This window comes from Aegilops tauschii, chromosome 6, assembly GCF_002575655.3.
Source record: "Aegilops tauschii subsp. strangulata cultivar AL8/78 chromosome 6, Aet v6.0, whole genome shotgun sequence".
In the NCBI taxonomy this organism is placed as follows: domain Eukaryota; kingdom Viridiplantae; phylum Streptophyta; class Magnoliopsida; order Poales; family Poaceae; genus Aegilops; species Aegilops tauschii.
The window spans coordinates 487,712,080-487,856,258 of record NC_053040.3 but is presented as its reverse complement, the minus strand read 5'-3'; the positions used below and the strand labels follow the sequence as shown (position 1 = coordinate 487,856,258).

Here is a 144,179-nt window from a genome sequence, read left to right as displayed (position 1 = left end):
TCCGGCAGGGCTTCGCCAAGCTTCTGCGGGAGAGAGAGAGGTGTTGCAGGGGAGGAGGGAGGTGCCCAAGGCTATAGTTTGCTGCCCTCCCTCCCCCACACTATTTATAGGACCCCTGGGGGGGGCGCCAGCCCTTGGGAGATCAGATCTCCAAGGGGGGCGGCGGCCAAGTGGGGGGAAGGGGGTGCCTTGCCCCCCAAGGCAAGGGGGAAGTCCCCCCACCCTAGGGTTCCCAACCCTAGGTGCATGGGGGGAGGCCCAAGGGGGGCGCCCCAGCCCACTAAGGGCTGGTTCCCGTCCAGTTTCAGCCCACGGGGCCCTCCGGGATAGGTGGCCCCACCCGGTGGACCCCCGGGACCCTTCCGGTGGTCCCGGTACAATACCGGTAACCCCCGAAACTTTCGCGGTGGCCGAAACTGGACTTCCTATATATAATTCTTCACCTCTGGACCATTCCGGAACCTCTCGTGACGTCCGGGATCTCATCCGGAACTCCGAACAACTTTCGGGTTTCCGCATACATATATCTCTACAACCCTAGCGTCACCGGACCTTAAGTGTGTAGACCCTACGGGTTCGGGAGACATGCAGACATGACCGAGACGCCTCTCCGGTCAATAACCAACAGCGGGATCTGGATACCCATGTTGGCTCCCACATGTTCCACGATGATCTCATCGGATGAACCACGGTGTCGAGGATTCAATCAATCCGTATGCAATTCCCTTTGTCAAACGGTATGTTACTTGCGCGAGATTCGATCGTCGGTATCCCAATACCTTGTTCAATCTCATTACCGGCAAGTCTCTTTACTCGTACCGCAATGCATGATCCCGTGACTAACGCCTTAGTCACATTGAGCTCATTATGATGATGCATTACCGAGTGGGCCCAGAGATACCTCTCCGTCACACGGAGTGACAAATCCCAGTCTCGATCTGTGCCAACCCAACAGACACTTTCGGAGATACCCGTAGTGCACCTTTATAGTCACCCAGTTACGTTGTGACGTTTGGCACACCCAAAGCACTCCTACGGTATCCGGGAGTTGCACGATCTCATGGTCTAAGGAAAAGATACTTGACATTGGAAAAGCTCTAGCAAACGAAACTACACGATCTTTTATGCTATGCTTAGGATTGGGTCTTGTCCATCACATCATTCTCCTAATGATGTGATCCCGTTATCAATGACATCCAATGTCCATAGTCAGGAAACCATGACTATCAGTTGATCAACGAGCTAGTCAATTAGAGGCTTACTAGGGACAGGTTGTGGTCTATGTATTCACACATGTATTACGATTTCCGGACAATACAATTATAGCATGAATAATAGACAATTACCATGAACAAAGAAATATAATAATAACCATTTATTATTGCCTCTAGGGCATGTTTCCAACACTGGCTATGCTCCATCTTCATCACACAAAATACTCAAATCATGCACAACCCCGATGACAAGCCAAACAATTGTTTCATACTTTTGACATTCTCAAACCTTTTCAACTTTCACGCAATACATGACCGTGAGCCATGGACATAGCACTATAGGTGGAATAGAAGGTGGTTGTGGAGAAGACAAAAGGAGGGAGATAGTCTCACATCAACTAGGCATATCAATGGGCTATGAAGATGCCCATCAATAGATATCAATGTGAGTGAGTAGGGATTGCCATGCAACGGATGCACTAGAGCTATAAGTGTATGAAAGCTCAAAAAGAAACTAAGTGGGTGTGCATCCAACTTGCTTGCTCACGAAGACCTAGGGCATTTTGAGGAAGCCCATTATTGGAATATACAAGCCAAGTTCTATAACAAAAATTCCCACTAGTATAAGAAAGTGACAACATAGGAGACTCTCTATCATGAAGATCATGGTGCTACTATGAAGCACAAGTGTGGAAAAATGATAGTAGCATTGTCCCTTCTCTCTTTTACTCTCATTTTTTTCTTTTGTTTTTTTCTTTTTCTTTTTTTGGGCCTTCTCTCTTTTTTTGGCCTTTCTTCCCCTTTTTTATTTCCTCACATGGGACAATGCTCTAATAATGAAGATCATCACACTTCTATTTACTTACAACTCAAAAAATTACAAGTCGATACTAGAACAAAAATATGACTCTATATGAGTGCTTCCGGCGGTGTACGGGGATGTGCAATGAATCAAGAGTGACATGTATGAAAGAATTATGAAGGTGGCTTTGCCACAAATACGATGTCAACTACATGATCATGCAAAGCGATATACAATGATGAAGCGTGTCATAATAAACGGAATGGTGGAAAGTTGCATGGAAATATATCTCGGAATGGCTATGGAAATGCCATAATAGGTTGGTATGGTGGCTGTTTTGAGGAAGGTAAATGATGGGTTTATGGTACCCGCGAAAGTTCCGCGGCACAAGAGAGGCTAGCAATGGTGGAAAGGTGAGAGAGAGTATAATCCATGGACTCAACATTAGTCATAAAGAACTCACATACTTATTGCAAAAATCTATTAGTCATCGAAACAAAGTACTACGCACATGGTCCTAGGGGGATAGATTGGTAGGAAAAGACCATCGCTCGTCCCCGACCGCCACTCAGAAGGAAGACAATCAAAAAATATCTCATGCTCCAACTTCGTTGCATAACGGTTCACCATACGTGCATGCTACGAGACTCACAAACCTTAACACAAGTATTTTTTCTCAAATTCACAACTACTCACTAGCATGACTCTAATATCACCATATTCATATCTCAAAACAATCATAAAGAATCAAACTTCTCATAGTATTCAATGCACTTTATATGAAAGTTTTTATTATATCCCTCTTGGATGCCTATCATATTATGACTAAATTCATAACCTAAGCAAATTACCATGCTGTTTAAGACTCTCAAAATAATATAAGGGAAGCATGATAGTTCATCTATTTCTTCAAAATAAAACCACCGCCGTGCTCTAAAAAGATATGAGTGAAGCACTAGAACAAATGACAAACTACTCCGAAAGATATAAGTGAAGATCAATGAGTAGTCGAATAATTATGTAACTATGTGAAGACTCTCTAACATTTAAGAATTTCAGATCTTGGGATTTTATTCAAACAGAAAGCAAAACAAAATAAAATAAAATGACGCTCCAAGCAAAACACATATCATGTGGTGAAGAAAAATATAGCTCCAAGTAAAGTTCCCGATGAACGAAGACGAAAGAGGGGATGCCTTCCGGGGCATCCCCAAGCTTAGGCTCTTGGTTGTCCTTGAATATTATCTTGGGACCCTTGGGAATCCCCAAGCTTAGGCTCTTGCCACTCCTTATTCCATAGTCCATCGAATCTTTACCCAAAACTTGAAAATTTCACAACACAAAACTCAACAGAAAACTCGTAAGCTCCGTTAGTATAAGAAAATAAAACCACCACTTAGGTACTGTTGTTAACTCATTCTAAATTCATATTGGTGTAATATCTACTGTATTCCAACTTCACTATGGTTCATACCCTCCGATACTACTCACAGATTCATCAAAATAAGCAAACAACACATAGAAAACAGAATCTGTCAAAAACAGAACAGTCTGTAGCAATCTGATTTGTTCGAATACTTATGGAACTCCCAAAATTCTGAAATAAATTGGTGGACGTGAGGAATTTGTCTATTAATCTTCCGCAAAAAGAATCAACTTAAAATCACTCTTCTGTAAAAAATGACAGCTAATCTCGTGAGCGCAAAGTTTCTGTTTTTTATAGCAAGATCACATTAACCTTCACCCAAGTCTTCCCAAAGGTTCTACTTGGCATTTTATTGAAACAAAATCTATAAAACATGATTACTAAAGTAGCTTAATCATGTGGACACACAAAAACAGTAGGGGTAAATATTGGGTTGTCTCCCAACAAGCGCTTTTCTTTAATGCCTTTCTAGCTAGGCATGATGATTTCAATGATGCTCACATAAAAGGTGATTCGAAATATAAAGAGAGCATCATGAAGAATATAACTAGCACATTTAACCCACTTCCTATGCATATGGATTTTGTGAGCAAACAACTTATGGGAACAAGAATCAACTAGCATAGGAAGGCAAAACAAGCATAACTTCAAAACTTTTAACACATAGAGATGAAACTTGATATTATTGCAATTCCTACAAGCATATATTCCGCCCTCATAATAATTTTCAGTAGCATCATGAATGAATTCAACAATATAACCATCAGATAAAGCATTATTCTCATGATGCACAAGCATATAAATTTAATTTTATTACTCTCCACATAAGCAAATTTATTCTCATGAATAGTGGTGGGAGCAAACTCAACAAAATAACTATCATGTGATTGAAAATTAAAATCAAGATGACAAGTTTCATGGTTATCATTATTCTTTATAGCATACATGCATGTCCTCACAATAATCATCATAGATAGGAGGCATTCTTTCATCATAGTAAATTTGCTCATCAAAACTTGGGGGAAAAAAATATCATCTTCATCAAACATAGCATCCCCAAGCTTGTGGCTTTGCATATTATTAGCATCATGGATATTCATAGAATTCATACTAACAACATTGCAATCATGCTCATCATTCAAATATTTAGTGCCAAACATTTTAATGCATTCTTCTTCTAACACCCGAGCACAGTTTTCCTTTCCATCATTTTCACGAAAGATATTAAAAAGATGAAGCATATGAGGCACCCTCAATTCCATATTTTGTAGTTGTCTTTTATAAACTAAACTAGTGATAAAAGAAGAAACTAAAAGATTCTATTGCAAGATCTAAAGATATACCTTCAAGCACTCACCTCCCCGGCAACGGCGCCAGAAAAGAGCTTAGTCGACGGGGTGTGAGTGCCGCTTACCTAGCCTCCCCGGGAACGGCGCCAGAAAAGAGCTTGATGTCTACTACACAACCTTCTTCTTGTAGACGTTGTTGGGCCTCCAAGTGCAGAGGTTTGTAGGACAATAGCAAATTTCCCTCAAGTGGATGACCTAAGGTTCATCAATCCGTGGGAGGCGTACAATGAAGATGGTCTCTCTCAAACAACCCTGCAACCAAATAACAAAGAGTCTCTTATGTGCCCAACACACCCAATACAATGGTAAATTGTATAGGTGCACTAGTTCGGTGAAGAGATAGTGATACAAGTGCAATATGGATGGTAGATATAGGTTTTTGTAATCTGAAAATATAAAAACAGCAAGGTAACTAATGATAAAAGTGAGCACAAACTGTATTGCAATGCTTCGAAACAAGGCCTAGGGTTCATACTTTCACTAGTGCAAGTTCTCTCGACGAGGATAACATAATTGGATCATATAACTATCCCTCAACATGTAACAAAGAGTCACTCCAAAGACACTAATAGCGGAGAGCAAACAAAGAGATTATTGTACGGTACGAAACCACCTCAAAGTTATTCTTTCCGATCAATCCGTTGGGCTATTCCTATAAGTGTCACAAACATCCCTACAGTTCATAGTAAATTAACACCTTAAGACACAAATCAACCAAAACCCTAATGTCACCTAGATACTCCAATATCACCTCAAGTATCCGTGGGTATGATTATATGATATGCATCACACAATCTCAGATTCGTCTATTCAACCAACACAAAGAACTTCAAAGAGTGCCCCAAAGTTTCTACCGGAGAGTCAAGACAAAAACGTGTGCCAACCCCTATGCATAAATTCACAAGGTCACAGAACTCGCAAGTTGATCACCAAAACATACATCAAGTGGATCACGTGAATATCCCATTGTCACCATAGATAGGCACATGCAAGACATACATCAAGTGTTCTCAAATCCTTAAAGACTCAATCCGATAAGATAAGTTGAAAGGGAAAACTCAGTCAATTACAAGAGAGTGGAGGGGGAGAAACATCATAAGATCCAACTATAATAGCAAAGCTCGCGATACATCAAGATCGTGCCACATCGAGAATGAGAGAGAGAGAGAGAGAGAGAGAGAGAGATCAAACACATAGCTACTGGTACATACCCTCAGCCCCGAGGGAGAACTACTCCCTCCTCGTCATGGAGAGCGCCGAGATGATGAAGATGGCCACCGGTAATGGATCGCCCCTCCAGCAGGGTGCCGGAATAGGGTCCCGATTGGTTTTTGGTGGCTACAAAGGCTTGCGGCGGCGGAACTCCTGATCTAGGTTTCTTTCCGGGGGTTTCTGTATTTATAGGAATTTTTGGCGTCGGTCGCACGTCAGGGGGGTCTCCGAGTCATCCACGAGGCAGGGGGCACGCCCAGGGGGTAGGGCTCGCCCTCCACCCTCGTGGATGGCTCGGGACTCTTCTGGCCCAACTATTTTACTCCGGAGGCTTCTTTTGGTCCATAAAAAATCATCAAAAATTGGCATGTCAATTGGACTCCATTTGGTATTCCTTTTCTGTAAAACTCAAAAACAAGGAAAAACAGAAATTGGCACTGGGCTCTAGGTTAATAGGTTAGTCCCAGAAATCATATAAAATAGCATATAAAACATCCTAGATGGATAATATAATAGCATGGAACAATCAAAAATTATAGATACGTTGGAGACGTATCAATTCACAACTGCCTCACCATCAATCAGTGCGTCGTCGTCGTTTGGGTCCAGGTCAACATAACCCAAGTCATCATCCTCCTTGTTTCGGACCACGTCATCATGTTCCTCTTGAAAGAACACTCCCTCGTATGTCATGGGGTTTATGTTGTAGGAATCATCATCGTTCGGGTCCGGTAGCTTACCATGTGGCGACACCTTGAACACAACTTCCCAACCCTTTAGGTTCTCTTTCTGGCATGGGTAAGGCAGATAATATACTTGTGTGGCCTGGGTAGCGGCGATAAAGAGATCAGCTCCGGCATAGACGGTTGATGGTTTAACTTCAACTAAACCAACAGAAGGCGTATGTCTCAGACCCTTTTTGGGGTCGAACCATCGGCATTTGAACACAGTGAGACTTAGGTGTTCGCGGCCACGTTTGAATGTAAGCTCGTATATTTTTCCTACCCTTCCGTAGTAATCTACTTTATTATCTCCTTCGGTGAAGACTCCGGTATTTATAGTTTTGGGATCAGGCTGACTGTTCTGGTGCTCCTCTGTATGGAAGCGATACCCATTCACATCATACTTTTCGCATGTCATGACGGTAGGGTCAAAACCCATGGAAACCCATCTAAATTCTTCATCCATTGATTCGTTCGGATCGTTTCCGTACAAGTTTAATTGAAGTTATAGGGTGCATGAGTTTAATTGGAATTGTAGGGTGAAATAGGTAATAGGGAAGTGTGAAATCCTACTTTCTCCATGAACCACGCAACGAAATTTTTCCTTCCATCAGCACCCTTTCGGAGAAGAGCAAGTGCCTCCGCTTCAGTAGGAGGCAGCATTCCCGTACCCTCTTCATCAACAAGTCGACTACAATAAGAAAAGCGGTATAAGAACTAGGCAAAGTGAACATAACGAATTGACTAAAAGAATGGTGCAAAGGTATTACCTCATCCACTCATCCTCAACTTCCTTGATGTTGTGCAAGATATAGAACATGACATCCTCCCACTCATCTCGTGGCATGATATAAGGTGTCAAGCATCCAACCCTGCCACCTTGCCCGATGAATAGGGGCAGCTTGGGTTTATACTTGGGTTCTTCTGTATTGTATCGAGACACCTTATCGTGCAGCGTGGGAACATGGTCCGGATAGTACGTTGTCCTAGGGTCTGCCACCTCCTCTAGGATAACTGCCTCAGCTATGGAAGCTCCAATCTTAGCTTTGTTTCCACATTTCTGTCTCACATGCTTGTTCTGTCTCTCAGGACCGTACTGCCAACGATTCTGCACAGGGCCCCCCAACAATACCTCATTCGCGAGGTGCAAAATGAGATGTGTCATCAGAGTAAAGAAGCCTGGCGGGAACATCTTCTCTAGCTTGCATATCAACTTCGGCGCCTTGCTACCTCTTGAGAACTGCGTTGGTTTTCCCTTGAAGAGGAAAGGGTGATGCAGTAAAGTAGCGTAAGTATTTCCCTCAGTTTTTGAGAACCAAGGTATCAATCCAATAGGAGATCACGCACGAGTCCCACGCACCTACACAAACAAATAAGAACCTCACAACCAACGCGATAAAGGGCTTGTCAATCCCTCAACGGTCACTTACGAGAGTGAGATCTGATAGATATGATAAGATAATATTTTTGGTATTTTTATGATAAAGATGCAAAGTAAAATAAAAGGCAATGGAAATAGCGAAGTGTTGGAAGATTAATATGATGGAAAATAGAGCCGGGGGCCATAGGTTTCACTAGTGGCTTCTCTCAAGAGCATAAGTATTACGGTGGGTGAACAAATTACTGTTGAGCAATTGATAGAATTGAGCATAGTTATGAGAATATCTAGGTATGATCATGTATATAGGCATCACGTCCGAGACAAGTAGACCGACTCCTGCCTGCATCTACTACTATTACTCCACACATCGACCGCTATCTAGCATGCATCTAGAGTATTAAGTTCATAAGAATGGAGTAACGCTTTAAGCAAGATGACATGATGTAGAGGGATAAACTCATGCAATATGATATAAACCCCATCTTGTTATCCTCGATGGCAACAATACAATACGTGCCTTGCTGCCCCTACTGTCACTGGGAAAGGACACCGCAAGATTGAACCCAAAGCTAAGCACTTCTCCCATTGCAAGAAAGATCAATCTAGTAGGCCAAACCAAACTGATAATTCGAAGAAACTTGCAAAGATAACCAATCATACATAAAAGAATTCAGAGGAGATTCAAATATTGTTCATAGATAAACTTGATCATAAACCCACAATTCATCGGTCTCAACAAACACACCGCAAAAGAAAATTACATCGAATAGATCTCCACGAGAATCGTGGAGAACTTGGTATTGAGATCCAAAGAGAGAGAAGAAGCCATCTAGCTAATAACTATGGACCCGAAGGTCTGAGGTAAACTACTCACACATCATCGGAGAGGCTATGGTCTTGATGTAGAAGCCCTCCGTGATCAATGCCCCCTCCGGCAGGACGCCGGAAAAGGCCCCAAGATGGGATCTCACGGGTACAGAAGGTTGTGGCGGTGGAATTAGGTTTTCGTGGATGCTTCTGTTGGTTTGGGGGTACGTAGGTATATATAAGAGGAAGAAGTACGTCGGTGGAGCAACGTGGGCCCCACGAGGGTGGAGGGCGCGCCCAGGGGGGTAGGCGCGGCCCCCTGCCTCGTGCTCTCCTGGCTGCTTTCTTGACGTAGGGTCCAAGTCCTCTGGATCACGTTCGTTCCGAAAATCACGTTCCCGAAGGTTTCATTCCGTTTGGACTCCGTTTGATATTCTTTTTCTACGAATAACTGAAATAGGCAAAAAACAGCAATTTGGGCTGGGCCTCCGGTTAATAGGTTAGTCCCAAAAATGATATAAAAGTTTATAATAAAGCCTGTTAAACATCCAAAACAGAATATAATATAGCATGGAACAATCAAAAATTATAGATACATTGGAGACGTATCACGCCTTCTTATGCATTTCTTTTATCATCTCAGGAGATACTTCTTTAGCACAAAGCGTGCGGAAGAAATGGCTTAACTCCGCAAGCACACGCCAGACACGCTCAGGAACATAGCCCCGAACCATCACCGGCATAATCCGCTCAATCCATACGTGATATTCATGACTCTTGAGCCCGGCCACTTTGCCTGTTGAAAGATTGACCCCCTTACTTATATTGGACGCATAACCATTAGTGAACTTCACGACGTGTTTCAGCCACTTGAATGCCTCCATCTTATGATCCTTTTTAAGTACGAAGTCAGCATCTGGCTTGAACCAAGATTTTCGACTGCCTGTGGGAGGCTGCATGTGTAGACATGGTCTATCACAAATTCTGTTGACCGACTCTAGCATTAACATTATCCTTTGTCTTATCAGGAATGTTGAGGATCGTGCAAAAAATGGGACTCCGCACATTCTTTTCGGTGTGTATCACGTTGATGTTGTATGGAAGTTTGAGGTCCTTAAAATAAGGAAGCTGTGTGAAGGGGGTAATGTGAGTCCAGTTGTGCGTCTCACCATATCCTTCGAAACATTTTTTCCCTTTGCCCTCGCCCTCTTCTTCGCCTGTGGCTTTGCCTTTGCCTTTGCCTTTCCCTTTCCCTTCGCCGGCAGGCTTAAGAGCTTTCAGCTGAGCAAGCACATCCGCACCAGAAAATGTTGGAATCTCGTTTACTTCATGGACAACTAGGCCTTTTGTGAAGTTCTTCTTGTCTTCCCTATCAGGATGGTCTGGAGGGAGGAACTGTCGATGCAGGTCAAAGGCAACATACTTGCCACCCTTCTTCAGCCAAATGAAAATCAAGGCCTGCATGCACACTGGGCAAGGCATCTTCCCACTTGTACACCATCCGCAGAATAGGGCATAGCCGGGAAAGTCATGCATGCAATACTGTAGCCAAACTTTCATCAAGAAATTTTTCTGCAGATGCCGGTCGTATGTCAACCTCGGGAAGTACCAAGGATGGTGCAAATCATCCACCAACGGCTGCATAAACACACTCAAATTCTTCCCCGGATATTCAGGCCCCGGAATTATAAGCGACACGAACATGGTCTTGTGTTGCATTATGGCGCCGGGAGGGAGATTGAGCGGAATAACAAGTACGGGCCAGAAGCTGTATGGATTAGACGACATACCATATGGATTGAACCCATCACCTGATATAGCAATTCTGACATTCCCAGCCTCGGCTGCTTCCTCCGGGTATTCTATATCAAATGACTTCCATGCTTCACCTTCTGATGGATGTACAATTTTATTTGGATTGTACCTTTTCCCTTCCTTGTGCCACTTCATCATTTTGGCAGACTCCTCGGTGATGAAAAGGCGATGCAGTCTTTTTATAAAATCAAGATACCGAAGAACCTTCACAGGATTTTTAGCTGCTGCTTCTGACCCTGCTCATCGACCACCTCAATATACCGAGAGGAACCGCACTTCCTACCATAGTTGTCCTTCGCATACTCATGCCTAAACAAAAGGCAATTCTTTGGACAAACATGTATTTTCTCATAATCCATGGAGAGCGCCTTCATGATTTTATTCGTAGCGTACATGGTTTTCGGCAGTTCATGGCCCTCAGGCAGGCTGTTAGCCGATTCTCCCAGAAATGCTTCGAAGCAACCTCGGCTATAGCCGTACTCAGCCTTGACTGCCATCAGTTGCGAGATGGCATCCAGCACAGAGAGCTTGGCACCCTCATAAAGAGGTTTCTTTGACGAGGCCAAGATATCCAGGAAGGCCTTTGCGGTTTCCTCCGGTTCATTCGCTGAATGTGACGGAGGTGTCGGCTGTGCAGCAAAGACATCATCTAGCATGTCTCTAACCCCATCGTCCTCATAACCAGCGACGCGTTGTCGTATCACCTCCTCTCTACCACGGTCCCGCTGGGCAAACTTTATAGGCATATTAAAGTTGGGCATAAATCCATGCGTGCGAAGGTGCTTAGTCATCTCACTCTTATCTCTGCGGCATACGTCTCTTACATTTGGCACACGGGCATTCTGGTACAATCCTCATTGGACTACGGAATATCTATTTCAAAAACACATCAGTTTTCTCTACCCACTCTGTTGTTACTTGATTCCGATGGAAAAACCCACTATACATCCATTGATTATCTGCCATCTCTGCTTTGGAAGCCACACAACAAAATTAAGGATTCATTTAAATTACTCACATCAATATTTTATTTTTACAGGGTTGACGAGAAACGACATTTAATCCACCTACATCTCTAATAGGTAAAGATGGGTCCTAATCCCACCCGAGAATGTGTAGATTGAGTACGTTGTCCATGCTCTACCCCATTCCGAGACAAAATTTCGGCAACACCTCCCCGTTGTTCTCCAAACACACGTCTCGGCAAAATGCCGAGAGAATGTGCATCCGAAGAACAACGGGGAGGCGCCGCCGAAATCCTGTCTCGGAAAGGGGTAGAGCATGAACACCATACCCAATCTACACATCCTCGGGCTGTCCGTGGAAAGCGCTGGACAATCTGAAAGAGCTGCGGTGATAAATATGCAATTGAATGCATATTTATCGATGCAAGCCTTTCGGACGGGAGATGCCTAGGTTACGCAACTTGATGTGAAAATTTAATCTAATGACATGGAAAAAAAGCTGACGAGGTCATGGAATTGTTGCTCACCCTCCGATGTAGATGATGTAGTCGATCAAAGGAGAGACAATCGTGGACCAACACCTCCAACGTCGACGACCACTCCACGAAGATGAAACACCACAAATCCTATTAATTCCACCGAGTGAAAAAAATTAGGTCATCACCTAACATTAACCATTTGGCACAACATTATGAATAGACATGAAGCAACATGTCAAATTGCAAAAAAAAGCTTTATTAAGTATTTTAGAAACCAAGTGCTTTGATTTGCTTCTTATATATGAATCAACATGACCAAAACACTAACTTGACCAAACATTAACTTGACCAATATCCATCCATCTATCACAAACTTGCCCAACATCTATTCATCTATATTCACAAACTCAGTAAAAACTATCTAGTATGTATCTAAATACATAATAAAACTACACAAAATAAACAATAAATACATTTTATCCATCTATCTATTCATCTAGCATCCATCCATCTATCTATTCATCTAGCATCCATCCATCTATCTAGCATCTATCTATTCATCCGGCCACCATGAACGCGAGCAGCGGCAACAAGGGTTTGTGGGAGGGGGTGCTCACTTGGGCTGGGGCGGGGGGAGGGGGTACGGCGGCGTCCGGCGGTGGAGGGGGTGCTCACTGGGGCGGGGGCGGCGATGGATGAGCAGGGCCGGCCGAAGCCGCGGCCACGCGTGCTCGTCGCGGCGCCCAGCGCGCGCGGTCCGGGAGGCCGAGCCCGGGTCGGCGAGCCCTGCGGCCGGCCCGGGTGGCGATGGTGTGGGGTCGGGGTGGGGTTGAGAGACCGGGGAAGGGTCGGCGTGGGGCGGGTGGACGGCGGCGGCGCGAGGAGGGGGCGGAGAGGGTCGGGGTGGAGGCGGGGAGGGGCAAGGGAAGGGGAGGATCGCGGACGGCGGCGGGCGGCGGGGAGCGGCGCGGGTGAAGCGGCGGCGGGCGGCGGACGGCGCGGGTCGAGGCGGGGTGGGGATGAGGATGCGGGTGTGTGGGAGAGAATGAGTGGAGGATGGGGTGCCCGCGAGTGGATAAGGCACACTATGCCGACGGCTTAGCCGTCGGCATATATGAAAACATGCCACGTGTCATATATGCCGACGGCTAAGCCCTAGGCATAGATATATTTCTTTTTTTTCCTTTTTTTATGCATCAACTTTGTTCTTTTTCTAAAAAAAAGTTATGTTTCCACTATGTTAATTACAGACTAGCCTTCCTATACCCTCCAGGGGGGTGCCGGCGATGGCGCCGTCCGTGAGGGGGGTGCCGGCGATGGCATCGTCCGTGAGGGGGGTGCCGGAGGGCACGGGGTCGGGGCGGCGCTGAGGCCGAGCAGGAGAGGCTGGAGGGCGCGGGGTCGGGGCGGCGTGGACTGGCCTGGAGAGGTGGCAGTGCGGACGGGGGGGTGGTGGTGGGGTGAGGGGACGAATAGGGTGGTGGCGGCGGCGGGGCGCGGGTGGGGGGAGGATGGGCGAGATGGGGAATGAGTGGAGGGGGCCGGCGGCGGCGCCGTCCGTGAGGGAGGGTACACCCCGGAGGCGCGTGCCGCCTCTTGAGACGTCCCACCACACCATCCGGCATGTATGAGGGCCCGGTACGACGCTCCGTTGGCATTGCTACCCCCAGGGCCCCCGTCCCGCCTAACCCTGGAGCGGTTGACCACGAGATCTAGCCCTTTGACTTCCCACGGACGGGCTTTGACTAGTGGACCTCTCCACCCGGTTGAGTTAGGTTAGCCCAGAGGTACACCTGGGAGCAATATCCGGGTGAAACCCACAGCTACATCCCCTCCGTGTAGACCCGACGCGTCCGTTTCCCCCCTCCAGGTGTCGGCGGCGGCGCCGTCCGTGACGGGGGCCACACCCCGGAGACGCGTGCCGCCTCTTCAGACATGCCACAACACCACCCCGCATGTATGAGGGGCCGGTGTCACGCTTCGGTGGCATAGCTACCCCCCCAGGGCCCCCGTCCCGCCTAACCCTGGAGCGGTTGACCACAAGATCTAGCCCTTTGACTTCCCACGGACGGGCTTTGACCAGTCGACCTCTCCACCTGGTTGTCTTAGGTCAGCCCAGAGGGACACCTGGGAGCAACATCAGGGCCAAACCCACAGCTACATCCCCTCCGTGTAGACAGGACGCGCCCGTTTACCCCCTCCAAGTGCCGGCGGCGGCGCCGTCCTTGAGTTGGGCCACACCCCAGAGACGCGTGCCGCCTCTTCAGACATGCCACAATACCACCCCGCTTGTATGAGGGGCCGGTGCGACGCTCCGGTGGCATTGCTACCCCCCCCCCCAGGGCCCCCATACCGCCTAACCCTGGAGCGGTTGACCACGAGATCTAGCCCTTTGACTTCGCGCGGACGGGCTTTGACCAGTGGACCTCTCCACCCGGTTGTGTTAGGTCAGCTCAGAGGGACACCTGGGAGCAACATCCGGGCCAAACCCATAGCTACATCCCCTCCATGTAGAACCGACGCGTCCGTTTCCCCCCTCCAGGTGTCGGCGGCAGCGCCGTCCGTGAGGGGGGCCACACTCCGGAGACGCGTGCCAGGCGTTTGCAACCGCCACACACTTTCAGACTTGTGAGAGGCCGCGTACGCAAGATTGGAGGCATGCTAGCCCCGGGAGGCCACCGGCCACAGTCGTAGACATGCGAAGGGCAATCCGCGTAGAGGGAAGTGTTCGGATACTTCTCCATCACCCAAAATTATGAAAAATTATCATCATTCCTATAGAACATGTGCCCACGTAGTGTAAAAACTCATGATTTTATCGCGCTCTGAGTATTTAATAATATGCACGCAGCACCGTTACCGCAGAACGTCTACTACTGTGTCATCGCCGTCCGTGAGGGGGGCCACACCCCGGAGACGTGTGCCGCCTCTTCAGACATGCCACCACACCACCCGGCATGTATGAGGGCCTGGTACGATGCTCCGGTGGTATTGCTACCCCAGGGGCCCCGTCCCGCCTAACCCTAGAGCGGTTGACCACAAGATCTAGCCCTTTGATTTCCCATGGACGGGCTTTGACCAATGGACCTCTCCACCCGGTTGTGTTAGGTCAGCCCAGAGGGACACCTGGGAGCAACATCCGGGCCAAACCCACAGCTACATCCCCTCCGTTTAGACCTGACGCGCCTATCCCCCCCCCCCCAGGTGCCGGCGGCGGCGCCGTCCGTGAGGGGGGGCACACCTCGGAGACGCGTGTCGCCTCTTCAGACATGCCACCACACCACCCGGCATGTATGAGGGGCCGGTGCGATGCTCCAGTGGCATTGCTACCCCCCCCTAGGGCCCCCGTCCCGCCTAACCCTGGAGCGGTTGACCACGAGATCTAGCCCTTTGACTTCCCATGGACAGGCTTTGACCAGTGGACCTCTCCACCCGGTTGTGTTAGGTCAGCCCAGAGGGACACCTGGGAGCAACATCCGAGCCAAACCCACACCTACATCCCCTCTGTGTAGACCCGACGCATCCGTTTCCCCCCTCCAGGTGCCGGCAGCGGCGACGTTCGTGAGGGGGCCCACACCCCGGAGATGCGTGTTGCCTCTTCAAACATGCCAGAACACCACCCCGCATGTATATGGGGCCGGTGTGACGCTTCGGTGGCATTGCTACCCCCCCCGGCCCCCGGCCCGCCTAACCCTGGTGTGGTTGACCACGAGATCTAGCCCTTTGACTTCCCACAGGCGGGCTTTGACCAGTGGACCTCTCCACCCGGTTGTGTTAGGTCAGCCCAGAGGGACACCTCGGAGCAACATCTGGGCCAAACCCACAGCTACATCCCCTCCGTGTAGACCCGACGCATCCGTTTTCCCCCTCCAGGTACCGGCGGCGGCGCCGTCCATGAGGGGGGCCACACCCCGGAGACGTGTGCCGGGCGTTTGCAACCGCCACAACACTTTCAGACTTGTGAGAGGCCGCCTACGCAAGATTGGCGGCATGTTAGCCCCCGGAGGCCGCCGGCCACAGTCGTAGACATGCGAAGGGCAATCCGCGTAGAGGGAAGTGTTCGGATACTTCTCCATCACCAAAATTTATGAAAAATTACTATCATTCCTATAGAACATGTGCCCACGTCGTGTAAAAAACTCATGATTTTATTACGCTCTGAGTAGTTAATAATATTCACGCATCGGTACCGCAGAACGTCTACTACTGTGTCATCGCCGTCCGTGAGGGGGGCCACACCCCAGAGATGCGTTCCGCCTCTTCACACATGCCACCACACCACCCGGAATGTATGAGGGCCCGGTACGTCGCTCCGGTGGCATTGCTACCCCAGGGCCCCCGTCCCGCCTAATCCTAGAGCGGTTGACCACGAGATCTAGCCCTCTGATTTCCCACGGACGGGCTTTGAACAGTGGACCTCTCCACCCGGTTGTGTTAGGTCAGCCCAGAGGGACACCTGGGAGCAACATCCGGGCCAAACCTACAGCTACATCCCCTCCGTGTAGACCCAACGCGTCCGTTTGCCCCTCCAAGTGCCGGCGGCGGCGCCGTCCGTGAGGGGGCCACACCCCGGAGATGCGTGCCACCTCTTCAGACATGCCACAACATCACCCCGCATGTATGAGGGGCCGGTGCGACGCACCGGTGGCATTGCTACCCACCCCCCTGCTCCCCCCCCGGGGCCCGTCCCGCTTAACCCTGAAGCGGTTGACCACGAGATCTAGCCCTTTGACTTCCCACGGACGGGCTTTGACCTGTGGACCTCTCCACCAGGTTGTGTTAGGTCAGCCCAGAGGGACACCTGGGAGCAACATCGGGGCCAAACCCACAGCTACATCCCCTCCGTTTAGACCTGACGCGTCCATTCCCCCCCCTCCAGGTGCCGGCGGCGGCGCCGTCCGTGAGGGGGGCCACACCCCGGAGACGCGTGCCGCCTCTTAAGACATGCCACCACACCACCCGGCATGTATGAGGGGCCGGTGCGACGCTCCAGTGGCATTGCTACCCCCCCCCCCCTAGGTCCCCCGTCCTGCCTAACCCTGGAGCGGTTGACCACGAGATCTAGCCCTTTGACTTCCCACGGACGGGCTTTGACCAGTGGACCTCTCCACCCGGTTGTGTTAGGTCAGCCCAGAGGGACACTTGGGACCAACATCCGGGCCAAACCCATAGCTACATCCCCTCTGTGTAGACCCAACACGTCCGTTTCCCCCCTCCATGTGCCAGCGGCGGCGACGTTCGTGAGGGGGGCCACACCCCGGAGATGCGTTCCGCCTCTTCAAACATGCCACAACACCACCCCGCATGTATGAGGGGCCGGTGTGACGCTTCGGTGGCATTGCCACCCCCCCGGCCCGCCTAACCTGGAGTAGTTGACCACGAGATCTAGCCCTTTGACTTCCCACGGACGGGCTTTGACTAGTGGACCTCTCCACCCAGTTGTGTTAGGTCAGCCCAGAGGGACACCTGGGAGCAACATCCGGGCCAAACCCACAGCTACATCCCCTCCGTGTAGACCCGACGCGTCCGTTTCCCCCATCCAGGTGCCGGCGGCGGCGCCGTCCATGAGGGGGGCCACACCCCGGAGACGCGTGCCGGGCGTTTGCAACCGCCACAACACTTTCAGACTTGTGAGAGGCCGCGTACGCAAGATTTGCGGCATGCTAGCCCCCGGAGGCCGCCGGCCACAGTCGTAGACATGTTAAGGGCAATCCGCGTAGAGGGAAGTGTTCGGATACTTCTCCATCACCAAAAATTATGAAAAATTACTATCATTCCTATAGAACATGTGCGCACGTCGTGTAAAAAACTCATGATTTTATGACGCTCTGAGTATTTAATAATATTCACGCCGCACCGTTACCGCAGAACGTCTACTACTGTGTCATCGCCGTCCGTGAGGGGGGCCACACCCCGGAGACGCGTTCCGCCTCTTCACACATGCAACCACACCACCCGGAATGTATGAGGGGCCGGTACGACGCTCCGGTGGCATTGCTACCCCCAGGGCCCCCGTCCCGCCTAATCCTAGAGCGATTGACCACGAGATCTAGCCCTTTGATTTCCCACGGACGGGCTTTGAACAGTGGACCTCTCCACCCGGTTGTGTTAGGTCAGCCCAGAGGGACACCTGGGAGCAACATCCGGGCCAAACCCACAGCTACATCCCCTCCGTGTAGACCCGACGCGTCCGTTTCCCCATCCAAGTGCCGGCGGCGGCGCCGTCCGTGAGGGGGCCACACCCCGGAGATGCGTGCCACCTCTTCAGACATGCCACAACATCACCCCGCATGTATGAGGGGCCGGTGCGACGCACCGGTGGCATTGCTACCCACCCCCCTGCCCCCCCGGGGGCCCGTCCCGCTTAACCCTGGAGCGGTTGACCACGAGATCTAGCCCTTTGACTTCCCACGGACGGGCTTTGACCTGTGGACCTCTCCACCAGGTTGTGTTAGGTCAGCCCAGAGGGACACCTGGGAGCAACATCGGGGCCAAACCCACAGCTACATCCCCTCCGTTTAGACCCGACGCGTCCATTCCCCCCCCCCCTCCAGGTGCCGGCGGCGGCGCCGTCCGTGAGGGGGGCCACACCCCGGAGACACGTGCCGCCTCTTAAGACATGCCACCACACCACCCGGCATGTATGAGGGGCCGGTGCGACGCTCCAGTGGCATTGCTACCCCCCGCCCCCTAGGTCCCCCGTCCTGCCTAACCCTGGAGCGGTTGACCAGGAGATCTAGCCCTTTGACTTCCCACGGACGGGCTTTGACCAGTGGACCTCTCCACCCGGTTGTGTTAGGTCAGCCCAGAGGGACACTTGGGAGCAACATCCGGGCCAAACCCACGGCTACATCCCCTCCGTGTAGACCCGACACGTCCGTTTCCCCCCTCTAGGTGCCGGCGGCGGCGACGTCCGTGAGGGGGGCCACACCCCGAAGATGTGTTCCGCCTCTTCAAACATGCCATAACACCACCCCGCATGTTTGAGGGGCCGGTGTGACGCTTCGGTGGCATTGCTACCCCCCCCCCCCCGGGCCACCGGCCCGCCTAACCCTGGAGTGGTTGACCACGAGATCTAGCCCTTTGACTTCCCACGGACGGGCTTTGACCCGTGGACCTCTCCACCCGGTTGTGTTTGTTGGGGAACGTGGTAATTTCAAAAAAATTCCTACGCACACGCAAGATCATGGTGATGCATAGCAACGAGAGGGGAGAGTGTTGTCCACGTACCCTCGTAGACCGACAGCGGAAGCGTTATCACAACGCGGTTGATGTAGTCGTACGTCTTCACGATCCGACCGATCAAGTACCGAACGCACGGTACCTCCGAGTTCTGCACACGTTCAGCTCGATGACGTCCCTCGAACGCCGATCCAGCCGAGTGTTGAGGGAGAGTTTTGTCAGCACGATGGCGTGGTGACGATGATGATGTTCCACCGACGCAGGGCTTCGCCTAAGCTCCGCAACGGTATTATCGAGGTGTAATATGGTGGAGAGGGGCATCGCACACGGCTAAAATATCGTATATCAAGTGTGTCTAGAGGTGCCCCCCTGCCCCCGTATATAAAGGAGCAAGGAGGAGAGGGCCGGCCAAGGGGAGGTGGCGCGCCCAAGGGGGGAGTCCTACTCCCACCGGGAGTAGGACTCCTCCTTTCCTTGTGGGAGTAGGAGAAGGGAAGGGGGAAGGAGAAAGAAGGAAGGGGGCGCCCCCCCCCCTCCCTAGTCCAATTCAGACTAGCCCATGGGGAGGGGTGCGGCCACCCTTTGGGGTCTTTCTCTCCTTTCCCGTATGGCCCATTAAGGCCCAATACGAATTCTTGTAACTCTCCGGTACTCCGAAAAATACCCGAATCACTCGGAACCTTTCCGAAGTCCGAATATAGTCGTCCAATATATCGATCTTTATGTCTCGACCATTTCGAGACTCCTCGTCATGTCCCTGATCTCATCCGGGACTCCGAACTCCTTCGGTACATCAACATACATAAACTCATAATAAAACTGTCATCGTAACGTTAAGCGTGCGGACCCTACGGGTTCGAGAACTATGTAGACATGACCGAGACGCCTCTCCGGTCAATAACCAATAGCGGGACCTGGATGCCCATATTGGCTCCCACATATTCTACGAAGATCTTTATCGGTCAGACCGCATAACAACATACGTTGTTCCCTTTGTCATCGGTATGTTACTTGCCCGAGATTCGATCATCGGTATCTCGATACCTAGTTCAATCTCGTTACCGGCAAGTCTCTTTACTCGTTCCGTAATACATCATCCCGCAACTAACTCATTAGTCACAATGCTTGCAAGGCTTATAGTGATGTGCATTACCGAGTGGGCCCAGAGATACCTCTCCGACAATCGGAGTGACAGATCCTAATCTCGAAATACGCCAACCCAACAAGTACCTTTGGAGACACCTGTAGAGCACCTTTATAATCACCCATTTACGTTGTGACGTTTGGTAGCACACAAAGTGTTCCTCCGGTAAACGGGAGTTGCATAATCTCATAGTCATAGGAACATGTATAAGTCATGAAGAAAGCAATAGCAACATACTAAACGATCGGGTGCTAAGCTAACGGAATGGGTCAAGTCAATCACGTCATTCTCCTAGTGAGGTGATCCCGTTAATCAAATGACAACTCATGTCTATGGCTAGGAAACATAACCATCTTTGATTAACGAGCTAGTCAAGTAGAGGCATACTAGTGACACTCTGTTTGTCTATGTATTGACACATGTATTATGTTTCCGGTTAATACAATTCTAGCATGAATAATAAACATTTATCATGATATAAGGAAATATATAATACTTTATTATTGCCTCTAGGGCATATTTCCTTCAGTCTCCCACTTGCACTAGAGTCAATAATCTAGTTCACATCGCCATGTGATTTAACATTAATAATTCACATCACCATGTGATTAACACCCACAGTTCACATCTCTATGTGACCAACACTCAAAGGGTTTACTAGAGTCAATAATCTAGTTCACATCATTATGTGATTAACACCCAAAGAGTACTAAGGTGTGATCATGTTTTGATTGTGAGATAATTTTAGTCAACGGGCCTGTCACATTCAGATCCGTAAGTATTTTGCAAATTTCTATGTCTACAATGCTCTGCACGGAGCTACTCTAGCTAATTGCTCCCACTTTCAATATGTATCTAGACCGAGACTTTAGAGTCATCTAGATTAGTGTCAAAACTTGCATCGACGTAACCCTTTACGACGAACCTTTTGTCACTTCCATAATCGAGAAACATGTCCTTATTCCACTAAGGATAATTTTGACCGCTGTCAAGTGATCTACTCCTAGATCACTATTGTACTCCCTTGCCAAAATCAGTGTAGGGTATACAATAGATCTAGTACACAGCATGGCATACTTTATAGAACCTATGGCCAAGGCATAGGGAATGACTTTCATTCTCTTTCTATCTTCTGCCGTGGTCGGGTTTTGAGTCTTTACTCAATTTCACACCTTGTAACACAGGCAAGAACTCTTTCTTTGACTGTTCCATTTTGAACCATTTCAAAATCTTGTTAAGGTATGTACTCATTGAAAAAACTTATCAAGCGCCTTGATCTATCTCTATAGATCTTGATGATAAATATGTAAGCAGCTTCACCGAGGTCTTTCTTTGAAAAAACTCCTTTCAAATACTCCTTTATGCTTTGCATAATAATTCTACATTATTTCCTGATCAACAATATGTCATTCACATATACTTATCAGAAATGTTGTAGTGCTCCCACTCACTTTCTTGTAAATACAGGCTTCACCGCAAGTCTGTATACAACTATATGCTTTGATCAACTTATCAAAGCGTATATTCCAACTCCGAGATGCTTGCACCAGTCCATAGATGGATCGCTGGAGCTTGTATATTTTGTTAGCACCTTTAGGATTGACAAAACCTTCTGGTTGCATCATATACAACTCTTCTTTAATAAATCCATTAAGGAATGCAGTTTTGTTTATCCATTTGCCAGATTTCATAAAATGCGGCAATTGCTAACATGATTCAGACAGACTTAAGCATAGATACGAGTGAGAAACTCTCATCGTAGTCAACATCTTGAACTTGTCGAAAACCTTTTTGCGACAATTCTAGCTTTGTAGATAGTGACACTACTATCAGCGTCCATCTTCCTCTTGAAGATCCATTTAATCTCAATGGCTCGCCGATCATTGGGCAAGTCAATCAAAGTCCATACTTTGTTCTCATATATGGATCTTATCTCAGATTTCATGGCCTCAAGCCATTTCGCGGAATCTGGGCTCACCATCGCTTCTTCATAGTTCGTAGGTTCGTCATGGTCTAGTAACATAACCTCCAGAACAGGATTACCGTACCACTCTGGTGTGGATCTTACTCTAGTTGACCTACGAGGTTCAGTAATAACTTGATATAAAGTTCCATGATCATCATCATTAACTTCCTCACTAATTGGTGTAGGAGTCACAGGAACAGATTTCTGTGATGAACTACTTTCCAATAAGGGAGCAGGTACAGTTACCTCATCAAGTTCTACTTTCCTCCCACTCACTTCTTTCGAGAGAAACTCCTTCTCTAGAAAGGATCCATACTAAGCAACGAATGTCTTGCCTTCGGATCTGTGATAGAAGGTGTACCCAACTGTCTCCTTTGGGTATCCTATGAAGACACATTTCTCCGATTTAGGTTTGAGCTTATCAGGATGAAACTTTTTCACATAAGCATCGCAACCCCAAACTTTAAGAAACGACAACTTTGGTTTCTTGCCAAACCACAGTTCATAAGGCGTCGTCTCAACGGATTTTGATGGTGCCCTATTTAACATGAATGTAGCTGTCTCTAATGCATAACCCTAAAACGATAGTGGTATATTGGTAAGAGACATCATAGATTGCACTATATCCAATAAAGTATGGTTATGACGTTCGGACACACCATTATGCTGTGGTGTTCCAAGTGGCACGAATTTGTGAAACTATTCCACATTGTTTTAATTGAAGACCAAACTCGTAACTCAAATATTTGTCTCCGCGATCAGATCGTAGAAACTTTATTTTCTTGTTACGATGATTTTCCACTTCACTCTGAAATTATATGAACTTTTCAAATGTTTCAGACTTTTGTTTTATTAAGTAGATATACCCATATCTGCTCAAATCATCTGTGAAGGTCAGAAAATAATGATACCTGCTATGAGCCTCAATATTCATCGGGCCACATACATCTGTATGTATGATTTCCAACAAATCTGTTGCACTCTCCATAGTTCCGGAGAACGGCGTTTTAGTCATCTTGCCCATGAGGCACGGATCGCAAGCATCAAGTGATTCATAATCAAGTGATTCCAAAATCCCATCATCATGGACTTTCTTCATGCGCTTTACACCAATATGACCTAAACGGCAGTGCCACAAATAAGTTGCACTATCATTATTAACTTTGCATCTTTTGGCTTCAATATTATGATTATGTGTATCACTACGATCGAGATCCAACAAACCATTTTCGTTGGTGTGTATGACCATAGAAGGTTTTTATTCATGTAAACAGAACAACAATTGTTCTCTAACTTAAATGAATAACCGTATTGCAAAAAACATGATCAAATCATATTCATGCTCAACGCAAACACCAAATAAAACTTATTTAGTTTCAACACTAATCCCGAAAGTACAGGGAGTGTGCGATGATGATCATATCAATCTTGGAACTATTTCCAACACACATCGTCACCTCGCCTTTTACTAGTCTCTGTTTATTCTGCAACTCCCGTTTCGAGTTACTACTCTTAGCAACTGAACCAGTATCAAATACCGAGGGGTTGCTATAAACACTAGTAAAGTACACATCAATAACATGTATATCCAATATACCTTTGTTCACTTTGCCATCCTTCTTATCCACCAAATAGTTGGGGTAGTTCCGCTTCCAGTGACCGGTCCCTTTGCAGTAGAAGCACTTAGTCTCAGGCTTAGGACCAGACTTATGCTTCTTCACTTGAGCAGCAACTTGCTTGCCGTTCTTCTTGAAGTTCCCCTTCTTCCCTTTCCCCTTTTCTTGAAACTAGTGGTCTCATCAACCATCAACACTTGATGTTTTTCTTGATTTCTACCTTCGTCGATTTCAGCATCACGAAGAGCTCGGGAATTACTTTCGTCATCCCTTGCATACTATAGTTCATCAAGAAGTTCTACTAACTTGGTGATGGTGACTAGAGAATTCTGTCAATCACTATTTTATCTGGAAGATTAACTCCCACTTGATTCAAGCGATTGTAGTACCCAGACAATCTGAGCACATGCTCACTAGTTGAGCGATTCTCCTCCATCTTTTAGCTATAGAACTTGTTGGAGACTTCATATCTCTCAACTCGGGTATTTGCTTGAAATATTAACTTCAACTCCTGGAACATCTTATATGGTCCATGACGTTCAAAACGTCTTTGAAGTCCCGATTCTAAGCCGTTAAGCATGGTGCACTAAACTATCAAGTAGTCATCATATTGAGCTAGCCAAACGTTCATAACGTCTGCATCTGCTCCTGCAATAGGTCTGTCACCTAGCGGTGCATCAAGGACATAATTTTCTGTGCAGCAATGAGGATAATCCTCAGATCACGGATCCAATCCGCATCTTTGCTACTAACATCTTTCAACATAATTTTTCTCTAGGAACATATCAAAAATAAACACAGGGAAGCAACAACGCGAGCTATTGATCTACAACATAATTTGCAAAATACTATCAGGACTAAGTTCATGATAAATTTAAGTTCAATTAATCATATTACTTAAGAACTCCCACTTAGATAGACATCCCTCTAATCATCTAAGTGATTACGTGATCCAAATCAACTAAACCATGTCCGATCATCACGTGAGATGGAGTAGTTTCAATGGTGAACATCACTATGTTGATCATATTTACTATATGATTCACGCTCGACCTTTCGGTCTCTGTGTTCCGAGGCCATATCTGCATATGCTAGGCTCGTCAAGTTTAACCTGAGTATTCCACGTGTGCAACTGTTTTGCACCCGTTGTATTTGAACGTAGAGCCTATCACACCCGATCATCACGTGGTGTCTCAGCACGAAGAACTTTCGCAACGGTGCATACTCAGGGAGAACACTTTTATCTTGAAATTTTAGTGAGAGATCATCTTATAATGCTACCGTCAATCAAAGCAAGATAAGATGCATAAAGGATTAACATCACATGCAATCAATATAAGTGATATGATATGGCCATCATCATCTTGTGCTTGTGATCTCCATCTCCGAAGCACCGTGCTCGTGATCTCCATCTCCGAAGCACCGTCATGATCACCATCGTCACCGGCGCGACACCTTGATCTCCATCGTAGTATCGTTGTCGTCTTGCCAACTAATTGCTTTTACGACTATCGCTATGCTTAGTGATAAAGTAAAACTATTACATGGCGATTGCATCTCATACAATAAAGCGACAACCATATGGCTCCTGTAAGTTGCCGATAACCCGGTTACAAAACATGATCATCTCATACAATAAAATATAGCATCATGTCTTGAACATATCACATCACAACATGCCCTGCAAAAACAAGTTAGACGTCCTCTACTTTGTTGTTGCATGTTTTACGTGGCTGCTACGGGCTTAGCAAGAACCGTTCTTACCTACGCATCAAAACCACAACGATAGTTTGTCAAGTTGGTGTTGTTTTAACCTTCGCAAGGACCGGGCGTAGCCACACTCGGTTCAACTAAAGTGAGAGAGACAGACACCCGCCAGTCACCTTTAAGCAACGAGTGCTCCGAACGGTGAAACCAGTCTCGCGTAAGCGTACGCGTAATGTCGGTCCGGGCCGCTTCATCTCACAATACCGCTGAACCAAAGTATGACATGCTGTTAAGCAGTATGACTTATATCGCCCACAACTCACTTGTGTTCTACTCGTGCATAGCATCAACGCATAAAACCAGGCTTTGATACCACTGTTGGGGAACGTAGTAATTTCAAAAAAATCCCTACGCACACGCAAGATCATGGTGATGCATAGAAACGAGAGGGGAGACTGTTGTCCACGTACCCTCGTAGACCGACAGCGGAAGCGTTATCACAACGCGGTTGATGTAGTCGTACGTCTTCACGATCCGACCGATCAAGTACCAAACGCACGGCACCTCCGAGTTCTGCACACGTTCAACTCGATGACGTCCCTCGAACTCCGATCCAGCCGAGTGTTGAGGGAGAGTTTTGTCAACACAACGGCATGGTGACGATGATGATGTTCCACCGACGCAGGGCTTCGCCTAAGCTCCGCAACGGTATTATCGAGGTGTAATATGGTGGAGAGGGGCACCGCACACGGCTAAAATATCGTATATCAAGTGTGTCTAGAGGTGGCCCCCTGCCCCCGTATATAAAGGAGCAAGGAGGAGAGGGCCGACCAAGGGGAGGTGGCGCGCCCAAGGGGGGAGTCCTACTCCCACCGGGAGTAGGACTCCTCCTTTCCTTGTGGGAGTAGGAGAAGGGAAGGGGGAAGGAGAAAGAAGGAAGGGGGCGCCCCCCTCCCTAGTCCAATTCGGACTAGCCCATGGGGAGGGGTGCGGCCACCCTTTGGGGTCTTTCTCTCCTTTCCCATATGGCCCATTAAGGCCCAATACGAATTCTCGTAACTCTCCGGTACTCTGAAAAATACCCGAATCACACGGAACCTTTCCGAAGTCCGAATATAGTCGTCCAATATATCGATCTTTACGTCTCGACCATTTCGAGACTCCTCGTCATGTCCCTCATCTCATCCGGGACTCCGAACTCCTTCGGTACATCAACATACATAAACTCATAATAAAACTGTCATCGTAACGTTAAGCGTGCGGACCCTACGGGTTCGAGAACTATGTAGACATGACCGAGACACCTCTCCGGTCAATAACCAATAGCGGGACCTGGATGCCCATATTGGCTCCCACATATTCTACGAAGATCTTTATCGGTCAGACCGCATAACAACATACGTTGTTCCCTTTGTCATCGGTATGTTACTTGCCCGAGATTCGATCGTCGGTATCTCGATACCTAGTTCAATCTCGTTACCGGCAAGTCTCTTTACTCGTTCCGTAATACATCATCCCGCAACTAACTTATTAGTCACAATGCTTGCAAGGCTTATAGTGATGTACATTACCGAGTGGGCCCAGAGATACCTCTCCGACAATCAGAGTGACAAATCCTAATCTCGAAATACGCCAACCCAACAAGTACCTTTGGAGACACCTGTAGAGCACCTTTATAATCACCCATTTACGTTGTGACGTTTGGTAGCACACGAAGTGTTCCTCCGGTAAACGGGAGTTGCATAATCTCATAGTCATAGGAACATGTATAAGTCATGAAGAAAGCAATAGCAACATACTAAACGATCGGGTGCTAAGCTAATGGAATGGGTCAAGTCAATCACGTCATTCTCCTAATGAGGTGATCCCGTTAATCAAATGACAACTCATGTCTATGGCTAGGAAACATAACCATCTTTGATTAACGAGCTAGTCAAGTAGAGGCATACTAGTGACACTCTGTTTGTCTATGTATTCACACATGTATTATGTTTCCGGTTAATACAATTCTAGCATGAATAATAAACATTTATCATGATATAAGGAAATATATAATACTTTATTATTGCCTCTACGGCATATTTCCTTGAGTGTTAGGTCAGCCCAGAGGGACACCTGGGAGCAACAACCGGGCCAAACCCACAGCTACATCCCCTCCGTGTAGAGCCGACACGTCCGTTTCCCCCCTCTAGGTGCCGGCGGCGGCGACGTCCGTGAGGGGGGCCACACCGCGGAGATGCGTTCCGCCTCTTCAAACATGCCACAACACCACCCCGCATGTTTGAGGGGCCGGTGTGACGCTTCGGTGGCATTGCTACCCCCCCCCCCCCCCGGCCACCGGCCCGCCTAACCCTGGAGTGGTTGACCACGAGATCTAGCCCTTTGACTTCCCACAGACAGGCTTTCACCCGTGGACCTCTCCACCCGGTTGTGTTAGGTCAGCCCAGAGGGACACCTGGGAGCAACATCCGGGCCAAACCCACAGCTACATCCCCTCCGTGTAGACCCGACGCGTCCGTTTCCCCCCTCCAGGTGCCAGCGGTGACGCCGTCCTGAGGGGGGCCACACCCCGGAGACGCGTGTCGGGCGTTTGCAACCGCCACAAGAATTTCAGACTTGTGAGAGGCCGCGTACGCAAGATTGGCGGCATGCTAGCCCTCGGAGGCCGCCGGCCACAGTCGTAGACATGCGAAGGGAAATCCGCGTAGAGGGAAGTTTTCGGATACTTCTCCATCAAAAAAATTATGAAAAATTACCATCATTCCTATAGAACATGTGCCCACGCCGTGTAAAAAACTCATGATTGTATCACGCTGAGTATTTAATAATATTCACGCCGCACCGTTACCGCTGAACGTCTACTACTTTGTCATCGCTGTCCGTGAGGGGGGGCACACCCCGGAGACGCGTTCCGCCTCTTCACACATGCCACCACACCACCCGGAATGTATGAGGGCCCGGTACGACGCTCCGGTGGCATTGCTACCCTTAGAGCCCCCGTCCCGCCTAACCCTGGAACGGTTGACCACGAGATCTAGCCCTTTGATTTCCCACGGACGGGCTTTGAACAGTGGACCTCTCCACCCGGTTGTGTTAGGTCAGCCCAAAGGGACACCTGGGAGCAACATCCGGGCCAAACCCACAGATACATCCCCTCGGTGTAGACCCGACGCGTCTGTTTCCCACTCCAGGTGCCGGCGGCCGTGAGGGGGGCCACACCCCGGAGCCGCGTGCCGCCTCTTCAGACAGGCCACAACACCACCCGGCATGTATGAGGGGCCGGTGCAACGCTCTGGTGGCATTGCTACCCCCCCCCCCCCCCCCCGCCCCGCCCCCGTCCCGCCTAACCCTGGAGCGGTTGACCACGAGATCTAGCCCTTTGACTTCCCACGGACGGGCTTTGACCAGTGGACCTCTCCACCAGGTTGTGTTAGGTCAGCCCAGAGGGACACCTGGGACCAACATCCGGGCCAAACCCACAGCTACATCCCCTCCGTGTAGACCCGACTCGTCCGTTTCCCCCCTCCAGGTGCCGGCGGCGGAGCCGTCCGTGAGGGGGGCCACACCCCGTAGACGCGTGCCGCCTCTTCAGACATGCCACAACACCACCCCGCATTTATGAGGGGCCGGTGCGACGCTCCGGTGGCATTGCTACCCCCCCCCCCCAGGCCCCCGTCCCGCCTAACCCTGAAGCGGTTGACCATGAGATCTAGCCCTTTGACTTCCCACGGGCAGGCTTTGACCAGTGGACCTCTCCACCCGGTTTGTGTTAGGTCAGCCCAAAGGGACACCTAGGAGCAACATCCGGGCCAAACCCACAGCTACATCCCCTCCGTGTAGACCCGACGCGTCCGTTTCCCCCCTCCAGGTGTTTGCGACGGCGCCGTCCGTGAGGGGAGCCACACCCCGGAAACGCGTGTCGCCTCTTCAAACATGCCACAAAACCACCCCGCATGTATGAGGGGTCGGTGCGACGTTCCGTTGCTACCCCCCCAGGGCCCCTGTCCTGACTTACCCTGGAGCGGTTGACCACGAGATCTAGCACTTTGACTTCCCACGGACGGGTTTTGACCAGTGGACCTCTCCACCCGGTTGTGTTAGGTCAGCCCACAAGGACACCTGGGAGCAATATCTGGGCCAGACCCACAGCAACATCCCCTCCGTATAGACCCGACGCGTCTATTTCCCCCCTCCAGGTGCCGGCGGCGGTGCCGCCCGTGAGGGGGGCCACACCCCAAAAACGTGTGCCGCCTCTTCAGACATGCCACCACACCACACGGTTGTGGTAGGTCATCTCATATAAACACTTGGGAGCAACGTCCCCTCCGTATAGACCCAATGCGGCTGTTTCCCCCCTCCAGGTGTCGGCCGCCGCCGCCGTCCATGGGGGGGTCACACCCCTCCGTATAGATTCAAAAAGTTATGTATTTTTGCTTATATGAACACATGCTACGGCAAAGCCGACGGCAAAGCCGTCGGCATAGCCAAGGCCAGGGGTAGATGGACGGCGCGTCCCGGATCGATGACATGGCGTCTATGCCGACAGCAGCCGTCGGCATAGGTGGTGGTCGGTGCGCCTCGGATTGATGACGTGGCACGCGCATCTGTGCCGACGGCAGCCCGTCTAGGCCGTCGGCATAGATCGCACGCCGTTAGCCGCACGTCACGAGCTGGGCCGCCGGGCCCACATCTATGCCGACGGCGGCAGTAGGCATAGGCTGGGGCTAAGCCGGCGGCTGACATGTGCCGACGGTGGCCGTCGGCATAGCTCGGGATAGCCCGACGGTCACTCTACGCCGACGGCCTGGTTTCGGCCGTCGGCATATCCAGGAATAGGCCGACGGTGGCCGTCGGCACCGGCCCCTGTTCCGGTAGTGTTTCCTCTTAGAAGGAGGAATACCTCGTGGTGCGGAGACACAGCCGGATTGAAGGCGAGGAACATGCCCGACATGGCTCCTGCGCGGCTGCGCGAGTAGTGGCAGTTGAGCGCATCGTGTGATCGCCGGGTTCCAGACGTAACAACCATGTGGATCTTTCTCGAGGAGAAGGAGGCCGTTGCAGTGGTGGAGCACTGAGGCCCAGTGATGCCGGAAGGGAGGACGCCAGAAGACGGGTCCGCTCCCAGCGCAGTGGTGGTGCGGCGAAGAAGGAGGACTTGACGCGGCAACCCAAGTTGTTGGTGAAGATACCAAGGAAAGGGCCGCGGGGGAAGTAGTAGGGGAGGAGGAGCTTGTGGGCGTTGACGATCCCACGGCACGCCCGGCAGATGCCATACGTGAAGCATATGCCGTTGCCGTCAATGCTGCCGTGGGTCCCGTCCATCTGGCCGGCCGGCGAGGGTGCACCTAGCAGATCGATCAAGTCGATCGGATCGAGAAGGCGCCGATGGAGAGCAACAAAGAGGATAGGTGGCGATCGATCGAGGCGAGTTGTATAATAAATAAATAGTTTTGCCAGATCGTGTCCGTTGGTAGTTGAGTCTAGGTCGAATTGTGTAGTGCGTGGATCCAATCTCTGCACGTACGTACGTCTCTTGAAAGATATTCACGCGGACTTTTTCACTGTTTTGACCTTCTCAGAAAACCTTAATACAAAATGAACTTCTTCGGAAACTATTTCACGATCGAACCCTTTTCAGAAACGCCATAAGCCGTGGCGTTTCTGCTGTATTTAGAAACACCACGGCTTGTGGCATTATTAAATGGGTCAGATCGTGAAATAGTTTTTGAAGGAATTCATTTTGTGTTAAGGTTTGCTTAGAAGGTCAAAACGGTGAAAAAGTCCGAAGATATTGAAGTTGAAGCGATCCCGACTCATATACGGTGGTGGGAAGGCGTAAAAGAAGAGGAGAGCAGCGCCCCCGCAAAGCCTTCATCGCGAGAGAGAAGACAAGTCACGCCTAACTCGACAAACCCTAGCAAAACCTCGTCCGGCCGGCAATCCATGGCGCTGCGCAAGCTGCCCGGCTCCCGTTGGCCCCGACCCAGCTACTTTCCGGCTCCCACCGGACCCTAGCGTTTCGCAGGCGTCCATTAACCGGACCCAGGTATGTCGGCCCCTTCTCCTTCCTGCACACCTCTCTCTCTCTCTCTCTCTCTCTCTCTCTCTCTCTCTCTCTCTCTCTCTCTCTCTCTCTCTCTCTCGTAAATCGCTAGTTGGAGTGGGCAGTGCAAATCGACCAATAGATCGGTGATCTCTTGGATTTCCCCAACTAGAGATTGACAACTTGGTTTTGGGAGGATAGCAAATCGTATGTCTTGTCTATATGGGGTATGTTTTGTAAGATCTGAAATTAGAGCACCAACAGTCAAAGGTCTGATATCGAAGTTAATTACCAACAGTCCCGAACGCACGCTCCTATGATGAATTTCTTTTTGCAACCGTTAGTTGAAAGTTTCGAACTTAATGTAATATCTGAACTTATCAGGTGTATGATTCAATAGCTTTTAGCGCTGCATGATATTTTCGTTCCCTACATGACATGTGTAAGCATAACAAGGCTAAATCTTGCACTGGTTACTACCTTCTCAACTTCTTTTACCTTGTTGAATTGTAGGCCGCTAGAGACTGGTATGAGTTTCAGCGAACACATTATGACGATGTGACAAGAGAGTTCAAAAACTTCAGGTAAAAGCTACAACAACTAACATTTTAGTACCGTTCATTCCTACTACTCAAATGATTGATTATTTTATGACGTAATAATGCCTCGTCTTTTTTGATAGGCGTGAGGTTGTGTGGTCTGAGAGGGTGGCTATCCTTTTTGATTTGGCTTATAAGCTGGGTTGTCCTTTGGTCGTTGGTACTGTGGTCCTAAAAGGGATTGCTTATCAGACCATGGCGATCGTGTAATGTCCATCCGCCGCCATAGACATGAAGGTTCATTTGCACAGATGCATGTGCGCTCGCTGTAAGCACTCTCGTTGTGGCAAAGTGGCAAGAGCAGATAACCATGCATGTACAGATAATGGATTGTTGCATATATATGTGTGTCTTGATCCGTTGTGTGTCATGGACCAGTGGTTATGACTTATATGTAATTGTGTCTAAGCAGACTTGTTCCTCATAATGTTTCTTGCGCTTGATGGTTTGGTGAAAATGTTGTTTGCCTTCAACTTTTGTTTGTGCTTGTAAAAGTACCGAGTGGTGTGAGGTTTCTCTTGTTGCACTTTGTTCATGGGCCTGGTTTATGTACACAGGACTTGTCCAGTTTGCCCTGTTTAGCAAAATTATACGGTTTAGTTTGTAAGCTTTTGATAGTGAAGCGAAAAGCTTGAACTGCTGTGCCACTAGGCTGATAGTTCACGCGGTCTTTTCTTTGAGGCGGAGTCGCAGCCTTGCAAGGGTTCTCAGTCCTTTCGCAAAAAGGGGGGTTATCAGTCGATGAAACTGCGATCCCAGCGACGTCGTAGTGGTCTGGACCTCCTCACCGCCCTCCCCAACGACCTGCTTCTCGTGGTCGTCGTGCGTTGCATCCGCACCACCATCAGGACTGGCCTGCTCTCGTGTAGGTGGTGTGACCTCTGGAGCAGCCTCCTCCATCATGTTGACCGCGATGTCCCGCCCGCCATTATCAGAGCGGCACAGCCTCCTCCATCGTCGTTTCAGAACCACCGTCGGTGTCCACGTTCCACGCCTGCTTTCTGATGAGAAAATATACGGCTTGAATTCGAGCCGAGCCAACTCGACTAGCTAGAGCTAGATAACAAGATTTGATCAAAGCTTGGCTCGGCTCGACTAGTTAATATAATGAGTTTAGAACTTTAGGTTGAAGCTTGCCTCTACTCGTGAAATCGTGACGTTAATTTTGGTTTGGCTTCAACGCAGTCAAGAAGTTAAGAGTTGGTTACCCATTTTTGCCGAAAGAAGTTCAGAGATACCCATGCCGGGCACAGTCTGAAGATCTGAACAAGCTGCATCTAGTAGAAAGAAGTACGGATATACCCACAGCACGGTCACAGTCTGAAGTTTTCAACCTAGCAGACTAATCTGAAGTTCAGAGTTAGCTACCCAATTTAACTAAAAAACCGATTTTTGTAGTGCTAATAAGACCACAGATCAAACTGTTCTTTTTAGTGTCTTTTGCCTGATCCGTTTGGCTCACTCAGTGTGCTTCTCGTTTTCGGACGCTGTGGATGTGCAGCATCCGCTGGGCCTAAAACGATCCGCTTCCTAGGATACTTATTTAGTTGCTTTGTTTTGCTTTGACCTTGTAGCCGATACTTTGGTTTTACAATTATGAAAGCCGGAGGGTGTGCTCTCTCTTTCTCTAAGACAAAATTATATTGTCCAGTGTTATATGAACTTAGGAGCGAAAGGAATTGACAGTGAAACATACATGACAGAGGAAGTTCCTGTTAGAGCCCGCAGAGCTCGTTCCATCCATCCAGGTCCTGAAGGCGGGTACATGCAAAATTTTGATTTGTTTTGTATTCTACACAGTCAAGTTCAGAGTTACCCACTGCCGAAGAAGAAGTTCAGAGATATATACCTACAAAAACAGAGAGATGCATGGCATTGTCAACTAATAAGTAGATGCAGTGCACAGCGCAACCAATTTTTTTTTAAGTGGTAATGAATATAGGACACCATTGTCCATGTGACATGTTGATCCTGGTCCCACATCCCATCCCCACATGACACAGTCCATACATATGAAAGCCCCTTCAAACGTATTTTTTCAAAACAAAAGATTAAATTATCGATTCCAAAACCAAATCACAAAACCAGGTGCACGCAAAATTTTGGGTTGGGTTCAACGCAGTCAAGAAGTTCAGAGTTAATTACCCTTTTTCGAAGAAAAAGTTCAGAGATACCAACGGCACATCACACACAATCTGAAGTTCTGAAGAAGGTGCATCTAACAGACTATTTCCTCCATCTAGGTAGCCAATGCCAGCAAGGCCATCTTTTTTCCGGCGATCACATCCTCCGTTGGTGGATTAGTATCATCAGGTGCGACCTTGTGATTTTGTTTGTACTATCCTACCTTAGCTCATCCCCAGTTTCTTGGTGGCTTCGCATAAGCCAAGAATCAACTGATTATTCTTGATTCTAGACTCTAGTTCCATCCGACCAGAGCATGAGTCCTGCCAAACTCCTCTCCTTCCTGTTCCTGGTAATTACAACTGCGGCGCTATTTCCATCCATGGCGCAGCGGCCCTTGAAGTTGAACTATCCCACCGTCCAACATGGTCAACGATGCTAAAGTGTACTTCGGTGATACTTCAACCCTGTACCCCATTCTCCTTGGTTTGAGGTGGGTAGCGAATCATATTTGAGGGATTTTAAACTTTTTAATAGATCTGCTAGCTGGTGGTTATTTCCACAAAACAAAGACTTTGCCCAGGCTACAGAAGCACTTTTTTGTTGCTGCATTAACAGCTAGCGACTTCTCGGAGGAAAAATTAAGAGCTATGATGCGTTTCAAATTAACCAACATATATTTGCCTTCAAACTTTACTCTGATCGAGACTGATGTGGTGATGCCATATAACAGACATGCTCCTCTCAACCCCTCTGAATAATTTTGCTAGTGGGCACCCATCATGCGTCCAAACCTACCAAGAATGAGTGGTAGACCAAATGACTAACCCACTGAGTTTCAAAAATAAGAATGATGACCAACCCACTGAGACTTGTTGACGACGTACACTCCACGCTCCAGAGCAAATACGTTGACGCTTTGGGACTAGTCACCCAGACCATCCTATCTTCTGAAAATCTAATCCCAAGTCCCTCGGTGAGGCCGGCCACCGCTCTGGCGAGAGCACATCTTCTTTGTTGATGGGTGGCTCGATATCATCAGGTATGGCAACGGTGTAATCTTTGTTATTACTTGCTGGGTTCTTCCTTGTGCTAAGTGAATTTTCTTAATTAATTACAGTTTCCACCATGGGTCCTGCAATTCTCTTCTTCCTCGGGCTTGCAGCTATAGCACCATCGTTACTCTTGGCGGCACAAACCTTGGGGGGCTATTCCATGGCCAAACCCTCAACAATTTGGATCAACAACGATGTTTTCTTTGAAAGTCGCAACCGCTACAGCCGTGACATCGTCGCCATAGCACAATCACAAGCTCACTCTGGCATTGCATCTTATATTGCCGCAGGGTTCTTTTGTGTCTCCTCTTCCATGTTCCCATGCAAGGAGTTCCTCTTTGCGGTATCCATTGCAGCACCCATTGACACCATCAGCAGCATTCATAATTCCCAAATAGTTTGGTCAGCGAATCAGGCTTGCCCTGTCGGAGAGAATGCCACCCTTGAGTTTACCTCGGATGGAAATTTGGTCCTCTGTGATGCTGACGGTGGCTACGTCTGGTCAAGCAATAGCTCCGACCGATCTGTTACTCGCATGGTGTTAACCAAGTTTGGCAATCTGGTGCTGCTTAATCACATGAATGCAATTGTGTGGCAATCATTTGATCATCCTACAGATACATTGGTCCTCGGACAGTCGCTTGCCAAAGGTATGAGGCTCACAGCAAACACTTCTGCAACAAATACTATCGAGAGAGAGAATCAGTTATATATCACTGTACTCCCAGATGGATTATATGCTTATGTTGGATCCACGCCACCACAACTCTACTTTTCATATATTTATTCGTCTCTGGTTGACCACATGGAAGAAAATGATCTACAGAAGGTTACGTTCATGAATGGAAACCTCAGCATGTCAAATATGAATGATAGCATCTCATTGCCAGCAGCAAAATCCACCCAGTATTTGAGATTAGATTCAGATGGACACATGAGGTTGTATGAGTATGAATTGTATGATGAAAAATGGACTGTCGTGCATGATGTAATGCGAATCAATGATTGTGCTTACCCAACAGTTTGCGGGGAATATGGTATATGTACTAGGGGGCAATGTGGTTGTCCCGTTGATAATAATTCAAGTTCAAGGTACTTTAAGCTGCTGGATGAATGGAAGCCAAACCTTGGTTGTGCACCGATAACTCCAATATCTTGTCAAGAAATAGAACACCATCAATTATTGACCATTCCGAACATTTCTTACTTCGATCAAAACCCCACAGTTGTGAATGCAACAAGCGTCGATGACTGTAAGCAAGCCTGCTTGAAGAACTGCTCATGCATGGCCGTTCTGTTCAGAGAAGGAGAATGCGTGTGGGTAACGAAGGTCTTCTCCTTGCAATCAATACAACCTACAAATGTTCTTTACAACTCCTCAGCTTACCTCAAGGTGCAGCTTAGCCCCTCCAGGGAAAACAAAATGAAGGCGCTGTTAAGTGCTACACTTGGTGCTATTACTGCTCTAATATTAATTTTCATTATTTTCACTCTTTACCTACAAAGGAGGAAGCATGAAGACAAAGACGAAGAATTTGATTTCAGTCAATTGCCTGGAATGCCAACGAGGTTTTCTCTTGAGACACTGAGTGAATGCACAGAAGGATTCAATAAGAAACTTGGAGAAGGTGGGTTTGGGTCGGTTTTTGAAGGGAAATTAGGTGAAATAAGAGTTGCAGTGAAACGTTTGGAAGGTGCTAGACAAGGAAAGAAAGAATTCTTGGCAGAGGTCGAGACTATTGGCAACATCGAACACATTAATCTTGTCAACCTGATTGGGTTTTGTGTTGAGAAGTCTGAGAGGCTTCTGGTTTATGAATATATGTCAAGAGGCTCGCTTGATAGGTGGATTTTTTATTCCCATAACAATGCCCCTCTTGATTGGTCGACTCGGTGTAGGATAATTATGGATATTGCCAAAGGCCTATGCTATCTTCATGAGCAGTGCAGGCGAAAAATTGCTCATTTGGATATCAAGCCACAAAATATTCTCTTGGATGAAAACTTCAATGCCAAAGTCGCTGATTTTGGACTGTGTAAGTTAATAAATAGGGACCAAAGCAAGGTAGTGACTGTGATGAGAGGAACACCTGGATATCTGGCACCCGAATGGTTGACGTCGCGGATCACTGAAAAAGTTGATGTCTACAGCTTTGGAGTTGTCATCATGGAAATAGTAAGTGGAAGAAAAAATATTGACAACTCTCAACCCGAGGAGGACGTTCAGCTTATAAATCTATTGCGAGAAAAGGCTCAAAATGAGCAATTGATTGATTTGATTGATAAGCATAGTGGTGATATGGTTTCATACCAGGAGGAAGTGGTTCAAATGATGAAGCTCGCAATATGGTGCCTGCAACATGATAGCATTCAAAGGCCATCAATGTCACTCGTAATTAAGGTATTGGAAGGTACTATTAGCATTGAAACTTTCGATGCAGATTCACTCTTGTTTGTTCAAGATAATCCATCAACATACTCAATTCCATCTCAAGCATCGATATTATCTGGCCCAAGGTGAAATAAGTGGATAACGAGGAGAAGAAATTCAAAGTATATATATGCAGTTTTGCTTTTGTATCCAAAAGGACTTCTGAGGCAATATATATCATTGATTTTTTGGTGAGCTTGTACCTCATGGTCTTGTAACTTCAAAAATGAAAAATTGGCTATCCTTCATGAACAATTATATGGCGGTTCATTCTTGACCAGGCTTGTTCGATGTACGAGAACATCGAGCCTTACTCAGGCAACCCCTCCTACAGCTACCATATGATATTGTGGGGGTGGTATAACATCTAGTAGACTAGTACATGAACGAAGCGGTACAACAACTAATTATAATGGAATAATAAATGAACAGTAATGAAGTAAATGGTTGGTTTCGTTTACTGAAAGTCGCGTCAATGTTCATCACAATTACAAATAGCAAAGAGATAGTTTTAATTCATCAACCACTAACTTGCATTTGACAAGGCCAAGGGAAGAACCTCATTACTCATCAGTTTTATTTATAGGAAATATGAAGCCTTTATTGATTCTTTGCAAAAGTATCAAGTTGATATTCCACAAAAGAGTTCATTACTTATAAGATGGCTTTAGGCATTCCTAGTGGCTTGTATCTGTAGTTGTATCTAGGTGTGTGTATACGGCTCTTTCGACGGCTTTTATTGTTGATCACGTGTCCTACTTATGGCAATGTAAACTAGAATAACTCGCGAACTGCTGACCAGTTTGTATCATACACAAGCACAATGCAGAACGAATTCCTAGATGGTTGGATTGTAATTGCATATGAGATTTCAGTAAACGATGTGTATAAACTGTGGAGGAGAAGAAACTAGACACTTCACTTAGTTCACTGGACATGTACCTGACCGAACTGGAAAAAAAACTGAGATTATGACCCCTTCACGATGTAAATCAATGATTTGAAGCTCGCTATGGTAAGATACTTCTTAACTGAACAGACATGAGGATAAACAAACACTGCATGTACACTCAAATATGCATGTAAAACAACAGAACAGGGTTGTCATTTCTCTTACCTGAACCATGTATCTTATTAGATGTAACCAAGCATTTCATTTCCCCTGTGTTATTGGCAGCTCTCTACTAATCCATCCATGAACCGAAGTAAGAAAAATCCATTATACCCTTCATATTGCAGTATTTAATCTATCCACCTGCATATACATGCAGGTTTACAAACATCAGGAGATGACATCAATCAATTGATGCAAAAGCGAGTTGCAGAAATCACCAAACACCAGACTGAACTCAGTGGCACCATTTATGGTGGAGTCGGATTAGCGTGGCAGGGTCGGCAGCCTAGCAAGCAGAGCACCCGGGGCACCCGCAGTCTCGGTGACAGCTTGGATTTAGGCACGGGCAATCGAGCAGTTCCTCCCTTTTTCCCATGCTCTTGCCCGGCCCCTTTCTGCCGATGAGGGATCGTCAGAGCATTCCATTAATGTGACGACAGCCGCTATCGCTGGATTTGTAACGAACAATAACACATGGGGTCTTAGATTTGTGTTTGGGTCAATGCTACCGAACAAATCTAAGGGCTCAAAGTACTTCACAGAAATTTTATAGAATTTCGGACAGACTTCAGAATTCAGTTATCCGTGAAGCAAATTATCATGTGTGAACTATAGATACTGTGTTTTGAAGTGTACCATGTGTGGGCTATATATGTGTGATGTAAATGTTTGAACAAAGAATGTTCAGTTTTTATAATTTCAGAATCTATTCTTCGGACACGGTCCAGAGAGCCAACAATTCCGCTAATTAAATTGAACATTTTAGGATCTACATTGATTCGGTCAATCCTGTAAGTGGGCCATGTTTCATAATGCATGACAATGCACTCCACCTTCTGAGTGGCAACAAGCAAAGGTCGATGCACTCAACATGTGGGAGATATTTAATCATGAAAATACCCATAACTAATTTGGCCAATTGGCCAACAAAAAAAAAGCAATCCTAAAGTGAATTCTCTCATGTGTCAGTCAAACTATCATCGCACACGAATTCCCTAGCCATCCTGTACCCATGTGGTTGCCAACGTCAGGTCCAAAATTGCTAAATAAAAAGTAATCACAAGCACTTTCCCAATTAAACACATCTGACAATTTTTTTCACTGCTAAAAAAACCTCACAGATTCCTAGGTGGCTTTATCAAACCCGTCTTTGACGAAAATATCTAGTAGATACCATATTATGGTGACAAGTTCACGGTAACCGTCAGGATAAGTAAGGACAACTTGCTACTACAAGCATATACACTTTGTTGTTTTGCTGCATTGAGAGCTGCGTTGCCTCTCTAATTAACCCAAAAAAAATATGTCTTTAAACTTTACGCATTTGTGACTGATGCCCATATAACAGGCATGTTCCACTCAACCCCTATGAATACTTTTGGGAAATGCAGCACCCATCATGCTTCCAAGCCTAACAACAATGAACATAAACCAAATGACCAACCCACTGAGCTTAAAAAACAAAAATAAGAATGGCCAACCCACTGAGACTTGCTGACGACGTACACTCCATGGTCCTAGAATGTAGATTGGACGGGCACAAGCACACATCCACTCCCACCCTACCACTGAAAATCACATCCCAAAACAACTCCAAGTCCCTCGGTGAGGCCGGCTGGTCATCTCGTTGGTGATCACATCTTCTCCATCGACTGCGGCTCAATATCATCAGGTGTGACGAACGTGCCATCTTGCTTCTACTCTACAAGCTCATCTCAAGATTATTGCAACCTTTCCCCTTGTGCTAACTAATTCTTCTTCTTTTTTGCGGGGAAGCTAACTAATTCTTCTTAATTGAGCTTATTGTTGCCTTGCTCCTCATTCTAACTGATTCTTCTTAATTAATTACAGTTTACGTGAAACAGCATGGTTCCTGTCATTCTCTTCTTACTGTTGGCGGCAGCTGCAACACCTTTGCTCTTGGTAGCTCCGACCTTTAGTGATGATTTCCCAGCCAAACCGTCAACAGTTTTTATCAACAACAATGTTTACTTTCAAAACGTCGACCCCCGTATCGTCACTGGTTTAATACCTGTCCCAGGCCACAACCCCGAAGCTTACATTGGTGCAGGGTTTTATGTGTCTCCTCAAGATCCATGTGCGATGAGTTTCTCTTTGCGGTATTCATTTACCCATTCCGCGTTGACAATCCGCAGGTAGTCTGGTCTGCCAACCGGGCTCGCCCTGTCAGGGAGAACGCCACCCTTACGTTTACAAGAGATGGAAACTTGGTCCTTCATGATGCTGATGGTAGCCATGTTTGGTCCAGCAACAGCTCGGGCCGATCAGTAGTTGGCATAATGCTCACTGAGATCGGCAATCTGGTGTTGTTTGATCATAGGAATGCAACCGTGTGGCAGTCATTTGATCATCCTACAGACACATTGATCGTTGGGCAATCACTCGAGGAAGGTATGAGGCTCACAGCAAATACCTCTCCAACAAATTGGACTGAAAATCAGTTCTATATCACTGTATGTGCGGATGGATTATATGCTTTTGTTGAATCCACACCACCACAGTGCTACTTTTCAGATCTCATGGGGCAAAACAAGACAGGAAATGATCCAACAAGGGTTACATTCATGACTGGAAGTCTTACCATCTTTGGGAAGCCAGGCATGCCAGGTACTGAGAGTTATATGCCATTATTGCCAGCAACTGACTCCATCAAGTACATGAGATTAGAGTCCAATGGACACTTGAGGCTGTATACTTGGTCTGGTACAGAATGGAATGTGTTTGATGTACTAGGGTCCCTTTGGATGGACGACTGTGATTACCCAACAGTCTGTGGAGAGTACGGCATATGCACAGAGGGGCAATGCGTTTGTCCACTTGAGAATATTCTAGTACAAGCTACTTCAAGCTGGTGGATGAACGTAAGCCAAACCTTGGCTGCAGACCAATAACTCCAATATCTTGTCAACAAAGACAACAACATCAGCTATTGACCCTCCCTAATGTTTCTTACTTTGATAAGAACTACATGGTTGTGAATGCGACAAGCATCGAGGACTGTAAGCAAGCATGCTTGGAGAACTGCTCCTGCATGGCCGTTTTGTTCACAGCTAGAGAATGTGTGTGGGTGACGAAGGTCTTCTCCTTGCGATCAATACAGTCTGAAGTTGTTGGTTACAACTCTCCTGCTTACCTCAAGGTGCAGCTTAGCCCCTCTAACGAAAACAAAAAGAAGGTGCATCTTAACCCCTCTAGTGAAAACAAAAAGGTGATATTAGGTGCTACAGTTGGAGCCGTTACTACATTCGTGTTGCTTGTCATTATTGTTACTCTTTTCCTACGAAGGAGGAAGTATGAAGAGAAAGATGAATTTGATTTTGATCAATTGCCTGGAATGTTGACGAGGTTTTCTTTTGAAAAGTTGAGCGAATGCACTGAAGGATTCAGTAAGAAGCTCGGAGACGGTGGGTTTGGGTCAGTTTTTCAAGGGGAATTAGGTGAAGAGAAAGTTGCAGTGAAACGTTTGGAAGGTGCTAGACAAGGGAAGAAAGAATTCTTGGCAGAAGTTGAGACTATTGGCAGCATAGAACACATCAATCTTGTCAGGTTGATTGGGTTTTGTGCTGAGAAGTCTGAGAGGCTTCTAGTGTATGAATATATGTCAAGAGGCTCACTTGATAGGTGGATCTATTACCGCCATAACAATGCCCCTCTTGATTGGTGCACCCGGTCGAGGATCATTCTGGATATTGCCAAAGGTCTATGCTATCTTCATGAGGAGTGCAGGCATATAATTGCTCATTTGGACATCAAACCACAAAATATTCTCTTGGATGACAACTTCAATGCTAAAGTGGCTGATTTTGGGCTTTGTAAGTTAATAAATAGGGACCAAAGCAAGGTAGTGACTATGATGAGAGGAACACCAGGATATCTCGCACCTGAATGGTTAACTTCACGAATCACTGAAAAAGTTGATGTCTACAGCTTTGGAGTTGTTCTCATGGAAATAGTAAGTGGAAGAAAAAATATTGACAACTCTCAACCCGAGGAGGATGTTCAGCTTATAAATCTATTACGAGAAAAAGCTCAAAACAATCATTTGATTGATCTGATTGACAGGCATGTTGAGGATATGGTCTCACACCAAGAGGAAGTGATTCAAATGATGAAGCTCGCAATATGGTGTCTGCAACATGACAGCATTCTAAGGCCTTCAATGTCAACCGTGATCAAAGCACTGGAAGGTGCAATTAGCATAGAAACTTTGGATACAAATTCAGTCATGCCTGTTCAAGATAATCCATCCACATATTCAGTTACATCCCAGGCATCGATGCTATCTGGCCCAAGGTGAAACAGGTGGCTAATGAGCAGAAGAAATAACTCGTGCAGTTTGTCTTTCGTAGTTTATCATATTTGTACTTTGGAAGTATGTTTCTGATGATTGTTCATTGAAGTTGTACCTGATGGTTGTGTACCTTTAAAGCACAAAATCTAGTTCTCCTCCATGAAGAGCGCAATGCCAGTTCGTTCTTGACTGGGCCTCCCTGGGAGGCGGAGACGCCACGAGAAAGAACCTTTTGGCCTGGGGTTGTAAGGCTCTACTGATTCAAATCAAACAGAAAAAAATAATACAATAGTTTAGGACTCAGGACTAGGCAAAAGCAAGAAAAACTGCTTAGGTATTCATGAGGGCACATTAAACCTTACTCATGCAACCCTCCTCTACTGTGTTAGACTGTATATACGTAGCCTCTGTACACATATACTGTAACGTTGTATTGTATCCCTTGGGTACCTCTATATAATGAGATAGCCACACCCCGGTTTAGGGGTGTCGTGCAGTTTCCAAATTATATGTCTTACATGGTATCAGTTTAGGTTACGATGTCTTCTGCTGCCGCCGCCACCGCCGCCGTCGCGCCGACCTCTGTCGCTCCCACCGCCGCGGTGCCGGCCCTTGCTCCTGCGTCACCGTTCCTCGCCTCGCGGCCTCTCGCGATGGCCTACGGTGCCTCTTCGTCGCCCCACTCCCCGATCGGATCGGGAGATCGCGCTGCCTCCCCGATGGGTGCGGTGCCCCTTGGCGCTGCCCCTCCTGCGGGCGGTGTTCCTGCGCCGATCCATGGTGGGCCGCCGCCATCTTCGTCCTGGCTGGTGCCGCCCCAACACTATGGTGCGCCGCCCCCACAGCAGCCCTACGCCGCCCCGCCACCTCATCACTACTACGGTGTGCCGCCGCCGCCCTACTCGGCGTCCTCGACGAACTCCTACCCAGTGCCGCTCCAACACTACCCGGCGCCACCCCAACCCTACTCGGCGCCCCCGCCGAACCCCTACTCGGCACAGCCTCAACCCTACCAGGCGCCATCTCCGCAGCCGCAAGGGGCTGCGGCTGCCTCGCCGCATGTGGCTCCGGTCGCGGCACACTACGGCGCCCCCGCGGCTGGTACCCCTGGATCCTATCCGCCCTACTCGGTGCCTGCTGCGCATCCCGGGGCGGCCCCGTCGATGGGCCTTTATGCATCGCCGCACGCTCACGCTGATCCGGCCACGGTGCCGTCGCCGTTCTACTTCTCGCATCTGCTGCCGGTGAAGCTCGCGCCGGACAACTACCTGTCCTGGCGTGCCCAGGTGCTGCCTCTTCGCGGAGCCGCTATCTGGAGGGCTACGTTGATGGATCCATCCCGTGTCCGCCCCCTCATCACCCGGCGTACCACACCTGGGTGGCCCAGGATCAGGCCATCCTCTCCGCCATCCAGTCCTCGCTCACCCCGAGCGTCTCGTCGCTGGTCATCTTCGCCGCTACGTCCCGGGAGGCGTGGGCGGCGCTTCACACCAGTTTCGCCTCTCAGTCTCAGGCGCGTGCTCACTCTATACGCACCGAGTTGGGTGAGACGAAGCTTGGTGACCTCAGCATCACGGACTACTTCAATAAGATGCGGGGTCTCGCCGACACGTTGGCCTCAGTTGGTCAGTCGCTGCAGGATGAGGAGTTCACCACGTTCGTGCTTAACGGGCTTGATGATGATTATGACAATCTCATTGAGAATGTCCATGGCCGCGATGATCCGCTCCCACCTCGTGAGCTCTATGCACGACTCCTTGGCCGTGAGCAGTGCATTAAGGCGCGCCGCGTCTCCCCCAGTTTCGCCTCCGCCAATGTCGTGACTCGTGGGAAGCCCCCGCGGTCATCATCTTCAGGTGGCAGACCGGCGCCGCCTTCACAACAGGCCTCGAGGGGCAATGCTCCGACCATCACGGGCGGTAACCGGCCAGTGGCGTGTTGTTCTACTTGTGGTGCTCCGCAGGCCTGCCAGTTGTGTGGCCTTGAGCGCCACATTGCCTCTCGCTGTCATCGTCGCTACAAGCAATACTTTCTGGGCCTCGGCAACAATGGCAAAGGGAACGACAAGCAGGTCGCCGCCGCGGTGACGAGTCATGATCATGGTCGCACTCCGTCTTACTCCGTTGATCTTGCATGGTACATGGACACTGGAGCTACCAACCACCTCACCGGTGAGATGGGCAAGCTCTCTACTCATGTGCCATATCGTGGTCATGATCAGGTGCACACCGCCAGCGGAGCAGGTATGCGCATCTCCCATGTTGGTCAGGCCTCTCTCCTTGCACACAGTTTTCGCACATTGCATCTTTCCAGTGTCCTTCGTGTTCCCTCTGCTACGCGTAGTTTGTTGTCCATTCCTCAACTTACTCGTGATAATAATGTCCTTGCTGAGTTTCACCCTTTTCGTTTCTTTATCAAGGATCGGGACACCAGGGCCGTTCTGCTTAGCGGTCGTCTTCGCCATGGCCTGTATGCACTTGATGCGCCGCGCCCACCTTCCATGCCGTCTTCTCCTCAGGCGTTCAGTGGTATTCGTGTGTCACCTACACACTGGCATGCGCTCCTTGGTCACCCAGCGGCTCCCATAGTTTGACATGTTTTGCATCGTCATGATCTACCCGTTGTGTCCAATAAAACTGCTGAAACTATTTGTGATGCCTGTCAGCAGGGCAAGAGTCATCAACTTCCTTTTTCAGAGTCTATTCGTGTTGTGAAACATCCTCTTGAGCTTGTGTTTTCTGATGTATGGGGTCATGCCCAGACATCCGTTAGTGGTCACAATTATTATGTCAGTTTTATTGATGCTTATAGTTGGTTTACTTGGTTATATCTTATTAAGCGCAAGTCTGATGTGTTCGATGTCTTCATTCAGTTTCAAGCACACGTTGAGCGTCTTCTTAAGCAGAAAATCATCCATGTTCAATCCGACTGGGGGGGTGAATACCACAACCTCAAATCGTCTTTTAACAAACTTGGGATTTCACATCGCGTGTCATGTCCTCATACACATCAGCAGAATGGAACTGCCGAGCGTAAGCATCATCATCTTGTTGAAACTGGGCTAACCTTGCTAGCTCATGCATGTTGGGAATCGTAGCATAATTTAAAATTTTCCTACGCTCACCAAGATGCATCTATGGAGTCTACTAGCAACGAGGGGAAAGGAGTGCATCTACATACCCTTGTAGATCGCGAGCGGAAGCGTTCCAATGAACGTGGATGACGGAGTCGTACTCGCCGTGATCCAAATCACCGATGACCAAGTGCCGAACGGACGGCACCTCCGCGTTCAACACACGTACGGTGCAGCGACGTCTCCTCCTTCTTGATCCAGCAAGGGGGAAGGAGAGGTTGATGGAGATCCAACAGCACGACGGCGTGGTGGTGGATGTAGCGGTTCTCCGGCAGGGCTTCGCCGAGCTTCTGCGAGAGAGAGAGAGAGGTGTTGCAGGGGAGGAGGGAGGCGCCCAAGGCTGTAGGTTGCTGCCCTCCCTCCCCCCCCCCATTTATATAGGCCCCCTAGGGGGCGCCGGCCCAGGGAGATGGGATCTCCAAGGGGGGGCGGCGGCCAAAGGGGGGAAAGGGGTGCCTTGTGTTGGAGAACGTAGCAGAAATTCAAAATTTTCTACGCATCACCAAGATCAATCTATGGAGTAATCTAGCAACGAGGGGAAGGGGAGTGAATCTACATACCCTTGTAGATCGCGATGCGGAAGCGTTGCAAGAACGCGGATGAGGGAGTCGTACTCGTAGCGATTCAGATCGCGGTTGATTCCGATCTAAGCACCAAAAGAACGGTGCCTCCGCGTTCAACACACGTGCAGCCCGGTGACGTCTCCCACGCCTTGATCCAGCAAGGAGAGAGGGAGAGGTTGGGGAAGACTCCATCCAGCAGCAACACGACGGCATGGTGGTGGTGGAGGAGCGTGGCAATCCCGCAGGGCTTCGCCAAGCACCGCGGGAGAGGAGGAGGAGGGAGAGGGGTAGGGCATCACCAAAAGGAGACTTTCTCGTGTCTGTATGGCAGCCCAAACCTCAAGTATATATAGGGGGGAAGAGGGCTGCGCCCCCCTTAGGGTTTCCACCCCCAAGAGGAGGCGGCCAGCCCTAGATCCCATCAAGGGGGGCGGCCAAGGGGAGGAGAGGGGGAGGCGCCCCACTAGATGGGCCCTAAGGCCCATCTGGACCTAGGGTTTGCCCCCTCCCACTCTCCCATGCGCCTTGGGCCTTGGTGGGGGGGCGCACCAGCCCACCTGGGGCTGGTCCCCTCCCACACTTGGCCCACGCAGCCTTCTGGGGCTGGTGGCCCCACTTGGTGGACCCCCGGGACCCTCCCGGTGGTCCCGGTACATTACCGATTTCACCCGAAACTTTTCCGGTGACCAAAACAGGACTTCCCATATATAAATCTTTACCTCCGGACCATTCCGGAACTCCTCGTGACGTCCGGGATCTCATCCGGGACTCCGAACAACATTCGGTAACCACGTACATGCTTTCCCTATAACCCTAGCGTCATCGAACCTTAAGCGTGTAGACCCTACGGGTTCGGGAACCATGCAGACATGACCGAGACGTTCTCCGGTCAATAACCAACAGCGGGATCTGGATACCCATGTTGGCTCCCACATGTTCCACGATGATCTCATCGGATGAACCACGATGTCGGGGATTCAATCAATCCCGTATTCAATTCCCTTTGTCTAACGGTATGTTACTTGCCCGAGATTCGATCGTCGGTATCCCTATACCTTGTTCAATCTCGTTACCGGCAAGTCTCTTTACTCGTTCCGTAACTCACATCATCCCGTGATCAACTCCTTGGTCACACTGTGCACATTATGATGATGTCCTACCGAGTGGGCCCAGAGATACCTCTCCGTTTACACGGAGTGACAAATCCCAGTCTCGATTCGTGCCAACCCAACAGACACTTTCGGAGATACCCGTAGTGCACCTTTATAGCCACCCAGTTACGTTGTGACGTTTGGTACACCCAAAGCATTCCTACGGTATCCGGGAGTTGCACAATCTCATGGTCTAAGGAAGTGATACTTGACATTAGAAAAGCTCTGAGCAAACGAACTACACGATCTTGTGCTAGGCTTAGGATTGGGTCTTGTCCATCAAATCATTCTCCTAATGATGTGATCCCGTTATCAACGACATCCAATGTCCATGGTCAGGAAACCGTAACCATCTTTTGATCAACGAGCTAGTCTCCTAGAGGCTTACTAGGGACATGGTGTTGTCTATGTATCCACACATGTATCTGAGTTTCCTATCAATACAATTCTAGCATGGATAATAAACGATTATCATGAACAAGGAAATATAATAATAACCTATTTATTATTGCCTCTAGGGCATATTTCCAACACCTTGCCCCCCAAGGCAAGGGGGAAGTTCCCCCCCCCCCTAGGGTTCCCAACCCTAGGCGCATGGGGGGAGGCCCAAGGGGGGCGCCCCAGCCCACTAAGGGCTGGTTCCCTTCCACTTTCAGCCCACGGGGCCCTCCGGGATAGGTGGCCCCACCCGGTGGACCTCCGGGACCCTTCCGGTGGTCCCGGTACAATATCGGTAACCCCCGAAACTTTCCCGGTGGCCGAAACTGGACTTCCTATATATAATTCTTCACCTCCGGACCATTCCGGAACCTCTCGTGACGTCCGGGATCTCATCCGGGACTCCGAACAACTTTCGGGTTTCCGCATACATATATCTCTACAACCCTAGCGTCACCGGACCTTAAGTGTGTAGACCCTACGGGTTCGGGAGACATGCAGACATGACCGAGACGCCTCTCCGGTCAATAACCAACAGCAGGATCTGGATACCCATGTTGGCTCCCACATGTTCCACGATGATCTCATCGGATGAACCACGGTGTCGAGGATTCAATCAATCCGTATGCAATTCCCTTTGTCAATCGGTATGTTACTTGCCCGAGATTCGATCGTTGGTATCCCAATACCTTGTTCAATCTCGTTACCGGAAAGTCTCTTTACTCGTACCGCAATGCATGATCCCGTGACTAACGCCTTAGTCACATTGAGCTCATTATGATGATGCATTACCGAGTGGGCCCAGAGATACCTCTCCGTCACACGGAGTGACAAATCCCAGTCTCGATCCGTGCCAACCCAACAGACACTTTCGGAGATACCCGTAGTGCACCTTTATAGTCACCCAGTTACGTTGTGACGTTTGGCACACCCAAAGCACTCCTACGGTATCCGGAAGTTGCACGATCTCATGGTCTAAGGAAAAGATACTTGACATTGGAAAAGCTCTAGCAAACGAAACTACACGATCTTTTATGCTATGCTTAGGATTGGGTCTTGTCCATCACATCATTCTCCTAATGATGTGATCCCGTTATCAATGACATCCAATGTCCATAGTCAGGAAACCATGACTATCTGTTGATCAACGAGCTAGTCAACTAGAGGCTTACTAGGGACACGTTGTGGTCTATGTATTCACACATGTATTACGATTTCCGGACAATACAATTATAGCATGAACAATAGACAATTACCATGAACAAAGAAATATAATAATAACCATTTATTATTGCCTCTAGGGCATATTTCCAACAGTCTCCCACTTGCACTAGAGTCAATAATCTAGTTACATTGTGATGAATCGAACACCCATTGCGTCCTGGTGTTGATCATGTTTTGCTCTAGGGAGAGGTTTAGTCAACGGATCTGCTACATTTAGGTCCGTATGTACTTTACAAATATCTATGTCTCCATTTTGAACACTTTCACGAATGGAGTTGAAGCGACGCTTGATATGCCTGGTCTTCCTGTGAAACCTGGGCTCCTTCGTAAGGGCAATAGCTCCAGTGTTGTCACAGAAGAGAGTCATTGGGCCCGACGCATTGGGAATCACCCCTAGGTCGGTAATGAACTCCTTCATCCAGACCGCTTCCTGTGCTGCCTCCGAGGCTGCCATGTACTCCGCTTCACATGTAGATCCCGCCACGACGCTTTGCTTGCAACTGCACCAGCTTACTGCTCCTCCATTCAAAATATACACGTATCCGGTCTGTGACTTCGAGTCATCCAGATCTGTGTCGAAGCTAGCGTCGACGTAACCCTTTACGACGAGCTCTTCGTCACCTCCATAAACGAGAAACATATCCTTAGTCCTCTTCAGGTACTTTAGGATATTCTTGACCGCTGTCCAGTGTTCCATGCCGGGATTACTTTGGTACCTTCCTACCAAACTTACGGCAAGGTTTACATCAGGTCTGGTACACAGCATGGCATACATAATAGACCCTATGGCCGAGGCATAGGGGATGACACTCATCTTTTCTCTATCTTCTGCCGTGGTCGGGCATTGAGCCGTGCTCAATTGCACACCTTGCAATACAGGCAAGAACCCCTTCTTGGACTGATCCATACTGAACTTCTTCAATATCTTGTCAAGGTATGTACTCTGTGAAAGACCAATGAGGCGTCTTGATCTATCTCTATAGATTTTGATGCCTAATATATAAGCAGCTTCTCCAAGGTCCTTCATTGAAAAACACTTATTCAAATAGGCCTTTATACTTTCCAAGAATTCTATATCATTTCCCATCAATAGTATGTCATCCACATATAATATGAGAAATGCTACAGAGCTCCCACTCACTTTCTTGTAAACACAGGCTTCTCCATAAGTCTGTGTAAACCCAAACGCTTTGATCATCTCATCAAAGCGAATGTTCCAACTCCGAGATGCTTGCACCAGCCCATAGATTGAGCGCTGGAGCTTGCACACTTTGTTAGCATTCTTAGGATCGACAAAACCTTCCGGCTGCATCATATACAACTCTTCCTTAAGGAATGCCGTTTTGACGTCCATCTGCCATATCTCATAATCATAGTATGCGGCAATTGCTAACATGATTCGGACGGACTTCAGCTTCGCTACGGGTGAGAAAGTCTCATCGTAGTCAACCCCTTGAACTTGTCGATAACCCTTAGCGACAAGTCGAGCTTTGTAGATGGTCACATTACCATCCGCGTCCGTCTTCTTCTTAAAGATCCATTTGTTTTCTATGGCTCGCCGATCATCGGGCAAGTCAGTCAAAGTCCATACTTCGTTTTCATACATGGATCCTATCTCGGATTTCATGGCTTCTAGCCATTTGTCGGAATCCGGGCCCGCCATCGCTTCTTCATAGTTCGAAGGTTCACCGTTGTCTAACAACATGATTTCCAGGACAGGGTTGCCGTACCACTCTGGTGCGGAACGTGTCCTTGTGGACCTACGAAGTTCAGTGACTTGATCTGTAGCTTCATGATCATCATCATTAACTTCTTCCCCAGTCGGTGTAGGCACCACGGGAACATTTTCCCGCGCTGCGCTACTTTCCGGTTCGGAAGGGGTGACTATCACCACATCAAGTTCCACTTTCCTCCCACTCAATTCTTTCGAGAGAAACTCCTTCTCCAGAAAGGACCCGTTCTTGGCAACGAAGATCTTGCCTTCGGATCTGAGGTAGAAGGTATACCCAATAGTTTCCTTAGGGTATCCTATGAAGACGCATTTTTCCGACTTGGGTTCGAGCTTTTCAGGTTGAAGTTTCTTGACATAAGCATCGCATCCCCAAACTTTTAGAAACGACAGCTTAGGTTTCTTCCCAAACCATAATTCATACGGTGTCGTCTCAACGGATTTCGACGGAGCCCTATTTAAAGTGAATGCGGCAGTCTCTAAAGCATAACCCCAAAATGAGAGCGGTAAATCGGTAAGAGACATCATAGATCGCACCATATCCAATAGAGTGCGATTACGACGTTCGGACACACCATTTCTCTGAGGTGTTCCAGGCGGCGTGAGTTGTGAAACTATTCCACATTTCCTTAAGTGTGCACCAAACTCGTGACTTAAATATTCTCCACCACGATCTGATCGTAGGAATTTTATTCTCCTGTCACGTTGATTCTCAACCTCACTCTGAAATTCTTTGAACTTTTCAAAGGTTTCAGACTTGTGTTTCATCAGGTAGACATACCCATATCTACTTAAATCATCAGTGAGAGTGAGAACATAACGATATCCTCCGCGAGCCTCAACACTCATTGGACCACACACATCGGTATGTATGATTTCCAATAAGTTGGTTGCTCGCTCCATTGTTCCGGAGAACGGAGTCTTGGTCATCTTACCCATGAGGCATGGTTCGCACGTGTCAAATGATTCGTAATCAAGAGACTCCAAAAGTCCATCTGCATGGAGCTTCTTCATGCGCTTGACACCAATGTGACCAAGGCGGCAGTGCCACAAGTATGTGGGACTATCGTTATCAACTTTACATCTTTTGGTATTCACACTATGAACATGTGTAACATCACGTTCGAGATTCATCAAAAATAAACCATTGACCAGCGGGGCATGACCATAAAACATATCTCTCAAATAAATAGAACAACCATTATTCTCGGATTTAAATGAGTAGCCATCTCGAATTAAACGAGATCCTGACACAATGTTCATGCTCAAAGCTGGCACTAAATAACAATTATTGAGGTTTAAAACTAATCCCGTGGGTAGATGCAGAGGTAGCGTGCCGACGGCGATCACATCGACCTTGGAACCATTCCCGACGCGTATCGTCACCTCGTCCTTTGCCAGTCTCCGTTTATTCCGTAGTTCCTGTTTTGAGTTACAAATATGAGCAACCGCACTGGTATCAAATACCCAGGAGCTACTACGAGTACTGGTAAGGTACACATCAATTACTTGTAAATCACATATACCTTGGGTGTTGCCGGCCTTCTTCTTGTCCGCTAAATATTTGGGGCAGATCCGCTTCCAGTAACCACTTCCCTTGCAATAAAAGCACTCAGTCCCGGGCTTGGGTCCATTCTTTGACTTCTTCCCAGTAACTGGTTTACCGGGCGCGGCATCTCCCTTGCCGTCCTTCTTGAAGTTCTTCTTACCCTTGCCCTTCTTGAACTTGGTGGTTTTATTCACCATCAACACTTGATGTTCTTTTCTGATCTCCCCTTCCGCTGATTTCAGCATTGAATATACCTCGGGAATGGTCTTTTTCATCCCCTGCATATTGTAGTTCATCACAAAGCTCTTGTAGCTTGGTGGAAGCGACTGGAGGATTCTGTCAATGACCGCGTCATCCGGGAGATTAACTCCCAGCTGAGACAAGCGGTTGTGCAACCCAGACATTCTAAGTATGTGCTCACTAACAGAATTGTTCTCCTCCATTTTACAGCTGAAGAACTTGTCGGAGACATCATATCTCTCGACCCGGGCATGAGCTTGAAAAACCAGTTTCAGCTCCTCGAACATCTCATATGCTCCATGTTTCTCAAAACGCTTTTGGAGACCCGGCTCTAAGCTGTAAAGCATGCCGCACTGAACGAGGGAGTAATCATCAGCACGTGATTGCCAAGCGTTCATAACGTCTTGGTTCTGTGGGATTGGTGCATCACCTAGCGGTGCTTCTAAGACATAATCTTTCTTGGCTACTATGAGGATGAGCCTCAGGTTCGGACCCAGTCCGTATAGTTGCTGCCATCATCTTTCAGCTTGGTTTTCTCTAGGAACGCGTTGAAATTGAGGACAACGTTGGCCATTTGATCTACAAGGCATAGTGTAAAGATTTTAGACTAAGTTCATGATAATTGAGTTCATCTAATCAAATTATTTAATGAACTCCCACTCAGATAGACATCCCTCTAGTCATCTAAGTGAAACATGATCCGAGCTTAACTAGGCCATGTCCGATCATCACGTGAGACGGACTAGTCAAGATCGGTGAACATCTCCATGTTGATCGTATCTTCTATACGACTCATGCTCGACCTTTCGGTCCTCCGTGTTCCGAGGCCATGTCTGTACATGCTAGGCTCGTCAAGTCAACCTAAGTGTATTGCGTGTGTTCCGAGGCCATGTCTGTACATGCTAGGCTCGTCAACACCCGTTGTATTCGAACGTTAGAATCTATCACACCCGATCATCACGTGGTGCTTCGAAACAACGAACCTTCGCAACGGTGCACAGTTAGGGTGAACACTTTCTTGAAATTATTATAAGGGATCATCCTACTTGCTACCGTCGTTCTAAGCAAATAAGATGCAAAAACATGATAAACATCACATGCAATCAAATAGTGACATGATATGGCTAATATCATCATGCTCCTTTGATCTCCATCTTCGGGGCACCATGATCATCTTCGTCACCGGCATGACACCATGATCTCCATCATTGTGTCTTCATGAAGTCGTCACGCCAACGATTACTTCTACTTCTATGGCTAACGCGTTTAGCAACAAAGTAAAGTAATTTACATGGCGTTATTCAATGACACGCAGGTCATACAAAATAATAAAGACAACTCCTATGGCTCCTGCTGGTTGTCATACTCATCGACATGCAAGTCGTGATTCCTATTACAAGAATATGATCAATCTCATACATCACATATATCATTCATCACATCTTCTGGCCATATCACATCACATAGCACTTGCTGCAAAAACAAGTTAGACGTCCTCTAATTGTTGTTGCAAGTTTTTACGTGGTTTGTAGGTTTCTAGCAAGAACGTTTCTTACCTACGTATGACCACAACGTGATTTGCCAATTTCTATTTACCCTTCATAAGGACCCTTTTCATCGAATCCGTTCCGACTAAAGTAGGAGAGACAGACACCCGCTAGCCACCTTATGCATCTAGTGCATGTCAGTCGGTGGAACCTGTCTCACGTAAGTGTACGTGTAAGGTCGGTCCGGGCCGCTTCATCCTACAATGCCGCCGAAACAAGAAAAGACTAGTAGCGGCAAGAAGAATTGGCAAACTCAACGCCCACAACTGCTTTGTGTTCTACTCGTGCATAGTAACTACGCATAGACCTGGCTCATGATGCCACTGTTGGGAATCGTAGCATAATTTAAAATTTTCCTACGCTCGCCAAGATGCATCTATGGAATCTACTAGCAACGAAGGGAAAGGAGTGCATCTACATACCCTTGTAGATCGCGAGCGGAAGCGTTCCAATGAACATGGATGACGGAGTCGTACTCGCCGTGATCCAAATCACCGATGACCAAGTGCCGAACGGACGGTGCAGCGACGTCTCCTCCTTCTTGATCCAGCAAGGGGGAAGGAGAGGTTGATGGAGATCCAACAGCACGACGGCGTGGTGGTGGATGTAGCGGTTCTCCGGCAGGGCTTCGTCGAGCTTCTGCGAGAGAGAGAGAGAGAGGTGTTGCAGGGGAGGAGGGAGGCGCCCAAGGCTGTAGGTTGCTGCCCTCCCTCCCCCCCCTTTATATAGGCCCCCTGGGGGGGCGCCGGCCCAGGGAGATGGGATCTCCAAGGGGGGCGCCGGCCAAAGGGGGGAAAGGGGTGCCTTTCCCCCCAAGGCAAGGGGGAAGTCCCCCCCCCCCTAGGCTTCCCAACCCTAGGCGCATGGGGGGAGGCCCAAGGGGGGCGCCCCAGCCCACTAAGGGCTGGTTCCCTTCCACTTTCAGCCCACGGGGCCCTCCGGGATAGGTGGCCCCACCCGGTGGACCTCCGGGACCCTTCCGGTGGTCCCGGTACAATACCGGTAACCCCCGAAACTTTCCCGGTGGCCGAAACTGGACTTCCTATATATAATTCTTCACCTCCGGACCATTCCGGAACCTCTCGTGACGTCCGGGATCTCATCCGGGACTCCGAACAACTTTCGGGTTTCCGCATACATATATCTCTACAACCCTAGCGTCACCGGACCTTAAGTGTGTAGACCCTACGGGTTCGGGAGACATGCAGACATGACCGAGACGCCTCTCCGGTCAATAACCAACAGCGGGATCTGGATACCCATGTTGGCTCCCACATGTTCCACGATGATCTCATCGGATGAACCACGGTGTCGAGGATTCAATCAATCCGTATGCAATTCCCTTTGTCAATCGGTATGTTACTTGCCCGAGATTCGATCGTCGGTATCCCAATACCTTGTTCAATCTCGTTACCGGCAAGTCTCTTTACTCATACCGCAATGCATGATCCCGTGACTAACGCCTTAGTCACATTGAGCTCATTATGATGATGCATTACCGAGTGGGCCCAAAGATACCTCTCCGTCACACGGAGTGACAAATCCCAGTCTCGATCCGTGCCAACCCAACAGACACTTTCGGAGATACCCGTAGTGCACCTTTATAGTCACCCAGTTACGTTGTGACGTTTGGCACACCCAAAGCACTCCTACGGTATCCGGGAGTTGCACGATCTCATGGTCTAAGGAAAAGATACTTGACATTGCAAAAGCTCTAGCAAACGAAACTACACGATCTTTTATGCTATGCTTAGGATTGGGTCTTGTCCATCACATTATTCTCCTAATGATGTGATCCCGTTATCAATGACATCCAATGTCCATAGTCAGGAAACCATGACTATCTGTTGATCAACGAGCTAGTCAACTAGAGGCTTACTAGGGACACGTTGTGGTCTATGTATTCACACATGTATTACGATTTCCGGACAATACAATTATAGCATGAACAATAGACAATTACCATGAACAAAGAAATATAATAATAACCATTTATTATTGCCTCTAGGGAATATTTCCAACAATGCATCCGTCCTGTTTCGGTTCTGGAGTGATGCTTTCTCCACAGCCTGTTTTCTCACAAATAGCCTTCCCTCGAGACTTCTGAAAATGCAAACCCCGCTTGAACTCCTGCTCAATGAAATTCCAGACTACACGTTCTTCAAAGTGTTCGGGTGTGCATGTTGGCCTCACCTACGTCCGTACAACAAGCGCAAGCTAGAGTTTCGGTCTAAGAAGTGCGTTTTTCTCGGGTATAGTTCTCTTCACAAAGGGTACAAGTGCTTACATGTTCCTATCAATCGTGTCTACATCTCTCGTGACGTTGTGTTTGATGAAAATGTATTCCCTTTTCGTGCACTTCCGACTAACTCTATCACTTCTACACCACCGGTGCCCATGTCTATACCTACGCCTGATCAATTTGTGGATGTTGCATATGCCCCTGCATTGCTTCCTAATCATGCTGCAGGTATTGGACGCGATGCTCGGCTAGAGCTTCTTGATGAACAGGTCACGGATGAGTCTCCTGATCGGGACGTGCATGCGCCATGCATGACAGGCGGCACCCGCCAACCCATCGCCACTTCACCTGTGGAGGCTGCCCCGCGGGCGCCGGTCCAGTCCGGCTCCACGCTGGTCCCGCCTGGCTCCACGATGTCCCCTGCGGGCGCCGGTCCCGCCCGGCTCGGCCTTGCCAGCGCTAGCCTCGCCTGGCTCGCGCGGCTCCCAGCTGGACTCGCCTGGTCCGCTGGCTGCTGCCTCGCCCGGGCCGCTAACGGACCTCTCGCCTGGGCTGGCTGCTGCCTCCCCTAGCCCGGAGGTGCAGTCCCCTGCCCCGGCCAGTCCTGTATTGGCGCCCGGGTCGCCGACCATCCCTGTTTCGGCCTCCTGTGAGCCCGACTCGCCTGGTTCTGTGCCAGCCTCGTCAACGTCATGTGCTGCACCAATTTTGCCAGCAGGACCTGCTATCACTCTTCGTCCTCGAACACGGAGCCAATCTGGTGTCTTTTGTCCGAAGGAACGCACGGATGGGACGGTTGCATGGCTTGCTGCGTGCATGGCTCACACTGCTGCCGATCCCACTGCAGAGCCTCATCACTTTCAGGCTGCACTGAGTATTCCTCACTGGCGTGATGCAATGGAACAGGAGTTTCAGGCTCTACAAAAGAATGACACTTGGCGTCTGGTTCCTCCAGTATCTGGCGTCAACGTCATTGAATCCAAGTGGGTTTTTAAAGTCAAGAGACATGCTGATGGCTCAATTGAACGCTACAAGGCACGGCTAGTTGCCAAGGGCTTCAAACATAGGTATGGTCTTGATTATGAAGACACGTTCAGTCCAGTTATCAAGCCTACTACTATTCGATTACTACTGTCTCTTGCGGTTACTCGCGGATGGTTCCTTCGTCAGCTTGATGTGCAGAACGCTTTCCTACATGGAATTCTGGAGGAGGAGGTTTATATGCGTCAGCCGCCTGGTTTTGTTGATCCGACACGACCTCATCATCTCTGTCGTCTGGTTAAGGCGCTGTATGGACTCAAACAGGCTCCTCGTGCATGGCATGCTCGCCTTGGATCTGTTCTTCGGGCTCTTGGGTTTACTCCCTCCACTGCTGATACGTCACTATTTCTCCTACAGCGCCCCGAGGTTACGATGTATCTCTTGGTTTATGTTGACGACATCATTCTCATCAGTTCCTCTGTTGCTGCTGCTGATCGTCTTGTGACTGCTCTCCGTGATGATTTTGCTGTCAAGGATTTAGGTGCTCTGCATTTTTTCCTTAGTCTTGAGGTTTCACGGTCCTCTGTTGGGTTGACTCTCACTCAGAAAAAGTACTCCTTGGACTTGTTACGCCGTGCTGGAATGCTCAAATGCAAACATGTTAACACTCCGATGTCTGCCACTAATCGGTTGTCTGCTCTTGATGGTGACTCTCTCTCATCTGATGATGCTACTGAGTATCGCAGTCTTGTTGGTGGTCTGCAATACTTTACTATTACCAGGCCTGATATCTCCTACGCAGTCAACCGTGTGTGTCAATTTCTGCATGCACCCAGGACGTCTCACTGGTCAGCTGTGAAGCGTATTTTGCGCTATGTCAGTCTTACTGCCTCCGATGGTTTGCTTCTTCAGTCTGCACCTTCATATGAGCTCTCGGCTTTTTCTGATGCAGATTGGGCTGGTAGTCCTGATGATAGGCGATCCACGGGGGGTTATGCGGTATTTCTGGGTCCTACTTGATCGCCTGGAATGCTCGTAAGCAAGCAACGGTGTCTCGCAGTAGTATTGAGGCTGAGTACAAAGTTGTTGCTGATGCGACTGCTGAGATTATATGGGTACAGTCTCTGTTGAGAGAGTTGCGTGTCCCTCAAGCTTGTCCTCCGGTTCTGTGGTGTGACAACATCGGTGCTACATATCTTTCTTCTAACCTGATGTTTCATGCTAGGACAAAACACATTGAGGTGGATTATCATTTTGTTCGGGAACGGGTTGCACGGAAGCTACTTTGTATCAAGTTCATCTCGTCAAAGGATCAACTTGCTGACATCTTCACGAAGCCTCTTCCATAACCACAGTTTGTAGGCTGTAGGCGCAATCGTAACTTGCTTAGATTGAGGGAGGGTGTTAGATTGTATATACGTAGCCTCTATACACATATACTGTAACGTTGTATTGTACCCCTTGGGTACCTCTATATAATGAGATAGCCACACCCCGGTTTAGGGGTGTCGTGCAGTTCCCAAATCATATGTCTTACATGCTGCAACCCATCTATGATGGGACGATATAACATCTAAATTCTGAAGGAAAATAGGCAACAATTTTATAATTCTGGTGGACTGAATTGATGAGTTCCGTGATCTTTCTAAGAACGGAAGGGATTGTGTATGAAACCGTGCAGGTGATAAGGGAGGTGATCCAGGAGGCAGTAGTAATAGCAAGGTCAAGTACCCCTAATCATGTCATACATAGGAAGAAAGTTAGAGCAACTTCAATGGGGCGACCCATTTCGTCCGCCCGCGTCCGTTTGGATCGGCGCGGACAAAACTGGTGGCCCAACGCGCCGGCCCAAACGGACGCGCATCCGTTTTCCGTCCGCGAGCGACCCATTCCAGGCCCAATTTTGAACCGGATTTGCGTTGGCGCGACACGAGACGGACCCCCATTCTCCCCAAAAACGCTCCCGCCCGCGCGCGCCCCCGCCCCCCAACCAGCCATGGAGGACGCCATCGACCTCGACCTCGACGCCGCTGCCGGCCTCGCCTCCCTCGCCTCGTCCGGCGCCGTCGCCCCCTCCGGGAAAGGCAAGCCTCGTGCCCCGCGCAAGACCGCCGCCGCGACCAAGCCGAAAAAGGCGCTGACGCCCGAATAGCGGGCAAGGGAGTCGGCCAAGAGGAATGGCCGGAGGTACGCCGCGGACGCGAGGGATGAGGCCGCCGCGCAGGCCGCCGCCGTCGCCGCTGCGCAGCAGGAGTTCACCAACGCCCGCATCGCCGCAGCAACGAGGGAGGCGCTCTACATGCTAGGGGTAAACCCTAGCCAGCACAGTGTCCTCCAAGCCGCCGTCGCCGCGGCCAGCACCGGCTCGTCGGCGTTTCCTCGGATGGTGCTGCCCGACTCACCCCGCGCGTCGACTTGCAATCCGGTCCCCGGCTTCCACGTCTACCCGCAGGCCTCCTGCCTCTCCGGGGAGTGCTCACCCGACGTGAGCGTGGGCGCGCCTTCCACGCCCGCGCCCGCGCCCATCGACCTCAACGCCACCCCGGTGGTCGGTGGCTCGTCGTCCGGCGGCACGAGGAAACGCGCGCGACAGACGCTGGCCGGCGGGCTCCCGGACGCCCGTAACCTGTTCGAGGAAATGCCGTCCGCCGTCGACGAGGACTACATGCAAAACCTCATCTTCCAGGGTGGTGCGCCGGGCGCTGGCTACGATCCCGACGAGACACAAAGCCAGGACGGCCGCGGGGCGTTCACGCCGACCGCTGACTATGATCCCGATCAGGCGGCCTTCATGTGTGATCAGGTCGGCATCGACCTGGACGGCTTCCCCCTCGACCACGAGTTCCCGGAGGACTATGGGCTAGAGGAAGAGGACGAGTGCGACATCGAAGTGGAGCCTTTGTTCGAGGACAAGCTCGCCAACCAAACCGCCGGTCCTAAGCCGAAGCGCAAGAGCAAGCGCACGAAGGCGTACACAGCTGCCGAGGACAAACTTCTTTGCGAGTGTTGGCGAGACATTGGACAAGACCCAAAGACGGGCGCCGAGCAATAGCATTCGACCTTTTGGACTCGTGTGCACCGCGAGTTTCATGAGCGCAAGAAGTTTCCACCTTACCAATTTGTGAGCACGCGCGGGTGGGTCTCCATTTCCAAGCGGTGGAGGGTGATCCAACAAGAGTGCAACAAGTTTTGCGCCACCCTTGAGAGCGTCAAGGCCCGCCCCGTGAGCGGCATCGGCGTGCAAGACATGGTATGATAGCAAGCAAGCCGCCCTCTTTTGTGCCATCAAGGTCATCCTTTTACGTCTTCATTTGCTATCACTTGCCCATATGCTTGCATGGAAACATTTTGTAGGCATTTCAAGCTTTGGAGACATTCAAGGTTCAACACAATGGCAAGTGCTTTAACCTCTCCCATTGCTATCGGGTCATCAAGGACGAAGAGAAGTTCAAGGCACAATATGCCGCACTCAAGGCACGTGGGGGAAGGGCGCCGTGGAGGATGTTGGGGAGGGCGAGCCGGCACGGCCGCTGGGGAAGACCAGCTCCAAGAAGGAGGACAAGCGAGATGCGGCCACCAACCCCTTGATCGCAAGCATGGACGGCATGATGAATAAGAAGGACTCAAGGGAGGAGGAGCGCCGGCGTTTCAAGGCGGAGCAAATGGATGCTTTCATGGAGATCCAAAGGAGGAGGCTTGATCTTGACACCGAGAAGCAAGCCAAGATGTTCGAGCTCGAGGCGGAGAAGCAAGCCAAGATGCTAGAGATCGAGGCCGCCAACGCCAAGATAAAGGCGAAAGAAGTGGCTCTTGCAAGCATGATGACCGGGGTGGAGATCATGAAGGTGGATCTCAACGCCTTGTCGCCAAGGAAGAGGCCGTGGTTCGAGAAGATGCAGGCCGACATGCTCAAGTTCGACGACGAGTGATCTATGGCATCGAGGGCCATCTTTTTTGTATGCCGGCAGGTGTGCCGGCATGACCACGGGAGCCGCGATGGCGTGGTCGAACTCAAGTCCCACCATTTTTTGTGTGCTGGCACGTGTGCCGGCCGGCTGGTGAGTGCGCCAGCATGAACTGTGGTATTTTCTGAAGCCGGCATTGTATGCCGGCGCTGGCATGGTGCCGGCATGAGACATGGCCGCTGGCATGATCGGTCGCGGGCCTTTTTTATTTAAAAGTTGAATGCGGACATGAAATGGGTCGGCGCGTTGGGCGCATTGCCGACCCAAATGCAAAACTGGGCGGACGCCGGGCGGGCGGCCGACCCAAACGGACAAAAAGCGGACAAATGCGCCGTCCATTTGGGTCGCCCCATTAGAGTTGCTCTTAAATACTCCGTATATGCAGTTAGTAGAGAGCAGAATACTAAAAACATTGTGTTTTCTACTTGTCTTTCAACTTCTCCTAATCTTGTCACACCCCTAAATTTTCTACTTCAAATGACTGAACTGAAAACCGATATGCCTCCATCGCCTCTTAAGCTCTCTCTACAGGCAGTACGATGTTCCTTTTTTTTTGAATTAGTTTGAATTGCTTACCACATATGTCACGTGGTGGCAGTACGATGTTCCTTGACTGAATGTAGTGTATCTCAAATAGACAACCAGGATAAAGAGACGCCCCCCGAAAATAGACACGAAAATTACAGCAGCAGCGGAAGTACAGAGCTCACACTATATCTTAGTCCATCCCTGAACAGAGGCACTCCAAATCCATGACTTAAACCCTTTCTTTGGATTGCGAAATCCATCCACCTGCATAAGAAATCCACTATTTGCAAGAATCAGTCGCGAAAATAAGCAAAACACAAGACTGAATTCAGAGGTAGCATGCACTGACGCGGAGTCGAGTAGGCACAGCTGCCAGTATGGATCGGCCGTGAAATAACCCACCGGCACGGATGCGGCCGCCCGGAAAGCAGAGCAGCGGTGGCGGCAGGCCAGCGTGGCTGTGTTTGGGCACCAGACGGTTGAGCGCCTTCCTCCATTTTCCCGGTGGTGAGGGGTGGTCAGTGCAGTCCACCGCAGCAGGCGACCAATGTTCGACGACAGCAACAATGGAAGAAGGGCAGCACAACGGGAATTCCACCATTCCGCCATTCCAGAGCAGCTAGGGGGGTATAGCAGAGTACGTGGCCACACAAAAGAATCTAAAATGAGCTGCTGTATCTTGCTCATTCAGTAAAACGCGAGGCTGGCGGCAGTGAGAGATGTAGCCGCCCCACGGAGAGATCGAAGCGACGGCTCTGTAAACTTCGATTCAAAATCAAAATAAAATCCAGGAGTTACTATCATGTGCACTATATTGGTCAAGCTATGTGAATGGCTAACCAACACAACAAACAACTTCCTTAACCAAATGTCAAATTAAGAACATAAAATGGCAACTGCATTATCTAGAGTATATCACTTTGACCACCCATTGCAACTCAGAAGATAGAAAAAGTTTCTGGATTGAAAAAAGAACAGTGATACACAGCCAACTTATGGCAAATTAATCCATTAAATGTTAGCAAAACAACCCTTTATCCTATTACACATAATTTAACAAGAAATGCAACAAAAATAATAAACAGTGTTTGCTCAAGCGCGATACGGTGATAAATAAAACTCAGCAGCACACTACACAACAGAGCATTCAGCTCACACACACACACACACACACACACACACACACACACACACACACACACAAACAGGCACGCACAGAAGACTGAAATAATTTGGATTGAAGAACGCACAAGACTGAAAGAAGATTCCTCCAGCCACTTCATTATTCGAGGATGATAAACAAGCCAGGCAAACAATGACGGAAGCGAGTTTACTCAAGCGGAGATTTATGCAGCAACCTAAGCTCCATCTTCTTGGTGTCCATGGAACGGCTTGTGCTTGAAATCAATATGGTAGGGGACCTCTTTAAATACTTGTGTCACTAGATCTGGGTCGCAGTCACCATTGAGCTCGAGCTTCATCAACTTGGGAAGGCAGAGGACTCCAGAAATGGACTCCATTTTGGCGAAGGACCAAATAATCGTCTCGAGCATGGGAGCCGCTCCAGTGTCGAAGGTAATGTTGGTGATGACGTAGTCATCGATGACCAAATACTTGAGGTTCTCAAACTCTCCATCCTTGAATGTGAGCCCACTTCCGGCGTATGAATTGCGCCATAGCCTGAGGCAACGCAGAGCAGTAAGCTTGCCAAGGATGCATATATATTCTTCCCCCAGGCAAGTCTGGCTCAGTGTTATGCTGCTAAGTTGATCGAGCTCTGCAATCCAGTTGAGAAGCTCACTTCTGATTCCACTAATTTTCAGGCTCTGAAGAAGTTTGGGAGGCGAAGCTAATGTGAGAGTATCCTCAACTTTGGGTAGTTGGTTATTCTGGATTGACAAGAAGCGAAGGAAACCATGTAATTTTTCAATCTGTTGGAATAGCGAGGCTAATGTTAGAGCATCCTCAACTTTGTGTGGTTGGTTGATCTGGATTGACAAAGAGCGGAGGCAACCGTGTAATTTTTCAATCTGTTGGAATAGTACACCCAAGCCAGCTTTCCCACGAAGAACCACACCCAGCTTCGTCAGCCGTGACAGATGACCAACATCACTAAAATCATGAACACTGTGGTAAGCTTCAACATAGGACAGTGTCTCCAATTGTTCCATTCTTTTAATGCTGCTGGGAAGATGCACCGCCTTAAACGACTTCTGAGACCTATCAGAGTTGTTGCTTGAAGACTCAGCCTGGCCAGAAAGCAGATGCTTTAGCATTGGAAGAATGATGGATCTTGTGGCGAATTCCTTCACCGCTGTTTGCCGGATGTCCAAGGTCTCCAGACACTGCAACTTCTCGATTTGCTTGGGTAATTCAGTGATATCTGTGTTCCTGAGGCTTAAGTACTTGAGCAATATTATTTTGCAGATGCTCTTCAAATGATGCTTCTTTAAACCTGTGCAGCCTTCAAGATCCAGCATCTTCATTAGCTGCCACTGAGACGACTTTGCTAAATATGGAACAAATGCTACAATGCCTTTGCCATCGGCTGCCTGAACAGAATTATCCGCTTGAGATGTTTGCACCCCAGTACTGCTGTGAATGGAAAGGTGGCGAGCCAAATCGGGTGGTAGGTCTGTGTCCACAAAGTTTAGATCTCGAGCAATCCTGGTGATGACTTCACGAACAACAGGATGTAATGTGCAGGTCTTGATCCTTCCCATGTCACTGATTTCCCCAGGTTGCATGAGACCCCTCGAGAGGAGTGCATCGAAACAGCAATTAGCTTCATGTTCTGCATGATTATCTCTCGACGTTATCAGGCCTTCAGCTATCCATCTTCTACACACGGTTGTTCTGATGCGATCTCCTTCTAGGAAGATGGTAAGGTACAACAAGCAGCTCCTGTACTTGGCAGGCAGGTCATTGTAGGAGATCTGTACCATTTGCTTTGCCACACTTTTGTTCGAGTCCCGACAGCGATTTAAGGTTGATCTGAACTTTTCTAACTGTATTTTACCTCTTCCAGGGTTAACATACAAAAGATGTTGGAACATCCTCATTGCAAAGACATCGGGATAACATAATTCTAAAATTTGTGCTATCCAATATGCAGAATCTCCAGAACAACTAGCAAGCTTCATGGTTTTGCTGTAGAAAACACCAAATGTACTTTGGGGTTTGAACTTTTTATTAGGGGACACTGCTAAATGATCAGACTTTGTGGTAATGACTATAGCACTGCCAGGAGAGCCATGAGCAGTAGCATGTAACAGAGCAGACCATATGCTATTCCATTTTTCCTTGTCATGGACATCCCAGTATTCCGTGGAAATGACATCTTGAAGAATGATCAAGAATTGTTTACCTTTGAGATACCCCTCAAGTTTCTTGGTGAGTTGCATGGCCTCATCCTCCTCCTCATCACCCTGTGATGTTTCCATACACTTGTCGGCTTCCACTTGGGCCAGTATTTCCCGCAGTAATTGGTCCAAAGGTTTAAATTTCTGAGGTTTATATCGCTCGCCTGCTGTGTATGCTTTCACCAAGGCTTTGCAACAAAATGAACTCATCTTATCCTCATACATTTTGCGTGCAACATGATTTGTGAAATCAAGATCCACTCTGGACATACCATCAGTTTTTTTGTATTCATCCCAGGTCATAAGGAATATCTTCGGCTTTGACTCCACGTCTGCCAACTCTTCAACAGGGCCTTCCTCAAACAGCAGCAGGGACTTGATTGTATCATCCATGATCTTCTGTTCATAAGCCCCTAAGCTCTCACAGTTGAGAAGAAGAGCGTGTCTCCCAATATTCTTATCCTTGTCCTCCGATCCATGGGGCGCCTGTACGTCATCCATGAATATCGTGTCGTCTTGGTCAGCAGCCGGTGGCACGGTGACACCATACCTCAGCTTCCTGTCGCCCACGTCACGGGCCCTGACCTTGAGCTCCCGGATCCGTGTTGCTATCCGGTGTCGCTCCGGGATGGTGCGCACATAGCGGACGATGCGCCGCAAGTAGCCGAGGAAGCCGCTAGCATGGTGGCCAGCGTCTGTGACGTTGTGGATGTAGAGCTCGACGTTGCCCTCACAGTCGCGGGTGAGGCCGACGACTTGCTTCATCCAAGCGCGGACCTGGTGGTCACGGTGGTGAGCCTCGGTGAGGTGGAGGAGCAGGCCGTTCATGCTCTCCATCTCATCCTTGATGAACTCAACGTCGCCATGGAGGCCGCCGAGCAGCTTCGCCTCATCGACGAGGATGGCGGTCAGGCGGCCAAGGAGCGAGTTGAGGGCGCCCTGGGCATCCATCTTGCTTGATCTGGAGGGTGTGGTGTGATCTGCAAATGTTCCGATTTAGCTTCTACTGATCTATGTGCACATAGATCTACTGATCTGCACATTTGATCTAGAGCTGGAAGGTGTGGGTTAAAGCAAGTGAGAACGGTGGACTGGAGACAATATTACTCCTGTATCCAGACGTTAGTTGGCAGCATTCATCGTCAGCATTGATTGGACCAGCTGCCCGTTGTACTCTCCAGTACTACTTACTCTCTGCACGCTCTCAAAAGTTACCTTTTTATTTATGTGAACAAGTTACACTGAAAATTGATTGGTGTCTGAGAACATTATAGTAATGTAGCAGCAGCCAATACAAGTAGTCCTAAGATGCCTTGAGGCACTCCCAATGGCATCCATCCACAATTGTAACATGTCCCTTTGCATGACGTTTATTGTTGCGCATAGGTCATAGGGAATCAATGCTAACATTTTAACCGTGTGTCAAGAACTCGTGAACCGCTGATGAAGTGATCAACTTGTGTCAGATTCAAGCACATTTCACAGTGATTTGTTAAATAGTCCGATGGTGACTGACCATGGCATTTCAGCAGATCATGGGTGCAACATTGAGATCTGAATCCACATATCCAACACCGCGTTGGTCCAGCATTAATCTTATCTGTCCCAAGGTGAGACATGCGGTCGCAGAGTATGCTTTTCTTGCAATAGATCTTTTTCTATGTTAAAAAAAAGGCAGGCTTGTCTTACATGGATCCTCCGTCCCTCTCCTATTTCTACACTTGGGACTATATTTCAAACATTTTCAGCCATTATGTTTGATTGTGTGCGACACCATACTCTACATCTGAAGGTGGAAATACGTAACATTGGTTTTCAATAAAACGGATGTGAAAATGGATGGCATTTAGTAAGATGGAATTCCCATAAAAGTTACCTATACTTCCAATAGTAGAAAAAGGGTCAAATGTGAGACACATTAGTGCCGGTTTGCATTTGAGCCGGCACTAATGTCTTCATTAGTGTCGGTTCAAACGGCTAGGCGGGAGGAGATCTTTAGTACCGGTTCAGGGCGAACCTTTAGTACCGGTTCATGCCACGAACCGGTACTAAAGAGGATAGGGCCCGGCCAGCACCTTTAGTACCGGTTCGTGGCATGAACCGGTAATAAGAGGTTGTGGCAGGCTGTTTTTAGTCCCACCTTGCTCCCCTAGCAAAAATTTTACCACCTTAAATATGTTACTTCTGAAACTATCACAAGCACTTGGTCTTCATTGAACTCTATGTGTAAAATTTGTGGTCGCAATATGAGTCTTCACCGGTTTCTAAACCGTTGAGGAATCATATTGACAATTCAGATTGTACACAAAAAGATCATTGATAATCAATGTATTTTTATGATAATCAATGTTTTTTAAACTTATTTCAACTCCAGCCTATTTTTGCGTTCAGTATGCATCATTCAAAGCGACGTCATCAATTTTCAACACGTTCTGACATCATTTATTGTTTTTTCAGTCATTTTACCGATTTGTTTAGAGAGCTAAATGACGGTGAAATTGAAAATCAATACAAAATGAACTCTGAAAATGTTGGAACTTGGCATGGTATCATCATTTCACCCGCATAGCATGTGCAAAAGAGTAGAGAGGGTCACGGCGAAAACTGAACGATACCTCGTGTACAAACTGGACAATCTCTTTCGGAGTATCAGGATTTCGGACGAGAACTCATCTGTTACACGGGCACTTCAATGTTTTTTAAACTTATTTGAACTCCAGCCTATTTTTGCGTTCAGTATGCATCATTCAAAGCGACGTCATCAATTTCCAACACGTTCTGACATCATTTGCTGTTTTCAGTCATTTACCGATTTGTTTAGAGAGCTAAATGACGGTGAAATTGAAAATCACTACAAAATGAACTCTGAAAATGTTGGAACTTGGCACGGTATCATCATTTCACCCGCATAACATGTGCAAAAAAGTAGAGAGGGTCACGGCGAAAACTGGACGCACCTCGTGTACAAACTGGACAATCTCTTTCGGAGTATCAGGATTTCGGACGAGAACTCATCTGTTACACGGGCACTTCAATGTTTTTTAAACTTATTTCAACTCCAGCCTATTTTTGCGTTCAGTATGCATCATTCAAAATGACGTCATCAATTTTCAACACGTTCTGACATCATTTATTGTTTTTCAGTCATTTTACCGATTTGTTTAGAGAGCTAAATGACGGTGAAATTGAAAATCACTACAAAATGAACTCTGAAAATGTTGGAACTTGGCATGGTATCATCATTTCACCCGCATAGCATGTGCAAAAGAGTAGAGAGGGTCACGGCGAAAACTGGACGACACCTCGTGTACAAACTGGACAATCTCTTTCGGAGTATCAGGGTTTCGGACGAGAACTCATCTGTTACACGGGCACTTCAATGTTTTTTAAACTTATTTCAACTCCAGCCTATTTTTGCGTTCAGTATGCATCATTCAAAGCGACGTCATCAATTTCCAACACGTTCTGACATCATTTGCTGTTTTCAGTCATTTACCGATTTGTTTAGAGAGCTAAATGACGGTGAAATTGAAAATCATTACAAAATTAACTCTGAAAATGTTGGAACTTGGCATGGTATCATCATTTCACCCGCATAACATGTGCAAAAGAGTAGAGAGGGTCACGGCGAAAACTGGACGCACCTCGTGTACAAACTGGACAATCTCTTTCGGAGTATCAGGGTTTCGGACGAGAACTCATCTGTTACACGGGCACTTCAATGTTTTTTAAACTTATTTCAACTCCAGCCTATTTTCGCGTTCAGAATGCATCATTCAAAGCAACGTCATCAATTTCTAACACGCACTGACATCATTTGCTGTTTTTCAGTCATTTACCGATTTGTTTAGAGAGCATTCAAAGCGACGTCATCAATTTCCAACACGTTCTGACAATCTCTTTCGGAGTATCAGGGTTTCGGACGAGAAAGCAAAAATATTCACAAAGATACTAAATACAACAAAAAAAACTACTCAGAAATAAATAGAAGAAAATAAATAAAACAGAAAAGACAAAAATTATATAAAAATTTACTCAAAAATAAATAGAAAAAAATAAATAATGCAAAAAAGAAAAAAAACTATATAAAAAATTGTTATATTCACGAAGAAACTAAATACAGCAAAAAAAACTACACAGAAATAAATAGAAGAAAATAAATAAAACAGAAAAGACAAAAACTATATAAAAAATTACTCACAAATAAATAGAAAAAATAAATAATGCAAAAAAGAAAAAAAAAATATATAAAAAATTGTTATATTCACAAAGAAACTAAATACAGCAAAAAAACTACTCAGAAATAAATAGAAGAAAAGACAAAAACTATATAAAAATTTACTCAAAAATAAATAGAAGAAAATAAATAATGCAGAAAAGAAAAAACTATATAAAAAATTGTTATATTCACAAAGAAATTAATACAGCAAAAAAAACTATTCAGAAATAAATAGAAGAAAATAAATAAAACAGAAAAGTCAAAAAGTATATAAAAAAATTTACTCAAAAATAAATAGAAGAATATAAATAATGCAGAAAAGAAAAAAACTATATAAAAATTGTTATATTCACAAAGAAACTAAATACAGCAAAAACATTTACTCAGAAATAAATAGAAGAAAATAAATAAAACAGAAAAGACAAAAACAATATAAAAAAATTACTCAAAAATAAATAGAAAAAAATAAATAATGCAGAAAAAAACTATATAAAAAATTGTTATATTCACAAAGAAACTAAATACAGCAAAAAAACTAGTCAGAAATAAATAGAAGAAAATAAATAAAACAGAAAAGACAAAAACTATATAAAAACTTTACTCAAAAATAAATAGAAGAAAATAAATAATGCAGAATAGAAAAAACTATATAAAAAATTGTTGGGGCGCTGCCCAGTGGGCCTGCCAGACCTAGGGTTTGCAAATACAGACCCAGAAGGGCCAGGAGGCTCACAAGGCAGCGCGCTGAAGTTAGGCCCAGAATCCTGCTATATAGAGAAGTTCGAAGGAGCAGCCGCGGCTGGGTTTATAAACCAGTGCGGCTGCCCTTCGCTCGGCGAGGTGGGACTAAACATTGTGCACCGCCGGTGGCAGCGCACAACCATTAGTACCGGTTGGTGGCTCCAACCGGTACTAATGCGTGGGCCTTTAGTACCGGTTCAAGCCACGAACCGGTACTAAAGGGGGCAGTTTCCCGCCGCTCGACCTGGCGAAAATTGGTCTTTAGTACCGGTTGGTGGCTCTAACCGGTACTAAAGGCCCCTCCTATATATATGGCACTTACGAAAAAATCAGTTTCATCGACCCACTTCTTCTCCAACTTCTTCGCGCGACATCGCCGCCGCCGTCGCCCATCGAGCGCCACCCTCGCCGGCCCCGCCGTGCACCGTCGCCCCCGCCGCCTGTCGTCGCCGACACCGCCGTCGCCCCCGCCGCCCGTCGTACGCCGTCACCGCCGTCGCCCCCGCCGCCCGTCGCCCCCGCCGCCCGTCGCCGCCGCCCCGTACTACGTCGCCGTCTCGATCGCGTCGTCGCCCCCGGCCCGCCGCCCGTCGTCGCGCCGTCCCCGTCGCATCGCCGTCTCGCGCCGCCGCCCGTACGCCGCCGCCCCCCGCTCGTACACACACACACATACACACACACACATATTATTATTTTTTACTTATTTTTTGTTTTCTGTTGTTTAGATTAATGTTAGATGAATTACGTAGATAAGAATGTTAGAATGTTAATGTTAGATGAATTATATGGAAAAGATGTTAAATATTAATGTCAATTTTAGATGAATTAGCTAGATATTAATTAGGTATATATATGAGATTTGAACTAGTTGAATTAATATAACTAGTTTATTTTTAGGATGAAAATTAATAGAACAAGTTTATTTTTAGTAAGAAAATTTAGGTATATGAGATTATTTGAACTAGTTGAATTCATATAACTAGTTTATTTTTAGTAAATGCTTAGTTGAACTAGTTGAATTAGTAGAACTAGTTTATTTTTAGTAAAAAAATTTAGGTATATGAGATTTGATGATCTAATTAAAATATTACTATATATAGCTACTTTATATATTTTAGTAAGAAAATTAATAGAACTAGTTTATTTTTAGTAAATTCTTAGTTGATTTAGTTGAATTAATAGAACTACTTTATTTTTAGTAAGAAAATTTAGATATCTGAGATTTGATGATCTAATTAAAATATTACTATATAGAATTAGCTACTTTATTTTAGTAAGAAAATTAATAGAACAAGTTTATTTTTATTAAATGCTTAGTTGAATTAGTTGAATTAATAGAACTAGTTGAACTAATAGAAGTAGTTGAATTAATAGAACTAGTAAGTGTTTAATGTTTCACCTATATGAACATAGGAAATGTCGTCTGACGACGAAAAAGATTTCATTAAGTGCGAATACTGTGAAGACCAGCGCGGCCTGTGCGACAGAAATTTCCTTGTTGATGATAGGTGCTTCAGCATCAAGCTGGATGAGACCTTTATATGTGCTTCATTTGCTTCAACTTATCAAGCTGGATACAGGAAGTCACAACGGCAAGTCTTTTTTCGTAATTAAGCATAACTTATATATGCTTCATTTGCTTCAACTTATAATTTTAAATTCTCACTATTCTACTAGCGCATCCCCTGCCATGCAAGAATTTTTGTCTTGGATAAGATATGTTTCAGTGCTATGGAAACTATGGAGGTAAAAAGAGTTTACCTGAAGACCGAGCATGGTTATACTTTCAACGTCAAATTATACAATGCAGACACGTACACCTATTTTGAATGCAATATTTGGCAAGCACTATGCAAGGCTTATTCGTCCGGAAGATGATATTGAAGGTAATAGAGACATCTGGGTCGATGTGCAGACGCCTCCAGTTCTGCCATTATGTGAGTTTCTCAACCATATTTATGTCTTTGATATTGTTTATTCAAAAATAGTTGACAACTAATTTCTATTGACAGCTTATTTCCATTCAAGCAAACATGTTCGGCGCTTGGTAGACAGGACCTACTATCGTCCCGGAGCTGAACTAAACTGCGAGGAGATAAGTCATTATGTTTCATGGCTTGAGGATCTTCATACTGTTAAGACAAATTTTCTTCCTGCACTTAGAAATGTTAGTACTCAAAACGTGCGACCAATAGTGATCGTATTGAACTACGGTCACATCTATTTACGAAAGATGGTAAGATTTTTACTATTTGTCCTCAGTGCATCTTTTGCATACATTATTTTTTTGCTAAACTTCCATTGCTAAGTATATTAATTACTATACGATGCTCTTCAACAAGGGACTCCTGATGACAGTTGTGCCTCAGTGGATCGAGACTAAAGGTCACATGTCAATGATTAGCTTACGGCCAAGATATCCTACATTGCACATGAGTGCATTCAGGATTTCTAAAAGCGATGAATGCTTAATAGTGAATGATTGGAGCAAAATTGTTAACGATCCCAGAGAAGTACTAGGGGGCAGCAATGAGAAGTGCAGCCCACGATTTAGAGACAGGTTCATCTGCATGCTCCAGTATGATGAATCAGGAGAGCTATACGTGTTCTATGCTATTTTACCTGAGAGAGAGAGCAGCAGGAGTGATTTAGCTAGTTCATGCTCTTAGTACTTTTGTCCTCTCATGTCCGTGTTCTTCGTTCTGAACTTAATCTCAAATGGTGATTTGCTTTTGTGGTGTTATGAACGCTTATAATATGATGACCATGTTGAACTCGATGATATCTTTGCTTCTGGTACAAGTGAATGTTTTTTCTTTAAGCTAGTGTTGGTGCTGATTAGATAGCGGTAATGACTATGATGATTAAACAGTGGTAATGACGACTATGATGATTTTTAGCTAGCTAGTTTACTGTTATTGATGATATGATGCAAGAGTTTTTATATTAATATGATGATGATGATGATGAGTTATTATATCATTTATGAAAGAAACCGCAGATTAGTTTCAGCTGGATGGATCCTAGCTAAGTGATCAAGTATATGCCATATCCATATTATACTTGATCACTTAATTATAGGTGATCAAGTATAATATGGACATGGCATATACTTGATCACTTAGCTAGGATCCACAGGCATCCAGTCGAAACTAATCTGCAGTACTTTCACATAATGATTTAACAACTAAAATAATCACTAAATTAAATTAAAAACACAAAATTAAAGGAAAAATAAAAAATAATATCAAAACACCCCAAAACATTTAGTACCGGTACTAATGTCCTGCACGCACCCGGGCCTGGCTCGTGCTACGTGGTGGCACTTTAGCGCCGGTTCGTGATGAACCGGTAATAAAGGGGGGGACCTTTAGTCCCCACTCTTTAGTGCCAGTTGTGGAACCGGCACTAAAGGCCCTTACGAACCGGCGCTAAAGCCCGGTTCTGCACTAGTGTTCTGTTAAACCTAAACAAATGCAAGGTAGAAGGTTTTCTCGATGTTCTTCTGCAAGCCGCAACTCACAATGTATTGATGTGCAAGTGAAGTTATGTTAGTCTTTTAAATGCTATTTGACGGGCACAAGCTTCAGTACTTTCCAGGGTAGTGAAAAATGCCATCAAGGTCTGTGCAATTCAGTTTACAGGAGAGCTAAGGGAACACTACCCGGAAACCGAGCAACATGTCATCGCTTCAGAAGACTCCTCTTACATGGTTACGCCCCGTTTGGCTCCTGCAAATCGAATTTATAACTCCGGCAGTCCAGCTCGATGATTCCAAAATTCCAAGTATCTAGACTTTGAATAGATTCTAGCCCATTACACCCCCAATAACCAGAGACGTAATTCAAACCAAGCTCGAGAAGGGGCCACTAGAGCAAAGGTGGCCTATAAGGGAGAAAGAGGCGGACCCGGGGAAGCAGAGGCTCCGTGGGGGAGAAGCCGGAGGCAGGCCGTGTTCGTCGGGCGACGGCTGGCTCCACGCGCTGCTCGCTGCCGCCAGTGTCATGTAGAACCGCAGCAGCAGGAGGTCGAACTGGCTCCTGGTCCCGCGTGCCATCCTCACGTAATGTAGTCCATATTCTGCACCAAAGCTTCTTCAGAATTCAGACATGTATACACGGGAACAAGATGAGATTCATCCATTCCAAAACCAAACAGAACAGAATTCAGACCTATTGAAATCTTTTGGTTTGGTTCCAGGTCCAGACTATAGAGTTACCAACTGTCGCATGAAGGAGCGTTGTGGTGTTGTCAGTCGTTGAAGCTTCCCTTTCTGCTTGTACTTGCTCTCATAGTAATTTTCTTGATGGTATACCTACTCCCATAACTGCTCTTTTAGATGTAAGTACGTGCACAAATAAATGAATAATTGTCTCCAATGGAGCTCGCCATGATTTCCTGTCGAACAGGGGTGAGTGGTAAACCACTGCGTGAAAGGCATCATCATGTAGCTTCCTGTAGCCACAGTGCACTCCTTGAATGATCTTCCTGTAGCACTTTGCAGCGTCCTGTTGTAGCTTATGTTACTGAAGCAGAGGCCCGGAGTCCTCCTACCCGATCCCACCTTCGCCTCCGGTAAACCATGATGGTACACTACAACTTGATTGCAAGAAAATCATCGAGGGTGGTTCACACTAGTGCATAGATATAGCCAGCAGCTCAAAGAAAAACATCTGTTTAAGATAGCTTACAACATAAGGCCATGCGGTAAATCTTGCCTACTTTGGTTACTTTGTCCAATTATTGTGGTGTCACATTCATGAAGATGACATGAGAATAGCTTGAGCATTGTCCTGGAGCTGGGCATCATTAATTGTGAAGCGTCCCATATTGTTCTCTCATGAATGCTTTTTCTGAAAGGTGCACATCATGCTTCCCTACCAAACAGTGATAGATGTATGGGTAGACCAACGCACAGCAAACAAAACAAAACAAAACAAAACAGAACAGAGACTTAACACCAAAGCACACTAGCACATCTTCGATGTTGAGATAGTGGGAAGAATAGATACTTGTATTATCCAAGGCCAAAACAGCCAGCATATATACAGTACAAAAGGCAGTAATACGAAAGAACAAAAGGCAGTAATACGAAAGGCCAAAGGCCATCTGCACTATAACTCTAACACCCCCCTCAAACTCATGGTGGATTCACAACACTGAGTTTGGAGAGGCGAAATTCATGTTGCGCTCTAGTCTGGGCTTTCGTGAAGAAGTCTGCTAGCTGTAACTCGGAAGGTACATACTGAAGAGCAATAACATGGTCCTGCACAGCAGCGCGCACAAAAAAGGCGTCAACACCAATATGCTTGGTAAGCTCATGCTTCACGGGGTCCCGTACAATACTGATAGCACATGTACTGTCTGACAATAGGGTAGTAGGTGTAGTAACAGAAACACCAAAATCCTCCGGTAACCATCGCAACATAGTCACCTCTGCCGTCAAAAGAGCCGTAGCTCGCAACTCGGCCTCTGCACTCGAACGGGAAACCGCAGTCTGTTTCCTCGTCTTCCAGGCAATGAGAGAACCACCAAGAAAAAAGGATCACTAGCCCACGTAGCATCCGAATAGGCCTGGAGCTGTAACGAGCTGGAACGGAGGGAAAAAAACGATGAGAGATCGTGCCACGAAGATATCGTAGAACATGAAGAAGGTGACTATAGTGAAATGAAGTGGGAGCAGAAACAAACTGATTCAGAATATGGACAGGATAGGAGATATCCGGACGAGTGACAGCAAGATAGACAAGACTCCCAACAAGATGACGGTAACGCGTCGGATCAGACAAGGGTTCACCATCAGAAGCGTGAAGGTGAACATTGAGCTTCATAGGAGTCTCAACAGTGCGCTCATCACTAAGAGCCGCACGAGTAAGAACATCCTGGATATACTTTTCTTGAGAAATAAAAAAGCCATCGGCGGTGGAGGAAACCTCAATCCCAAGAAAGTAACGAAGAGGACCAAGATCAGACATAAGGAACTGCTCATTGATACGGACCTTGACAAAGGCAATGTACTCAGAATCGTCGCCAGTGATGATCATGTCATCAATATATAGAAAAAGAAGAGTATGCCCACGAGTAGAAAGGTGGATAAACAACGCTGGATCATGAGCACTGGGTGAAAAACCAGCTGCAGTGACCACAGAGACAAAACGCTCAAACCAAGCATGAGGGGCTTACTTAAGGCCGTCGAGAGAGCGACGAAGACGGCAAACCATGCCATCAGGAACTGAATACCCAGGTGGCGGCTGCATATAAACCTCCTCGCGCAACTCACCATTAAGAAAGGCATTCTTAACATCAAGCTGAGACACAGACCAATGGCGAACAGAGGCCACGGCAAAAAGTGTGCGGATAGTGGTCATATGGCCCACGGGAGCAAAAGTCTCATCATAATCACGACCATGCTCCTGCTGAAAGCCACGAGCCACAAGACGAGCTTTATAACACTCAAGAGATCCATCGGAGCGAGTCTTAATCTTATAGACCCACTTATAGGTGATGGGACGAACACGGGGAGGCAGAGAAACCAGGTCCCCACATGCCGGTGCGCTCAAGGGCAGCAATCTCCTCTGCCATCGCAAGCTGCCATTCAGGATGAACAACAGCATCGCGATAAGAGGTAGGCTCAAGTGCAGCCAAAAGACCATATCAACTAGGAGAATAGCAATCAGGAGGATGACAAGGCCTAGTCCGAAGACGATAAGTCGGCTGGGACGAGGAAGATGGCGCACCCAGACGTAGATGGCACATCAGTAGAAGATCCGTCCACAGCACGGGAACGACGGGTATAATGAAAAGGAAAAGTGGGACGAGGAGGAACGATCGGAGGTGATGGAGATGGGGAAGACATCGGTGATGAAGGTGGAGAGTCATGCAATAAGGGAGGAGAAGAAACTGCGGGAGAAGACGACGTCAAATCTGTAATAGTGAGACGAGAAGGAGGATTAGGAATACGAGGCACGGAGGGAGGTGTATCAGGAAACGTAAGAAAAGAGATATCCTCACCTGAAAAGGTTGAGGAGGATGGTCGTGGGAAGAATGGACGAGATTCATCAAAAGTCACGTCCTGGGAAATGCGCATCCGACGACCGACCGGGTCCCAACACCGATAACCCTTATGCTCATCACTGTAGCCTAGAAAAACACACTCGACAGACTGAGCAGCCAATTTGGTGCATTCTCGAGGGGCAAGCAGAACATAGCAAACACAACCAAATAGCCGAAGTGTCGAATAATCAGGAGAACGGTCAGAAAGACGCTCTAGAGGTATACCACCGTGTAAAGAAGATGAGGGCTGAATGCTTATGAGATATATGGCAGTGGAGACAGCCTCAGCCCAAAAATGAGGTGGAAGAGAGGCGGAAATCATCATCGCACGAGCTGTCTCAAGAACGTGACGATGCTTGTGCTCAGCCACGCCATTCTGAGCATGAGCACCAGGACAAAAGAACTAGGCAATAGTACCCTGTTCAGCAAGAAAGCCACGCAATATTTTGGATATATACTCGCCAGCAGAATCAGCACGAAACAGACATTACGATTAGCACAAACATCCCAAATCTTGTCATACATAAGAAGGACGTTAAATACATGCACTGAAATAAACTTCATTAGCAGAATAGGCTGACTTTACAGCTAAATTTTCACGATTCTCCTTAACTACTGAATCTGGTGTCTCTAAAATAGACAACCAGATAAACAGAAGCTCCATGGAAAATAACAATAGCAGCAACAGCAAAAGAACAGAGCTCACACTAATGACCATCCATGACAGCCACAATCTATTTTCTTCTGCATGCTTATGTTCCGTAGCAATGCACGGAGTATCATCTAATTTCAGAAGGTGTTACGACGTTCACAATGTATCACGCAGGCCATATTCCCCTGACATTGCATAGACGGAGTTGGTTTGACCATCCAACTAGACTACCTACAGGCACAGAGGGCCGCCTTAACGCAAACGGCCATGGTGCCGGGCCGTTGGAGAACATGCAAAATACTTCATTCATACGCAGGCAGGTTCAGTCATTCAGAGGTTCACACGCGCGCATGCGAGATAAAAAGCAAAAAGAACAAGTCAGTTGACATATCCTTCCACGCCCTGCCAAGCATCGCAGAGGCCTCAGACAGGCTTCCAGACATCCAGGAGTAAGCAATCAACGCTTCCTCCTCCTTGACTTCCGTGATGCCGGCTTGGCGCGGCGGGGTGGGGGTGCTGCCTCTGCCGCGGCCATGCCTCGCTCCATTCTGTCGAGGCCGCTCATGAGGACCTCATAATACCGTTCATCCTTACAGGCGCGGCGCGCTAGGCCAAAGAGCTTATCATGCAGCACCGAGTGCCTGCATTGCTGGCACGTGTCATCCTGCGGTTCACTGCGGCAGTGCATCTGGCACTGCAGCGGCTTTCTTGTCCAGCGTGGCATGACGTGTAGCCTTGGTATCTCACGCACCCCCAAGTGGATCATCACCTAAAAAAAATTGCAGTCTGAAGATCTTGCAGGGTGTATGTACATATGGCAGCTAAGGATGCAAGATCAGAATTCTTCAGTAGCTGGATGGAAGATAACTGTTACCTTGACGGCATGGCAGCAGAGCATCCCCGTGTGCTCAAATTGCTTGCACACGCACATGAATGCCTCACCGTCTTCTCTAACATTGACCTCATATTCCACCCTAGACCATTTCTCCCTGGTTTCACTGCTGGGATGCCGTGCTATGTACTTCAAGTTGGGGATGACTGCCTCCACCATGTAAGATTCAGATTCGCGTATGGCTTGCACAAACAGTTCGTACACTGGTCTTGTGTACACCTCGCTGGCGTGCTTCTCGATTGGCAGATTTGTTCTCAGAACAATCTCATCCTGCACGAAAGCAACAATTCATCCTAGCTTAGTCTCAGCTCATCATGAACACATCACAGAAAACAAGTCAAATTTTCTGATGAAGTTAAGCTTACCATAGTAGTCGGCTTATCCTCAAACCCATAGTCCGGTTCTTGATCGCACCGCGGTTCCACGTACTGTTGAACGAAAAGCTCCATTGAGCAATCCCGTGGAACGTGTTGTTTCAGTAAGTGTTTCGCGCTCTCGCTCTTTTGTGTGCTAGTCAGTGTAGCACAGAATGTGTCACTGAAGTATGCCTTAACCCACTTATGCCGAACCTCATAGATCTCCTGCAGAAATGGGTGGTTCTCCAATCCATGCTTCTCTAGCAGCATCTCCCATGCTCTCTCAAACTCATCAGTCGTCAGCGTGTCGGTCAGAATTCTGTGGAGCTCCACCCGGAAGCTACTAGTTTTGGTGTAATGAAAACCGAGGTACTCCTTTGCCCTTCCAAGGACATGCCACTTGAACCATCTGTGTGTGGTGGATGGCAGTACCTCCAACACAGCTTCCTCAATTGCCTCGCAGCGGTCTACAGAATTTTAAGCAAAACAAGTTAGATGGCGGCGCTGCAGAAAAATACTATTGGGTAGGGAAAAGTGTGTACAGAAGTAATCTTACCGGTCAGTATAGTTTGGGGGTGTTTCCCACCCATTAATTGGAAGAACTGACTCAACACCCATTTGAAGCTCTCCGTTTTCTCGTTTATCATCAGCACCCCACCAAGCACTATGGTCTCGAAGTTGTTGTTGACTCCAACAAAAAGGCCGAACGGCATTCCATACACGTCCGATCTGTAGGTTGTGTCGAAGATAATCACATCACCAAAGTATTGGTACTGAACGCTCTGGCCACTGGTCCAGAGTAGTGGCCTTACTCTACAGTTACTATCAACCTGCAAGCCAGAATATTCAAATGTTGGATCCTTTGCTTTGATCCTAGCGAAGGTTTCCACGGTCTTTCTGAGATCCTCAGACAGCAGATCCTTTGCTTCATTATCAGCAATGTGTGGCACATTGTTTTCCCTTAGTTGGCGAATCAAGTCCCTTGTGTTCTTGTCGATACTGCTGTGAGACTCCCAGGATGACCTCTGCGCACACGTCTTACAAAGTGGATGGTTATGCCCCACTTGATGTTCGCACACACACCATCCGCCGTCTCTGGATCTCAACAAAAGAATCGCTGCCGTGCATTCACACCGACGAAATGAGTTGCTGTCCTTGCTTGGTTTCCCCTGTAGAAGATAACATTTTTCCGAGCATTGGTACTGGGTTGAGATCAACAACACAAAAAACATAAGTACTACCTTAACTATACAAGGGGAGGATGAGCCATACCTCACACGCGCAAACAAATTGCTGTATGCATTTGGTTCCATGAGAATCCACACTACTCGGTCCATAGGTGACTCCGAATCCAGATTCCCAGGAATAAATGTTGTAGAACTCATAGGCCTCGTCAAGAGAAACAAAGACAGTCCCCACGGTTGGATTGACCACGGCCTCAGTTTCCCTCTGCTCGAACCCTGCAATTGCCTTCTCCAGTGCGCTGACACGATACACAGAAGCAGACCCATGTTCATCTCCCAGCCGTGCCCTACAAAATTTGTGCATAGATCAGCAGTAAGTTGATGAATGGGAGTACCATTTCCTTACATTGATGAATGGGAGCACACAACAGAAGAACATCCAAATAAAACATTCAAAAGTAGTGGAGCATCCATATGTTTCTCGTATCTGAATTTCAATCTCGGTACTAGAATTGGCAAATGTAATACAACCAGGCTTTGAATGCTAAACGTAGAAGGTTCACGATGGCTTATTAAGCCAGAGACATCAAATGAGTGTAAATGGCATATAGAATGTTCTGAATGTTTTTGCCTATCTAAACAGAGAAGTTTCACAAAGTCGGAGACATCAAATGAGCTTAAATGACAAAAACTGAAATGTGTAGTGCGACTGCGAGTTCAAGAATCAATTTGCACCAGCCGGCACATAACGCAACAAATCCAGTATATCTACGACCGGGCTGTGAATCTCAATCAATGGGAGTAGAGTACTGCGTGCACGCTCTGGATTGGGATTGTAAGATGGATCGATGCATTTAGCCGTCAAAGGAAATGCAACTGTTGATAATGATCTACCACAGACTTGGAGCAGACAAAAGCAGAGAGCCTGAGTGAATTTGTTTGGGCGCACATCACAGGCAGCTAACTACCCGTAACAACAACCTAAAACCCTAACCCTCAAATCCGTGTAGATTAACTATTCAAGGAGTCCTACATCCAGGGATTAGTTAATTAATCCGCATGCCCTGTTCCATGGAACTAGGTCGCAACCATCCAGATCCAGCCAACCTCCGCGGCCCCCGACAGAGACGGCCGGAAACACCCAGAAGAAAACTGAAGAGCAGACAGCGCCTAGCGCCACGGCGAGGCGAGTACCTAGGAGGAGGAGGAGGAGGGGCGGCGGCGGCGCCATTGGCGTGCGGGTGCGGCGCCTCAGAGTCCTCCTTCATCTCGACCCTGTACCAACGAAACGAACCACCTGCGGTTAAGAACTTCGCGGGCGGCGAGGTTGAACAAGGAAGTGGTAGGAGAATGGATATGGATACCGGCCGCTCCTTCCCCGGCGGCGTCAACTCCGGGGGCCGTCTCTGTCGCCCGCGGCGGTCGGGACTTACGGCGCAGGAAGGAGAATATTCTTTTTCTCGAGTGAATTACACCTCTTCATCATGCAAGCCAAGATTAATAGCAGTAACATGTATGATTAATGTGTCCTTACATTAGCCAGGTCAGAAGCGGCCACTGGGTTAGAAAAGCACGGGGGCTTCATCATTCTTCTGCCCTAAGTGTGATCATTTCTGTAGATCATGGCCCCGCTCTGAAGCTAGCTCCCCTTTTTCTTCTCTGATCCTTGGATTGATGATAATGTGGGAAAGAATAACACGGGTCTTCTGAGTGAATCGTTACTGTTAACTGTAACACCTGCAAATTGCGAGTACTCGTGCTAGCTGAAATCCTTTTCTCAAAAACATCCAGAGTATATAATTAATACCTCAAGGGCGTCGCTGCAAAGGATTATTGGTAGAGGGGTCAGACTGGGAGCTCCATACATTCTCCACTGTGGATCAAACGGCAACTCTAGCACTCTGCACATCCATGCACGCTCCGAATAGGGGAGACGGTAAAGCCTCTAGCGTAGCAAGATCGTGTCCCGTCTGTAGTCGAGTTGCGATGTGCATCGATATCCAATCTATGTAGGTACGTACCGTACGTATTTGGAAAGTATTCAACCAACTCCGACTGATTAACATACTAATTCACTCAAGTATCAGGTCTGATTACCGGAGGGGAAATACCAGAGAGGAGAGATGGGGGAGGAAGAGAGCTACCCCTTGTCAGGGTTCTTCAGTTCGTTTCGTGATCTCTCCGGATAAACTACGAGAATAAGAGCGACACAACTGATATATAGCCACATCAGCAACACAGTTCACTTACAGGCATACCCCACTCCCCAGAATCTGAGCCACCCATTGCCAGCGTGCCGCTTGGAGGGAGCGAAAGGCCTCGCTGACTTCTGGGGTTCTCGGGCCATCTTCAGTCTTTTTTTGTCAGCCGTTGTTCTTGCTCTGCTCGTTCCACTTCAATACACTTGGCCTTAGCATGATCGCGATGTATCTCCCAGCGACACTGCATTTGGGATGCTACATATAACATAGCCCATTTGCAGCCGAAGTCTGACACAAACTCAACCCCACCATGCTGAACGCCAGTGCAGCGTCCACGAGATCTCCCAAATCGACCAAAGAATGGTGGAACACCATTTTGAAGGGGGCCCAAGAAACCTGCAACCACAGCGGCCTGTTTTTCCTGGAACATATGGAATGAAAGAAACCCAAGAATCTTCCAAAAAGTTGCATCAAGCACCGATAGTGTTGTCGCTCTAATCAGAGCCGATCTCAAAAAAACTTGACAATGCCTAGGCAGCAGCTACTGTAAACAAAGAGATTTTCTGTTGTACTTTGTAATGCCTTGGGGCTCTTCAAACTCTCTATAAATTCCTAATCATTAATGCAAAAGCAGAGCACCTGCCAAAAGTACCCTTCTGCACCCGAGCTCATATGCACCCTCGAGAACAGTAAAATCATAAAAAATAGTAAAAAAATAACAATGAATTCTTTTGTAAACAAACATTGATGAATTCTGAACATGCTTACAAAATTTCATGAAAAAACAACATTCCAAAAATGTTTCCGTGAAAAAACAAAATTAACGTTCCAAAAAGTCTGTTCTTTGGAGCATCAATTTTGTTTTGTATGGAAGCATTTTTAGAAGGTTGTTTCTTCATGAATTTTAGCACGCATGTTCCGAATTCAAAAATGTTTGTTTAGAAAAACAAAAATTCCTGATTTTTTTACTTTTTTTATTTTACTGTTCACGAGGGTGCATATGAGCTCGGGTGCAGAAACTTAATGTCCAGCACCTGCCATATGTCCTGATAAAAATAACATAGAAATGTGCAATAGTGGTTATGAAGAAGGAAAAAACATGACTAGTGTGGCGTAGGCAAGAATTTGAGTTTGAATTTATTTGTTTTTTTAAGGAGGAATGCCCCCGGCCTCTGCATCGCAATGATGCATGCAGCCATATTATTAAATAAAATCTCGAGAATTGAGCGTAGCGCAATAGGCAAGGCGCGGGAGTTTGCAGCCAGCCCACCAGGATTCAAGTCTCGGCTTGAGCGTTTGGTGCTCACGAAGTTTTCTTCTATATAAAAAATGCCAACTGGCTAGTCTAGCCCGGGTTAGCCTTGTTTTTTTAATGAAATCTCCAACAAGTACGTAGTGCGGTACATAGTCTCTAAAAGATAAAATAGCATGGGTTCAACTGCACTAAACTCCATCAATCGAGCATGTCGTTATGGCGTCTTTGATTCAAACGACTGTCATATGAACTCTGGAGAATTTGAATCCTGGGTCGTTTGATTTGTAGTATGGAATCCTATAGGAAAATTTTCCAGGGATTCCTTTGCACTACATTACAAAGAAAATTTTAGATCCGCTCAAACCTTTTGAAAGTAATCCTTTAGTTTTTCCTAGGGTGCAAGCATTGGAAATTTCATAGTACTAGAAATTTAATAATGTAGAATTCGACCAGACTAGGCCTTCTTTTAGTAGCAAGAGATCACGAAGAACACATTTATATCTTACAAGTATATTATCTTATACTCCGGCGAAAGAATGCAGATATATGCCTCTAGATACAAAAATCTTTGTGGATTGTATTATTTCTCTCTTGAACACAAGTACATACATACTTCCTTCGTCCGGAATTACTTGTCGTGGAAATGGATAAAAATGGATGTATTTAGAACTGAGTAATTTCGGATGGAAGGAGTAGTTAACTCTACGTGGGCGCCCTTGAAGTTTTGGGGGCTTTCTTGGTCTTGTGGATGAATAACTTAGTCACGTTCAACAGGGATGAACTGCAGCTGACACTTGTCCCACGGTTCAGCAGCTAGCATGTAAACAAATGAAACAGCTTGGGCCGGCACAAGCGGTCCAGCAACTAGCATGTAAACAAATGAAATAGCTTGGGCCGGCAACAAGGCCGGCACAGCGACAGTGAAGCTTCTGAACCAGTCAGGCAGTCAAGCTTTTGGACTAATCACCACAACAATCCATCCATTCTCAAAAAGGAAAAAAAAAAAGAGCAATCCATCTTTCCAACTCCAAAGAACTGGACAAGAGAACGGATAACCGGAAGGAGAGTTCGCGCCAGCGCCACCCACCGCCGGCTAGACCATCTTCTACACGGCGGCGCAGTACAGGTTAGACCTTGTGATCTTTGCTTGTACTACTCCGCAAAGCTCATCACGAGCTTGCTTACCATGCTCCATGCGTAGGCCAGTAACTGACTGGTTTACTGGTTACAGTTTCGGTTTGAAGCACCATGGGTCCTGCCGTTCTCTACTTCCTTGTGCTTGCGGCTGCAGCACCCTTGCACTTGGCGGCGCAAACCTTGGCTGATTCCATGGCGAAACCCTCGACGGTTTGGATCAACAACGACATTTTTCTCCGCGACCGCATCAACGGCCTCCGCACCATCATCACCCGTCCTCTAGGACCAGAAACTCAAGCTCGCCATGACTCCGACCTTAACGTTGCCGCAGGGTTCATATGTGTCTCCCATCAGTCACCGTGCAACGATTTCCTCTTTGCGGTATTCATTTACCACAACTATAGTGTGAGCATCAATCGAATCGATGCCAAAGATAGACAAGATGCGCAGGTGGTCTGGTCTGCCAACCGGGCTCGCCCTGTCAGGGAGAATGCAACCCTTGAGCTTACCTCTGATGGGAACCTGGTCCTCCGCAATGACGATGGTAGCCCTGTCTGGTCCAGCGGCACCTCAGGACGGTCTGCAGCCAGCATGGTGATGACAGACATTGGCAATCTTGTGTTGTTCGATCAGAGGAATGCAATAGTGTGGCAGTCATTTGATCATCCTACCGACACATTGCTCCTTGGGCAGTCACTTCTGAAAGGTATGAAGCTGAAAGCAAGTACCTCTGCAACAAATACAACTGAGAATCAATTGTATATCACTTTAGCCGCGTACGGGTTATGTGCTTATGTTGAATCCACACCGCCACAACCCTACTACTGTTCATCACTGGTACCCAGCGTCAAGAAAGGAAATGATCCAACAAATGTTACATTCATGGATGGAAGCCTCATCTTCTTTGTGCAGTCAGATTATCATGATCAAATCTTCTGGCCAACCACTACATCCACCCAGCAGTACATGACATTAGATTCAGATGGACATATGAGAGTGTATGAATGGTCTGATAGAAAATGGAGAGTGAATTATGATTTAATGCAGATAGATGATTGCGCTTACCCAAAAGTCTGCGCGGACTACGGCATATGCAGCCAGGGGCAATGTACTTGTCCACTTCAAAACTATTCTACTTTAGACTACTTCAAGCCGGTGGATGAGCGGAAGGCAAATCTTGGTTGCACGCCAACAACTCAAATATCTTGTCAAGAAATACAACACCATCGGCTCTTGACACTTAATGATGTTTCTTACTTTGATAACAGCCATGAGGTTATGAATTTAGACGAAGATGACTGTAAGCAGGCCTGCTTGAAGAACTGCTCATGTAAGGCCGTTATGTTCAGCTATAACCGGTCGGGTCCTAGCAGATGTACCTGGATGGTAAACGTCTTTTCCTTGCAAGCAATACAACCTGTAGCCAACTTAAGTTCCTCTGTTTACCTCAAGGTGCAGCTTAGCCCCTCCATTACTGCATCTACTTCAAACAAAACAAAATTAATGTTAGTTGCTACATTTGGAGCTATTGCCACTCTTGTATTGCTTGTCATTGTTGTCACTCTTTATCTGCGAAGGAGAATGAAGTACGAAGACAAAGACGAGGAATTTGATTTAGATCAATTTCCTGGAATGCCAGCAAGGTTTTCTCTTGAGAAGTTGGCAGAATGCACTGAAGGATTCGATAAGAAACTCGGAGAAGGTGGGTTTGGGTCAGTTTTTGAAGGGAAATTAGGTGAAGATAGAATTGCTGTAAAACGTTTGGAAGGTGCTAGACAGGGAAAGAAAGAATTCTTGGCAGAGGTCGAGACCATTGGAAGCATTGAACACATCAATCTTGTCAAACTGATTGGATTTTGTGCAGAGAAGTCGGAAAGGCTTCTAGTATATGAATATATGTCAAGTGGGTCGCTTGATAGGTGGATCTATTACCGTCATAACAACAACGCTCTTGATTGGCGCACTCGTTTTAGGATCATATTGGATATTGCCAAGGGCCTGTGTTATCTTCATGAGGAGTGCAGGAGAAAAATTGCTCATCTGGACATCAAACCACAAAATATTCTCTTGGATGAGAACTTCAATGCCAAAGTAGGCGATTTTGGACTATGTAAGTTAATAAATAGGGATCAAAGCAAGGTAGTGACTATGATGAGAGGAACACCCGGATATCTTGCACCTGAATGGTTGACGTCACGGATCACTGAAAAAGTGGATGTCTACAGCTTTGGAGTTGTTGTGATGGAAATATTAAGTGGAGAAAAAATATTGACCATTCTCAGGCTGAGGAGGAAGTTCAGCTCATAAATATATTGCGAGAAAAAGAACAAAACAATCGATTGATTGATCTGATCGACAAACATAGTGACGATATGGTGTCACACCATGAGGAAGTGATTCAAATGATGAAGCTCGCAATATGGTGCCTGCAAAATGACAGCAGATGGAGGCCTTCAATGTCAACAGTGATCAAGGTATTGGATGGTGCAGTGACCATAGAAACTTTTGATGCAAATTCAATCATGTTTGTTCAAGATAATCCATCCACATATTCAGGTCCATCTCAAGCATCCATATTATCAGGCCCAAGGTGAAACGGGTGGATAATGAAATTAATTTCTATATTTTTGCTTTTGCTTTTGCATATTTGTATTGTATATACTCTGGAATTATGTTTGGATATCTTAAATTGTAACTTCCAGCCAATATATATGTTTGATTGTCCAGTGAAGTATCTCACTGTTGACTCAGACCTTTAGAGCTGAAAAAACGGTAGTGCCATGAGAAAAACTACATTTGTTAGTGACTGTTCTAGATAATCCATCCGCAAATTCAACACCAGCATCCGTCCAGCATTAACCTTATCTGCCCCAAGGTGAGATAGGTGGTCACTGAGTATGCTTTTCTTTCAATAGATATTTCTTTTCACAAAGATGGTATGCTTGTCTTACATGGATTATGTGTCCCTCTCGCATTTCTACACTTGGGGGTATATCTGAAATATTTTTCAGCCATTCTGTGTGCTTGCATCCGACACCACACTCCACATCTGGAGGTGGAAAGTGGTACATACTACATAACATTTGGCTTTTTAATTTCTATACAATTGAAGTGAAAGCAGCTGAAAGTCTGAAAATTCGATTGGGAATTGGGTTCTGTTAAACCAAACTGAATGGGAGGTACGCTGCAACCCAAGGTGTATCTAGTTTTTCAAAGATTTAAGCTCCAATCCTTCCAACTAGTGAAAATGAGACGACTGAGGCGAAAAAAGGCTGGACTCCCTCCCTCTCCCGACTCCGCCTCGCGCCGCCTCCCCGGGCGGCGGCCGGGGCGGCTCCTCCGCATCCTTTCCTCGCCCCCACCCCTCCGTTCTCCCTCCCCCGCCGCCGCCGGACGGCGCCCCCGGATCTGGCCAGGTGGCTCGGCGGCGGCGGGCCTTCTTTTCCCCCGCGCGCAGCGTCCTTCCCGGGGCAGGGCTCGGCGGCGGGAGCAGCTCGGCTGGCGGTGGTCCGGCGTCCTGGTGGCGGGGGCCGGCGGCTGGCACGGTGGTGGCGCTGCCTCCTGGCGGCGGGGTGGCCTGGTGGCGCTGGTGGCCGGCGGCGCGCCCCCGGCCCAGATCTGGGCCCTTAGGGCCCCATCTGGGTCCTAGCGGGCCGGCGCCGACGTGGCCTCGCTGTCTGCGGCTCGGTGTGGAGGAGGAGCGGCTCGGATGTGGGCGGCAACGCCGACGGCGTGCCGGCAGCAGCGCGAGGGCGGGAGCTTTACGGGCCCACGAGGGCTCGGCCGGGCCTGTGGGCCTACGGGCCTGGCACTACTAGGAAAAGGCCTACTAATGGCGCACCTGTTTTGGCTACTAATGGCGCAGTACAGGTGCGCCATTAGTACCACGCCACTAGAATATTTTAGTAATGGCGCACCACAGGTGCGCCATTAGTATCCCACAGGTGCGCCAGTCGTATCTGGTATTCTAATGGCGCACCACATGGAAGTGCGCCATTAGTAACAATTTTTTTTTTTCTTAATCTCAGGTCACTATTTCACATATGAGATATCCAACACATATATATACAACAAGCATCCATATAACAATCATATCCAACACACAAGTTTCATCATATATACATACATAGCCAACACATAGTTGCATCGTTACATATTACAAAAGTTTCACAGTGTTCATCCAACACCGTTATCCATCAATTCACAAAAGTTTCACATTGATACAAAATAAAAACACAAATGGAAAAGAAGCACTCCATCCATGCAAGCTTCCGTGAATTAAATCAAATCTGCAAAATGGTAAACAAGAAGTTAGAAGAAGAAGAAGAAGAAGAAGAAGAAGAGAAGAAGAAGAAGAAGACTAGAAGAATACTAGAAGAAGAAGAACACTAGAAGAATACTAGAAGAAGAATAAGAAGAAGAAGAATAAGAAGAAGAAGAATAAGAAGACTATAAGCTTATTATGTAAACTTGATCATTTTGTGCTAACATAAGTAATTTTGGAGCTAACCTATAGAAAACTAAGCATATAAGCTCTAAGTTAGCATATTAGAGCCAACTTAGGTAAAATGAAGCTAACCTATGTCATTTTGGAAAAGAAGAAGAATAAGAAGAAGACTATAAGCTTATTATGTAAACTTGATCATTTTGTGCTAACATAATTAATTTTGGAGCTAACCTATAGGAAACTAAGCATATTAGAGATAACATAGGTAACTAAGTATATATATATATATATATATATATATATATATATATATATATATATATCATTTTGGAGATCTGACATACCTGACATAGTTCAGTTCTCATTGTTCTTCTCCTTCTCCTTCCTCAGCCTGATGCGCCAAGAGCGGCGAGGCGGTGGAGGCAGCTGTGGGATGTAGTCTTCTACCACAATTGGCGTGGTCATGTCGCCCAGCTGTGGGATCGCCGGCGCCACCACCGGTGCGTGGTCATTGTCAGGCACCACCACCATCACGAGGCCACCTTCAGGCAGGACGGGCACGACCATCGCTAGGTCATCCTCAGCCACCACCATCTCTTGCCCATGGTCAGCCACCACCATCTCTTGCCCTTGGTCAGCCACCACCAGCGCTAGGTCATCCTCAGCCTGATGCCCATCGTCATCCTGCAGCTCATCATCCCCACTCGAAGATGATGTTCTGTCCTCAGAGATGTCTCGTTGCTTATGAGGAAGCAGCAAATAAACACTTGAAAAAAGCTCTCGTCCTCGAAGATGCAATATCTGATTTACCCAAGGTTGGCCCTGACAATTTCCTCCCCATGTTCAATTAATTCTGGAGTGCTGCTTGAGCCTTTTTTTTATGTCTGTATGAATTATATTGCTTTCTACAGGTTCAGAACCATCAGCCTAATGATGTCATGGAGTATGGCAGTGACCCCAAAACAGAGTTCCAACGCTATACCGGCTCAGCAGTAAAGGTGTGACCTATTGAATGTGCAAGCTTAATGTCAGCAACTAGTTTCTTTATAATGATTTTTTTCTCTGTTATGCCTTCTGTCTTTGCATATGCAGAGTTATGTTTTTTTTATTTCAATCATGTGGGTGGGTTTAATGATGTCAAAACCTTGCCGTAGTTTCCACTGTTTTAATGTTTTGTATGATTTCTTGGTTATATTACCATTCTGAGTTATGTTGTTCTGTTATTTTATTTGAAGACATGAAGGGTTACTTATTTGAAGATGTTACTCCTAAGAAAGGTCAACTTTTCGATCATCAGCCTCTACAATTAAACAATGATGCATTCTTCTTTTTCCTTTCCATCTTCTTCTTCTCCACCTCTCTTCTTTTCTTGTTCTCCTTTTTCTTTCTTCTCCTTCCTCCTCCTCCTCTTCTCCTTCTTCCTTTCTTGTTCTGTTTTTCAACTTTCTTCTTATTCTTCTTCCTTTTTTTCCTTTTTCCTCTTCTTCTACTTCTTCTTCTTTTTTTCAACTTTCTTCTTCTTCTAATTATCTAAACCTAAATCTAGCACTAACCTAAACCAACCACTAACCTAAACCTATCAATAACCTAATTAAACCTAAACAGCAAACAAAAATAGTAGAAAAAAACAAAAAAATGCTCACCTTGGCTCCGGGGGCAGGGGGTGGTGGTGGACGGCCGCGGTTAGGGCAGCGGCGGCGGGCCTGGCTCCGGGGGGGCGCGAGGCGGACGCAGGGGGCCCGCGGCGAGCCTGGCTCCGGGGGCGGCACGGGCGCAGGAGCGGCGGCGAGCCTGGCTCCGGGGGCGGCGCGGGCGCAGGGGCCGACGGGCAGGTGGTGGGGGCGGCGGGGCACCAGGGGGGCGCCGTTCGGGCGACGGGGCGGGGCGCCGTTCGGGCGACGGTGCGCCGGGGCGGTGGCGGGTGGTGGGGGCGACGGGGCGAGGGGCGGTGGGGCCAGGGGGCGGTGGCGGGTGGCGGCGGCGGCGGCGGGTGGTTGGGACGGTGGGGCGACGGGGCGAGGGGAGGTGGGGCAAGGGGGCGGCGAGGGGGGCGACGGGGCGAGGGGAGGTGGGGCTCGGCATTACTAACAAATTTTTTTTTTATTTTTTTTCAAAACTACTAATGGCGCACGGTGGGTGTGGTGCGCCATTACTATGTCAACTAGTAATGGCGCACTATACCATGGTGCGCCATTAGTAATATTTTTTTTCTTTTTTTTCAAAACTACTAATGGCGCACCAAACTACTAATGTCTGGTGCGCCATTAGTGGCCATATCATCTATAGCCCTTTTCCTAGTAGTGTGGTGTGCTCCTGCAATTGCGTCCAGGCGGCTACCGTCGTTGACAGTGGAGGTGGGGCCCTCCCGCGTGCCGGCAGTGCTGATGCCCTAGTCCCGGCTCTGATTCTTCGCCGTGTTGTCCTCACTTCGCGGTGTCGTGGTGAGACGGCGTGGGGGCCTCTTGACCGTGTTGGCGCTGGGTGGTGGTTGGTTTGGTGGCTGGCTCCGGAGCGCCTGAGGTGCGGGTTGGGATCGGGGGAAACCCCTGTCGGCTTGGCCGACACCGGCGCGGTGGCGCCTGTGGGTGCCACCTGACCTTTCGGGAGGGTGTCGGGGGCTACCCTTCCTCTCGCCTCGTCGTGTACCGGGGGAAACCCTTGGCAGCAGCGTCGTCATCGCCGCGATCCTTCTTGGAGGTGTTGATAGGTGCCGGCGCTTCGGAGTCTTCTAGTGGAAGATCCCAGTGGGCGCAGCGATCGCGAGGCTTCTTCGTTTTCGTTGATCCGCCGTTGTCGGTATTTGTTTCTTTTGCTCTTTTCTCTGTCGTTTCTTTTGGGTGTGACTGTGCTGCTTCCGCCCAGGACCTATCCTTGTACGGTTTGGTTGATTGCTTTGTATACAAAGCGGGAGGAAACCCTTTTTCGGTAACTAGTGAAAATACACCATCAAGGTCTGTGCAATACATTTACAGGAGGACTACCCAGAAACCAAAACTGTAATTCCAGAGCCCAAGTCGTACTGAACCGGGCAGAGGTGGCCTCTGAGGGGGGAGAGGGAGGCGGAACCTAGCGAAGCAGAGGCTTCTTGGGGGAGAAGGCGGAGGCAGCTCGCCGCAGCCGGCGCGCGGGAGGAACGCCTCGGCGTCGCCTGCCGTCGCGCGAGGTCAGGGTCGTGCGCGGTTCCGCGTAGAACCGCAGCGAAAGGTCAGGGTCAGTGACGAGCCAGTTTGAGACCGTACGGACAAAAGAAAAAAAAAAGTCTGAAAAGCCTATTTTACATACTTACAACAATTGGACATGATTTTTCGTTTTTCAGTGTTTTCAACGGTTTTCTTTGGGTTTTTTTTCAACACATGTCTATTTATTAATACACATTGTATGCACGTGAATTTTTTTGTATACACGTTAAATGTTTTTTCGAATACATGATGCACTTATTTTTTTAAATACATATTTTGAACATTTTGTGAATACATGCTAAAAACATTCAAATATACATTGAACATTTTTAATGTCATTAAAACTTTTCTTAAACTGCGCTTTTACATTGTATTAACATTTTTTTAAAATCACAAACATGTTTTTGCAATGCGTGAATATTTATTTAAAATGTCATATACATTTTTTGCGAATTGTACGAACAATATCTTTATACATTGTATAAACATTTTTTTAAATGTCACGAACATTGAAACACATGAACTTTTTCTGAAATCTCATGTACAGTTTTCGAATGGTACGAATTTTTTTTTACACTAACAACCTTGAAAAACGTTAAGCCTTAAAATCATTATTTTAATATGGGACGGAGGGAGTATGTGAACATCCTTTTACATTGTATAAACATTTTTTTAAGTGTCATGAACATTTTTTGAAACACGTGAACATTCTATTTGAAATGTCACGTACATATTTTGAATAGCACAAAACATTTTTTTTATACTACGCGAACATCATCTTATATTGTATAAATATTTTTTTTAAATGTCATGAACATTTTCACTGAAACATGTGAGCATTTCTATTGAAATTGCACGTACATTTTTTGAATAGTACGAAACATTTTTTTGATTTGTGGGAACATTTTTTGAATGTTATGACTTTTTTTTCAAATGCTATCAACTTTTCTTTAAAGCTGCTTGAACATTTCTTTGAATGTGCGTCAAACTTTTCTAAAATTTATAAATATAATCATTTTTATATTTCAAAAATGTAAATAAAAGAAAAACAAAAGAAGAAAGGAAAATCCAGCGTTCCTCCTTGTCATTTGAGGCGAGTGCTCGATCACAGGTATAGCCACGTCCACCTCGCGTTGGTCATGATGCGGTTTTGTTGCCCTGAGTTTCGCCTCCTTGCCTTTCCGGCTGGAGTTGCGAGTTTAGCATTGTGTTGCTCTGTCTCTACCCATATTTAGTGCGTTGGCCTCTTTCTATTTATTCTATATTGTTGTTTTTGTTTTCTCCTACATGTCAATAAAAAGATACACAGTTTTACGTATTCACGAAGAAATAGCCATGTTCAAACCCCGCAAATCAAAGAGGCCGTATGGGTAGCCACAGTGTTAGCCAGAAGGAGAGTTGTAAGAAAAAAGGGTCGGGCTGGGTCGTTCCGGTTCATCTCCCCGCCTAGCCTACACAATCCAATGAAAGGATCGAAGGAAAGGGAAAAAAGAAGAAGAAGAAAGGATAGCCACAGTGTTAGCCCTAGTTCATTTGGATTCGGTCCCCATGTTTGATTAGGACAACCCGGAGATTTGAATTTTATCCCTGTAAATGTCTTGACAGTTTGAATAAAGCCTGACGAGAATGTCTCAAAGAAAAGCAAAAAGGTGCTCATATGACTGGACATATACATTGTGGAGGTTAACCTTAAGAACAAGTCTTAAGGGCAGTCATCGGGGCTTACTTTATAGCAAATGTAATCTTAGGGCATGTTCAATGCGGGCTCTTGCCATGTATGTAAACGTCGAGACACGTGCCAATATAGTTTGGTTTAAATACCAGTCGGTGGAAATGTCTTGTCCCACTGAATGCACATCGTCAAAAAGGCATGAAATAAATACAGAAAAATGCAATCATCAACGCGAAGTCTAGGACTTAAACTTGGTTTCACTACAAGAAACCTAACCATCTAAGCTCTCCGTTCGCGGCATTATACTTTGGTGATGCCCTAAAAGGAACCCTCGTTCATCCAAGGATGAAATGGCACGCATCATTTTATCATTTCTTTTTGTGTTTTTTTGGTAAAGACACCCTATCTGAATTATTTTTCTATATGTCATCTTTTGTGCCTTGGTCCCACATGTCAGGTTTTCCTCCCGGTCGGTCGGCCTGGCTCGACCGGATCAGCTCGATCGACCCACCCATCCACCCCACCCCCCTTCTTCAAGCCTCCCCCCGCCCCTCCCTCTCTGCAAGCTAGGTCTCGTCTCGTCAGCACGCCCGCGCCGCCGCCCCCTCCCGTCGCCACCGCCGGAGTGTGACGGAACTCCTCCCGTCGCCACCGTATCCACAGCCCCCGGCGCGCGCGGAGGCCCGGCCAGCCCCAGGTACGGCAGCCCTGACCTAGCCCGCTCGGACCGGCAGAGCAGTCGAATCTGAGCCCCCGTCTCCTCTCGCCGAGGGCTCGATTCGGTTGCTCTAGCAGCGGATTCTAGCTCGCCCTCCCCGAGGTTTCGGGGGGCGCTTCGTCTGTGGCGTCTGACGCGCCGTATCGTATCATATCATCTGAGTAGTGGGTACTGACAGTGCTGCTTGTGTTGCTAAGCAGGCTCGCCTCTCTCGGTCGCTGCTGCGCCGTCGGAGGATCCCGCGAGGATGTCGTGGTGCACCATCGAGTCTGATCCCGGTAAGCGCAACGTCTCACCAGAAAATTTACCCTGCTTTTCTTACCTAGATTAGCTGTATGTGCTCGGATTACATGCTTCGCTAGCTCTGGGTTATCCCATCAGTGCAGAGTGTTGTGTTTGCTTGTTTCGATTGGATGGCCTGCCTTTGGGATTTGATCAATCCAGCCGTGCAGGCAACGCGCTTTCAGTGTATGGTGTGCTTGTGAGAGTCAGAGTAGTGCACTAGCAAGTTTGTGTGTTCGGCAGCTGATGCCATCTGTGTGGCTTCGCATTGCTGTGAAGGCCTGCTCCTCTTTTATTTTATTTTCATCATAAGTTCGTAACTTCACCTGAATTCTTGATTCCTTACCTCCCACTGTACATAACTAGTTGTGAAGAAAGCCCTGAGTCAGTTGGTGCTGCTCAGCAACAGCAAATTGTATTTCTTGCGGGGTATAAATCAAGTGCTTAAGTCGTCGTCCTTTATGGATAAAAAATCATAGGGAGCTCTGTATCTTGTTAGTTTGCTGTCTTTGTTCTTTGTTCAGACTAACAGTTGGATGAATTCTTCATGTACCTCTTCATGCAATCTTCTTGTCACTGTTTTGAGCATCGCATACGCATATATTTGACCAGAGCCTATGCCTTGTAGGTGTTTTCACCGAGTTGATTCAGGAGATGCAAGTAAAAGGTGTACAGGTTAGCTTCCAGGGGTCATTGTTTTTCCTTATCTGAACGTAATTTAGCTATGAAACCTGTTATCAGTTAGTTGTGATATGTAGTCATGCAATGGTGTAAAATACTTGGTTGCAATTACTTGTTGAACTGTGCAAGAGTCTTCTTAGTGGGTTTGACTCTCTGTTTTAAAGAGTTTATGAAAACCTGATTGAATCTGCAACGAGGAACTACCTCTACAGCTCTGTACTGTGTCTGTATAATAAGCAGAGTATACACTAGTCAAGGCTTATGGTGAACTCGTACTCCTATACTAATTGTGATGACATGGGCCTGAATTTAAAGAACAAATCCTTTATGAATAGATACAGGGAAATGTTTTAAATGACCCGGCTGATCTTTCGCGTCGCATAAACCGCCTCCTCCGTTGGCCACGCGTCCCATGGGACCACCCACGTACCTATCCTCTCCACCACTCCAATCTTATCTTGTCGCCCTTTCTTCTTCTCAGCAGACCGAAGGCTCATTTTTCCTTCTCTTTTCTCTCATATCACAGCACCGCCGCACGGTTGCTGCCATGCACAAGGCCGCACCGCCAAGCACCACCGCTGCTGACGCGATGCGGCTGGCGGCCATGTTGAGACACAGCACATCGACGTTGTGATGAAACACTCTCGACGCAGCATCCGTCGATGTTTGCCGACGGCGGGCGGAGCTGCTGCTGCTATAAGGGGCGTCGCTGCGCCGTGATGGTTGTCGTTCGACGACAAGCCGTTGCTGCGAGGCGGGCGATGGTGCGCATGGTGTGGGCGGCGACGCGAGATCCCGCAGGGTTGCGTGGTAGCAGCCACCGGAGCTGCAGACGACGACGGTGTCGCGAGGCGGTCGCCACTCGGCGCACATGCTGCATCGGGGAGGCTGAGGAGAGGAGTTGCGCAACATCGGGCCGCCGGCGCTCTGCTGTGCTTCAAGCAAGTGGCGGGATGCTGCAGTTGGAGGCTCGTCGGATTTTCTATGAAGCATCGCTGGGACCGCCGGTGCTGTAGTTCAACATCGCCAGGAGCGCCGGAGTTGCAATGAAGCATCATCCGGCCGCCGGTGTTGTGATGCAACATCGCCGGAGAGCGCCGGAGTTGCAATGAAACATCGTCCGGCCGACGGTGTTATGATGCAACATCGCCGGGGAGCGCCGGAGTTGCAATGAAGCATCGCCGATAGCCGCCGGAGTTGCAATGACGCGCTGCGGGGGCCGTTGAAGCTCACTTGGGTTGCAATGAAGCGTTGTCGGCGATCACAGCGCCGCCGGGCGCCGACGGTGCTGCCGTGGAGCTGCTGCCATGGATGGTGCAAGCGGCCGCCGGCAACCCCGCTCGCCGGAGTTGTGACGACGTCTGTTATGGAGCGGTTTTTTGTCTACGCTGCAAAAGATGCTGCGGGTGGAGACGAGCATGATGCGATGTGTGGGCTCAAACTGACGAGCTTGATTAAGCATATCGAACGGCAGATAAGGCGGATGATAACTGCAAGTTATCATCCGGTTTATGGGTAGCAGCCGCCATAGATACACTTAAGTTTAAATAACAGTAACTTTCTAGGATAAGAGAACCTTTTGAAGAAAATGTTGTGGGCCAGTCAAATGGCTTTGAAAGTTTGGATATAATGTGAAGACATAATAATCCTGCGAGTTGTTGGGTTTTATATATGCCTGTATGCCACTGTTAAACCAATGCAAACTTAGGCGTCTTCACTGAAGCTTTTTTCTACACCTGCTAATTTATTTCCGTGCATTCATGTTATGATAATGTTCATATGAGGCTATGGTTCTATTTTTAGTTTGATCATGCATGTGGCATTAGGGGATTTTATAAATTTTTTGGATAGCATTGTATCTGAGGTTTCCAGTTATATTTGAAAAAGGCTCCTACAGGCTATGCCATATTTGGGATGTAGCTGTTAGCCATCTCTTACGTTGTGATGCTATTATTAAACAGGTGGAGGAGCTTTACTCTCTTGATGTGGACTCTCTTAGTCAACTACAGTGAGGATCTTTGCTGTTAGTGTCATTAATTTCTTCTCTCTGAATGTCCTTGACATATTTTTACGTTCTACTTCTCATAGGCCAGTATATGGGTTAATTTTTCTCTTCAAGTGGATGCCTGGAGGAAATGATGAACGGCCTGTTGTCAGCGACCCAAACCCAAACCTGTTCTTTGCTCGCCAGGTTAATTTCGTTTTGTCCATAAAGCTGCCTATGTTTAGTACTTAGCATTCAGTACTTGGTCTAATTCATCAATGTTCAGGTGATCACGAATGCATGTGCCACTCAAGCTATCCTCTCAATCCTCATGAACCGCCCAGAAATCGACATAGGTCCAGAGCTATCAAACCTGAAGGAATTCACAGGAGCTTTTGCGCCTGACATGAAGGGCCTGGCTATCAACAACAGTGACTCCATCCGCGCTGCCCACAACAGCTTTGCAAGGCCAGAGCCATTCGTCTCCGATGAGCAAAAAGCCGCCACCAAGGACGACGAGGTCTACCACTTCATAAGCTACATACCATTTGAGGGCGTCCTGTACGAGCTTGACGGGCTGAAGGAAGGGCCGATCAGCCTGGGGCAGTACCCGGGCGGGCCAGAGGACCTCGGGTGGCTGCAGATGGTGCAGCCGGTGATCCAGGAGAGGATCGAGCGCTACTCGCAGAGCGAGATCAGGTTCAACCTCATGGCCATCATCAAGAACAGGAAGGACGTGTACACTGCCGAATTGAAGGAGCTGGAGAAGAAGAGGGAGCAGATCCTGCAGGAGCTGAGCAGCGAGGCCACAGCCGCCGCAGAAAAGGAGCCCCTGAACAGCGCGCTGGCGGAGGTGGCGTTGGCGGTGGAGGCCGTGGGCGAGAAGATCGCGATGGAGGAGGAGAAGTTCAGGAAGTGGAAGACGGAGAACGTCCGGAGGAAGCACAACTACATCCCGTTCCTGTTCAACCTCCTCAAGGCGCTGGCGGAGAAGAAGCAGCTGACGCCGCTCGTCGAGAAGGCCAGGCAGCAGAAGGCCCCCGGCGCCGGCGCCAGCACGAGCTGACCGCGTCAGCCGTAGTTGGTTGGGTAGTTGAACCTCCTCGTCATCTTTTGAGGATGCATCATGTTATGAGACACTCCTGCATACAGTACCTAGTTGGCGGCTTGCAGATGTTGCTGCTGCTGAGGCTATAAACCATTTTTTCTGCAGAAATCTTGTTTTGCGGTGTGCTGGATTATCGATATTATTGCTGGTTAGAGCTGTAGAAGGGGTCTATTCAATCTTAAATTAAAGGAGGGTGTGCTAGGTACTTCGTCTGAAGAATAGAATGGTGTTGCCTGGTATGGATGACAGAGTATGATATTCTCCGGCTCTTGCAACTTTGCTGTATCAATGACATGTGGGACCACGTGCCATGGTGATGTTAGCTATGTGCCGGGGAACTCGTAGTGCGGAGCAGCAACGTTCAGTTCCGTAAACCGTAATATAGCTTTGAGCGAGTAATCTGTTTTTGTGTGGTGTGCTATTGACCTGTTGCATATGTTTTGTTTGCAATGCTGACAGGTTCTCTTGTGAGTTCATAGGATAGAGCAAGAGCAATGGTGGATGCTCAAGTTTCTCAGTTCACTCTTATTTATTTGTAAGGAAATAGAAGGAGCAAATATCTTCCATACCATGCTTTAGAAGCTGGTAGCCCGTCTCTTTAAAAATAACTATATGATTAATCTAAAAATATATTATTACGAGCACCGCTAGCAGTATGTTTTAACATGAATATTTGAATTAATAGTATGAGAATTAAAACTTAAAGTATAGATCATTTATTGCACTGATTATATATAGTTCTAAAATATAGAACATAAGCAGTGTCAATTAAAAAAAGTATATAAGCAGTAGTATAAATTCTAAAAAACAATAGCACAACAGAATGGAACCATGCATCTTTGCATGTTGAGGTGATATGTTTGCATGTTGAAAAAAAAAGTTTTAGTGTGAATCATGTATTTAGATCTTTAGTTATATAGAATTAAACAGCCACATGTGGGCACCACATAAATATAAATTTTTGGTGCACCAGTATTTACATTTGTATACATTTACGAAAATATATTTTTCAACGTGACGGTTGTCCGAACCAATAATTTCCTTGTGAGGCCATTAATGAGAAACCGGCGGTCCGGAACAAAATAAAGTATACGCCCTAGTCATGTGTCTACAAGACTCCAATTAATTTAATTTTATTAATCACATGGCAGTACATTTTATCAAGAAATTACAACTTCAAAGAAGAAAAATGAACACAAAGTACTCCATCCATTTATAAATATAAGTGCATGAGACTCTTTTAAACATCATACAAAACTTCGAGTGTCTTGTGAGAGGTTATACCTTGAGATGAATGCTTTAAGCTCATTCATGAGTGTCTCAAAGATCTCTATGCCAATCTTAAGAAGAATGTTGCTCGCATTTATATACACCTTAGGGAGTCTCTCATTTCACCACAAGTGTCAACTAAGGTCAATTCAAATGACTGTAATCCTACTTACAAGTCCATCAATGCGGTTTCCTCAAATGTTCATGTTAGTATGAGTTCCTCTAACCCCATGTCTAGCCAAGAACTTCTTGAGCAAGGTTACGCTAGGTTAAAGGAAATCATTGACAATGAATCTACAAAAGTGTGGAAGGTACCAAGAACTTCAATTGGACATGACGTAAACAAGGTCAACGTCCTAATAATGAAGTGTTGGGTTTGTTCGTCAATATCATGCTGTTGGTATTGCATGAGAAGCTCACTGATACCCCAAGACTCAGTTTGTACAACTAGTGAATATATGTGAATATGTGATTCATTCAATTGCAAGGTACATGTGGAAATAATGTTCACACTCCTCGCGGCTACAACAATAAGATCAAGTTGTACAGGGCAAATAAGAATGAACTAACTCCAATCAAGGTTCAACAAGAGATGGTGATGGCACCTGAAAGAAATGGGTTGTCTGGCACCACCCTACCACTTCGACTACTCCAACTCCACACAAAACCCTTGTTGCTACTAGTAACAAGATGGTTTGGATACCCAAGAAAATGTGACACGTACAAGTTAAAGAGACTCCTCCCATGACCAAAGTCTAGATGTTTCTTTCTCACGCCAATCATGAGAAACATCACTTTGAGGAGTCCACCTAGGTCAAGGTAAGGATAAGGTAAAATCACTCTATCCATAAGCTGTATTTGTTGTGCACCACACCTCTAGCCTTTTGGATATACTTTATCCCGTGACATACACACAGTGATATTTTGACATATAGTCTCTAAGCTTAAATGATGAACTTGACCCATGAGATCCAATGTCATTACTTGAACAAGTGGTCCTAAATCAGCATGTTTAAAAAAATGTTTTGTTTTTTTAATTATTTGTTTTGATTTTACTGTTCATCATGGGTGCAATGTACTCCTGGTATACAAAACTACACACATACATATGTTCTACTTTGTATAAACACTGTTCCACAAACGTTGGAAGCCGCCAGATGATAAGTCCTGCAGTCGACGACTAAGTTTGCACTATATCAGAACTCTCTGTTTTGTTCAAAATTTCCAGTAACAAATATATCAAAACTACCATATATATACTTATTTTTCAACCACAATTTTTTCGAGAGGAATGCCCTTGGGCGCACTTTATTTAAATCAAATGGCAGTTACATCGAAAACAATGTCTGGGATAATAAAACTCGGAGGATCACCCTCCCAATTTACTACAATTTTAGAATCATAAACCCGCCTCGCCAAATTGTGTGCTGCCCTATTAGCATCCCTGGGACAGTGGATAAAACTCACTACACCAATTCTATGAGCTATCTGAAAGCAGTCTGCAAGTGTCACTGTGTAGGGGCTCCATACCTCAATGATGCCATTACAAGCCTAAACAAGTTCCAAGGAGTTTGATTCCATCACTACTCCAGAACAACCAAGCTCTTCCACCAACATAAGCCCTTTTTTGCATAGCAGTAGCTTCAGTTGTGGTTGCATCAAGTAAATTATCAAGAACCCAAGAACCTCCAGCCAAAGATTCTCCTTTATGATTTCGAAGAATTTCCACTGCCGACCCCGATCCATCATCAAAGAACGATGCATCAATGTTGATCTTATAACTGCCCCTGTTTGGCTTGTTCCATGCTATTATATGTGGTTGTGATACTCCTCAAGCTGCTGCAAAATGAGATATAATTGCATTTATAGCAAAAGTCGTCCTCCCGACACTACGTTTCCTTTCACAGATTCTCTCCTTTGCCACCAAATGTAGCATGCCCCAACTACTATAGTTTCTACAAAGCCAAGCTGAGATAGATTTGGCCTCTGAACATGTTGCCACAGTAGCAACTCTTCCAACACCACACTTCCTGATCTGTCAACAACCAAAGCCTCTTTTATGAAATCTTCAATACCCAGATTACGCCAAACATTCTTAGCTCTTTTACATAAGAATATCGTGTGCTTTAGATCTTCTACCCCATTATTACACCGCGAACATTGTGGCAATACTTTATGTCTATGATGTCTACTACGCAACCTTCTTCTTGTAGACGTTGTTGGGCCTCCAAGTGCAGAGGTTTGTAGGACAGTAGCAAATTTCCCTCAAGTGGATGACCTAAGGTTTATCAATCCGTGGGAGGCGTAGGATGAAGATGGTATCTCTCAAACAACCCTGCAACCAAATAACAAAGAGTCTCTTGTGCCCCCAACACACCCAATACAATGGCAAATTGTATAGGTGCACTAGTTCGGCGAAGAGATGGTGATACAAGTGCAATATGGATGGTAGATATAGGTTTTTGTAATCTGAAAATATAAAAACAGCAAGGTAACTAATGATAAAAGAGAGCGAAAACGGTATTGCAATGCGTTGAAACAAGGCCTAGGGTTCATACTTTCACTAGTGCAAGTTCTCTCTGTTGGAAATATGCCCTAGAGGCAATAATAAATAGGTTATTATTATATTTCCTTGTTCATGATAATCGTTTATTATCCATGCTAGAATTGTATTGATAGGAAACTCAGATACATGTGTGGATACATAGACAACACCATGTCCCTAGTAAGCCTCTAGTTGACTAGCTCGTTGATCAATAGATGGTTACGGTTTCCTGACCATGGACATTGGATGTCGTTGATAACGGGATCACATCATTAGGAGAATGATGTGATGGACAAGACCCAATCCTAAGCCTAGCACAAGATCGTGTAGTTCGTTTGCTCAGAGCTTTTCTAATGTCAAGTATCACTTCCTTAGACCATGAGATTGTGCAACTCCCGGATACTGTAGGAATGCTTTGGGTGTGCCAAACGTCACAACGTAACTGGGTGGCTATAAAGGTGCACTACGGGTATCTCCGAAAGTGTCTGTTGGGTTGGCACGAATCGAGACTGGGATTTGTCACTCCGTGTAAACGGAGAGGTATCTCTGGGCCCACTCGGTAGGAAATCATCATAATGTGCACAATGTGACCAAGGAGTTGATCACGGGATGATGTGAGTTACGGAACGAGTAAAGAGACTTGCCGGTAACGAGATTGAACAAGGTATAGGGATACCGACGATCGAATCTCGGGCAAGTAACATACCGATGGACAAAGGGAATTGTATACGGGATTGATTGAATCCCCGACATCGTGGTTCATTCGATGAGATCATCGTGGAACATGTGGGAGCCAACATGGGTATCCAGATCCCGCTGTTGGTTATTGACCGGAGAACGTCTCAGTCATGTCTGCATGGTTCCCGAACCCGTAGGGTCTACACGCTTAAGGTTCGATGACGCTAGGGTTATAGGGAAAGTATGTATGTGGTTACCGAATGTTGTTCGGAGTCCCGGATGAGATCCCGGACGTCACGAGGAGTTCCGGAATGGTCCGGAGGTAAAGATTTATATATGGGAAGTCCTGTTTTGGTCACCGGAAAAGTTTCGGGTGAAATCGGTAATGTACCGGGACCACCGGGAGGGTCCCGGGGGTCCACCAAGTGGGGCCACCAGCCCCAGAAGGCTGCGTGGGCCAAGTGTGGGAGGGGACCAACCCCAGGTGGGCTGGTGCGCCCCCCCACCAAGGCCCAAGGCGCATGGGAGAGTGGGAGGGGGCAAACCCTAGGTCCAGATGGGCCTTAGGGCCCATCTAGTGGGGCGCCCCCCTCTCCTCCCTTTGGCCGCCCCCCCTTGATGGGATCTAGGGCTGGCCGCCTCCTCTTGGGGGTGGAAACCCTAAGGGGGGCGCAGCCCCCTCCCCCCCTATATATAGTTGAGGTTTGGGCTGCCCAAGACACATGAGAACGTCTCCTTTTGGCGCAGCCCTACCCCTCTTCTTCCTCCTCCTCTCCCGCGGTGCTTGGCGAAGCCCTGCGGGATTGCCACGCTCCTCCACCACCACCATGCCGTCGTGTTGCTGCTGGATGGAGTCTTCCCCAACCTCTCCCTCTCTCCTTGCTGGATCAAGGCGTGGGAGACGTCACCGGGCTGCACGTGTGTTGAACGCGGAGGCACCGTTCTTTCGGTGCTTAGATCGGAATCAACCGCGATCTGAATCGCTACGAGTACGACTCCCTCATCCGCGTTCTTGCAACGCTTCCGCATCGCGATCTACAAGGGTATGTAGATTCACTCCCCTTCCCCTCGTTGCTAGATTACTCCATAGATTGATCTTGGTGATGCGTAGAAAATTTTGAATTTCTGCTACGTTACCTAACAGTGGCATCATGAGCTAGGTCTATGCGTAGTTTCTATGCACGAGTAGAACACAAAGTAGTTGTGGGCGTTGATGTTGCCAATTCTTCTTGCCGCTACTAGTCTTATCTTGTTTCGGCGGCATTGTGGGATGAAGCGGCCCGGACCGACCTTACACGTACGCTTACGTGAGACAGGTTCCACCGACTGACATGCACTAGTTGCATAAGGTGGCTAGCGGGTGTCTGTCTCTCCCACTTTAGTCGGAACGGATTCGATGAAAAGGGTCCTTATGAAGGGTAAATAGAAATTGGCATATCACGTTGTGGTTTTACGTAGGTAAGAAACGTTCTTGCTAGAAACCTATACAAGCCACGTAAAAACTTGCAACAACAATTAGAGGACGTCTAACTTGTTTTTGCAGCATGTGCTATGTGATGTGATATGGCCAGAAGATATGATGAATGATATATGTGATGTATGAGATTGATCATATTCTTGTAATAGGGATCACGACTTGCATGTCGATGAGTATGACAACCGGCAGGAGCCATAGTAGTTGTCTTTAATTTTTGTATGACCTGCGTGTCATTGAATAACGCCATGTAAATTAATTTACTTTATTGCTAAGCGTGTTAGCCATAGAAGTAGAAGTAATCGTTGGCGTGACAACTTCATGAAGACACAATGATGGAGATCATGATGATGGAGATCATGGTGTCATGCCGGTGACAAAGATGATCATGGTGCCCCGAAGATGGAGATCAAAGGAGCATAATGATATTGGCCATATCATGTCACTATTTGATTGCATGTGATGTTTATCATGTTTTTGCATCTTATTTGCTTAGTACGACGGTAGTAAGTAAGATGATCCCTTATAATAATTTCAAGAAAGTGTTCACCCTAACTGTGCACCGTTGCGAAGGTTCGTCGTTTCGAAGCACCACGTGATGATCGGGTGTGATAGATTCTTACGTTCGAATACAACGGGTGTTGACGAGCCTAGCATGTACAGACATGGCCTCGGAACACACGCAATACACTTAGGTTGACTTGACGAGCCTAGCATGTACAGACATGGCCTCGGAACACGGAGGACCAAAAGGTCGAGCATGAGTCGTATAGAAGATACGATCAACATGGAGATGTTCACCGATCTTGACTAGTCCGTCTCACGTGATGATCGGACACGGCCTAGTTAAACTCGGATCATGTTTCACTTAGATGACTAGAGGGATGTCTATCTGAGTGGGAGTTCATAATCAGATGAACTTCATTATCATGAACATTGTCAAAAAGGTATTTGCAAATTATGTCATAGCTTGCGCTTTAGTTCTACTGGTTAAGATATGTTCCTAGAGAAAATTTAGTTGAAAGTTGGTAGTAGCAATTATGCGGACTGGGTCCGTTAACTGAGGATTGTCCTCATTGCTGCACAGAAGGCTTACGTCCTTAATGCACCGCTCGGTGTTCTGAACCTCAGCGTCGTTTGTAGATGTTACGAAACATCTGACATACACGTTTTGATGACTACGTGATAGTTCAATGCGTAATGCTAACGGTTTAGAATTGTGGCACAAGAGACGTTTTTGAAACGTCGCAGAACATATGAGATGTTCCGAAGACTGAAATTGGGATTTCAGACTAGTGCCCATGTCAAGAGGTATGAGACCTTTGACAAGTTTCTTAAGCCTGCAAACTAAGGGAGAAAAGCTTAATCATTGAGCATGTGCTCAGATTGTCTGAGTGCCACAATCACTTGAATCGAGTGGGAGTTAATCTCCTAGATGAGATAGTGATAGTTCTCCATAGTCACTGCCACCAAGCTAGTAGAGCTTCGTGATGAACTATAACATATCAAGGATGATGATCCTTGAGCTATTCGCGATGTTTGACACCGCGAGAGTAGAAATCAAGAAGGAGCATCAATTGTTGATGGTTAGTAAAACCACTAGTTTAAGAAGGGCAAGGGCAAAAGGGATACTTCATGAAACAGCAAGTCGTTTGCTGCTCTAGTGAAGAATCCCAAGGTTGAACCCAAACCCGAGACTAAGTGCTTCTGTAATGAGGGGAACGGTCACTGAAGCGGAACTACCCTGGATACTTGGTAGATGAGAAGGCAGGCAAGGTCGACAGAAGTATATTGGATATACATTGTATGAATGTGTACTTTACTAGTACTCCTAGCAGCACCAGGGTATTAGATACCGGTTCGGTTGCTAAGTGTTAGTAACTCGAAATAAAAGCTGCGGAATAAATGGAGACTAGCTAAAGGTGAGATGACGATATGTATTGGAAGTGTTTCCAAGGTTGATGTGATCAAGCATCGCATGCTCCCTCTACTATCGAGATTTGGTGTTTGCGTTGAGCATGATTGGATTATGTTTATCGCAATACGGTTATTCATTTAAGGAGAATAATGGTTACTCTGTTTATTTGAATAATACCTTCAATGGTCTTGCACCTAAAATGAATCTCGATCGTAGTGATACACATGTTCGTGCCAAAAAGATATAAAATAGTAATGATAGTACCACATACTTGTGGCACTGCAACTTGAGTCATATTGGTATAAAACGACTCGCTCGTTTTTGAAAAGATTGAGACATGCGAACCATGTCTATTGGTATATATGCATGAAGAAACTCCATGCAGATGGATCGTTTGGACTCACTTGATTTTGAATCACTTGAGACATGCAAATCATACCACATGGGCAAGATGACTGAAAAGCCTCGTTTTCAGTAAGATGGAACAAGAGAGCAACTTGTTGGATGTAATACATTTTGATGTGTGCAGTCCAATGAGTGCTGAGGCATGCAGTGGATATCGTTAAGTTCTAACTTCACAGATGATTTGAGTAGATGCTGAGTGTATTTACTTGATGGAACACAATTCTGAATTATTGAAAGGTTCAAGTAATTTCAGAGTGAAGTTGAAGATCGTCGTGACAAGAGGATAAAATGTCTGTGATATGATCATAGAGATGAGTATCTGAGTTACGAGTTTGGCACACAATTAAGACATTGTGGAAAGTGTTTCACAATTAATACCGCCTGGAACACCATAGTGTGATGGTGTGTCCGAACATCATAACTGCACCCTATTGGATATGGTGCATACCATGATGTTTCTTATCGAATTACCACTATCGTTTATGGGTTAGGCATTAGAGACAACCACATTCACTTTAAAAGGGGCACCACGCAATTCCGTTGAGACGACACCGTTTAGAGAAACCTAAGTTGTCGTTTCTTAAAAGTTTGGGGCTGCGATGCTTATGTGGAAAAGTTTCAGGCTGATAAGCTCGAACCCAAAACGGATAAATGCATCTTCATAGAATACCCAAAAACAGTTGGGTATACCTCCTATTTCAGATCTGGAAGCAAAAGTAATTGCTTCTAGAAATGAGTCCTTTCTCGAGGAAAAGTTTCTCTCGAAAGAATTGAGTGGGAGGATGGTGGAGACTTGATAAGGTTATTGAACCGTCACTTCAACTAGGGTGTAGCAGGGCACAGGAAGTTGTTCCTGTGGCACCTACACCAATTGAAGTGGAAGCTCATGATAGTGATCATGAAACTTCGGATCAAGTCGCTACCAAACCTCATAGGACGACGAGGATGCATACTACTTCAGAGTGGTACGTGATCCTGTCTTGGAAGTCATGTTGCTAGACAACAATGAACCTATGAGCTATGGAGAAGCGATGGTGGGCCCATATTCCGACAAATGGTTAAGAGCCATGAAATCCGAGATAAATGGATCTTTGAGAAGAAGACGGACGTGGACGGTAATGTTACCGTCTATGAAGCTCGACTTGTGGCAAAGAGTATTTCCACAAGTTCAAGGAGTTGACTACGATGAGATTTTCTCATCCGTAGCGATGCTTAAGTCTGTCGGAATCATGTTAGCATTAGCTGCATTTATGAAATCTGGCAGATGGATATCAAAACAAGTTTCCTTACCAGTTTTCGTAAGGAAAGGTTGTATGTGATACAATCAGAAAGGTTTTGTCGATCCTAAGGATGCTAAAAGGTATGCTAGCTCCAGCGATCCTTCCATGGATTAGAGCAAGCATCTCGGAGTCAGAATATACGCTTTAATGGGGTGATCAAAGTTTTTGGGTTTATACAAAGTTTGTTAGAAACTTGTATTTACAATAAAGTGAGTGGGAGCGATACAACATTTCTGATAAGTATATGTGAATGACATATTGTTGATCCGAAATGATGTAAAAATTTCTGGAAAGCATAAAGGGTTGTTTGAAAGGAGTTTTTCAAAGGAAGACCTGGATAAAGCTGCTTACATATTGGGCATCAAGATCTATAGAGATAGATCAAGACGCCTGATGATACTTTCAAAAGAACGCACACCTTGACATGATTTTGAAAGAGTTCAAAATAGATCAGCAAAGAAGGAGTTCTTGGCTGTGTTACAAGGTGTGAGTATTGAGTAAGACTCAAGACCTGACCACAGCAGAAGAGAGAGAAAGGACGAAGGTCGTCCCCTATGCTTTAGACGTAGGCTCTACAGTATGCTATGCTGTGTACTGCACATGAAGTGTGCCTTGCCATGAGTTGGTCAAGGGGTACAATAGTGATCCGGGAATGGATCACATGACAGCGGTCGAACTTATCCTTAGTACCTAGTGGACTAAGGAATTTTCTCAATTATGGAGGTGAAAAGGAGTTCGTTGTAAAGGGTTACGTCGATGCGAACTTTGACACTAATCCGGATGACTCTGAGTAGTAAACCGGATTCGTATAGTAGAGCAATTACTTGAAATGGCTCCAAGTAGCGCGTGGTAGCATCCACAAAGATGACATAGATATTCGTAAAGCACACACGAATCTGAAAGGTTCAGACCCGCTGACTAATAACCTCTCTCACAAGCATAACATGATCAAACCAGAACTCATTGAGTGTTAATCACATAGAGACGTGAGCTAGATTGTTGACTCTAGTAAACTCTTGGGTGTTGGTCACATGATGATGTGACCTGTCAGTGTTAATCACATGGTGATGTGAACTAGATTATTGACTCTAGTGCAAGTGGGAGACTGTTGGAAATATGCCCTAGAGGCAATAATAAATAGGTTATTATTATATTTCCTTGTTCATGATAATCGTTTATTATCCATGCTAGAATTGTATTGATAGGAAACTCAGATACATGTGTGGATACATAGACAACACCATGTCCCTAGTAAGCCTCTAGTTGACTAGCTCGTTGATCAATAGATGGTTACGGTTTCCTGACCATGGACATTGGATGTCGTTGATAACGGGATCACATCATTAGGAGAATGATGTGATGGACCAGACCCAATCCTAAGCCTAGCACAAGATCGTGTAGTTCGTTTGCTCAGAGCTTTTCTAATGTCAAGTATCACTTCCTTAGACCATGAGATTGTGCAACTCCCGGATACCGTAGGAATGCTTTGGGTGTGCCAAACGTCACAATGTAACTGGGTGGCTATAAAGGTGCACTACGGGTGTCTCCGAAAGTGTCTGTTGGGTTGGCACGAATCGAGACTGGGATTTGTCACTCCGTGTAAACGGAGAGGTATCTCTGGGCCCACTCGGTAGGACATCATCATAATGTGCACAATGTGACCAAGGAGTTGATCACGGGATGATGTGAGTTACGGAACGAGTAAAGAGACTTGCCGGTAACGAGATTGAACAAGGTATAGGGATACCGACGATCGAATCTCGGGCAAGTAACATACCGATGGACAAAGGGAATTGTATACGGGATTGATTGAATCCCCGACATCGTGGTTCATCCGATGAGATCATCGTGGAGCATGTGGGAGCCAACATGGGTATCCAGATCCCGCTGTTGGTTATTGACCGGAGAACGTCTCGGTCATGTCTGCATGGTTCCCGAACCCGTAGGGTCTACACGCTTAAGGTTCGATGACGCTAGGGTTATAGGGAAAGTATGTATGTGGTTACCGAATGTTGTTCGGAGTCCCGGATGAGATCCCGGACGTCACGAGGAGTTCCGGAATGGTCCGGAGGTAAAGATTTATATATGGGAAGTCCTGTTTTGGTCACCGGAAAAGTTTCGGGTGAAATCGGTAATGTACCGGGACCACCGGGAGGGTCCCGGGGGTCCACCAAGTGGGGCCACCAGCCCCAGAAGGCTGCGTGGTCCAAGTGTGGGAGGGGACCAGCCCCAGGTGGGCTGGTGCGCCCCCCCCCCCCACCAAGGCCCAAGGCGCATGGGAGAGTGGGAGGGGGCAAACCCTAGGTCCAGATGGGCCTTAGGGCCCATCTAGTGGGGCGCCCCCCCTCTCCTCCCTTTGGCCGCCCCCCCTTGATGGGATCTAGGGCTGGCCGCCTCCTCTTGGGGGTGGAAACCCTAAGGGGGGCGCAGCCCCCTCCCCCCCTATATATAGTTGAGGTTTGGGCTGCCCAAGACACATGAGAACGTCTCCTTTTGGCGCAGCCCTACCCCTCTTCTTCCTCCTCCTCTCCCGCGGTGCTTGGCGAAGCCCTGCGGGATTGCCACGCTCCTCCACCACCACCATGCCGTCGTGTTGCTGCTGGATGGAGTCTTCCCCAACCTCTCCCTCTCTCCTTGCTGGATCAAGGCGTGGGAGACGTCACCGGGCTGCACGTGTGTTGAACGCGGAGGCACCGTTCTTTCGGTGCTTAGATCGGAATCAACCGCGATCTGAATCGCTACGAGTACGACTCCCTCATCCGCGTTCTTGCAACGCTTCCGCATCGCGATCTACAAGGGTATGTAGATTCACTCCCCTTCCCCTCGTTGCTAGATTACTCCATAGATTGATCTTGGTGATGCGTAGAAAATTTTGAATTTCTGCTACGTTACCCAACACTCTCAACAATAATAACATAATTAGATCATATAACTATCCCTCAACATGCAACAAAGAGTCACTCCAAAGTCACTAATAGCGGAGAACAAACGAAGAGATTATTGTAGGGTACGAAACCACCTCAAAGTTATTCTTTCCGATCAATCCATTGGGTTGTTCCTATAAGTGTCACAAACAGCCCTAGAGTTCGTAGTAAAATAACACCTTAAGACACAAATCAACCAAAACCCTAATGTCACCTAGATACTCCAATGTCACCACAAGTATTCGTGGGTATGATTATACGATATGCATCACACAATCTCAGATTCATCTATTCAAACCAACACAAAGTACTTCAAAGAGTGCCCCAAAGTTTCTACCGGAGAGTCAAGAAGAAAACGTGTGCCAACCCCTATGCATAAGTTCACAAGGTCACTGAACCCGCAAGTTGATCACCAAAACATACATCAAGTAGATCACGTGAATATCCCATTGTCAGCACAGATAAGCACATGCAAGACATACATCAAGTGTTCTCAAATCCTTAAAGACTCAATCCGATAAGATAACTTCAAAGGGAAAACTCAATCCATTACAAGAAGGTAGAGGGGGAGAAACATCATAAGATCCAACTATAATAGCAAAGCTCACGATACATCAAGATCGTGCCATATCAAGAACACGAGAGAGAGAGAGAGAGAGAGAGAGAGAGAGAGATCAAACACATAGCTACTGGTACATACCCTCAGCCCCGAGGGTGAACTACTCCCTCCTCATCATGGAGAGCGCCGGGATGATGAACATGGCCACCGGTGATGGATCCCCCCTCCGGCAGGGTGCCGGAACAGGGTCCCGATTGGTTTTTGGTGGCTACAGAGGCTTGCGGCAGCGGAACTCCTGATCTAGGTTATGTTCTTGAAGTTTGGGTATATATAAGAGGTTTTGGCGTCGGGAACAAGTCAGGGGGTCCCCGAGGCGGCCACGAGGTAGGGGGGCGCGCCCAGGGGGGTAGGGCGTGCCCCCCACCCTCGTGGTTGCCTCGGGACTCTTCTGGTCCATCTTCGGTACTCTGTGGGCTTCTTCTGGTCCAAAAACAATCTCCGTGAATTTTCAGGTCAATTGGACTCTGTTTGGTATTCCTTTTCTGCAATACTCAAAAACAAGGAAAAAACAGAAACTGGCACTGGGCTCTAGGTTAATAGGTTAGTCCAAAAATCATATAAAATAGCATATAAATGCATATAAAACATTCTAGATGGATAATATAATAGCATGAATACTTCATAAATTATAGATACGTTGGAGACGTATCAGTCTATATGCTACCACTGCACGCACGGCGACACTACCATGCAATGCTTTCCAGGCAAAACTTTTGACCTTGCTAGGCACCTTGAGTTTCCATAAAATCTCCCATACTGGATTAATTGTCGATGATCCCTGCCCATCACTTCTCCTCACTCTTCCATCGAACTGATGATGCCACTCACAGTAGTACGCCGATCGGACAGTAAAGGAATAAGTTTTGGTTAGGTTCCATGCTATGAAATCATCCATCAACTGAAGTTTAGTGGGATCTTCAGTATTCTTTCTGCATCAATGGGGTACAAGTTTTGTCTGATTAAAGCTTCATCCCAAGCGTCAGAGTAAGGATCTATAAGCTCGTCAACCTTAGACAGAAGTATGTGACCTTTCGATATCATAACTTTACGTGTCGGGCTAGAAGGAATCCAACAATCGTCCCAAATATTTATGTTAGCTCCTATTCCGACTCGCCAAATATGACCTCTCAAAAATACCTGCAATCCTGACACCACACTTTGCCACGTGAAAGAAGAGCCTTTTTGTTGCCTGCCTTAAGTAAATTCCCATCTGGATAATACTTAGCTCAGAGCACCCTTGCACAAAGAGTATCTAGGTTAGTGATTAATCTCCAACATTCTTTAGCTGACATAGCCTGATAAAAAGCATGAAGATCTCTGAATCCCATGCCCCCCTCCTTTTTGGGAATACACATGCGCCACCAAGCCCACCAATGCATCTTTTTATGATCTTCTTCACCCCCACCAGAAACTAGCCATCGCATCATTGATTTCCTTACAGACATTCTTAGATATTTTCAACACTCCCATAGCAAAGACTGGCAAGGACTGAATGACTGCTTTTAGTAGAATCTCCTTACCACCCAAAGACAACCATTTCTCCTTCCATCCCCGAAGCCGAGCAATCACCCTCTCAATTAAGTAGCTGAAACTATCACTCCTATCTGCCCCAACCAAAGCAGAAAGTCCAAGATATCTGTCAGATAAAGACTCTATCATGATATTCAACTCTTGGCATATATTTGCCTTCATATCCACATCCACACAAGGACTAAAGAAAATACTACAATTTGCTGCACTCACCAATTGTCCAGAACTAGCGCAATATTGATCAAGTACTTGTATCAACGAGGTTGCATTAGTCATATCAGCTTTCATAAGGTTTAGGGAATCATCAGCAAATAAAAAGATGTGAAACTGGTGGTGCATCTCTGCACACCCTTACTCCCTCAATGCCACGAACCTCCTCTTTGTGAGCTAGTAAACTTGAAAGACCCTCTGCACATATTGAAAACAAATATGGTGAAAGGGGGTCTCCTTGCCGGAGCCCCCTAGTGGGCACAAAACTATTCGTCTCATGTTCGTTATACCTCACCCTATATCTTACTGATCCAACACATGCCATGATTAGATTCACAAAATCATCGTGAAATCCAAGCCTTCTCATCACCTTCTCCAGAAAACACCACTCTACTAGATCATAGGCCTTGTGCATGTCTAGTTTGACCGCACAATATCCTGTCTTAGCCTTCTTATAGTTTTTTATTTTATGAATACACTCGTAGGCCACCAGTATGTTGTCAGTAATTAGACGGCCTAGAACAAAAGCACTCTGAACAAGCGGGATAATATCGTAAGTACTCTTTTTAGGCGGAAGGCAATCATCTTTGATATAATTTTGTAAAACACATTACACAGACTAATGGGTCGGAACTGGGAAATTAGTTCAGGATTATCCACCTTAGGAATAAGGAAATTGAATGTATCATTCCACCCTCTGGAATCACTTTGTTATTAATCGCATTCAACACTTCCACTGTGATTTGCTCTCCTAAAAAATGCCAGCACTTATATAAAAAAATATTGCATGCAAACCATCAGTACCCGGTGCTTTTAAATCACCTATCGAGAACAACACATTTTTACCTCTTCAGATGTATACTCATGTACAAGCGCATCATCCATTATTTGAGAAACCCTCGGTTGTACCTTGTTAAGGAGTTCCGGGTCTGGATCGTCTACTTCTGTTGAGAACAGGCCGGCAAAATAATCAGAGACGAATGGATTAAGATTTAAGACTAGAAGTAGTTTCTCTCCAAATACCTCATTCATCTCGTCATTTATCTATTCTGTTTTTCTTTCGTCGCCGATCATCAACCTCACGTGAACTTTCTCTGTGGAACCACTCATTAGGATTTTTGCTGTAATGCATAATCAACTTAAATAAACGATTACACTTTCTTTAGCGAATCACATTGATTTTTCAATTTGCGACATTGGTTATGTTAACTCATACACAAGGTTGGAAAAAGCGCTAGGCGGTAGGCGGGCGGTGACCCTCTGCCTAGCGCCTAGCCTGCCTAGGCGTAGCCTAGGCGGGCCAAGGCGTTTTGTATGGTAGATGGTTAGGATGATCATTATTTAGCTAGACTTTGTACTATATTAGGTTAGAAGGATAATTTGATGATAAAAATAACATACATGACACAATGTGGAGAACTAAATATAATCTATTCAATGGAAGTAGTACGCCCATAGAAATATCAAATGTTCAAATACAGGAGAGTCAAACATCACGCAAGACCCAATTGGCATAGCATTATATATTATAAGTTCAACAGTTCACACTTCAGAATGAAGTTCTTTATTCCTAGAATCTTATTTGGAAGACTTCTCTCACAAGTCAAAAAGTGAAAATTCCACATGGACGCACACACAAACAGTTCGACACATAATGATATAAAGATATAAGATAAAAATGAAGTACTTAACAAAGGGCATCCATGCATTTGGGTCTCCTTAATTATCAATATTCATTCTCATCCTCTGAATGCATCTCCTCCTCATCATCAAACTCCTCTTCTTCAGAATCGAATTCTTCTTCTTCATAAAGTTGTCTTAGTCTCGCACTTCTACGTGGCTCGAGCAGTTCATCACCTCCCATTGTTTCTCCAATGCCACTCCCTGGCATCCCTGTACTATCCATCTCCTCCTCATCATCCCTATAGACGACTTCTGCATAATCGTCTCCGCCCTCAAAAAGAAAACCTTGAGCTTCGGTAGTTTCAGCAGATAAGAGGACATCAGTGATCTTCTTCTCCTTGATCATTTGTTTCTTGGCCATCATTCTTGAGTTGAATTGTATAAACACAAGAGAGTTTAGACGTTCTGTAGTTAGCCTATTTCTTTTCTTTGTATGAATCTGCAACAGGAAAAAAAATAACGATTAAGAACAAAGAATGTTTTGACATGCGACTGACTAATCTAAACGTGAGATTAGAGAGTCAGGAGACTAACATTTTCAAAGGTACTCCAATTCCTTTCACAGACTGAAGAACTCGAGGTCAATGAGAGGATTCTCACAGCCATCCTTTGTAGAGCCGGTGCTTCAGTTCCATAGAGCCTCCACCAAGATGCTATGAATGAGAGCAGAGAATCAAGTTAACAATGTATTGCATAAACTCTGAATAAATATTGAATAAGTTAGACTTCACAAAATCACAATGCATACCTGCATTATAATCAAAATTCTGACAACTCCTCGCAAGCTTCTTTGCAAATGATCCTTCTCTATTCTGGAATTTCTTTAATTCAAAATTGACAGCTTGATCTTGCTTGTCGTCATCACCATAATAAAAGGTCTCCACACAACTGATGAACCCTTCGGTTATTGTTCCATCATAAAAAATATTAGTATCAGCATAACTATAATATGGATTCAGCAAATATGCAGCCAAGTGCAATGGAGAGTCAAGTCGATCTTTCATCTTTTTCTCAACAATATTAATCACATCTTTGTAACGTAACTCCACATTGCCATAGACATCCTTGATCTCTTTCTTTGCCTTAACTATTTCTCCATAAACAAAGCCCATAGATGGCTTGACATCCCCATCAACCAAGCGAAGGACTTTTACCAAAGGCTCAAAGACATTGAGGCAAAGCTTCAAATCTTTCCAAAAAGCCATGCTCATCATCGTAGTTGTTGCTGCCTTTCCCTTTTTTGATTTAACTTCTCTCAGCTTGTCCCATCTACTATCAACCACCATCTTCCTCAGTTGATCCTTTTTGTCTAGAAGGCTTTCCAAAGTTAGATAAGTAGAAGCAAACCTAGTGACCCCTGGCCTTATGATCTCTTTCCCAGAAGAGAAGTGCCTCATGCAGTCCAAGGTCCTTGTGTGCCCATAGACAAAGATAGTGAATGTTGGGAATCGTAGCATAATTTTAAAATTTTCCTACGCTCACCAAGATGCATCTATGGAGTCTACTAGCAACGAAGGGAAGGGAGTGCATCTACATACTGTTATAGATCGCGAGCGGAAGCGTTCCAATGAACGTGGATGACGGAGTCGTACTCGCCGTGATCCAAATCACCGATGACCGAGTGCCGAACGGACGGCACCTCCGCGTTCAACACACGTACGGTGCAGCGACGTCTCCTCCTTTCTTGATCCAGCAAGGGGGGAGGAGAGGTTGATGGAGATCCAACAGCACGACGGTGTGGTGGTGGATGCAGCGGCTCTCCGGCAGGGCTTCACCGAGCTTTTGCGCGAGAGAGAGAGAGGTGTTGCAGGGGAGGAGGGAGGCGCCAAAGGCTGTAGTGTGCTGCCCTCCCTCCCCCCCCCCTTTATATAGGCCCCCAAGGGGGGTGCGCAGCCCTTGGAGATGGGATCTCCAAGGGGGGGGCGGCGGCCAAGGGGGGAAGGGGTTGCCTTGCCCCCCAAGGCAAGGGGGAACTCCCCCCCCCCCCTAGGGTTCCCAACCCTAGGCGCATGGGGGGGAGGCCCAAAGTGGCGCCCCAGCCCATTATGGGCTGGTTCCCCTCCACTTTCAGCCCACGGGGCCCTCCGGGACAGGTGGCCCCACCCGGTGGACCCCCGGGACCCTTCCGGTGGTCCCGGTACAATACCGATAACCCCCGAAACTTTCCCGGTGGCCAAAACTGGACTTCCTATATATAATTCTTCACCTCCGGACCATTCCGGAACCTCTCGTGACGTCCAGGATCTCATCTGGGACTCCGAACAACTTTCGGGTTTCCGCATACATATATCTCTACAACCCTAGCGTCACCGGACCTTAAGTGTGTAGACCCTACGGGTTCGGGAGACATGCAGACATGACCGAGACGCCTCTCCGGTCAATAACCAACAGCGGGATCTGGATACCCATGTTGGCTCCCACATGTTCCACGATGATATCATCGGGTGAACCACGGTGTCGAGGATTCAATCAATCCGTATGCAATTCCCTTTGTCAATCGGTATGTTACTTGCCCGAGATTCGATCGTCGGTATCCCAATACCTAGTTCAATCTCGTTACCGGCAAGTCTCTTTACTCGTACCGCAATGCATGATCCCGTGACTAACGCCTTAGTCACATTGAGCTCATTATGATGATGCATTACCGAGTGGGCCCAGAGATACCTCTCCGTTTACACGGAGTGACAAATCCCAGTCTCGATCCGTGCCAACCCAACAGACACTTTCGGAGATACCCGTAATGCACCTTTATAGTCACCCAGTTACGTTGTGACGTTTGGCACACCCAAAGCACTCCTACGGTATCCGGGAGTTGCACGATCTCATGGTCTAAGGAAAAGATACTTGACATTGGAAAAGCTCTAGCAAACGAAACTACACGATCTTTTATGCTATGCTTAAGTTGGGTCTTGTCCATCACATCATTCTCCTAATGATGTGATCCCGTTATCAATGACATCCTATGTCCATAGTCAGGAAACCATGACTATCTGTTGATCAACGAGCTAGTCAACTAGAGGCTTACTAGGGACAGGTTGTGGTCTATGTATTCACACATGTATTACGATTTCCGGACAATACAATTATAGCATGAATAATAGACTATTATCATGAACACAGAAATATAATAATAACCATTTATTATTGCCTCTAGGGCATATTTCCAACAGTCTCCCACTTGCACTAGAGTCAATAATCTAGTTACATTGTGATGAATCGAACACCCATTGCGTCCTGGTGTTGATCATGTTTTGCCCTAGGGAGAGGTTTAGTCAACGGATCTGCTACATTCAGGTCCGTGTGTACTTTACAAATATCTATGTCTCCATTTTGAACACTTTCACGAATGGAGTTGAAGCGACGCTTGATATGCCTGGTCTTCCTGTGAAACCTGGGCTCCTTCGCAAGGGCAATAGCTCCAGTGTTGTCACAGAAGAGAGTCATTGGGCCCGACGCATTGGGAATCACCCCTAGGTCGGTAATGAACTCCTTCATCCAGACTGCTTCCTGTGCTGCCTCCGAGGCTGCCATGTATTCCGCTTCACATGTAGATCCCGCCACGACGCTTTTCTTGCAACTGCACCAGCTTACTGCTCCTCTATTCAAAATATACACGTATCCGGTCTGTGACTTCGAGTCATCCGGATCTGTGTCGAAGCTAGCGTCGACGTAACCCTTTACGACGAGCTCTTCGTCACCTCCATAAACGAGAAACATATCCTTAGTCCTCTTCAGGTACTTCAGGATATTCTTGACCGCTGTCCAGTGTTCCTTGCCGGGATTACTTTGGTATCTTCCTACCAAACTTACGGCAAGGTTTACATCAGGTCTGGTACACAGCATGGCATACATAATAGACCCTATGGCCGAGGCATAGGGGATGACACTCATCTCTTCTATATCTTCTGCCGTGGTCGGGCATTGAGCCGTGCTCAATTGCACACCTTGCAATACAGGCAAGAACCCCTTCTTGGACTGATCCATACTGAACTTCTTCAATATCTTGTCAAGGTATGTACTCTGTGAAAGACCAATGAGGCGTCTTGATCTATCTCTATAGATCTTGATGCCTAATATGTAAGCAGCTTCTCCAAGGTCCTTCATTGAAAAACACTTATTCAAATAGGCCTTTATACTTTCCAAGAATTCTATATCATTTCCCATCAATAATATGTCATCCACATATAATATGAGAAATGCTACAGAGCTCCCACTCACTTTCTTGTAAACACAGGCTTCTCCATAAGTCTGTGTAAACCCAAACGCTTTGATCATCTCATCAAAGCGAATGTTCCAACTCCGAGATGCTTGCACCAGCCCATAGATTGAGCGCTGGAGCTTGCATACTTTGTTAGCATTCTTAGGATCGACAAAACCTTCCGGCTGCATCATATACAACTCTTCCTTAAGGAAGCCGTTAAGGAATGCCGTTTTGACGTCCATCTGCCATATCTCATAATCATAGTATGCGGCAATTGCTAACATGATTCGGACGGACTTCAGCTTCGCTACGGGTGAGAAAGTCTCATCGTAGTCAACCCCTTGAACTTGTCGATAACCCTTAGCGACAAGTCGAGCTTTGTAGATGGTCACATTACCATCTGCGTCTGTCTTCTTCTTAAAGATCCATTTGTTTTCTATGGCTCGCCGCTCATCGGGCAAGTCAGTCAAAGTCCATACTTTGTTTTCATACATGGATTCTATCTCGGATTTCATGGCTTCTAGCCATTTGTCGGAATCCGGGCCCGCCATCGCTTCTTCATAGTTCGAAGGTTCACCGTTGTCTAACAACATGATTTCCAGGACAGGGTTGCCGTACCACTCTGGTGCGGAACGTGTCCTTGTAGACCTACGAAGTTCAGTGGCAACTTGATCCGAAGCTTCATGATCATCATCATTAACTTCCTCCCCCGTCGGTGTAGGCACCACAGGAACATTTTCCCGCGCTGCGCTATTTTCCGACTCGGAAGGGGTGACTATCACCTCATCAAGTTCCACTTTCCTCCCACTCAATTCTTTCGAGAGAAACTCCTTCTCTAGAAAGGACCCGTACTTGGCAACGAAGATCTTGCCTTCGGATCTGAGGTAGAAGGTGTACCCAATAGTTTCCTTAGGGTATCCTATGAAGACGCATTTTTCCGATTTGGGTTCGAGCTTTTCAGGTTGAAGTTTCTTGACATAAGCATCGCATCCCCAAACTTTTAGAAACGACAGCTTAGGTTTCTTCCCAAACCATAATTCATACGGTGTCGTCTCAACGGATTTAGACGGTGCCCTATTTAAAGTGAATACGGCAGTCTCTAAAGCATAACCCCAAAATGAGAGCGGTAAATCGGTAAGAGACATCATAGATCGCACCATATCCAATAGAGTGCGATTACGACGTTCGGACACACCATTTCTCTGAGGTGTTCCAGGCGGCGTGAGTTGTGAAACTATTCCACATTTCCTTAAGTGTGTACCAAATTCGTGACTTAAATATTCTCCACCACGATCTGATCGTAAGAATTTTATTTTCCTGTCACGTTGATTCTCAACCTCACTCTGAAATTCCTTGAACTTTTCAAAGGTTTCAGACTTGTGTTTCATTAGGTAGACATACCCATATCTACTTAAATCATCAGTGAGAGTGAGAACATAACGATATCCTCCGCGAGCCTCAACACTCATTGGACCGCACACATCGGTATGTATGATTTCCAATAAGTTGGTTGCTCGCTCCATTGTTCCGGAGAACGGAGTCTTGGTCATCTTACCCATGAGGCATGGTTCGCACGTGTCAAATGATTCGTAATCAAGAGACTCCAAAAGTCCATCTGCATGGAGCTTCTTCATGCGCTTGACACCAATGTGACCAAGGCGGCAGTGCCACAAGTATGTGGGACTATCGTTATCAACTTTACATCTTTTGGTATTCACACTATGAACATGTGTAGCATCACGTTCGAGATTCATCAAGAATAAACCATTGACCAGCGGGGCATGACCATAAAACATATCTCTCAAATAAATAGAACAACCATTATTCTCAGATTTAAATGAGTAGCCATCTCGAATTAAACGAGATCCAGATACAATGTTCATGCTCAAAGCTGGCACTAAATAACAATTATTGAGGTTTATAACTAATCCCGTGGGTAGATGCAGAGGTAGCGTGCCGACGGCGATCACATCGACCTTGGAACCATTCCCGACGCGCATCGTCACCTCGTCTTTTGCCAGTCTCCGTTTATTCCGTAGTTCCTGATTTGAGTTACAAATATGAGCAACCGCACCGGTATCAAATACCCAGGAGCTACTACGAGTACTGGTAAGGTACACATCAATTACTTGTATATCACATATACCTTGGGTGTTGCCGGCCTTCTTCTTGTCCGCTAAATATTTGGGGCAGTTCCGCTTCCAGTGACCACTTCCCTTGCAATAAAAGCACTCAGTCTCGGGCTTGGGTCCATTCTTTGACTTCTTCCCGGTAACTGGCTTACCGGGCGCGGCAACTCCCTTGCCGTCCTTCTTGAAGTTCTTCTTACCCTTGCCCTTCTTGAACTTAGTGGTTTTATTCACCATCAACACTTGATGTTCCTTTTTGATCTCCCCTTCCGCTGATTTTAGCATTGAATATACCTCGGGAATGGTCTTTTCCATCCCCTGCATATTGTAGTTCATCACAAAGCTCTTGTAGCTTGGTGGAAGCGACTGGAGGATTCTGTCAATGACCGCGTCATCCGGGAGATTAACTCCCAGCTGAGACAAGCGGTTGTGCAACCCAGACATTCTGAGTATGTGCTCACTAACAGAACTGTTCTCCTCCATTTTACAGCTGAAGAACTTGTCGGAGACATCATATCTCTCGACCCGGGCATGAGCTTGAAAAACCAGTTTCAGCTCCTCGAACATCTCGTATGCTCCATGTTTCTCAAAACGCTTTTGGAGACCCGGTTCTAAGCTGTAAAGCATGCCGCACTGAACGAGGGAGTAATCATCAGCACGCTGCTGCCAAGCGTTCATAACGTCTTGGTTCTCAGGGATTGGTGCTTCACCTAGCGGTGCTTCTAAGACATAATCTTTCTTGGCAACTATGAGGATGAGCCTCAGGTTCCGGACCCAGTCCGTATAGTTGCTGCCATCATCTTTCAGCTTGGTTTTCTCTAGGAACGCGTTGAAATTGAGGACAACGTGGGCCATTTGATCTACAATACATAGTGTAAAGATTTTTAGACTAAGTTCATGATAATTAAGTTCATATAATCAAATTATTTAATGAACTCCCACTCAGATAGACATCCCTCTAGTTATCTAAGTGAAACATGATCCGAACTCAACTAGGCCGTGTCCGATCATCACGTGAGACGGACTAGTCAAGATCGGTGAACATCTCCATGTTGATCATATCTTCTATACGACTCATGCTCGACCTTTCGGTCCTCCGTGTTCCGAGGCCATGTCTGTACATGCTAGGCTCGTCAAGTCAACCTAAGTGTATTGCGTGTGTTCCGAGGCCATGTCTGTACATGCTAGGCTCGTCAACACCCGTTGTATGCGAACGTAAGAATCTATCACACCCGATCATCACGTGGTGCTTCGAAACGACGAACCTTCGCAACGGTGCACAGTTAGGGTGAACACTTTCTTGAAATTATTATAAGGGATCATCCTACTTGCTACCGTCGTACTAAGCAAATAAGATGCAAAAAACATGATAAACATCACATGCAATCAAATAGTGACATGATATGGCCAATATCATCATGCTCCTTTGATCTCCATCTTCGGGGCACCATGATCATCTTCGTCACCGGCATGACACCATGATCTCCATCATCATGATCTCCATCATTGTGTCTTCATGAAGTTGTCACGCCAACGATTACTTCTACTTCTATGGCTAACCGTTTAGCAACAAAGTAAAGTAAATTACATGGCGTTATTCAATGACACGCAGGTCATGCAAAATAATAAAGACAACTCCTATGGCTCCTGCCGGTTGTCATACTCATCGACATGCAAGTCGTGATTCCTATTACAAGAATATGATCAATCTCATACATCACATATATCATTCATCACATCTTCTGGCCATATCATATCACATATATCACTTGCTGCAAAAACAAGTTAGACGTCCTCTAATTGTTGTTGCAAGTTTTTACGTGGTTTGTAGGTTTCTAGCAAGAACGATTTCTTACCTACGTATGACCACAACGTGATTTGCCAATTTCTATTTACCCTTCATAAGGACCCTTTTCATCGAATCCGTTTCGACTAAAGTAGGAGAGACAGACACCCGCTAGCCACCTTATGCAACTAGTGCATGTCAGTCGGTGGAACCTGTCTCACGTAAGCGTACGTGTAAGGTCGGTCCGGGCCGCTTCATCCTACAATGCCGCCGAAACAAGAAACGACTAGTAGCGGCAAGAAGAATTGGCAACATCAACGCCCACAACTTCTTTGTGTTCTACTCGTGCATAGTAACTACGCATAGGCCTGGCTCATGATGCCACTGTTGGGAATCGTAGCATAATTTTAAAATTTTCCTACGCTCACCAAGATGCATCTATGGAGTCTACTAGCAACGAAGGGAAGGGAGTGCATCTACATACTGTTATAGATCGCGAGCGGAAGCGTTCCAATGAACGTGGATGACGGAGTCGTACTCGCCGTGATCCAAATCACCGATGACCGAGTGCCGAACGGACGGCACCTCCGCGTTCAACACACGTACGGTGCAGCGACGTCTCCTCCTTTCTTGATCCAGCAAGGGGGGAGGAGAGGTTGATGGAGATCCAACAGCACGACGGTGTGGTGGTGGATGCAGCGGCTCTCCGGCAGGGCTTCACCGAGCTTTTGCGCGAGAGAGAGAGGTGTTGCAGGGGAGGAGGGAGGCGCCAAAGGCTGTAGTGTGCTGCCCTCCCTCCCCCCCCCTTTATATAGGCCCCCAAGGGGGGTGCGCAGCCCTTGGAGATGGGATCTCCAAGGGGGGGCGGCGGCCAAGGGGGGAAGGGGTTGCCTTGCCCCCCAAGGCAAGGGGGAACTCCCCCCCTAGGGTTCCCAACCCTAGGCGCATGGGGGGGAGGCCCAAAGTGGCGCCCCAGCCCATTATGGGCTGGTTCCCCTCCACTTTCAGCCCACGGGGCCCTCCGGGACAGGTGGCCCCACCCGGTGGACCCCCGGGACCCTTCCGGTGGTCCCGGTACAATACCGATAACCCCCGAAACTTTCCCGGTGGCCAAAACTGGACTTCCTATATATAATTCTTCACCTCCGGACCATTCCGGAACCTCTCGTGACGTCCAGGATCTCATCTGGGACTCCGAACAACTTTCGGGTTTCCGCATACATATATCTCTACAACCCTAGCGTCACCGGACCTTAAGTGTGTAGACCCTACGGGTTCGGGAGACATGCAGACATGACCGAGACGCCTCTCCGGTCAATAACCAACAGCGGGATCTGGATACCCATGTTGGCTCCCACATGTTCCACGATGATATCATCGGGTGAACCACGGTGTCGAGGATTCAATCAATCCGTATGCAATTCCCTTTGTCAATCGGTATGTTACTTGCCCGAGATTCGATCGTCGGTATCCCAATACCTAGTTCAATCTCGTTACCGGCAAGTCTCTTTACTCGTACCGCAATGCATGATCCCGTGACTAACGCCTTAGTCACATTGAGCTCATTATGATGATGCATTACCGAGTGGGCCCAGAGATACCTCTCCGTTTACACGGAGTGACAAATCCCAGTCTCGATCCGTGCCAACCCAACAGACACTTTCGGAGATACCCGTAATGCACCTTTATAGTCACCCAGTTACGTTGTGACGTTTGGCACACCCAAAGCACTCCTACGGTATCCGGGAGTTGCACGATCTCATGGTCTAAGGAAAAGATACTTGACATTGGAAAAGCTCTAGCAAACGAAACTACACGATCTTTTATGCTATGCTTAAGTTGGGTCTTGTCCATCACATCATTCTCCTAATGATGTGATCCCGTTATCAATGACATCCTATGTCCATAGTCAGGAAACCATGACTATCTGTTGATCAACGAGCTAGTCAACTAGAGGCTTACTAGGGACAGGTTGTGGTCTATGTATTCACACATGTATTACGATTTCCGGACAATACAATTATAGCATGAATAATAGACTATTATCATGAACACAGAAATATAATAATAACCATTTATTATTGCCTCTAGGGCATATTTCCAACAGTGAATGCTTTTGCTTTTTCAAGTACCTTACTAAACCTTGGTAGCTCGCCAATTCCTTGCAACATCAGGTTAATGGTGTGCGTCGCACAAGAGCTCCAAAACATGTTTGGCCTCTTCTCCAACAACATCTTCTTTGCTCCCATGTTATTAGAAGCATTATCAGACACTACTTGCACCACATGTTCAGGACCTACTTCCTCAATTGCTTCATCCACTAATTGGAAGATGACTTCACTTGTGTGTGATACAGCCGACATCTCACTCGACCTTATGAAATTAGAACCATCAGCACTATTTGTGCACAAGTTCATTATGCTTCTCCTCTTCCTATCTGACCAAGCATCAGTCATAATGGAGCAGCCATTCTTCATCTTTTCAGCATCACGTTCTTGCAGCAAACTCTTCACTCTTGCATGTTCCTCACTCAACAAAGTCTCTCGAAGATCATGTTTAGACGGAGGCACAAATCCAGGGCCAAAGCTCCCAATGGCTTCACACATTAACTTGAAATCATCATTGTCACAAGCATTGAATGGTATAGCTACAAATGTAATATGAAAAAAATTAGTAACTGAAAAGTCAACCAACAGTGAAACATTACAAAGAAGTAAATAATCAATGGCGGTGTGGGTAAAAATAAATATTTAATTACCATGATTGTACACCCATCTAGCCACATACTGCTGCACTTCATGTGTTCTCTTTTTCCAAAGTTCCTTGTTTATCTTCTGTTGATGCAAGGCTTCAGCTTGAGTCAGTTTAGGATCAATAGGCCGTGTCCACTTGTCAATGGGACCTAACTTGTGGGGCTCCGCACTTCCGATACAAGCGGCTTCATCATCTCCAACGCAAGAAATGTTCACAGTTTGTCTGAGCTCTTTCTCACGGGCAGTCTTTTCCCGCCTCTTATTAGATGCCTCTTCAAGAGATTTCTTGCACCTGTCTTTAGCTTCCTGCGAGCTTTTTTTGCATTTGACCACAGCATTACCAACATGAGCCACATGCTGCTTGTGACGATAAACACCTCCAGTGCTCACATGGTTACAGAAAATACACTTCACTTTATCCTTGTTGGAAGCATCAGCTAGACTCCCATAGTCCCATCCCACATCATCTGACTTTCTCTTAAGGACATTCTCCTCCTGCAATGCCGATGTTGCATTTCTCTCAGACATCCTACAAATATTGAAATACACAGCAACCAATAGTTCAGTAATTCGCTTCGCTAATGCTAGAAAAATGGACCACATCTACCAAAGTCCAGACTACAAGTAGGCATAAATCCAGATAATAATCAAAGCAACAATTCTATATATAGACCTTAAAAAACAATTCAATATATAGCATGTTTGTACGTCTATGCGTAAGTCCACATCCTAGAAACATATAGCAGAAGATAAATCATTAACTGTTTCATTAGGTACACAATTCGGTTCCTGTAGCAAATGGAGGAATCAAAGAAATATAAATTATAATATCATAATATATGCAGAGCAATATAAAATAGATAGCAAGCTGCATACCAGGAGATTCCAAGAAAAAACTATTGTGAAGTAAATAGATAATAATTTTTTTTTCATTTTTTGTGGGGGAAACAGAACAACTTTTTTTTCTGCATTACAAAGTTATAAATCTGCTGATTCAAAACTTATTTAGTCTTGCAAGTTGCAATGCTCGATACAGATCTGGAAGCAATTTCATTTTTATACCAACTGAACAATCCCTCTGGTTAAACGACAGCACACTCATATACTAATTTGAACTACCATGTTTAATAACCTGATGTCTCTACATTCAAGAATAATAACAGCCACATCCACACGCATATGACCCTGCTTTTAGACTAGTACTAGTATGAGTTAGTGTCAGTGTCACATCTTGGCTCATGCAACAAAATCTGATCCTACTTCTACACTAGTACTAGTACCGCCCAGTATCACCTCTTGGCATCATGCCATATATAACTTAGTAACTGAGAAAATCATAGAGCTAGCTTCAGTAACATCAAAGTGCCCGGGATAATTACCTTCAGAACAGTCGATGCTCCCTTGGTTCCTCCGCTACAATTACCTTCAGACCAGTCATTACAACTGCATCACGGAGTTATAATTATTTTCAGTCATGTTTTATCTAGGAAGTGTTCAGTACAGAAAAATTCTCTTTGGGTATATATATTTCTGATGTTTCAGATACCTAGCTTCTGTCTAATTTCTCTCGGTCGATCACAGGAAGGAAACGAACACAAGAGATTTTGGTGCTTCCTGCAACTAACTGCAACGTTTTGTTCTAGCGAAAACAAAAGCTACCAGCTGCTTATTATGACGAAACTGAAGAAAAGTAAACATCTAGCTAACTGAATATTTTGTAGCAGGATTACAGTAGCCAACGATTTCCTCTTGATTTTTGTGAAGGAAACAGAGCATAGCAAAACTGCAGCTCAAGGGATTACAAGCGAAGGACAGATCTAGCAGCATCCAACATGCAATCCAGATAAACCAATACTGTTTATAAATTTAAAAGACCATTTGTGGATGTAAAAAGATCATACAGAAATTACAGATCGAGTGATTACATGATAGAGATGAGCAACAATCAACTAGCAATCCACCGGTGATGCAGAGGCAACACACAGGCATAGTGAAAGACACGAGAGGAGAAGGGATGGTTGAAATCGCATTGGCAACTCACCTACAGTAGGGGAGAAGACCGAACCTCAGGCTGTGGTCGAACGGAGAAACAGCGAGGAGGAAGAAGTCATGGAGGTGAATCACTTCGTCCCGGCGGTCGGCGGACGAGCGCCAACAGAATAGATCGAGCCGCCGCCACCCCTTTTGTGTTTATATATACAAATCCTAACCTAATCTCCCCATTCCTCCCGCCGGCAAACTGCCCGCAATCATCTCGCAATCTTCTCGTGATTCTCTCGCCACCTTCTCGCATGCTAGCACCCTCCCGTTGCATCTCCGGTCCGCCTTGCTCCGCCTAGCGCCGCCCCCTCACCGCTTTTCTCCGCTTCCTAGTGCCTAGGTGCACGCCTTGCTCCGCCAAAGCGATGGGCTATCGCCGAGCGCTTCAGCGCGCTGAGGCGTACGCCTAATAACGCTTTTTCCAACCTTGCTCATACACAATGGTTGACTTTGGTTTGAAGCGGTGTGTTATTTAGACTAAACCTTTTTACCTTTTACAATCACAAATTATCCTTACCAACATATGATACTAACTAATTTTGATAGATTATCTTGCCTTGCTAATTTTATTCCAACAAGAACTATTTAATGACATAATTAAATATTAAGAAGAAAATATTATATAATTTTAATATTATTCATGAGAAATTTGATTACACTTAATTTGAAGCATCAATTAAAAGGAAGATAACATGGTTTTGTTCAAAACACTGGGATTTATTATACTTTTTTTAACCGAAAACATCAGACCAAATACTAATTTGTGCGACTTCAATGAATTACAAATATATGTTAGTATTTGTGTCTATTTTAATTTACTTAGATACCATGACAGAGATCTATAAAGTCCATCGATGTTTCTAGAATCATGCTTATTTTTTGCGTGTGCAAATAAGTAAACCAGAGAATTATTTGTATATTTTTTTGCAGGCAGTTTGTTCTAGATTATAAAAATCTATGCATGGTTTGTCCTATGACTGTTATATTGCTTGTTACTAGTTATTATATCGCCAAAGGTGCCTTCCACGTTTATGGATTCACCAACTAATATGCATCACACACATACTTTGCTTTGGGTCTTAGATGAGCATAGTTCAGCTCAACCCTCATCAATTGCATTTTTTTCTTGATTTGGTACAAAGCTTACATAAAACTACTCTCCTTGTACTTGATAAATTATTATCACTTGTAGTATGTATGCATGTAATTTTGTATGTTATAGATTTTCCTTGTTTTTATCTGCACTTGCATAATAACCCCCAAAATAACAGTGACTTTCATGAGTGCGACGTTTCTACTCCCGAGCTCATCTGTACCCGCTCTGACGAAAAAAATCAAAACAAATACTAAAATTTCAAAAACTCCCAAAATAATTTTGTGTGGTAGATAAGTTTATGCGTGAGGTGTGCTCCAAGTTTCAACTCATTTGGACATCTGAGCAACTCTCAACAAAAAAGACAAATTCAGGGTCTGTAAAAAAGTTTACTGTTCACACACTATTTTGACCAGATTTTTTTTTGCTGAGAGCTGCTTAGATGTTCAAATAAGTTGAAATTTGGAGCGAACCTCACACATAGTATTGTCTATCACACAAAAAAATTGGAACTTTTTGAATATTTTTAGTATTTGTTTTGATTTTTTTCTGACTGGGTGCAGATGAGTCTGGGCACCAAATTGGGTTTTCGTGACTTTCATGCCTTACCATAACTCACTCAGAACAAACCCAACTCATCAAGATTTGTGCATTACCATTTTGCTTGGGAAAGTAGATACACAAACTTTATGTATTTGTTGGCTCTATTATGACTATCTGAAACCTTAAACACACATAAACTAGGTCCACCAACAAGAGGCTGTAGTTGACAGCCACAAAAAAGGCTCTAGTTGAGAGCGTCCTTATTGTACAACCCTAGAGCCTGCCTTTGTGTTATGTGTACCCAATTGTCATGAATAAGCTTTGGATAGAGATCATGTTGATGGATAAGATTTCGAAATAGCTCGTGGTGTTGGCCTCCCTTGTTCCTTGCGCCGTGAAATGCGATTAGAGTGTAGACTAATAAAAGTTGTTGGCAAAAGATAAATATGCCTTTCTTCAAAGAAAAGAAAGATAAATACACTATTTTGGATTGAGATCAAATTAACAGATAAGATTTCGACAGAGCTCACGATGCTGGCCTCCCTTGTTCCTTGCATTGCGAAATGTGATTAGAGTGTACACTAATAAAAGTTGTCGGCCAAGATAAATACGCCTTTCTTCGAAGAAAAGAAAAGAAATGCACTTTTGGCCTCACCCATATTTGTATTTTGCATCCAGGAAAGTGTATTTTCCCGGCATGATTGGTTGGTATTTTTGTTGCAGACCAAACGCTATAAAATCCAGCTATTGCAGTAGTGGTGGTATCCGAGCACGATACAAAAACAATGACTTAGAAGAAGATTAATCATTCAGACAATGTGGTGGCTCATCATTTGCTAAGTATAGTTTTGACAATAGGTCAGATGGTATTCTTGTTAATGATGTTCCAGTCTGTGTGGTGAATTTTGTAATGAGTGATTGTAATAACTCTATTGGTTAAGTAATTTATGAGGTGGTTTTAAAAAAATGACTTAGAAGAAGAAGAAAAGCGTTTGATGGCGGATGGAAGCATGGATGGATAGACGAGTCTTGAATGACTAATTTGTATGACTTAAATGAATTACAAATATATTTTGTTCTTTGTGTCTATTTTAGTTTACTTAAATATTCATGGTAGGCATCTATAAAGTTTGTCGATGTTTCTAGAATCATACTTGTCTATTTTGTGTGCAAATAAGTAAATTAGATAATTATCTATATACCTTTTTTGCGGGAGTACTAAAAAAGTTCTATAAAGTAAAATATGAGTGTTTTGTCCTACGAACTATTCCGTTGCTTGTTTACCGGTTATTCTATCACCAAGGATGCCTTCAATGTTTAGGGGTTCATTAATTAAGATGTATCACATACATACATTTCATTTGCTCTTACGTGAGAATTGTTCAACTCAACTCGCATAAAAAATGTGGGTTTCTCTTGGTATGGTACGTAGTTCACACAAAACTTCTAGCTTTGAACTAAATAAGACACTATCATTTATAGTGTGTATGCATGGAGTGAGTTTTATGCATCATATGTTTTCCCTTGAATTGATATGCAGTTTGCATAATAATGTGCAATCTAATCCCAAAAAACAATAGTGACTTTCACACCTCACCGTAACTGCCTCTACTCTATGTATTTGTTGGCTCCATTGTAACTATCTCAACCCTTTAACACATAAACCTAGTCCCACTAACAGGAGGCTCTAGTTTCCAGGTGTAAAAAAGGGAAAATAAAGAAGAGCCACTAGTCGACCGTCCTTATTGTACAACTCTAGAGCCCGCCTAGAAGTCTCTCTCGCAAAAAAAACTCCTCTAGGGCCCGCCTTGTGTTTGTTACCAACTCAGGTGACCCAAGGGGATAGAGATCATGTTAATGGATAAGATTAAGATAGTGCCCGCGGTGTTGGCCTTCCTTGTCCCTTTGCGCCGTGAAGCATGATTACAATGTACTCCCTCCGTTCAAAATTACTTGTCGGAGAAATTAATGTATCTGGACGTATATTAATTGTAGATGCATCTATTTTATCCATTTTGCGATTCCGCGACAAGTAATTCCGGATGGAGGGGAGTGCCACACCAGTAAAAGTTGTCAGCACCTGATAAATACGCTTTTCCTTGAAGAAAAAGGAAGATAAATGCGCGTTTTGCCTCACCGATATTTGTATTTTGTACCCAGGGAAAGTGTATTTGCCTTGCACGATCGGTTGGTGTTTCTGTCGTGGACCAAGACAAAACAAAATCCTTCATCAGTTGCCGTCTGTGTGGTAGCATCCGGCAGCACGGCACGAAAACGACGGCCCAGAAGAAAATAGAAAGCGTTTGATCCTTTTGTTGGATTGGATTGGATGGATGGATGGATAAAAGGCCCAAGGCGCGTGCGCGTGCGCGGCGCAGCCAAACCCTCGTCTCAGTCCCTCCCTTGATGGCGTAGGCCCACAGCGATCTACCATCGCTCCACCCCGTCTCCCCCCCTCCACCCCTGCTCCCTCCCCCCCGCCCCCCACCTCCGCCGCCCGCCCCCCGCCGCCGGCAGAAGATGGAGGCCCCGGGCTCCCCCTACGCCTCCTCGCCCGAGTCCGCGCCCAAGCGCGCGCCCCGCTCCTCCCCGCCGCCCCCGCAGGACCGCCCCGACGCCGACCACGACGCCGCCGAGCCCGAAGGTAACCGCGCGCATCCCTGTCTTCTCTCCGCGAGCTGAGCTCCGGGTTCTGTCGCGTACGAGCGTGCCCACCGCGGCCGCGCGCGCGGATCCGCGAGATCCGGGCCCCGCCGCCCCGCCGCGGGCCCGAGATCTGCCCCCCGCGCGCGGGCGGCCGCTGCGGTGGCGCCGGATTTGCGGTGGCCGGTTCCATGGCAGCGGCCGCTCACAACCGACCAAGGATCATTCATGCTTAGCCCCTTTGTTTTGCGCCTCGCGTGCCGCTGCGCCCGGTTGGTTGACCTCGCTGCAGTGCACGGGGGGATGGCGGTTTGGTTAATGTGCTCTGGTTCGTTCGCTGGCTGATTCGGTGCTACTGCCTGCGCTCAAGTAGAGTTTAGTACACTTCGGCATGGTTACGCACTACTACAGCGCGCCTGATTGTGCACGGCTACACTTACTTACTTTGTTTCAGATGCGCGATTGTAGTTTATTTCTAAACATGACATTCGTGGGCAGATGATTTTTGCTCGTCACTTCGTGGTTCAGTCTGTTCCAGCTGTTCGCACGGTGAACGTGTTAGTGTTTTAGGAAGTGCCCGCAGGAAAACACGTGCAGTAATCAAAACCTACTAAATCATGCCGGGCCTTACCATGTTGGTAACAGTTGACTCTACAATTGCTATGTTTATTACAGTGCATCATTTATGAGTAGACGACTAGTAAAGTAATTCTCGACTTGGAACTCGTAAGGGATACTTACTGCCATTCACCTTTCTAGCGTAACAATTCTTAATTTAAGGATAGACTGTATCAGAACGCAAAGTAGGTGCGTGGATGAAGTTGCTCTTTTCGTTTCATAGTGAAATTTGTTCCAGTCCTTGCCATTTTGAACTACCGAACTGTTTTAGGTGACCTACAACATGCAAAATGTCTTCTGTACATAAAGCCCTCTAACTCACGCGGGTTCTTTGGACTCTAGGTGCAACCACATCACTAACCTATACAATTGCTATGTTATTTGTTGTGCATCATCGGTTGCTTCTGTTTCTTGACTTCAGTAAAGTTATGGAAAATATCCTTTTGTGATGGAAATCCTATACATTACATGTGGGTTCTTTGGATGTTAGGTGCAATCACATTTTTAACCTATAAAATTGCTATGTTATTTGTTGTGCGTCATGGGTTGCTTCTGTTCCTTGGCCTTGGTAAATATATGATTGAACTCATAATAGCATGGTTATCGCTATTGCCATTCACCTTTCTTCCATATAATTCTGAATCTGAAGTTGATTTTTCTCCTCAGATGACAAGGAGAAGCCAACGCATTTGAGGTTTCTGGTGTCTAATACAGCAGCAGGATGTATTATTGGCAAGGGTGGTTCAACTATTAATGACTTCCAATCTCAGTCTGGGGCTCGTATTCAATTATCGCGCAGCCATGAGTTTTTCCCTGGTACAAATGACAGAATCATCATGGTCTCTGGACTGTTTGACGAAGTAGTTAAGGCCATGGAGTTGGTTCTTGAGAAACTCTTATCAGAGGTAAATCAATTTGTTTTGCAAACGGTCATGTCTGCAGGACCATGCTGCCATTGCTTGATAACTGATATTCTCCTGTTATTTTCCAGGGGGAAGAATCTAATGAAGCTGAAGCTAGGCCTAAATTTAGACTTGTAGTTCCTAACAGCTCATGTGGTGGAATTATTGGTAAAGGAGGAGCAACAATCAAGTATGCCTAATCAATAAACCTGTTCTCATCTCTGATACTGTCATTAAGTTTCACCCGCACTATGATACTTTCTTAATTTTTAATGTTGGTGTAATGTTATTGTTATTGAGAAAACTGATGAAGTATATGTGAACCGATGCATGATAATAGGAACTGTATGGTCCTTCTCTTGATAATACTCATGTGCCTGGTCTGATTGGACTAATATCACATGCTTCATCGTTGTTCTTCTATTTACTTTATTTTAGTTTCTGTTGCCTGGAATGTTGAGAGTTGGTGTTCCCTCCCTCTTCAGGTCATTTATTGAAGATTCACATGCTGGAATCAAGATTTCACCACAGGACAACAACTTTGTTGGTTTGCATGATAGGCTTGTTACTATCACAGGACCCTTAAACAGTCAGATGCGAGCCATACATTTGATATTAAGCAAATTGTCTGAGGATGTTCACTACCCACCGAATTTGAGTTCCCCATTTCCATATGCAGGTAAATCCTAGAATTTTCACCACTTTCTAGTTCTAATGTTACCACTCTGCTTCATGCTTGCTTGAATGGGTGCCTTCTCATAATACGTTTCTTGCTTGAAGAATACATGTTCTGCATTTATCATGCTTCTCTAAAAATAAGTCATAACACCATTTAAAAAAAAGTCACAACTGAGAATGCTGGGATATATTTGCATGTGCAGCTAGACATTCTCTTTGCATTCATGATATTTATATAGATGGATTCACCTTTCAGATACGGCATAACCATTTTCTCTTACTCATTTCCTTCACTTCAAAATATCCAGGCCTTGGTTTCCCTAGTTACCCTGCGGCTGTTCCTGTTGGCTATATGATTCCACAGGTGCCATATAATAATGCTGTGAACTATGGACCTAATGGGTATGCTGCTGGTGGTGGTGGTGGTGGAAGGTACCAAAACAACAAGGTTCGTGTTTGCTGTCCTGCATGGTGTACACCTTTTTTGTAAACACCTAGTCCATCTGTGTTGATAATGATCTACCATGTGTTCTCTTTTCGTTGTGCACCTGAGAAGAGATGTTGGAGTCGGGTGATATGTATGTGATGCTTTCTAATAGAATTGTTTTCTGTTTTGCATAGTCATGCAATACATTAGGAAGTGCGTAGAACATTTTTCCTATCCAAGTGTTTGAACTGCAAGAAGGCAAAATTTGATCTCATGAATTTATTATGGTTATGTCCTGGTAGCTTTTGTTGGCGCTACAAATATTAGGCAGTCCATCAAAAATAAAACGGTATATCACACTTCCAGATACCTGACAGTTTTTTTGTGAACGCTATTTTTCTTAGTCAGCGCACTGGAAATAAAATGTGTATTACACTAGGCATTTTGTTTTTGGAGAAAGAGATATGCGTAAATGTGTATTACATTAAGCATTTGTTTTTGGAGAAAGGAGAGATGTGTATGTTGCAACTTCTGATTGATGTTGTGTGCGCTAACTCCTTGATGTTAGATTTAATGTGCCCAGTTTTCTTGCCTTCTAATGCTTTCAGGCTATATTCTCTATGCATATATTTTATTATTTTGTAAAACTGTATGCTGAGGCAGCACCTTCTTTTTTGCTTTGTTTTTTGGGTAGTAGTGTTAACCTCATATGTTTTCAAATTGTTCTAACCATGGGTTTCTGTTGAAACTGTTCAGCCTGGTACACCTGTTAGATCACCTGCTAATAATGATGCCCAAGAATCACACACCATAGGTGTTGCTGACGAACACATCGGTGCAGTTGTAGGGCGTGCAGGAAGGAACATAACAGAGATCATTCAGGTATCTTCTTACACTGTGTGAATCTGAACCTCATTAGTGTTGTTTTACTGCACATGGTCAAACATGTATGCTCATTGTATAGATAGGCGAGGCTTCTGCATCATATTACTTCCTCCGTGCTATAATGTAATGCATATTGAGTTTTTCCTGCAGCAATCTTGTTAAGATGTACTGTATCACCCTGCATTAGTCAGTAGGCACTTAGACAGCTGTTGTGGTAATAGTGCTCGTTTGGTCATGTAGTTTCCCTGCAGCAGATAAATGGTTAAGAACATTGGAGCATGTTGTCTGCCCTCATTTGGGTTCAGAAAACATACTACTCTTTCATACTTGTGTGATTTATATGGCAAATCTGCATAAACCTGCTGCTGCCTTGTATGGTGTGAGCGCACCATGTTTAAGGGAAACCAAACTCATGTAATTTTGTTGCGACTGCAGGCTAGTGGTACCAGGATTAAGATATCAGATAGGGGCGATTTCATACCTGGCACATCTGACAGGTAACGTTAAGCCCCCATGCTTGGCTCTGTGATCACCTCGGCCACTGAAGCTTATAATTTCCACTCGCTGGTGCAGGAAAGTGACGATAACTGGAACATCAGAGGCCATCCAGGCGGCCGAGGCGATGATCATGCAGAGGGTGACGGCCAGTCAGGAGAGGTGATGATGAATCCGATCTGCTGGAAAGATGGAAACGCGCCCTTGCGAGTGTTAGGTGGAATGAGAGAATTTGTTTTGTCTCCCTAGCTTTAGTGAGCTTGAGAAAAATTTGAAGATGGTTGCTGTTATTTATCCCGTCCGGTCCGGTTGTGCTAGTAACTAGTCGAAATTAGCCGTGTTTTTTACCGCCAGCCCGCAATAGAATCATCATCATACTTTATGTCAACAGATTTGACAGTCTCCATAACACAAAAACAAACGCTGCCTGTTTTGGGGACGGAGAGGTTGTTGCTAGGATGATCTGATCTGCTCTGCTTGTTTTGGTAACTGGAAGGCTCGCTTTATCTTTATTCAACCTAGCTGTAGTGCTAGTTTTTCAAACTATTGTTGCTTGTCTAGCGTGTCCATTCCATTCAAAGGCGTGTACAAATTTTGAGTTTTAACTTTGACCGTCAATTAGACCAATATAAATATACCCCCTCTGTCCCGAATAATTTGGATAAATCTAAGACAAGTAATTTGGGACATAGTATTATTTATTGTTTAGGTTGATGGTCAAAGTTCAAACTTGTGCGCGCCTAGCAACCCCCTCATGTGCACATTTTCAAAAGTTTAATTTTCCGTGATACTTAAGTAATGTACCTTTGACTTTATACCTTAAAAAAACTTCAAAGTTATACTTGTAAAGATATAGAAATGTAAGACATGTTACTTAAAATTTGTGTTATTGAAAATGTCTTGTGTATACAAATTTGATACTAGCTTTGTAAACTAGATGAACCTCCTAGTTTTATCATTTCTTTACTTGTGGATGATGTAAAAGTACTCCATTTGAAAGCAATAAAGTCAGCCATGATGGCATTCCCTAAAAAAAAAGACGTTTTGGATCACTACTTTTGTGATAAAAAGGATCTTATGTTAGTTTGCAGATGGAGTACATTTTATATATGAAATGCAACCTGAATATGAATCTCAAGAACCGTGTGCACGTTACGAAATGAAACGAAGGGAGTGTTATTCCCCAGACATTTGACTATCCTGCAAAACAAACACCAAAAGCGAGGCAGGACCTTTTGGGGTTCTTCGATTTGGTAGGATTGCAAGAACGCAAGAATAAAAAAATAGGACGCCGATAACTGTCACACGTGTGGTGTATCGGGTGGTTGTGCCGCACGCCCTGTGTGGCACAGAGACGACCCCGTCCGCACGACCGCGTACGGGCGCGCGTAGCCACAGCCCGCACGTCTGGTGCAGCGCGATCGCCCCGCACGAGCACGTCCGGGCGAGCAAGCGCGCGGCCCGCACGACCTGTCTCGGCCGTCGCCCCTCCCCGCCTGCGAGCCACACGTCCCGCGTGTCAGTAACCACGCATCCCGCCGCGATTGCCATGGTCCGGACCTCTTCGGTTGCCATGTTGCTAAACTGCAGTTGCCATGTTGCTGAACTACAGTTGCCATGGTTGCTCAACTGCAGTTGCCATCTTAGGTCAAGTGCCAGATGCCATTTTTGGGCAACTGCAGCTGTTGCCATGTATGGTCTGGTCTACTACAGTTACCATGATTTGAAAAACTTTAGGAGTTGCCACCTACTAACACTGGACAGTTGCCATGTAGCACTAAAAAACATGGCAAAAAACATGTTTCGGTAAAAAGAGAGTTGCCATCTGCTTACAAGCACGCTAGGGCAGTTGCCATGTACCCTGCAAAACACATGGCAACTGATAGCTTTTGGTGTGTGGGAGAGGAGACGGGCATGTGGGCGATGTTATCTTTAGGAGTTGCCACCTACTAACACTAGACAGTTGCCATGCAGCGCTACAAACAGACGTGGCAACAATAACATGTTCGGGGTAAAAAAAGAGTTGCCATATGCTCATGCTCACAAATAGGGTAGTTGTCATGTACCATTCAAAAACATGACAAATGACAGCTTGGGAGTGGGAGAGTGGGAGAATGGGCAGTCGTAGGAGATGGGGAAAAGAAGTGGTGCGCGGCGTGCGGGCGCGACAGCAGTTTCATCGCACACCCCGACTGGCGAAACGTTGACCGCGGAGAGAAAACCGGCGTGCGGGCGAACTCCCTCACACGCCACACACACGAGTTGTCCTACGTGGCACACAAAATCAGCCTTTTCATGCCAAGATTCGTGCAAAAGGCGCTGGACGACGATGGATGCGTGTGGGTGAGTTGTCTAACGCCCACACGTGTGGGCGTTAGTGTTTTTGAAAAAATAACACAGAATTACGCTGGTATGCCGTCTCAAATCCAATAGGGTCTTGTTTGCTCCAGAGTGTTTGATCTGAACCCAAGCAAAATAAAAACCCCTTTGTCCGACAATATAAGACGTTCTTGCGAGCCAACATAGCTTATATTATAAGACGGAGGGAGTATTTGCACGAGATTCGAAAGGATAGAGATTTTCCGGAGAAATATACTGCAATGAATTGCTTAGACAAATAATAATTCTTACATGACTCGATCCCACTAATTGAAAAACAGCCATATTTTTTCCCAAAGGATTCTTGTTTTGAAGTTGAAATTCTAAGGATTCTAATTGTTTAGAGAGAAGTTTAGGGAGAAAGCACACCACACTGATTCATTCATCGGCAGGGGTATATGTACAGTTACAAGGCCACTGCTTGAGGGAGATCATGGGGTGCCGCACTACCATCGACGTGCGCCACGATCTGGCTACACGGACTAGAGCACGATCGTGTATGCATGAGTCTATACAGAGAGCGTACACGTCGGCCTACTATACAGTCTAACACCCCCCGCAGTCGTGATGTCGGCGGCAGCGACACAAAGACCGGACCGGAAATCAGAGAAGACATCCGATGGCAATCCTTTGGTCATAATGTCGGCGAGCTGCTGGCGCGTGGGGACGTGAAGAACTCTGAACTCGCCAAGAGCCACACGCTCGCGCACGAAGTGGATGTCGAGCTCCACATGCTTGGTGCGGCGATGGTGGACGGGGTTGGCCGAGAGGTACACCGCGGACACATTGTCGCAGTAGACGAGCATCGCCTTGTGCACCGGTGTGAAGAGCTCGCCGAGGAGTTGTCGAAGCCAGACGCACTCCGCCACAGCGTTGGCAACGCCGCGGTACTCCGCCTCGGCGCTGGAGCGCGAGACAGTGGCCTGGCGCTTGGACGACCAGGAAACAAGGGCATCGCCAAGGTAGACACAGAACCCGGAGGTGGAGCGACGTGTGTCGGGGCAGCCGGCCCAATCTGCGTCGGTGAAGGCGCGGAGGTCCAAGACAGCCGAGGCGCGGAGGTGGAGCCCCAGATGATGAGTGCCGCGGACATAGCGGAGCACACGCTTGATCAGCGCAAGGTGACACTCACGCGGATCATGCATATGCAAGCATATCTGCTGGACGGCATAGGAGATCTCCGGTCACGTGATGGTGAGGTACTGGAGCGCGCCGGCGATGCTGCGGTAGGCGGACGCATCCTCAACGCGCGGGCCATCAGCAACGGGAAGTTTGCTCTTGGTGTCGATCGGCGTCGGAGACGGACGACACGTGTCCATGCCAGCACGATCCAGGACGTCCTCGGCGTACTGGCGCTGACAGAGGAAGAAGCCAGCAGGCGTCCGCGTGACCTGGATGCCGAGGAAGAAATGGAGAGGACCAAGGTCCTTCATCGTGAACTCGCGGGTGAGGCTGGTGATGATGCGGTGAAGAGCTGCCGGAGTTGACGCGGTGAGCACGATATCATCTACGTAAAGTAGAAGAAGGGCCGTGTCCGCGGCGTGTCGAAGCGTGAACAGGGAGGAGCCGGAGCGGGTGGCGGTGAAGCCAATCGTCTTGAGGTAGCCGGCGAAGCGGAGGAACCATGCCCTGGGCGCCTGCTTCAAGCCGTACAACGACTTGGAGAGGCGACAGACATGATGCGGACGCTCGGGGTCGACGAAGCCGGCGGGTTGGAGACAATAGACCTCTTCCTCCAGGTGCCCATGCAAGAACGCATTGGAAACGTCGAGCTGGTGGACTGGCCAGCCGCGCGACGCAGCCAAGGTCAGCACAGTGCAGATCGTAGCAGGCTTGACGACGGGCGAGAAGGTCTCTCCATAGTCGATGCCGGCGCGTTGACGAAAACCGCGGACGACCCAGCGCGCCTTGTAGCGGGCGAGGGAGCCATCGGCGTTGAGTTTGTGCTTGAAAATCCACTTGCCGGTGATGAGGTTAGCGCGGGCAGGACGCGCCAGCAGCTCCCATGTCCTGTTCCGGACGAGCGCGTCGTACTCGTCGCGCATGGCGGCGAGCCACTGTGGATCGCGAGTAGCAGCACGGACAGAAGCGGGAACCGGAGAGATCGTCGGCGACGCAACGGCAGTGGAGGCGTCATAGTACCGACGATTGGGCCAAAAAATGCCACGCTGAGCGCGCGTCACCATCTGTCGTGGAGCAGTCGGTGGAGACGAAGCAGCGAATGGCGGTGAAGAGCGGGGCGAGCTGATGGACGAGGTGGAGTTGTCGACAGAAGAACCCACCACTGTGGGAGCGCAGGTGAAAGGATCTAGATGACGACTAGAGGGGGGGGGGGGTGAATAGGCATTTTAAAACTGTTACGGATTTGGCTTTATCCTAATGCAGAATTAAACTAAACGGATACCTTTGAAGCACAAATCCTAAATATGCTAGGCTCAACTAAGTGCAGCAACAACCTATGCTAAACAAGATAGGCACTTAAGGAAACTAGCAAGCACAAACTATATCACAAGATATGGAAATGTAGGAACAACTAAGCAATTCAACTAGCACAAGATATATCAATATGAGCAAGTATGAATTGCGGTAAGTAAAGGGTGTGGGTAAGAGATAACCACAAGTGAGTCGGAGACGCGGGTTTATCCCGAAGTTCACACTCGTGAGAGTGCTAATCTCCGTTAGAGCGGTGCCGAAGCCAAAGCTCCGGGGCGTCACCAAGTGACTCACCGTATTCTCCTTTTCGAGTCACCCCCAACGGATGAGCCTCGATTCACTCGGGGTTGGTCTTGAAGGCGACCACCACACCTTTACAAACTTCTCCTGAGCACACCACAAACAAGGAAGCTTCCGGAGGAACTTGACCACCTAGGCCACTTCAACACCCTTCCCCGGAGCACACCACAAGAGGAAGCTTCCGGGGGAACCTTGGCCACATAGGCCTCTTTCACAATCTTCTCAATGTATCACCAAACCGTTTAGGAGGCGGAGGCCTCCAAGAGTAATAAACTCACGGGCTCACACTCGAACAAATCGATGCAGGGAGCTCAAACCAATGCAACAAATGCAATGCAAGGTCAAGCAACAAATGCCCGACTCACTCTCTCAATCTCATAAGATGCACTCTTGAAAGTAGGAGATTGAAGAGAGGGGATGCTTTGGATATGATCAACAAATGGCTCACTAATCCATCCACAAATCCCCCTTCACATAGAGGGGAGATAGGGGTTTGGGAGAGGTGGAGAGAGGCTTAAAATGGTGTTTAGAATGTGTGTGAACCAACCCCCAACCGGTGGGAGGAAAGGGCCCTTAAATAGCCAAACCCCGAAACTAGCCGTTGGGGCTCCAACGGGCATTTCCTGGGCACCTCGTGCGCACGGGGGTTGAGACCCCGTGTGCACGGTACGAGCCCGTGTGCACGGAGTACCCAGAATTCTGGACACCCCGTGCGCACGGGGTCCCAGGACAGCCAGCAGCAGCCCACTAAAACATCGATAACTTGGGCATACGGACTCCGAATTCGATGATCTTGGGCTCGTTTTGAAGCTATGGAAAAGCCCAAGGTCCTCACATAGAGAACCAACCAAGATCAACAAGAAAGAATGATGCAAGTAATGAAAAGGTTTGAGCTCTCTACATGCGACGTGATCAAGCTACTTGCCCGAGAGTCCCTCTTGATAGTACGGCTATCAAACCTATAATCCGGTCTCCCACCAAGCACTATGAGACCGGCAAAACTAGGAAAACCTAGCTAAGGTATACCTTTGCCTTGCACATTCAACTTGAGCTTGATGATGACTTTAATGCTTGCCTCAAGTTGGAATCCCTTTCTTGTCCACGACCACTTGGTGAAGATACTCGAATTGCTTCCTCATGATGCAATGAGGGAAGCCTTATCTCAAGCCCATCTTCACATGCACATTATCATGATGTGGACCGCAAGCTTCAAAGCATATAACCTCCGGCTTCTCATCTTGCACCTGGACTCCCTGAACTCGATGACCATCACCACTTGATGTCATCTCATCTTGCACTTGGACTCCTCGAATCCGATGACCATCACCACTTGATGTCATCCACACATAGGCTACACGAGATCTTTCCTTTTGATGCAAGCCTATGAGAAACACCTAACCCACATAGACATAACAAACATATAGCATGGGTTAGGTAACAAAGCACAATTCACAATTACTT

The 144,179-nt window shown here is 46.6% G+C and overlaps 6 protein-coding genes and 2 pseudogenes across 7 annotated transcripts; 5 read left to right on the top strand and 3 right to left on the bottom strand.

Annotated features, from left to right (window-relative positions):
- The first annotated feature begins 35,681 nt into the window (after window positions 1–35,681).
- LOC109742696 (G-type lectin S-receptor-like serine/threonine-protein kinase SD2-5) lies at window positions 35,682–38,604 on the top strand. The gene is made up of 2 exons (XM_020301801.3): window positions 35,682–38,009; window positions 38,321–38,604. Exons 1-2 carry the CDS (start codon window positions 35,682–35,684, stop codon window positions 38,408–38,410), a joined length of 2,418 nt encoding a protein of 805 aa, XP_020157390.2. The 3' UTR covers window positions 38,411–38,604.
- Window positions 38,605–40,857: 2,253 nt separating this feature from the next.
- LOC120966005 (G-type lectin S-receptor-like serine/threonine-protein kinase SD2-5) lies at window positions 40,858–43,895 on the top strand (annotated as a pseudogene).
- A 19,806-nt stretch (window positions 43,896–63,701) lies between these two features.
- On the bottom strand, window positions 63,702–67,317 carry LOC109742798 (disease resistance protein PIK6-NP-like). Its single transcript, XM_020301894.2, has one exon. It carries the CDS (start codon window positions 67,066–67,068, stop codon window positions 64,114–64,116), a length of 2,955 nt encoding a protein of 984 aa, XP_020157483.1. The 5' UTR covers window positions 67,069–67,317; the 3' UTR covers window positions 63,702–64,113.
- An 11,534-nt stretch (window positions 67,318–78,851) lies between these two features.
- LOC109742492 (protein FAR-RED IMPAIRED RESPONSE 1) lies at window positions 78,852–82,843 on the bottom strand. Its single transcript, XM_020301583.4, has 7 exons — window positions 82,579–82,843; window positions 82,409–82,489; window positions 81,303–81,561; window positions 80,587–81,199; window positions 80,040–80,497; window positions 79,657–79,944; window positions 78,852–79,551 (listed from the first exon to the last, which is right to left on the bottom strand). The coding sequence occupies exons 2-7, from the start codon at window positions 82,480–82,482 to the stop codon at window positions 79,240–79,242; spliced, it is 2,004 nt and encodes a 667-aa protein (XP_020157172.1). The 5' UTR covers window positions 82,483–82,489; window positions 82,579–82,843; the 3' UTR covers window positions 78,852–79,239.
- A 3,075-nt stretch (window positions 82,844–85,918) lies between these two features.
- LOC109742702 (G-type lectin S-receptor-like serine/threonine-protein kinase SD2-5) lies at window positions 85,919–88,401 on the top strand (annotated as a pseudogene).
- A 7,194-nt stretch (window positions 88,402–95,595) lies between these two features.
- LOC109742503 (ubiquitin carboxyl-terminal hydrolase 2) lies at window positions 95,596–100,041 on the top strand. 2 transcript variants are annotated; one of them, XM_020301599.4, is made up of 6 exons: window positions 95,596–95,802; window positions 96,024–96,101; window positions 96,734–96,780; window positions 98,748–98,794; window positions 98,875–98,977; window positions 99,057–100,041. In XM_020301599.4, the coding sequence occupies exons 2-6, from the start codon at window positions 96,071–96,073 to the stop codon at window positions 99,834–99,836; spliced, it is 1,008 nt and encodes a 335-aa protein (XP_020157188.1). In that variant the 5' UTR covers window positions 95,596–95,802; window positions 96,024–96,070; the 3' UTR covers window positions 99,837–100,041. The 2 variants fall into 2 exon arrangements, with proteins under 2 accessions (XP_020157188.1, XP_020157194.1); XM_020301605.4 differs by having other exon boundaries at window positions 95,627–95,802; window positions 96,021–96,101.
- Window positions 100,042–116,456: 16,415 nt separating this feature from the next.
- Window positions 116,457–129,596, bottom strand: LOC109742817 (uncharacterized). Its single transcript, XM_020301916.3, has 6 exons — window positions 129,493–129,596; window positions 127,288–127,811; window positions 126,642–127,176; window positions 117,153–117,853; window positions 117,014–117,066; window positions 116,457–116,852 (listed from the first exon to the last, which is right to left on the bottom strand). The coding sequence occupies exons 1-6, from the start codon at window positions 129,594–129,596 to the stop codon at window positions 116,457–116,459; spliced, it is 2,313 nt and encodes a 770-aa protein (XP_020157505.3).
- A 3,731-nt stretch (window positions 129,597–133,327) lies between these two features.
- LOC109742518 (protein BTR1) lies at window positions 133,328–138,045 on the top strand. The gene is made up of 8 exons (XM_020301613.4): window positions 133,328–133,602; window positions 134,886–135,124; window positions 135,211–135,311; window positions 135,607–135,800; window positions 136,108–136,247; window positions 136,983–137,108; window positions 137,547–137,608; window positions 137,685–138,045. Exons 1-8 carry the CDS (start codon window positions 133,479–133,481, stop codon window positions 137,770–137,772), a joined length of 1,074 nt encoding a protein of 357 aa, XP_020157202.1. The 5' UTR covers window positions 133,328–133,478; the 3' UTR covers window positions 137,773–138,045.
- Window positions 138,046–144,179: the final 6,134 nt, after the last annotated feature.

What these genes read in the sequence shown, in the direction of transcription:
- LOC109742518 (XM_020301613.4), top strand. Translation starts at nt 133,479, where the DNA reads ATGGAGGCCCCGGGCTCCCCCTACGCCTCCTCGCCCGAGTCCGCGCCC. An exon ending in GAAGGTACCAAAACAACAAG is followed by an intron (nt 136,248 to 136,982) that starts GTTCGTGTTTGC and finishes GAAACTGTTCAG; the next exon opens with CCTGGTACACCTGTTAGATC. An exon ending in ACATAACAGAGATCATTCAG is followed by an intron (nt 137,109 to 137,546) that starts GTATCTTCTTAC and finishes TTGCGACTGCAG; the next exon opens with GCTAGTGGTACCAGGATTAA.
- LOC109742503 (XM_020301599.4), top strand. Translation starts at nt 96,071, where the DNA reads ATGTCGTGGTGCACCATCGAGTCTGATCCCG. An exon ending in CACCATCGAGTCTGATCCCG is followed by an intron (nt 96,102 to 96,733) that starts GTAAGCGCAACG and finishes TATGCCTTGTAG; the next exon opens with GTGTTTTCACCGAGTTGATT. An exon ending in TGCAAGTAAAAGGTGTACAG is followed by an intron (nt 96,781 to 98,747) that starts GTTAGCTTCCAG and finishes ATTATTAAACAG; the next exon opens with GTGGAGGAGCTTTACTCTCT.
- LOC109742492 (XM_020301583.4), bottom strand. Translation starts at nt 82,482, where the DNA reads ATGAAGGAGGACTCTGAGGCGCCGCACCCGCACGCCAATGGCGCCGCC. An exon ending in CCCCCAAACTATACTGACCG is followed by an intron (nt 80,498 to 80,586) that starts GTAAGATTACTT and finishes AAAATTCTGTAG; the next exon opens with ACCGCTGCGAGGCAATTGAG. An exon ending in TCTGCTGCCATGCCGTCAAG is followed by an intron (nt 79,552 to 79,656) that starts GTAACAGTTATC and finishes AATTTTTTTTAG; the next exon opens with GTGATGATCCACTTGGGGGT.
- LOC109742696 (XM_020301801.3), top strand. Translation starts at nt 35,682, where the DNA reads ATGGGTCCTGCAATTCTCTTCTTCCTCGGGCTTGCAGCTATAGCACCA. An exon ending in CAATGTCACTCGTAATTAAG is followed by an intron (nt 38,010 to 38,320) that starts GTATTGGAAGGT and finishes ATTCTTGACCAG; the next exon opens with GCTTGTTCGATGTACGAGAA.
- LOC109742798 (XM_020301894.2), bottom strand. Translation starts at nt 67,068, where the DNA reads ATGGATGCCCAGGGCGCCCTCAACTCGCTCCTTGGCCGCCTGACCGCC.
- LOC109742817 (XM_020301916.3), bottom strand. Translation starts at nt 129,596, where the DNA reads ATGCAACGGGAGGGTGCTAGCATGCGAGAAGGTGGCGAGAGAATCACG. An exon ending in GTACTTGAAAAAGCAAAAGC is followed by an intron (nt 117,854 to 126,641) that starts ATTCACTGTTGG and finishes ACGATTCCCAAC; the next exon opens with ATTCACTATCTTTGTCTATG. An exon ending in TTATAATGCAGGTATGCATT is followed by an intron (nt 117,067 to 117,152) that starts GTGATTTTGTGA and finishes TCTCATTCATAG; the next exon opens with CATCTTGGTGGAGGCTCTAT.